The sequence below is a fragment of the Thalassophryne amazonica genome, chromosome 15 (genome assembly GCF_902500255.1).
Source record: "Thalassophryne amazonica chromosome 15, fThaAma1.1, whole genome shotgun sequence".
NCBI lineage: Eukaryota > Metazoa > Chordata > Actinopteri > Batrachoidiformes > Batrachoididae > Thalassophryne > Thalassophryne amazonica.
Window position 1 is genome coordinate 36,942,100 of NC_047117.1, and position 144,179 is coordinate 37,086,278.

The 144,179-nt window shown below is 42.3% G+C and overlaps 1 protein-coding gene across 1 annotated transcript; it reads left to right on the forward strand.

Moving 5' to 3' along the window:
* Positions 1-36,215: 36,215 nt before the first annotated feature.
* On the forward strand, positions 36,216-105,761 carry adra1d (adrenoceptor alpha 1D). The gene is made up of 2 exons (XM_034188860.1): positions 36,216-37,451; positions 104,830-105,761. The coding sequence occupies exons 1-2, from the start codon at positions 36,515-36,517 to the stop codon at positions 105,357-105,359; spliced, it is 1,467 nt and encodes a 488-aa protein (XP_034044751.1). The 5' UTR covers positions 36,216-36,514; the 3' UTR covers positions 105,360-105,761.
* The last annotated feature ends 38,418 nt before the right edge of the window (positions 105,762-144,179 follow it).

Here is a 144,179-nt window from a genome sequence, read left to right on the forward strand (position 1 = left end):
CTCTGTGTCACCAAGCTTCAGAAGAAGACAATGAGAGGTCGAGTGTTTTCAGTTCATGCACCATGCTGTGGAATAACCTACACATTGAGACAAGGTGGTTGAGTTTGGTTGAGGTCTTTTAAAACCAGACTGAAAACTCACCTTCTCGACTGTGTGTGCTCATTGAAGGTCTTTTTATTAAGCCCTTTGCCTGTATAACTCACTTGAATATGAGTCACAGACAGCTGATACCATTAACAATATTTACAGTTTCTAATACGGCAGCAGCAACTTGTTGTCCCCTCTGTTAGGGTGACACACATAGACCCACCATGAAACAGTGACAATGACAATGACTGTGAAAGGTTCAAACCAAAACTATGCTTGACATCAACAAAGATACCAACAAGGACATGAACGAGACAGGACAGAGACAAAAGACAGACCATGCTTGATGAAGGAGGTGGTCAGGCTAGCAGCAGTAATCACAGTAGTATCATGAGCAACGTTACATGAATGTACGTGTACACGTGTGGCTCCGCATGCAGAGTGTAAAAAGACAAAAGAGAACAGATGTGCGATAATGTGGATAACTAGAGCACTGCGCTCGTAGAGCGCAAACCTCAGCCAACACTAGTTTCCAATTACACAAATTTTTACCTTGGAAAAAATTTCAAGTGCCCATGACATGGGCACTAAAACATCTGTGATGGCACCATCAATGCTGAAAGGTACATCCAGGTTTTGGAGCAACACATGCTGCCATCCAAACAATGTCTTTTTCAGGGACATCCCTACTTATTTCAGCAAGACAATGCCAAGCCACATTCTGCATGTGTTACAACAGTGTGGCTTCATAGTAAAAGAGTACGGGTACTAGACTGGTCTGCCTGCAGTCCAGACCTGTCGCCCACTGAATATGTGTGGCGCATTATGAAGTGCAAAATACGACAACAGAGACCCTGGACTGTTGAACAACTGAACTCATACATCAAGCAAGAATGGGAAAGAATTCCACCTACAAAGCTTCAACAATTAAGGCACTTTTCTACTACAAAGCTCCGGCACTACTCGGCTCTACTCGGTTTGGTTCCAAGCGTGTCCTTTTCTACTGCAAATAGTACCTCTTCAACGTGGGTGGGGTCAGCAGAGCAAACTGCGGTGACATCGTTTTATACGCGACACAAACATAAACAATGGTGGACTCTGTGTGTTTACTGCTGTGAGTTTTTAAGAGAAAGTTGCTGGCGGTGAGACAAAACACGCTTGAGAAGTACAGAAGACTTTGGGAATTCATACAACAATATGAAGATGAAGACGAGAAGATACAAGCTGCTAAAGAGACGAAGAGACAAAGCATGACGGTAAGCTAATCGTTAGCTTCCTAAGTAGCTCGTAAATAAGTAATAACTGCAGGCTGTCACTATTAACTATTAAAATTGTGGCTGTCAAAATAAAGCGTTAATTTAGATTAATTTAGATTACACTTTGCTCCATTTTGTTTTGACGTCAGTGACTTGATCTGTGAATAAAGACCCGTTTCTGAGAGCAATAAACGTGACAATGTCAATACTTTTTTTTAACCAAAGTAACTTGATTTGATAACTTATTGTTAAATCTCAAATGTGGGAGTTTGTGCATTTACTGACGTTCACGTACAAAATGTTGATTCGGTTTTAATGACTGTTAATTAACGTTGTCACTGAAGTCGAACAGGCTTAAAACACATTAAAAACCTTTGTTTTTCATCCAGATTTTAATGTTCAATGGACAAATTTAAAATATGAAATCTAATAAGATAATTATTAAAGGAGTCATATTGTGCAGAAAGAATCAGCCTCCAAACTCCCCCAATTGTGTTTTTATAGACATTCTTTATAATTATAATTCTTTATAGCCTTTTTACACAATGAAATTTGCCTGCATTTAACCCATCCAAATTACACTTAGACAGTTCTCCCAATTTACAGCTTGTTTAATACCTCCTTGATATGTAACAAAAATAACCCTTATCCTTTACCTGATTATTAAATGCCCCAAACACACAGATCTGAGATTTTTAATATACTGGCAATTAAATGATTCATTTAGATTAATCACAAACCCTTTAATCAATTACATTATTTTTTTAATAACCTGACAGCACTAATTAAAATATGTATGCTGTGTGTGTGTTTCAGATGGTTTTTTTCAGAGTCACCGCTGCGGAGGTTCATGCCACGGAATGGGACACCTTTGTCATCATCATCATGTTATGTTTCACTATGAATTTTGAATAAATTTGTACTTTTTGCTAAAATGTTTCCACGTTTGTGTAACATCAGTTTGATTTGTAAATCTTACCAAAGTTTACTGATTTAAAGGCAGTTTGAAACGCTGTTTAAGCATAATCCAGTAGTAAAATAAGTTTTACATTAAATGGGGTCATAAATGTAACAGACAGTAAAACTGGTTGTTCAAAATTCCTTGATGTAATGGTGCTGTCACTGAAGTGATTAAACCTTTTTGTTTATGTTAAATACCATTTGGTAAAATCTCAGTTTAGACATGCTTATTCCAGCATCTGTGTAAAGATTCAGCCAGGTGTAGTGTCAAATCAAATCAAATCAATTTAATTTATATAGCACCAAATCACAACAAACAGTTGCCCCAAGGCGCTTTATATTGTAAGGCAAAGCCATACAATAATTACGGAAAAACCCCAACGGTCAAAACGACCCCCTGTGAGCAAGCACTTGGCGACAGTGGGAAGGAAAAACTCCCTTCTAACAGGAAGAAACCTCCAGCAGAACCAGGCTCAGGGAGGGGCAGTCTTCTGCTGGGACTGGTTGGGGCTGAGGGAGAGAACCAGGAAAAAGACATGCTGTGGAGGGGAGCAGAGATCGATCACTAATGATTAAATGCAGAGTGGTGCATACAGAGCAAAAAGAGAAAGAAACACTCAGTGCATCATGGGAACCATCCAGCAGTCTAAGTCTATAGCAGCATAACTAAGGGATGGTTCAGGGTTACCTGATCCAGCCCTAACTATAAGCTTTAGCAAAAAGGAAGGTTTTAAGCCTAATCTTAAAAGTAGAGAGGGTGTCTGTCTCCCTGATCCGAATTGGGAGCTGGTTCCACAGGAGAGGAGCCTGAAAGCTGAAGGCTCTGCCTCCCATTCTACTCTTACAAACCCTAGGAACTACAAGTAAGCCTGCAGTCTGAGAGTGAAGCGCTCTATTGGGGTGATATGGTACTATGAGGTCCCTAAGATAAGATGGGACCTGATTATTCCAAACCTTATAAGTAACCTTATAAGTAAGAAGAAGAATTTTAAATTCTAGAATTAACAGGAAGCCAATGAAGAGAGGCCAATATGGGTGAAATATGCTCTCTCCTTCTAGTCCCCGTCAGTACTCTAGCTGCAGCATTTTGAATTAACTGAAGGTTTTTCAGGGAACTTTTAGGACAACCTGATAATAATGAATTACAATAGTCCAGCCTAGAGGAAATAAATGCATGAATTAGTTTTTCAGCATCACTCTGAGACAAGACCTTTCTAATTTTAGAGATTTTAGAGAGGGCCAAGTACAATAACTTCAGTTTTATCTGAGTTTAAAAGCAGGAAATTAGAGGTCATCCATGTCTTCATGTCTGTAAGACAATCCTGCAGTTTAGCTAATTGGTGTGTGTCCTATGGCTTCATGGATAGATAAAGCTGGGTATCATCTGTGTAACAATGAAAATTTAAGCAAAGCTTTCTAATAATACTGCCTAAGGGAAGCATGTATAAAGTGAATAAAATCGGTCCTAGCACAGAACCTTGTGGAACTCCATAATTAACCTTAGTCCGTGAAGAAGACTCCCCATTTACATGAACAAATTGTAATCTATTAGATAAATATGATTCAAACCATTGCAGTGCAGTGCCTTTAATACCTATGGCATGCTCTAATATATGTAATAAAATTTTATGGTCAACAGTATCAAAAGCAGCACTGAGGTCTAACAGGATGAGCACAGATATGGGTCAACTGTCTGAGGCCATAAGAAGATCATTTGTAACCTTCACTAATGCTGTTTCTGTACTATGATGAATTCTGAAACCTGACTGAAACTCTTCAAATAGACCATTCCTCTGCAGATGATCAGTTAGCTGTTTTACAACTACCCTCTCAAGAATTTTTGAGAGAAAAGGAAGGTTGGAGATTGGCCTATAATTAGCTAAGATAGCTGGGTCAAGTGATGGCTTTTAAGTAATGGTTTAATTACTGCCACCTTAAAAGCCTGTGGTACATAGCCAACTAATAAAGATAGATTGATCATATTTAAGATCGAAGCATTAATTAATGGTAGGGCTTCCTTGAGCAGCCTGGTAGGAATGGGGTCTAATAGACACGTTGATGGTTTGGAGGAAGTAACTAATGAAAATAACTCAGACAGAACAATCGGAGAGAAAGAGTCTAACCAAATACTGGCATCACTGAAAGCAGCCAAAGATAACGATATGTCTTTGGGATGGTTATGAGTAATTTTTTCTCTAATAGTTTAAAATTTAATTAGCAAGAAAGTCATGAAGTCATTACTAGTTAAAGTTAAAGGAATACTCGGCTCAATAGAGCTCTGACTCTTTGTCAGCCTGGCTACAGTGCTAAAAAGAAACCTGGGGTCGTTCTTATTTTCTTCAATAAGTGATGAGTAGTAAGATGTCCTACCTTTATGGAGGGCTTTTTTATAGAGCAACAGACTCTTTTTTCTAAATTAGTGAGATGCCATTTCCTCTCCAACGTACGGGTTATCTGCTTTAAGCTGCAAGTTTGTGAGTTATACCACGGAGTCAGGCACTTCTGATTTAAGGCTCTCTTTTTCAGAGGAGCTACAGCATCCAAAGTTGTCCTCAATGAGGATGTAAAACTATGGACGAGATAATCTATCTCACTCACACAGTTTAGGTAGCTACTCTGCCCTGTGTTGGTATATGGCATTGGAGAACATAAAGAAGGAATCATATCCTTAAACCTAGTTACAGCGCTTTCCGAAAGACTTCTACTGTAATGAAACTTATTCCCCACTGCTGGGTAGTCCATCAGAGTAAATGTAAATGTTATTAAGAAATGATCAGACAGAAGGGGGTTTCAGGGAATACTGTTAAGTCTTCAATTTCCATACCATAAGTCAGAACAAGATCTAAGGTATGATTAAAGTGGTGGGTGGACTCATTTACATTTTGAGCAAAGCCAATCGAATCTAACAATAGATTAAATGCAGTGCTGAGACTGTCATTCTCAGCATCTGTGTGGCTGTTAAAATCGCCCTCTATAATTATCTTATCTGAGCTAAGCACTAAGTCAGACAAAGGGTTCGAAAATTCACAGAGAAACTCACAGTAACAGCCAGGTGGATGATAGATAACAACAAATAAAACTGTTTTTTGGGACTTCCAATTTGGATGGACAAGACTAAGAGTCAAGCTTTCAAATGAATTAAAGCTATGTCTGGGTTTTTGATTAATTAATAAGCTGGAGTGGAAGATTGCTGCTAATCCTCCGCCTCGGCCCGTGCTATGAGCATTCTGGCAGTTAGTGTGACTCGGGGGTGTTGTCTCATTTAAACTAACATATTCATCCTGCTGTAACCAGGTTTCTGTAAGGCAGAATAAATCAATATGTTGATCAATTATTATATCATTTACTAACAGGGACTTAGAAGAGAGAGACCTAATGTTTAATAAACCACATTTAACTGTTTTAGTCTGTGGTGCAGTTGAAGGTGCTATAGCCAGCAATTCAAGGAGAACATGCGGCTAAACATGTCACTCCCAGTCTGATTGGGGAGGGGCCCAGAGAAAACTTCAGAGTCCAATATTGTTTTTACAAGGTTACACACCAATTCAATGTTAATTTTAGTGACCTCCGATTGGCGTAACCGGGTGTCATTACTGCCGACGTGAATTACAATCTTACCAAATTTACGCTTAGCCTTAGCCAGCAGTTTCAAATTTCTTTCGATGTCGCCTGCTCTGGCCCCCAGAAGACAGTTGACTATGGTTGCTGGTGTCGCTAACTTCATATTTCTCAAAACAGAGTCGCCAATAACCAGAGTTTGTTCTTCGGCGTGTGTGTCGCCGAGTGGGGAAAAACGGTTAGAAATGTGAACGGGTTGGTGGTGTACAGGGGGCTTCTGTTTAGAACTACGCTTCCTCCTCACAGTCACCCAGTTGGCCTGCTTTCCTGGCTGCTCGGGATCTGCTGGAGGGGAACTAACGGCGGCTAAGCTACCTTGGTCCGCACCAACTACAGGGACCTGGCTAGCTGTAGGATTTTCCAATTTGCCCAGCCTGGCCTCCAAAGCTACGAATAAGCTACACTTGTTACAAGTACCATTACTGCTAAAGGAGGCCGAGGAATAACTAAACATTTCACACCCAGAGCAGAAAAGTGCAGGAGAGACAGGAGAAGCCGCCATGCTAAACCGGCTAAGAGCTAGTAGCTGCGCTAAGCTAGCGGATTCCTATAAACACACAAAGTGAATAATGTGTAAATAATTTAGAGGTGATTCAGCAGAGGGAGTGCTTTAGTAAAGGCACGTGAAGATTACACTATGAAACAAATCGTTATCTAGTTAACTAGATCAATCTAACTGCGCAGATTAATCAATCAATTTTTTTATATAGCGCCAAATCACAACAAACAGCTGCCCCAAGGCGCTTTATATTGTAAGGCAAGGCCATACAATAACCATGCAAAACCCCAACGGTCAAAACGACCCCCTGTGAGCATTAAACAGCTAACAGATACAGCAAAACAACGCTGTGCTCCGGAACAGGAAGTGATACAATACCGCAGTGAGAGCCAACCACCAGTAAAGGCCGTCAAGGACCAAAAGATCCCTATGATCTAGATCTAGTGTGCAGTGTCTTCTGGAACGGCAAAAACCCAAAAAGCGCAACACAAACTATAGAAAAGTTTCATGTGTCTATAGTCTGGGTTGGGGGCGCAGGTCACATGCCCCGGTCACGCATCGCGTGCACAAGGTCGCCCAGCACGCCAAGATATGCCTGATTAAATGCAGCTTCCACCATCGTTGCTTCCTCAAGGATCAGTCGGATGTGTCGATCACACAGGTCCCAGTTCAGCTTCAGCCTCAACATCACTGAAGATGTTGAGATTCTTTATGGAACAGGCTCACTTTTCTCTTGCCTGGACAATAATGAAGGTAGAAATGGGAAACCAAATAAAAAAAAACAAAACACAACAACAACAAAACCTTCAGTCTCTGTATGATCATTCCCCAGAGTTTAGTTATCTTGGTCACTTTGCATAAAAATTATGTTCTTTCAAAATGATCCTCCAACAAATCAGACCATTTGGAGCATCATTTTGAAAGAACATGACTTTTTTGCAAAGCAACCAATATAACTGAAACTTTGGGAAGGTCCAGCAAAGTGTGTTGGACCTTTGTGGGATTTATTACAATATTTATGGGTTCTGGGTTTTTGTTTTTTTTTGTGAAGGGGGGGGGGGTGTCACCCTGTATATATTGTATTTGGGAAAGTTAAGGTGATGTGAGACACGTTATTCTTACCTGTGATGACACGTTGCTGTGTAGTGCTGGACATTGATACAGATGTTGAAGCTGGTGTTCGAACCCTCCTCACTTATGGAACTGGATTCTTCAACAAAAACACAAAATGGCGACATGTAAAAAAAAATCACACACACATCACAGTAATGGCACTAAATGAGTCAAATGTACAAACGCAACACTTTTGGTTTTGCTCCCATTTTGTATGAGATGAACTCAAAGATCTAAAACTTTTTCCACATACACAATATCACCATTTCCCTCAAATATTGTTCACAAACCAGTCTAAATCTGTGATAGTGAGCACTTCTCCTTTGCTGAGATAATCCATCCCACCTCACAGGTGTGCCATACCAGATGATGATTAGACACCCATGATTAGTGCACAGGTGTGCCTTAGACTGCCCACAATAAAAGGCCCCTCTTGAAGGTGCACTTTTGTTTTATGGGGGGGATACCAGTCAGTATCTGGTGTGACCACCATTTGCCTCATGCAGTGCAACACATCTCCTTCGCATAGAGTTGAAGAGAACACCTCTCCAATGTGCCAAACGCCAACGAAGGTGAGCATTTGCCCACTCAAGTCGGTTACAACAACGAACTGGAGTCAGGTTGAGACCCCGATGAGGACGACGAGCATGCAGATGAGCTTCCCTGAGACGGTTTCTGACAGTTTGTGCAGAAATTCTTTGGTTATGCAAACTGATTGTTTCAGCAGCTGTCTGAGTGGCTGGTCTCAGACGATCTTTGAGGTGAACATGCTGGATGTGGAGGTCCTGGGCTGGTGTGGTTACACGTGGTCTGCGGTTATGAGGCTGGTTGGATGTACTGCAAAATTCTCTGAAACGCCTTTGGAGACGGCTTATGGTAGAGACATGAACATTCAATACACGAGCAACAGCTCTGGTTATCATTCCTGCTGTCAGCATGCCAATTGCACGCTCCCTCAAATCTTGCGACATCTGTGGCATTGTGCTGTGTGATAAAACTGCACATTTCAGAGTGGCCTTTTATTGTGGGCAGTCTAAGGCACACCTGTGCACTAATCATGGTGTCTAATCAGCATCTTGGTATGGCACACCTGTGAGGTGGGATGGATTATCTCAGCAAAGGAGAAGTGCTCACTATCACAGATTTAGACTGGTTTTTTAACAATATTTGAGGGAAATGGTGATATTGTGTATGTGGAAAAAGTTTTAGATCTTTGAGTTCATCTCAAACAAAATGGGAGCAAAACCAAAAGTGTTGCGTTTATATTTTTGTTGAGTATATGTTCAGCTATCCATAATTTAAGTTGACATATATGCCAATCCACAAGGGCATTTTAGGAGGTATACTACATGGTCATCTACAATTGATAAATGAAGAAATAGAATATTGCTTATTGGTACGGGGATGAGAGAAAAACTTTGCATTAGTGGAATTAGAACAATGTGCACAATTACCGCATCTAAAGAAACTTTTCAGTGGGCTAGAAGGCCAAGTAGACGAGACGGGAATAGTCATATTTGAATGAACAAGTCGATCATGGATATTACGGGCACTCCTAAATATAAATTTGAGAGATTCAGCACAGATGTCTTTAAGTGTCGGATCACTCTTAAGAATGTGCCAATATTTGTAAATTATGTTTTTTATTCTTCCCACCAATGGATTATAGCAGGTAGAAAAAAAAAAAATTTGATGTTGGAGAAGTTTTAGATTTCTTCTTAAGTAAAGAGGCATGATCAGTATTTAGAGCTCTATCCCATGCTTTCCCATGCTTTCCCATGCTTTTATCATAGCCACATTGTTCAAACTGATGTGCGAAAAGAGCTGCTTTTGACATAAAATCAGTAATAGGATCAGTAATAATCCATTAAATATCTTGTCTTTGTGGTGTATTCAACTGAATATAGGTTGAAGAGGATTTGCAAATCATTGTATTCTGTTTTTATTTACATTTCACACAATGTCCCAACTTCAATGGAATTGGGGTTGTACATTAAATTTTAGTTTTTAAAATTTTAATGTATTTGTTTTTTTACTTTATGTACAGCTGGTCTGCTCTGTGTAAGCCTGATCCTTGGACAGAAGACCTCTTTGGAACACCAGCAGCGGTGTGTGTTTCTCCAGGTAAAACTGGAGTTGCATCAGAAAGGGCATCTGGCATAAAACTTGTGCCAAATACCTATGCGGATCTGACTGTACCCGTTTTGGCAACCCCGAACAATAATGATAGCAGCTGAACTAACAACAACATTTTTTTTTAACTTTATGCATTTGCGCGGAAAAGGAGAAGCTGTCCAATCTCATTGTACATTTTGTATAATGACACTAAAGGGCATACTATTCTATTCTATTTTTTTATTGTAAATGGGGTTCTCAGTATTACATTTAAATGGCCACAAAATCTGTAAACTGGATCAGATCCAGATAAAACGTCTTCAATTGATAAAGGATCAGTTGATAAATTGCTAAGTTATTGAACACTTGTAAATCTAACTTTTTTTAATTTAATTTAATTAGCTTATAATGTGCCAAATCACAGCAAAAGCCATCTCAAGGCACCTTACATGAAACAAGTTAACATAAAATTTAAATAAATAATCAAAAATTAATAAAAAAAAATTAAATACATAATAATTAAAAACAGAAGTAAAAGAATAAACATAAAAAAATAAAAATTATTCATAAGAAAGAGAAAATAGGTTTTCAGTCTTGACTTAAAAATGTCCACGGACGCCGACTGCCTCACAGTCACAGGAAGACTGTTCCACAGGGTGTGTGCACGATACAAAAAGGCTCTTTGACCCGCTGACTTCTTCTTCACCCTGGGAACACAGAGATGTCCCGCATCCTGCGACCGCAAAGCCCGAGCCGGCACATAAAGTTCCACCAGATCAGCCAGATAAGATGTCGCCAGTCCATGAACAACCTTATAAGTCAATAACAAAACTTTAAAATCTGCTCTCACAGAGACAGGGAGCCAGTGCAAAGATGCCAAAATGGGTGTGATATGTTCAGACCTTCTGATACGTGTCAGAAATCTGGCGGCAGCGTTCTGAACCAGCTGAAGACCCCTGATGCTGGACTGTGGTAACCCTGAAAATAGAACATTACAATAATCTAGTCTAGAAGAAACAAAAGCATGAATCAGGGTCTCAGCATCAGCCATAGACAGGATGGGGCGGATCCTCGCTATATTTCGCAGATGGAGAAAAGCAGTCCTAATAACATCCCTGATGTGGAGGTCAAAAGACAATGTGGGATCAAAGATTACCCCAAGGTTCCTCATTTTGTCCGTATGATGTATGACACATGAACCCAGGCTATGCGCCAGCTGGTCAAACTGATGCAGATGTCTCACTGGACATAACCAGACAGGAAACACTTGAAGGTAAATAATAACCAAAACCTGTCAATACTTCCTGGATAGACAATAAAAGAGATCTCATGGAATCTCACAGGAATTCAGTGGCAAGTTCACACAGACACAGGAAGTGCCAAATTTTGAGTCCACGGTGAAACAGGAAATGTCAAATGTTGAACACTTTCTGGCATGGGCGGAGCTAGAGGCGAGGCCAGGGTGGCACTGACCCCCCCTGAAATCTGACTGGACACCCCAGGTGCCATCCCAGATGATTGACATGTCATGGCACCACACATCTGGTTGAAAAGAGCCATTTTGAAATTGGTGACACATATTGACTGCTAGGTCCCTCCTGTACAGTAGTTGGCACCGTTTAACACAAAACGTTCTAATCCACCTAAGTAGAAGAAAAATCTTCTAACCAGATTTGAACCTGAACACTTCATCCGAACCTTGGACTCCTAATCACACCAAAGTTATATTTGTGAGGAAATGGCCATATTTTAAGCCAGAAATGAGGTCCAGACTGTTAAAAACAGAATTTCTCCTTTAAGTCGGGTTGCCTTAAGCAGCTTTCACACTGGGCAATGCGCATATTAAGCAAATATGTAGGACTGTTTTTTTGCATTTGCGCAATATCTCTAAAATTAGAATGGTCTTGTCTCAGAGTGATGCTGAAAAACTAATTCTTGCATTTATTTCCTCTAGGCTGGACTATTGTAATTCATTATTATCAGGTTGTCCTAAAAGTTCCCTGAAAAGCCTTCAGTTAATTCAAAATGCTGCAGCTAGAGTACTGACGGGGACTAGGAGAGCGCATATTTCACCCATATTGGCCTCTCTTCATTGGCTTCCTGTTAATTCTAGAATAGCATTTAAAATTATTCTTCTTACTTATAAGGTTTAGAATAATCAGGTCCCATCTTATCTTAGGGACCTCATAGTACCATATCACCCCAATAGAGCGCTTCGCTCTCAGACTGCAGGCTTACTTGTAGTTCCTAGGGTTTTTAAGAGTAGAATGGGAGGCAGAGCCTTCAGCTTCAGGCTCCTCTCCTGTGGAACCAGCTCCCAATTCAGTTCAGGGAGACAGACACCCTCTCTACTTTTAAGATTAGGCTTAAAACTTTCCTTTTTGCTAAAGCTTATAGTTAGGGCTGGATCAGATGACCCTGAACCATCCCTTAGTCATGCTACTATAGACTTAGACTGCTGGGGGTTTCCCATGATGCACTGAGTGTTTCTTTCTCTTTTTGCTCTGTATGCACCACTCTGCATTTAATCATTAGTGATTGATCTCTGCTCCCCTCCACAGCATGTCTTTTTCCTGATTCTCTCCCCTCAGCCCCAACCAGTCCCAGCAGAAGACTGCCCCTCCCTCAGCCTGGTTCTGCTGCAGGTTTCTTCCTGTTAAAAGGGAGTTTTTCCTTCCCACTGTCGCCAAGTGCTTGCTCACAGGGGGTCGTTTTGACCGTTGGGGTTTTTCTATAATTATTGTATGGCTTTTGCCTCGCAATATAAAGCACCTTGGGGCAACTGTTTGTTGTGATTTGGCGCTATATAAATAAAATTGATTTGAGTTTGATTTGATTTGGGCTTGCTTACAGTTGCGCTGTGATGCGTATGGAGTACTTTGGAAAATTGTGCAGCTTTGGCGTAGTCTCTGTGAAGGCTGTTGTGTGATTGCATGTGATTGCATTACTAGTCTTGCTTTCAGTTGCTTATTGCCACGTATGTAGCCCTTGCCTCAATTTTTTGCCTCTCACAGTCCATTCCTGCCTACTTTTTCTGTTGATATTGTGGAAATGTGCTCTGTCCTCAAAAAGGTACATGAACGGCACTCACGTTGCACACAGGGGGGAGAGAGAGAGAGAGAGAAAGAGAGAGAGAGAAACCTTGCACGCGTAGGGGAGAAGTTGGCTCCATGACACTACAGACTGACATGCAGACAGATCTGATACATTGGAAAAAGTCAGAAGACATTATTTCCAGGAGTTAATGGACTTTATTAACGTGCCACAAACGTGAGAGCAGTGACCGAAAGCCAGTAAATTACTTCAGTAACACACTATTCAATGATTGTTTCACAACGGTTACTTAAAACAGCACAAGACATCTCAAAGTTGAGTCTTTTATTGCTAAGTAAAGACAGTTTGTTTACTCATTTGAATAAAGACAATTTAGAAGCATGTGTTTAGTTGAATAAGTCCATTTAGGACTGGAAGGATTTTTTTTAATAACCTCATAATTTTGCTCTCTGAAGGACACCAGGATGATGCATTTCACTTACAAATACACCTGCCCCAGCACCTGTTTCTCAATTATCCTCAAAAGTATTGGAACACTTGGTATTTCACAAATTTAATTTGTTTATGCCATTTCAAATACCAAAAAACAAACAAAAAAAAACCTTAACATGATCTTCCTTCAACTCAAACTGAAAGCAAATCTCTGCAACTTGATATACGAGGTCTGTCAATAAAGTATCGTACCGTTTTATTTTTTCAAAAACTATATGGATTTCATTCATATGTTTTTACGTCAGACATGCTTGAACCCTCGTGCGCATGCGTGAGTTTTTCCACGCCTGTCGGTTACGTCATTCGCCTGTGAGCACGCCTTGGGAAGGAGTGGTCCCGCCCCCTCATCAGATTTTCATTGTCTGGAAATGGAATGAAAAGGACTTTTTTCCATCAGAATTTTTTCAGAAGCTGTTAGAAACTGGCACCTGGAAACCATTCGAAAAATTTATCTGGCTTTCGGTGAAAATTTTACGGGCTTCACAGAGAATAAGGACTGTTACTACAGCTTTAAGGACCCCTTTAAGGACGCTCGGCGCGCCGCGCTCCGAGCTGCGATGACGCGGCACAAGCCACCGGACCATTTCTAAACAGATGGCTCTGTGGATACGAGACCATCATGTGCTCTTCCTCTGGTTATCACAAGAGCTGGACATCAGCCATTTTCTGGCAGATTTCACTTTTAGCAAGAGATTTTGCGCGTAAAGACTGATTCGCTGATGAAGCGAGACAAAGGAACACCTCCGTTTCGGAGTGTTAGAGGACAAGTTGGGACATGTCCAGCTCTCCACAATTTCTCTTATACTCACTCGACTGGTAAGCACTGAAAGCCGAGATAGACATGTCCCAACTTGTCCTCTAACACTCCGAAACGGAGGTGTTCCTTTGTCTCGCTTCATCAGCGGCTCCATCGTGATGCGCGGAGCCTCCGTGCGGCTTTCCATGACAAAATCTCTTGTTAAAAGTGAAATCTGCAAGAAAATGGCTGATGTCCAGCTCTTGTGATAACCAGAGAAAAAGCACAGGATGGTCTCGTATCCACAGAGCCATCCATTTAGAAATGATCCAGTGGTTTGTGCCTCATTGTCGCAGCTCGGAGCGCGGCGCGCCAAGCGTTCTTAAAGCGGTCCTGAAAGCTGTAGTAAAAGTCCTTATTCTCTGTGAAGCCCGTAAACTTTTCACCGAAAGCCAGATAAATTTTTTGAATGGTTTCCAGGTGCCAGTCTCTAACAGCTTCTGAAAAAATTCTGATGGGAAAAAAAGTCCTTTTCATTCCGCCATTTCCAGACAATGAAAATCCGACAAGGGGGCGGGACCACTCCTTCCCAAGGCGTGCTCACAGATGAATGACGTCACTGACAGGCAGGGAAAAACTCACGCATGTGCACGAGGGTTCAAGCATGTCTGACGTAAAAACATATGAATGAAATCCATATAATTTTTGAAAAAAATAAAAAGGTACGATACTTTATTGACAGACCTCGTAAATGAATTAAAAATCTAAAATCCAGCTTCCTGATGAAGTGGTATAGAGGAGGATTTTCTTAAAAAGAAGACCTGAATGTTCAGCTAAATTTTGTATTTCATAATAATTGATGTAAATAAAGTCCAAGACATATTCCGTGACTTGGAAATCTTCATGTATCCATCCCCTGACTTCTCTGAAGAAAACTGGCAGTAAAACTGATAATTTACAGGTATGATACCAAAGCGTAGCATTACTTATGGAACCCTGTTGGGAAAGTGTAGTGACATGGACCCACAACAGGGGGCATAAATGAACGGACAATGAAAGAGTCGAATATGAACACTTTACTGTTGTGAATGAGCACAACCACAATACAGAGGAATGTGAAATTTTGCAAACAGTCAATCACAAGGGTGACGTGTGGGCAGGCTCGAGGATAGAAGATGTCTGTCCTGAGAAGAACCGGAACCACATGATTTCCTCCGCCACCGAACCCGGAGAATACTGGAGCCGCCAAGTCCCGAGTCCCCAGGTGGCCACCGTCTCCGAATGTCGGATCTGGTACTGCTGGCAAGGAGCAGAAACAATAAGATGTGGGTGTGTGCACACCCAGTAACAACAATGGTGGAGATTCCACCTCCACCTCTCATCCACACTCGTGCAGCTCCTGTCACACAGCACTTATCTGGTGGGGTGTAAAGCAAAGCTGTCGCCGGTCACGCCAATCTCCAGATAATGCACTCCACAGGAAAAACAGCTGCAAAAATGAGTTTACTAAACACAGTTAATTATACGGCTGAGATTATTACCTTCACAGGTCGATGATATCTCGGCAATGAGGTGGAGATGACGTCCGGGTTTTATGGAGTGAGATGATGTAGTGTAGATGGGTGACAGCTGTCAAGAGATAATGAGTGACAGCTGTCACCTCCGGCTGTGTCCGTGGCGGCAGCACCCTGTCATGCCTGAAGCCCGCACTTCAGGCAGGGCGCCCTCTGGCGGTGGGCCAGCAGTACCTCCTCTTCTGGCGGCCCACACAACAGAACCCATCGTCTTGGCTTTTATATTTTTTATTAATTTATATTAGGATTTAGAGATTTGCTTTCAGTTTGAGTTTAAGGAAGATAATTTTAGATTTTTTTAAATATATTTTCTTTGTATTTCTTGTATTTGAAATGGCATAAACAAATGACAATGTGTGAAATATCAAGTGTTCCAATCCTTTTGGAGGGCACTGTATCCTAACCTTTTGATGGGTGCAAAATGAGTGTGGTATTATTGCTGTTTTGTTTAAGAATGCTTAATTTTCACTGTTGTTGCACTTTGTGTGAAATCATAGTCATATCGTATATCATATCCTATCGTATATCAATAGGACCTGCTATTTTGCAGTAGCAGGTCCTAAGTTGTGGAATGCATTACCTCCTGAACTGAGGTCCATTAACAGCTTGCCTCTGTTTAAAGCTAAGTTAAAAACATACTTGTTCAGGGCAGCTTTTTGCACATAATTGCTTTGACACTTTTTTGTCTATTTTTATTCTATTTTGGATGCTCTTAATGTGTTTTATTGTGTTTTTCGTACTTTTCTTTTTATTTTATCTCTAGCTGGTGCTATTGGAAAGCACTTTGGTTCAGTGAAAACTGTTGTAAAGTGCTATAGAAATAAAACTTGATTGATTGACTTGATTGATCATATTGATAGAGATATAATATTTGGCTTCAATACTGAGATATGATCATTTGGCCATAACTGTCAACTAGCTGAAAAGTTTTAAGATTAATTTAATCTACATTAAAAAAAAAATGTTTAAAGTGGCAGGGGGTTAAGACAGCTGTAGTTAGGGGGGTCCTGGGTGGGGGTGCATGGCCCCCCAGAAGCATAAGGCTTTTAGCCATGATAATGCTCCCTAGAAGCATTTACTGAAAATATAGTGTGAAGGACCTAAATGACATGGTGATGACTTTTCCAGGAATGTGAGACGTAAATAAAGAAAATGCTTAAATTGTCGGGGGGTTAAGAGGCTGTAGTTGGGGAGAGTTAGCCATGCTAATGCTCCCCAGAAGCATTTACTGAAAAAAGTATGAAGGACATTCTGGACTCACATGCCATTTCAACTCATTATAGAAACATTGCATAATTTATTACCACCCTTTAAAATGTCAGCTACCTATTATATAAACATTACCCAATCTAGAGCAACATGCTACTTCTTATTTTTACTCAGAAGACAGATAATTAGAGCTACAGTTTGCCAGAGGTCACACAGGAGACTCAAGGCTTTATTTGCTCTGGGGGTGGGGTTTGTTGATGTTGTTACTGTTATTATTTATTTGCAGTTAATTGAAAGTATGGTGTCCAGTGACAATAAAACAGTATATATCAGACTATCCAAGACCAGAGGGGAGTCATACACTCATAAAAGGAAGAAGCTGGACTGGATATGTTGTATGATTTTTTTTTTAAACCATTAATGGAGATGCCACTTCAGACAGATAAGCAGTTCTCACCGTGACGAGAAGCAGAAATGCTGCCCACAGTCAGAGCACCCACTCCATATCTAATTCATCTTAATTGAACTCAGCTGCCTTTGATCCGTATGATGTTGCAGTGGTATAGATCTATGGGAATGGATGACAGTACTTCTCATTGAATCCAGTATTTTGTTTGTTACCTCTGTTCACATGTATTACACAGACTGTCACATAGTTTAGTGTACTTGTATATTTTCATGTTCTCCAATGGATGTGTTCTAATGACCCTTCTCACTATTTAGATCTAACACTGTAAAAAGAAACCTTGAAATTGGATGCAATCTAAAATATTAGTTGTCCATGTAAACAATGTCATTTTCTTTGCTTCAACCAACCATGCTGAGTTTTAAGTTAAACATTTTACTGACTACAACATCACTGGTGACAAGATAAGTGTTTTTCCGTCAGACTCCATGTGAATGTGTCCATCTACACTGCACATGCACATCCCGAAGCCTTGGTTACAGTGGAGTTTCAAAACAGAATTCTATGGTTTAATGAGTTTGTCCTTAGATTAATAAAACTGGCACATTTGTTGAACAAAAGATGATTTAGTAGCAGTTATGATTATTATATAGCTACAATGGCAGCACTTGGACCTGCGGCTCCTTTTGGTGTGGACCTTCAGGTCCTGATTAGTACTTGTCTGGCATTTGCCTGAATAATTATGTAAAGAAATACAGTAAAAATATATAACTATCTTTACAGAACAGGAAGTAAATTTTGGTATGAAGCTGTTAGCTGTTAAAAATTACATTTTAAAGAAGTAAAGCCAAAGCTTTTTTATTTTATTTTATTTTATTTTTACAAAATTTACATTATCATACTGTTTTGTAAGCATCATTTTTGTAGAATTTAAATGCAGTTCTTACTTATTGTACCCTATTTGAACCCTATTTTTCTCAGAGCCACCAGAGGAGGTTTGGTATGGGATACACATGCTGATCTGCTTTTTAAAACACAAGTCCAGGGTGAAAGGGACTCCGGGAGCCTTGAACCAGTGATACTTCATTTTGGAGATAAACATGCTTACTGTTTGCACCACTGTGCTGACACACAACAGGAACTATTCTTAAGATATAATGAATAAGCCAATTCAGCATCTCTGTATGCACGGTGCATGCTGGGCCAGGTCAGAGTTCACAACTATCCAAAACACACTGTAAGCCCAGACATCAAAGTATATAGAGAAGATTTTGCATGCTGGAAAGTCAATGTTTTGAAAGAATTTTGCTAAAACTGGGCCTACAAAATAAGTGGGAAGCAGTAGGAAGAAATTGTGGCCCTATTTTATGCACTCATCCTACAAAATACCCTCATAATACCAACTAAAGAAGGTGAACAGAAGGCCATTAGGAAAGACTGTAGGTCTTTACTGATGGTTTACTTTAATGACAATTTCCAATCTGTTACAACTGTCAAATGATTGGCAAAATGAGATATTGGCAACAAACAAATACCCCCCTGTATGTAGATATTAACGAGTATCTCATACAGAAAAATTAGCAAAACTTGCATGGCCATGCAACACACAGCATATACAGACTGAGACATGTCCATTTCTAGGGTTTTTTGAATATATATTTATTTTAATTTTTTAGTTTATATAGCGCCAAATCACGACAATGCTGCCTCAAGGCGCTTCATATAAGTAAGGTCTAATCTTACTAATGTTATATGGAGAATCCAATCCAATGGATCAATTTTTTTGAGTGTATCACTCAAACAAATGACTCATTGGATGAACTTGATTGAATTATGGGCAGTTTTTTCCATCTAATAAATAGGGGTGGCGGCCAAGTGGTTAATGCACTTGGTTTCAGTGTGGAAGGTTCCTGGTTCGAATCCCACCCCTACCACATTTCTCCATGTAATGTGGAGTTGCATCAGGATGGGCATCTGGCGTAAAATTTGTGCCAATTCAACATGTAGATCCACCTTGGATTTGCTGTGGCGACCCCAAGTACAAAACAAGGGAGCAGCCGAAGGGACTTACTTTTTTTTCCATCTAATAAATATATGTAGTCCCAATGGTGGGCACAGCTAACTAAAAAGTTAGCTTCAATAACAGATAATCAGCTAACTGAAAAGTTATCTTTTATGAAGCTAAACCAATAAACCACCCACAAAATTATCGGAAGCTACAGCTAACCGATAACTTTCAGTATTGTCTCCGGTACACTTGCAATTAACAAGCTGAATCACTTCTAGTAGCGTAAAAGATGACAACAAACCCAAACAATGAAGTAGCACTTCTGTCTTTGTGCTCACTGCTCACTGCTAGAAGCTCCTGCTTACTACATAGCTTGTAGCAGTGAAGCAGCTGAGAGGAGCTGCAAAACATAGCAGTGTCGCCGTGAGGCAGAGGTCTTGGAAAATAAAGCAGTTTTGACTTGTGTTTTTGAAGTGTAAATAAATGAATACAGATAGAATAACTCCATTAATGTCAATTCTGTCATTGTACAAAGTTAAAATATACATATATCTTTTATTTTAAATAATGCACTAATTCTGAAGTTTTGTAACAAACAAATCAAATCAAATCAAATCAAATCAATTTCATTTATATAGCGCCAAATCACAACAAACAGTTGCCCCAAGGCGCTTCATATTGCAAGGCAACAGCCATACCAATAATTACAGAAAACCCCAACTGTCAAAATGACCCCCTGTGAGCACGCACTTGGCGACAGTGGGAAGGAAAACTCCCTTTTAACAGGAAGAAACCTCCAGCAGAACCAGGCTCAGGGAGGGGCAGTCTTCTGCTGGAACTGGTTGGGGCTGAGGGAGAGAACCAGGAAAAAGACATGCTGTGGAGGGGAGCAGAGATCAATCACTAATGATTAAATGCAGAGTGGTGCATACAGAGCAAAAGAGAAGGAAACAGTGCATCATGGGAACCCCCCAGCAGTCTAAGTCTATAGCAGCATAACTAAGGGATGGTTCAGGGTCACCTGATCCAGCCCTAACTATAAGCTTTAGCAAAAAGGAAAGTTTTTAAGCCTAATCTTAAAAGTAGAGAGGGTGTCTGTCTCCTGATCCGAATTGGGAGCTGGTTCCACAGGAGAGGAGCCTGAAAGCTGAAGGCTCTTGCCTCCCATTCTACTCTTACAAACCCTAGGAACTACAAGTAAGCCTGCAGTCTGAGAGCAAAGTGCTCTATTGGGGTGATATGGTACTATGAGGTCCCTAAGATAAGATGGGACCTGACTATTCAAAACCTTATAAGTAAGAATCATTTTAAATTCTATTCTAGAATTAACAGGAAGCCAATGAAGAGAGGCCAATATGGGTGAGATATGCTCTTTTCAGCATCACTCTGAGACAAGACCTTTCTAATTTTAGAGATATTGCGCAAATGCAAAAAGCAGTCCTACATATTTGTTTAATATGCGCATTGAATGACATATCCTGATCAAAAATGACTCCAAGATTTCTCACAGTATTATTAGACGCAGGGTAATGCCATCCAGAGTAAGGATCTGGTTAGACACCATGTTTCTAAGATTTGTGGGGCCAAGTACAATAACTTCAGTTTTTATCTGAGTTTAAAAGCAGGAAATTAGAGGTCATCCATGTCTTTATGTCTGTAAGACAATCCTGCAGTTAGCTAATTGGTGTGTGTCCTCTGGCTTCATGGATAGATAAAGCTGAGTATCATCTGTGTAACAATGAAATTTAAGCATGCTGTCTAATAATACTGCCTAAGGGAAGCATGTATAAAGTGAATAAAATTGGTCCTAGCACAGAACCTTGTGGAACTCCATAATTAATTAACCTTAGTCTGTGAAGAAGATTCCCCATTTACATGAACAAATTGTAATCTATTGGATAAATATGATTCAAACCACCGCAGCGCAGTGCCTTTAATACCTGTGGCATGCTCTAATCTCTGTAATAAAATTTTATGGTCAACAGTATCAAAAGCAGCACTGAGGTCTAACAGAACAAGCACAGAGATGAGTCCACTGTCTCATCCATAAGAAGATCATTTGTAACCTTCACTAATGCTGTTTCTGTACTATGATCAATTCTAAACCCTGACTGAAACTCTTCAAATAGACCATTCCTCTGGAGATGATCAGTTATGATCAGTTAGTTAAGAAAGTCATGAAGTCATTACTAGTTAAAGTTAAAGGAATACTTGGCTCAATAGAGCTCTGGCTCTTTGTCAGCCTGGCTACAGTGCTGAAAAGAAACCTGGGGTTGTTCTTATTTTCTTCAATTAGTGATGAGTATTAAGATGTCCTAGCTTTACGGAGGGCTTTTTTTATAGAGCAACAGACTCTTTTTCCAGGCTAAGTGAAGATCTTCTAAATTAGTGAGACGCCATTTCCTCTCCAACTTACGGGTTATCTGCTTTAAGCTGCGAGTTTGTGAGTTATACCACGGAGTCAGGCACTTCTGATTTAAGGCTCTCTTTTTCAGAGGAGCTACAGCATCCAAAGTTGTCCCCAATAAGGATATAAAACTATTGACAAGATAATCTATCTCACTCACAGAGTTTAGGTAGCTACTCTGCCCTCTGTTGGTATATGGCATTGGAGAACATAAAGAAGGAATCATATCCTTAACCTAGTTACAGCGCTTTCCGAAAGACTTGTACTGTAATGAAACTTATTCCCCACTGCTGGGTAGTCCATCAGAGTAAATGTAAATGTTATTAAGAAATGATCAGACAGAAGGGGGTTTTCAGGGAATACTGTTAAGTCTTCAATTTCCATACCATAAGTCAGAACAAGATCTAAGTATGATTAAAGTGGTGGGTGGACTCATTTACATTTTGAGCAAAGCCAATCGAGTCTAACAGTAGATTAAATGCAGTGTTGAGGCTGTCATTCTCAGCATCTGTGTGGATGTTAAAATCGCCCACAATAATTATCTTATCTGAGCTAAGCACTAAGTCAGACAAAAGGTCTGAAAATTCACAGAGAAACTCACAGTAACGACCAGGAGGACGATAGATAACAACAAATAAAACTGTTTTTTGGGACTTCCAATTTGGATGGACAAGGACTAAGAGACAAGCTTTCAAATTAATTAAAGCTCTGTCTGGGTTTTTGATTAATTAATAAGCTGGAGTGGAAGATTGCTGCTAATCCTCTGCCTCAGCCCGTGCTACGAGCATTCTGGCAGTTACCGTGACTCGGGGGTGTTGACTCATTTAAACTAACATATTCATCCTGCTGTAACCAGGTTTCTGTAACGCAGAATAAATCAATATGTTGATCAATTATTATATCATTTTCTAACAGGGACTTAGAAGAGAGAGATCTAATGTTTAATAGACCACATTTAACTGTTTTAGTCTGTGGTGCAGTTGAAGGTGTTATATTATTTTTTCTTTTTGAATTTTTATGCTTAAATAGATTTTTACTGGTTGTTGGTGGTCTGGGAGCAGGCACCGTGTCTACGGGGATGGGGTAATGAGGGGATGGCAGGGGAGAGAAGCTGCAGAGAGGTGTGTAAGACTACAACTTTGCTTCCTGGTCCCAACCCTCGATAGTCACAGTTTGGAGGATTTAAGAAAATTGGCCAGATTTCTAGAAATGAGAGCTGCTCCATCCAATGTGGGATGGATGCCGTCTCTCCTAACAAGACCAGGTTTTCCCCAGAAGCTTTGCCAATTATCTATGAAGCCCACCTCATTTTTTGGACACCACTCAGACAGCCAGCAATTCAGGGAGAACATGCGGCTAAACATGTCACTCCCAGTCCGATTGGGGAGGGGCCCAGAGAAAACTACAGAGTCTGACATTGTTTTTGCAAAGTTACACACCGATTCAATGTTAATTTTAGTAACCTCCGATTGGCGTAACCGGGTCTCATACTGCCGATGTGAATTACAATCTTAACCAAATTTACGCTTAGCCTTAGCCAGCAGTTTCAAATTTCCTTCAATGTCGCCTGCTCTCAGCCACCCGGAAGACAATTGACTATGGTTGCTGGTGTCGCTAACTTCACATTTCTCAAAACAGAGTCACCAATAACCAGAGTTTGATCCTCGGTGGGTGTGGTCGCTGAGTGGGGAAAAATGGTAGAGATGTGAACGGGGTTGGCGGTGTACACGGGGCTTCTGTTTAGAACTACGCTTCCTCCTCACAGTCACCCAGTCGGCCTGCTTTCCCGGCTGCCTCGGGATCTGCCGGGAGGGAACTAACGGTGGCTAAGCTACCTTGGTCCGCACCGCCTACAAGGGGTCTGGCTAGCTGTAGGATTTCCCGCTGTGCGGAGCCGAGTCTCCAATTCGCCCAGCCTGGCCTCCAAGGCTACGAATAAGCTACACTTATTACAAGTACCATTACTGCTAAAGGAGGCCGAGGAATAACTAAACATTTCACACCCAGAGCAGTGCGGGAGAGAGGAGAAGCCGCCATGCTAAATCGGCTAAGAGCTAGTAGCTGCGCTAAGCTAGTGGATTCCTAAAAACACACAAAGTGAATAATGTGTAAATAATTTAGAGGTGAATCAGCAGAGGGAGTGCTTTAGTTAAGGCACATGAAGATTACACTGTGAAACAAATTGTTATCTAGTTAACTAGATCAATCTAACTGTGCAGATTAAACAGCTAACAGATACAGCAAAACACCGCTGTGCTCCAGAACAGGAAGTGATACAATACCACAGTGAGAGCCAACCACCAGTAGAGGTTCAACACACCAAACACAGACAGATGCCAAGGGATTATGGGTAAATGAGCCTCCGCTAACACTGATTGGTTGACTCATTCATTCTATGTAAAAACCAGCACGTTAATGTGAGGTGTATGTCTTGGTGTTTACATATAAATGTGTTTTTTGTAAAATAATTGTAATTTATTTATTTGTAAAAAAGATGATGATGGCTGCATCTACTACGTATACCAGGTTTGTTCAAGACTGACAAAGATGGATCAAAGACCATAATGCTTCAAAACATGCCCTGATTTCCTATTCAGAATTAAATTGGAAGGAACTGCACTCTGTGAAATAGCCCCATAAAGAAAAGTAAGTTATGTGGACATAATTCAGAATTTGAGTTGGGCTCAGAAAGTGAATGCAAAGATCACAAAGCCACCACTGACATGGATCCGCATTTTAATCGGGCACAGGATTTGCACAAGATGTACATGGAGAATGGGGCACGGGCTGTCTTGAATAGACCAAATGTTTTTGAGACAAGCATGCTAACCATGTGTGTACCATCTGGCTGCGTTGTGCTGCCATCGAATAATATGCTGAAATAACAAACCATTTTACAGTGTAAACATGTCTGCCACCTGTTGGCTGCTTAGTGGATATAGGCTGGATGATGGATTAGAAGCAGGTGTAGCTGTCTGTCTAGAGACAATGTTTTTACACAAAAATTGCAAAAAAAAAAAAAAAATGGGAAAGAAATGTTCAATTTCCAATTACTATTTCACAATGGTTATTAAAAAAAAAAAAAAAACTCAAATAATACAGTCACACCACACAACATTCTGAGCAGGATTTTACCTGTAAAATAATAAAAAGAGCAAAACTGATGTTCTGGTAAGCAGTGAGTGGGTTCCACACAGGAATGTACAAAATCAAAAAAAATAATGTTAATTTCTGTTTAACAAAGGATATGTACTAAAAACTCAAAAGACGTGGTCGCAGGTCCACACAGTCCTGCAGGAAGGGTTTGAATGAAGTCAAAGTAGACACTTCTTCCTTCTCTCTTCATCTCTCATCATGTGTGCAACACCGAGGTTACAAGCAGCTTGAATGACTTGATGTTTGTCAGTTTCGTTCATTTCCAAATCCGGTCTGGTGGATACCAAACATGAGCAAAATGTCCAACCCGGGTCACATGGACGTGGGAAATGCAAATGTCACCTGAAAGTGAAAACACCCACAACTGTAAAATAAACTTGAGTGCTGATAACCTTAACACAATCAGAACAAGCTTATTTACTGAGCCCCACACAATTCACATCAGCACATTTGCTGCAGTTTTTTCCAGTTCCCTCTCCAAAAATGAATGAATGAATAAATAGATAAATAAATAAACAATGATTGTATGTCAAAACATTACTGAGCATTGGGATTTAGGTAAACAGGCCCTTATTTCTAACCAGTGTTCCAGGTACAAAATTTTGCAAATCATTTTTGCAAGAAAATTGTCTCCTTTTTTCACTGAAATATGCACATAATATCCATCCTCCTGGAATACATGCAGGAAGAAACAAACGACACAGTGATTACAATAATAATAATTTGCTTTCAGTCTTCTGTAACATTTGGGAATTCTATTAGGTGCAACTTTTCTCCGCTTCATAAAAATGAAGGCGTATGTCTGAAATGTATCGTTTAAAAAAGAGCAGGCTGTGAAAAGTCTCCCCACATTTTGTGCTGGTCTGATGGTTTCCTGGGTTTATTTAACACTTTATGTTTTAAAGCTACAGTACCCAGGATTTAGTGCTGTTTATGAGCAGAAACAGAATATTGAATTCAGAACCATTAGTGAATAATTACTTATAACAAGAAACTGACATGTTTTCACAAGCTGAGAATAAACCAGTCATATGTACATGGGAGCGGGCCCCCTCATAGAGGCTGGCATGTTGTCCACCATGTTAATACAGTAACCCAAAGGGGATCAAACCTACAGTTGTATGCAAAGGCTTGGGCACCCCTAATAATTTTCATGATTTTTCTTTATAAATCATTGGTTGTCTGGATCAGAAATTTCAGTTAAATACAGTATATCATATGGCAAACAAACACAGTAATATTTGAGAATTGAAATTAAGTTTCTAGTATTTACAGAAAGTGTGCAATAAGTATTTAAACAAAATTAGGCAGGTGCATAAATTTGGGCACCCCAACAGAAACAAATACATCAATATTTAGTAGATCCTCCTGCAGAAATAACAGCCTCTAAATGCTTCCTACAGCTTCCAATGAGAGTCTGGATTCTGTTGAAGGTATTTCTTCATTCCATAACATCTCCAGTTCAGTCAGGATTGTTGGTTTCCGAGCATGGACAGCCCACTTAAAATCACACACAGATTTTCAATAACATTCAGATCTGGGGACTATGAGATGGCCATTCCAGAAAATTGTGCTTGTTCCTCTGCAGGAATGCCTTAGTAGATGACACAGAATCGTGTGCAAACCGTGTAATGTTGTCCCTGCCTCCAATGCCTCGCACACCTGTTGCTACAACTATTTGCGCACACAGTGCCTGAAAGACAGAGTGCGCGCTGTGCGAACCTATTGCACCCTCTCGCGGCAGGTGTCGGCCAAATTCCAGGTGACACGCATGAACACCTAACACTGCTCGCATGGCACTTGAAAAATGTGTGGCCAGTCACACTCATAGCATGACAAGAGACTGCAGACAGGTCACTGTTGTACTGCTGTGAAATTTGTCTAAGTTCCGCACATGAGTGTGACTTTGCAAACACACACTGACACATGGGTGTGTGTGCTCCACTCACGGGAGGCATGGCTTCCAACAGAAGCAGCTGTTGTGATCTGTTATTCTGACATTCCAGGTACACAACACCTACTGTGTTTGGACAGTTATGGACTAACAACTGTCCACTGTGAGGCACATGTGTCTGATTGCTGTATTTACGTGGACATAAATAAAAACATATACTTTCGTGGTGGAGACAAGCTGCAGCAAGCGAGCACGCACATGGAGCGGACACTGACAGCCCCACAGGTTGAAATGGACCATTAGATCAGAACATGCAGCGGGCAATCCGACCGTCACGTCACCCACGTGAGCTCTGTTGAATATTCAGGTCCCATCTTATCTTAGGGATCTCATAGTACCATATCACCCCAATAGAGCGCTTCGCTCTCAGACTGCAGGCTTACTTGTAGTTCCTAGGGTTTGTAAGAGTAGAATGGGAGGCAGAGCCTTCAGCTTTCAGGCTCCTCTCCTGTGGAACTAGCCTCCCAATTCGGATTAGGGAGACAGACACCCTTTCTACTTTTAAGATTAAGCTTAAAACTTTCCTTTTTCCTAAAGCATTATAGTTAGGGCTGGATCAGGTGACCCTGAACCATCACTAGTTATGCTGCCTATAGACTTAGACTGCTGGGGAGTTCCATGATGCACTGAGTGTTTCTTTTTATTCACCTCTTTTTGCTCTGTATGCACCACTCTGCATTTAATCATTATTGATTGATCTCTGCTCTCTTCCACAGCATGTCTTTTTCCTGATTCTCTCCCTCAGCCCCAACCAGTCCCAGCAGAAGACTACCCCTTCCTGAGCCTGGTTCTGTTGGAGGTTTCTTCCTGTTCAAAGGGAGTTTTTCCTTCCCACTGTCGCCAAGTGCTTGCTCATAGGGGGTCGTTTTGACTGTGGGGTTTTTCTGTAATTATTGTATGGCTTTTGCCTTACAATATAAAGTGCCTTGGGGCAACTGTTTGTGTGATTTGGCGCTATATAAATAAAATTGATTTGATTGATTTGATCTGTTCCACATGACGCAGTGTCTGTGCTGTGGTGCACCGTTCCACAAGACACGGTGGCCAACTGGACGCACCTGACAGTAGAATGTGGACATCAGAGCACACTGCTTTTCATTCATGTCATTTGATGACTGCATGTCTGTGATCATGGGCATCACCAGAGGAACAGACGAATCATATTTGTATTGCTTCGCTTGATAAATGTAGTGTTTTTATAGGTTGGGATTTTTTTTTTTTTTTATAATACTTCCATGTCCTTCCTGATATGAGGCAGCTTCCCACAACTTTCTAAGAACAGTGCTGCAGCTCAGTGGTAAAGTCTCTGACTGGAGATCAGAGTTTTTGAAAGGTGCAAATTTGCATCCTGGGTGGTGTGTTTATTTTTCTTCTTTTTTTTAATTATTCCACATAAGCAGCACAATGTGGTCTCACAGGTAGCGGCTGGTTTATAATTTTTTTTTTTTTATTCCACATAAGTGGCATGATGTGGCTCCACATGTACCAGTTGGTTTTTATTTCTTCCACATAAGTGGCGCCATGTGCTTCACCTGGAACTGTTCCTGCTCAACGGACGTGGCACGTGCATGAACTCTCGCGCCAGGTTTATGCACGCCTGCCTGTCGGCACAATGTTTTGTGGGAGATGTTTTGTGCGCTAATTTCAAACTGTTTCACGTTGTTTCGACATTTTCGTCCAAACACCATCCAAACTTCGCTCTATGTGTGAAGGGGCCCTTAGAGTTGCTGTCTTGCTGAAAGATCCAGCCCCGGCTCAACTTCAACTTTGTCACTGATTCATGAACATTGTTCTCAAGAATCTGCTGATATTGACTGGAATCCATGTGACCATCAACTTTAACAAGATTCCCAGTGCCTGCACTGGCCACACAGACCCACAGCGTGATGGAATGACCTCCAAATTTTACTGTAGGTAGCAAGTGTTTTTCTTGCAATGCTACATTTTTTTTCAGCCATGCATACTCCCCTTGTTATATCCAAATAACTCAATGTTATTTTCTTCAATCCATAGCACCTTATTCCAATATGAAGCTGGCTTGTCCAAATGTGCTTTAGCATACCTCAAGTAACTCTGTTTGTGGCATGTACGCAGAAAGGACCTCCTCTGCATTACACCATCATACAGCATCTCTTTGTGCAAAGTGTGTTGTATAGTTGAACAATGCACAAAGACACTATCTGTAGCAAGATTATGTTGTAGGTCTTTGGAGCAGGTCTGTGGGTTGACTATGACTTTTCTCACCATCCTTCGCTTCAGCTTATCTGAAATTTTTCTTGGCCTGCCACTTTGGGCCTTAACTAGTACTGTGCCTGCGGTTTTCCATTTCTTCACTATGTTGCTCACAGTGGAAAATGACAGCTGAAATCTCTGAGATAGCTTTTTGTATCCTTCCCCTAAACCATGATGTTGAACAATCTTTGTTTTCAGGTCATTGAGAGTTGTTCGAGGACTCCCATGTGCTACTCATTAGAAGAGATGCAAATAGGCCACCTTAAATGCCCTTCTCATGATTGGATTTACCTGTGTAAAGAGGTCAAGGGTCAATGAGCTTACCAAACCAATTTTGTGTTCCAGTAATTACTAAATGTATTAAAATCAATAAAATGACAAGGGTGCCCAAATTTATGCACCTGCTCAATTTTGTTAAAATAATTATTGCACAGCTTCTGTAAATACTAGAAATTTCATTTCACTTCTCAAATATTGGTGTGTTTGTCTGCTATATGATATACACTCAACAAAAATATAAATGCAACACTTTTGGTTTTGCTCCCATTTTATATGAGATGAACTCAAAGATCTAAAACTTTTTCCACATACACAATATCACCATTTCCCTCAAATATTGTTCACAAACCAGTCTAAATCTGTGATAGTGAGCACTTCTCCTTTGCTGAGATAATCCATCCCACCTCACAGGTGTGCCATACCAAGATGCTGATTAGACACCATGATTAGTGCACAGGTGTGCCTTAGACTGCCCACAATAAAAGGACACTCTGAAAGGTGCAGTTTTATCACACAGCACAATGCCACAGATGTCGCAAGATTGAGGGAGCGTGCAATTGGCATGCTGACAGCAGGAATGTCAACCAGAGCTGTTGCTCGTGTATTGAATGTTCATTTCTCTACATAAGCCGTCTCCAAAGTGCGTTTCAGAGAATTTGGCAGTACATCCAACCAGCCTCACAACCGCAGACCACGTGTAACCACACCAGCCCAGGACCTCCACATCCAGCATGTTCACCTCCAAGATCGTCTGAGACCAGCCACTCGGACAGCTGCTGAAACAATCGGTTTGCATAACCAAGAATTTCTGCACAAAACCGTCAGAAACCGTCTCAGGGAAGCTCATCTGCATGCTCGTCGTCCTCATCGGGGTCTCGACCTGACTCCAGTTGGTCGTCGTAACCGACTTGAGTGGCAAATGCTCACATTCGCTGGCGTTTGGCACGTTGGAGAGGTGTTCTCTTCACGGATGATGCGAAGGAGATGTGTTGCACTGCATGAGGCAAATGGTGGTCACACCAGATACTGGTGGTATCCCCCCCCCCCCCCCCCCCAATAAAACAAAACTGCACCTTTCAGAGTGGCCTTTTATTGTGGGCAGTCTAAGGCACACCTGTGCACTAATCATGGTGTCTAACCAGCATCTTGGTATGGCACACCTGTGAGGTGGGATGGATTATCTCAGCAAAGGAGAAGTGCTCACTATCACAGACTTTGACTGGTTTGTGAACAATATTTGAGGGAAATGGTGATATTGTGTATGTGGGAAAAGTTTTAGATCTTTGAGTTCATCTCATACAAAATGGGAGCAAAACCAAAAGTGTTGCGTTTATATTTTTGTTGAGTATATTTAACTGAAATTTCTGATCCAGACAAACAATGATTTATAAAGGAAAATCATGAAAATTATTAGGGGTGCCCAAACTTTTGCATACAAGTGTACTTCACTATCTGAACTTGTCAGTGTAGTTGCAATCCTAAAAAAGAAAGAACAATCACTGGTTGCTTTCCTACACATTGGGCCTCATGTATCAATGTTGTGCACTTGTGGCATAAATTTACGACGTAAACTTGAAAAACACCAAAGTCGCCGTGACATGTATCAAGCAGTGCGCACCTGCCCATTTCTGGCATACGCCTGACGTGATCTTGATAAATGCGGCGGGTGGAAACGATCATAATTATAATAAACACGCCCATAAATATTCAGACTCTGCTTCAGACACACCCTCATTTTACGACATGGAAGCCGGAAAGACGGCAATGAAAAAGAACTCCACCAATCATGACGCATGCCAATAGAGCGTCAAAAGCGGCTGTCATATCAATTGTTTTGTAGTATAATCAAAAAAGTGTTACAGTGGTCCCTCATTAATCGCTGGAGTTACGTTCTAAAAACTAGCCTGTAATACGCAAAACTGCCGACGTAGTCAGCATTATTTTTACAATTATTATAGACGTTTCAAAGCTGTAAAACCCCTCACTACACAATTTATACACTTTCTCAATCAGGCATGAACATTTTCTCACTTTTCTCTCGTGTGTAAACACTCTCAAAGTTCAAACCTTAGTAGAAAAATAAGACCAAACTGTTTTCAGGCCCAAACATTTGTTTGAGAAATAAAAATAGAACGTTTTCCTATAAATAATTATGATGGCAATATAGAACTAACGAATTAATTTTAACGATCAACGAACGAGGTCAGACACATAGGAAATTATTAATAGTGACTCACCAGAATTTCACAGATCGGGCCTCTGCGTCCTGACGCCGCGCCTTTTCCCACTCACATCTCGCTGCAGCAGGTGTTTGTTTCCGTGTGACAAACACAGTTATGAGTAGTTGTTGGCGCTCTTTTCTCTTCTGGGCAACAAGATTCTTATAAACAAATACGCAGAACACAGAACACTGTAAAAAAAAAAGGCATGCAAAATTGGACTAAATACTCCGCGAGACTCTGAGGCCATGACAGGTGAACGGCGTTATAGCGAGGGACCACACTGTATTCTCTTTTCACATGTCAATAATTCTTGACATGTGGATATTTCCTCGCTCAATTAAAAAGACACACCTAATCTGTCAAATTTCTTTATTTTTTAAATGTATTTCTGTATTTATTTTATTGTGACAACTGAATGGAGACGACAAAACCTGGTTGCAGCACGGGCAAATTAAGGGAATGACGAAAGTACAGTTGTTATTATCAATCAATCAATCAATCAACTTTTTTCTTGTATAGCGCCAAATCACAACAAACAGTTGCCCCAAGGCGCTCCATCAATTTCATAGTCTAAAATGATCACACCACATGAAGTTAAGCTCAGTGCTGCTCTGGCTCCAGGCTCGAAGTCTGGAGAAAAGGGCGTGCAGCGCTGTCTTTGCAGTCAGCGCTATGGCCATGGATCGTGCTCCATCCTACAAAGGCGGGATTTGTATTGATTATTATGTAGTATAATCAGAAAAGTGTTATTTATGTAACATATGCATTGATTTGTATAATGGCACTGTTTATCATGTTGATCATCTTCATTTTTATGTGGATTCCAGCACTGGTTCATTTTGGTGTATAATTTACACCACCTCTCGACCTGGTGTATATTTTCAGCGCAGCATACGCCAGCGACCACATTGATAAATGCCACGTGGCGCAGCCATTTTGGCGTACACCCCATATACGCTTAAATATCGCCGTACGCAACGTTGATAAATGAGGCCCATTGTCTTCTGGATGCCAGTGCAGGCCAATGACTTTGAGAACTCTCATTAATTATAAATAGAGGATAGAATAGAATAGAATAGAATAGAATAGAATAGAATAGAATAGAATAGAATAGAATAGAATTGAAAGAGGGGGTACAATGAAATTGGGGGTGCTCCTGCAGATCTACAAAAGAAACAAGACATCTGCACTGCAAAAAATGTTTATATTAAATATGTACTATATACAAACATACAGTGAGACAGATAAGTATTTGATCCACTGCTGATTTTGCAAGTTTTCCCATCGACAAAGAATGGAGAGGTCTGTAATTTTTATCATAGGTACACTTCAACTGTGAGAGACAGAATCTAAAAAAAGTTCAGAAAATCACATTGTTTGATTTTGAAATAATTAATTTGTATTTTAGTGCATGAAATAAGTATTTGATCACCTACCAACCAGCAAGAATTCTGGCTCTCACAGATCTGTTTTTGCTTAAGAAGCCCTCCTTTTCTGCACTCTTTACCTGTAAAAAGTGCACCTGTTTGAACTTGTTACCTGCATATATGACATCTGTCCACACACTCAATCAATCACACTCAAACCTTTCCACCATGATGAAGACCAAAAAGCTGTCTCAGGACACCAGGAACAAAATTTTAGACCTGCACAAGGCTGGGATGGCCTACAGGTTAATATGCAAGCAGCTTGGTGAGAAGGCAACAACTGTTGCAACTGGTGTAATTTTTTTTTTCAAAAAGGAAGAAACACAAGGCTCTTGGAGGTCCATGCAAAATCTCACTTTGTGGGATAAGGATGATTCTGAGAAAGCCCAGAACTACAGGGGAGGACCTGGTCAATGACCTGAAGAGAGACCACAGTCACAAAGATTACAGTAACACACTATGCCGTCATAGTTTAAAATCCTGCAGGGCAGCAAGGTCCTGCTGCTCATGCCAGCACATGTCCAGGCCCGTTTGAAGTTTGCCAGTGACCATCTGGATGACCCGGAGGAGACATGGCAGAAGGTCATGTGGTCAGATGAGACCAAAATAGAGCTTTTTGGTATCAACTCCCCTCACCGTGTTTGGAGGATGAGAACAACCCCAAGAACATCATCCCAACCGTGAAGCATGGGGGTGGAAACATCATTTTTGTGGGTGCTTTTCTGCCAAGGGGAACGGACAACTCAATACAACACCGTATTGAAGGGAGGATGGATGGGGACATGTATTGTGAGATTTTGGCAAACAAACTCCTTCCCTTAGTAAATGTATTGAAGATGGGTCGTGGCTTGATCTTACAGCATGACAGTGACCTGAAACACACAGCCAGGGCAACTAAGGAGGGGCTCTGTAAGAAACATTTCAAGGTCCTGGAGTGACCTAGCCAGTCTCCAGACCTGAACTCAACAGAAAATCTTTAGAGGGAGCTGAACTCGAAACCTGAAAGATCTGGAGAAGATCTGAATGGAGCAGTGGACCAAAATTCCTGCTGCAGTGTGCACACTCTAAAACATTGCCACTGCATTGAGCTATGTCCACTGGCTATATTGCAATAAAATGCAAATGAATTGTTTAAAAATCATACAATGTGATTTTCTGCACTATAAAACATGCAGCTGTGTTTAGTTATGTGTACTTGCTACCTCTCTAACATAAAGAGCTCTTACAAGTTTTGGATGTTGAACTCAACTTTACAACCCAACTCAACTGCATTTAAGGTCCCACAGTTGACAGTGCATGTCACAGCACAAACCAAGCACAAAGTCAAAGGAATTGTCTGTAGACCTCTGAGACAGGATTGTCTTGAGGCACAAATCTGGGGAAGGGCACAGAATCATTTCTGCTGCTTTGAAGGTCCCAGTGAGCACAGTGGCCTCCATCATCTGTAAATGGAAGAAGTCCAAATCCACCAGGACTCATCCTACAGCTTTCCACCCATCTATACTGAGCGATCTGGGAGAAGGGCCTTAGCCAGAGACGTGACCAAGAACCTCCCTGGCTACTCTGTCAGAGCTCCAGCATTCCTGTGTGGAGAGAGGAGAACCTTCCAGAAGGAAAACCATTTCTGCAGCAATCTACCAATCAGGCCTGGATGGTAGAGTGGCCAGATGGAAGCCATTCCTTAGGAAAAGGCACCAGGCAGCCCACCTGGAGTTTGAGAAACAAAATTCTCTGGTCTCATGAGTCAAAGACTGAACTCTTTGGTGTGCATGCCAGGTGTCATGTTTGGAGGAAACCAGGCACCATCCCTACAGTGAAGCATGGTGGTGGCAGCATCATGCTGTGGAGATGTTTTACAGTGGCAGGAACTAGTCAGGATTGAGGGAAAGATTAATGTAGCATTGTACAGAGACATCCTGGATGAAAACCTACTCCAAAGTACTCTTGACCTCAGACTAGGGGATGGTTCATCTCTCAGCAGGACAATGACCCAAGCCAAGATATCAAAGGAGTGGCTTCAGGACAACTCTGGGACAAATGTCTTTGAGTGGCCCAGCCAGAGCCAGACAAGAGTCCAATTTAACATCTCTGGAGAGATCTGAAAATGGCTCTGAACCGATGCTCCCCGTCCAACTTGATGGCGCTTGAGAGGTGTTGCAAAGAGGAATGGGCAAAACTGCCTAAATACGGGTGCACCAACCTTGTGGCATCATATTCAAGAAAACTTGAGGCTGCAATTTCTGTCAAAGGTGCATCAACAAAGTATTGGGCAAGTATTGTGATTTCTTAAGTGTTTTTAATTTATAAATTTGCAATAATATTTAAAAAAAATTCATGTTGTCATAATGAGGTGTTGTGCGTAGAATTTTGAGGGGAAAAATTTATTTACTCCATTTTGGAATAAGGTTGCAACATAACAAAATGTGGAAAAAGTGAAGTGCTGTGAATACTTTCTGGCTGCACGATAAGCTCCAGCTACGCCCACAACCCTTAACTCGAATAAGCAGGTATAGAGAATGAATGAATAGAATAATCTGTTCATATTTATTTGTAATATTTCTGTAATATTTTCTGTGTGTGTGTGTGTGTGTGTGTGTGTGTGTGTGTGTGTGTGTGTGTCACGAGTGCATGTTATGAAGTTCAAGTGCCATGTTCTGTTGCAGTGCCAATTACTCCTCTGATGAGTAATAAACCTGGTGTAAAGTGTCCAAATTTTAATTTATTACAATGCTTGGTGTTCAAGTTAAAATATTCTAAAACTGCTGTTGACCAATGCAAAAAATAAAAATAAAAAATAGCAATGTAGTGCAAAAATTGTGAACGTTGCACTGTTCCACAGCATTTAATGTGACATCATTATGTAGCTTGCACTTTATTTCAGCACCCCAACTCAGACTGACTTCCTGCTCCAAACCAACTTTCATAATTTTATATATATATATATATATATATATATATATATATATATATATATATATATATATATATATATATATATATATATATATATATATATATATATATACGTATATATATTACATGGAAGTTAATTTAAAACGTATTATTTCTGTTAATGACTTATCATTAAACTATAAGTAAATCATGCTATCCGGACTATCTGATAATAAGATCATTGGTTGAGTAGTCTGACCCGGATCTGATCCACATTAATGTGTTTTGGAATATTGTTTTTGCTGGTAATGTTTGTTTGTTTGGCACTCTGCTTTTTCTTCCAAGTTCTCCCTAAGGCACATCTGTGCATCTGTGCAGCTCAACCTTCACACTTGTCCCTCAGAAGATGTTGAGGTAAGTTCCCCGACAGTGACGCGCAGCGTGGGTGGAGCTGTGCGCTCAGACGCGCCCGAGCAGCTCTTTGCTGTGTGATCGCACACATGAGGATGGAAAAACCCTCTCAGTGGGTCTGATTTTATGAATAATATATTTATTTCACCAAGAAGGGAATTATCCAACCCCCACCCTTCCCTCCTTGTAAATTTATGTTTTGTTGTTTTTGTTTTTTTTGTGTGTTTTTTTGCTTGTTTGTTTGTTTTCAGGGGGAAAAAAATGCTCAAATCAGGCACAAATATTTTTGCTTTTAAGCCATTTTTAATTGATAATTCTTCAGTATTTCGAAGAGGACGCCTGCTGATTTTCTGGGAGGAAACAAGGCGCAGTGCATAACTTACTTCATTGACTTATAATGATTCAAAATGAGACTTTCTAACTGGAGCGACGCGATCGGCTATGGGATCTATTTTACCGACGACTCCAACGCGTCTGTGTGGAATCAAACGAGCTGTAAGAACTTCAGTGTCGACTCGCAGATCGTCGGAGTGGGACTTTTTCTGTCCGTGTTTATTTTGGCGGCGATCGTTGGCAACATTCTGGTGATCCTCTCCGTGGTCTGCAACAAACACCTGCAGACTGTCACCAACTTCTTCATCGTGAATTTGGCCATAGCCGACCTGCTGCTCGGCGTCATCGTGCTGCCTTTCTCCGCGTCCTTGGAGGTTCTGGGCTGCTGGGTGTTCGGTCGTGTTTTCTGTAACATCTGGGCAGCGGTGGACGTTCTGTGCTGCACAGCGTCCATCCTCAGCCTCTGCATCATCTCCATCGACCGCTACATCGGGGTCAGACACTGCCTGAAATACCCCAGCATCATGACCGAGAGGAAAGCGGCAGCGATTTTAGTGCTGGTGTGGCTTCTGTCCACGATCATCTCCGTGGGGCCGCTGCTCGGGTGGAAGGAACCCCCGCCTGTGGACGACAGCATCTGTCGGATCACGGAGGAGCCCGGATATGCGATCTTCTCCTCCCTTTTCTCCTTCTATCTCCCGCTCCTCGTCATTCTCTTCATGTATTTTCGGGTCTACGTGGTTGCCCGCAGAACTACTAAGAGTTTGGAAGCGGGCGTCAAACGAGAGAGAAGTAAGTCCGTGGAAGTGGTTCTGCGGATCCACTGCCGCAACGCGCCGGACGAAGCGCGTGCGTCCAGCTCCAAAAGCAACAAAACGCACCCGTTCAGAAGTTCACTTTCTGTGCGTTTAATGAAGTTCTCCAGAGAGAAAAAAGCTGCTAAAACCCTCGCCGTCGTTGTGGGGATGTTCATCCTGTGCTGGTTGCCCTTTTTCTTCTTTCTGCCGATGGGTATGTGTTTTATTTCATTTTTATATTTGCTGTAAATCAGTTGAAAATGTGCATGTAGGGGAGACCGGTACAGCTGTAACACGAGTCAGCAGGGAGAGCTGCTCCACCAACCATCTGTAAGACAGCCCAGAGCACGATATACATGTATGGAACATGAAATATGACAAATATGAACAACGGCATCATGAAATAAAAGCAACAAAATTACATAAATTATTAACAGCCAAGTTAAATAGGATTATATCACTAAAGTAAGACCCTTTGGCTGCTCCCTTATTGTTTTTTTTTTGTTTTTTTCTTTTTTCAGGCAACGTGTAAGATTACATGTAAATATGCAGTGACTTTTCTAAGTAAAATTGTAACTTTAAGTGTAGGTATGTTTTTAAGCAAATTGTAAATCTTGTTGCACACAATGGAGACACTCAGCTCATACTAACATTAGCCAGTAATCATTACGTCATGTTACACCAGCAAGTTTTCATACTAACAATCCATTAGCCACACACACACACACACACACACACACACACACACACACACACACACACACACACACACACACACACACACACACAACACACACACACAGTGGCTTGCAAAAGTTCAGTTCATGCAGACAGGCCTTGGTATTTTCACACATTTTAATTTGATATGGTATTCAAATACAAAAAGTAAATCAGGTTTCTCAATATAAAAAAAAATTCTATAATTATCTTCCTTAGACTCAAACTGCAAACAAATCTCTACAACCTGATATAAATTAATTAAAACTATAAAAGCCAGGATGATGGGTTGCATAAGTAATCAGCTCCTTTGGTATAATACCTGTAAATAATCAGTTTAATTGCCAGTTTTCCGAGTCACTGAATATGTCTTGAACATCAATTATGAAGAAATACAAACAATATGGCACTCTATGGTAAATCTGTGTGGAGTAGACAGTTCTCAAAAACTGAGTGACTGTGCAAGAAGGAGAAGAGTGAGGAAGCCACCAAGACACCCAGACAACCCAGAAAAAGTTTAGGCTTCTGTGGCTGTGATTGGAGAAATTGTGCACTGTGCAAATTCCACGCTTTGTATCTCCAGTTGTATAGCTTCATGATGAAGTGGTATAGATGAGGGTCTTCTTTCACTAAAGCATCAAATCTAGGCTTGCATCTCAGATGTACCTTCTGGCAAATTGTAAGTGAACTTTCAGATCTTTTTAAGAAAATCCTCCTCTGCTCCACTTCATTATGAATCTGTATAACTGGGGATATAAAATCCAAAACTTGCACTGTGCAAACCAATAACTTCTTCTGGGTTGTCTTGGTGTCTTGGTGGCTTTACTCACTCTTCTCCTTCTTGCACAGTCACTCAGTTTTTGAGAAGTGTCTACTCCACACAGATTTACCATAGATTTACCATACCCATACTGTTTTTTGTTTTTTTTTTTTAGAAATGATGTAAATAAACTCCAAGACATATTCAGTGACTTGGAAATGTTCCTGCATCCATCCCGTGACTCATCTGAAGAAAACTGTCAATAAAACTAATTATTTACAGGTATTATACCAAAGGGGCCCATTACTTATGCAACCCATCATCTTGGCTTTATATTTTTAATAAATTTATATCGGGTTGTAGATATTTACTTTCAGTTTGAGTTTAAGGAAGATAATTTTATTTATTTATTTATTTATTTATTTATTTTATATTGAGAAGCCTGGTTTACTTTTTGTATTTGAAATGCCATAAACAAATTAAAATATGTGAAATACCAAGGGGCTGAACAGTGGCGGTCCTAGAGTGATTTACTCCCCGGGCGAAACCCTCTGCGTGCCCCCCCCCCCCCCCCCGCACACACTAACATGGCCACCACCTCCGCCCAGAACTTCGTCCAGAACACCCACAATCCCACAAATTAACTCACAGCAGCTATTTTCAAGAACAAATTTCCGGTTTTAATGACTACTGCAATAACAAACACAAAGAAATTGGCACAGTCTAATGTGTCATCATCCATGGACTTATCTGCAATGATCATCTGAAAAGTTTGCAGGAGGGCATCATAATTGTTTGCCCCACTGCTCACTATCCGTGATGTGAAATTCCATCGAGTAGGAGCATTTCTGGGCAACCTTGAGCAGCCTGCAGACTCAAGAAAAGACATCCTCTTTGTGGATTTTGAGAAAAATGTGGCAAACAGAGAGTGATGCAAAAAACATTCTGCACTCAGATAAGCATTTAGCCCCCTGAGACAGAACCAGATTCAGTCTGTGTGCATAGCAATGCACAAACATTGCACTGGGGGCTATTGCTTTAACTTTGGCCTGCAAACCATTGAGAGCTGAAGCCATGACAGCAGCCATGGCTTCTTCGTAAGGAAGACTATCAAATGGCTTCGCCAAAATCCGATCCACAACATTCAAATTGTCTGCCATTATGTGCAGCTTGCAACCTAGCTAGCTCGCTAGCTGGGACTGGCGCGAGACTAGTGTGAAGTGTGTCCGCCTGTGAGTGCTTTGTGACGGTGGAGGACCTCAGCAGCACCCGCTGCTCGATAGGGACAGAAACTGCGATAGAAGTCAGAAAGAGTGATAGAAGAGAAGTCAGTCTCCAAACACAAGCAGCTACAAAAAAACCCACCAGAAATAGAAACTCGATTTGTCGCTAGTCGTTTTTAACAAAGAAAATGCCGCTAAGAGGATTAGGAAAGTCTCCGGTTCAACTCAGAAAAGAATGAAAATGCTCCCACGGATGTTTACACCAAAAGATCGCTGATTCGCTCATTTCGCTGTCAATCAAAAAGGGATTCAGCCTCAGGCAGATCATCCAATCATCATGCAGCAGCTGAGCGTCCGGGCCGGCCGAGGCCAGCCCACTACCCCATAGACCCCCAGACACTTTGAGCGTCCGATGGGCAGGACAAAGCCCAGCATTTATCCAGTGACTCGTCTCGTTTCGCTGAATGCTTTGTGTTGCTATTAAAGTCTGTGGACCGTTTGCGGGAATGAGTGAGGGGAAAGCCGCATCGTTACCAGTGATAAGAAGCTGATTCTGAACAAAGGTTGAGCGCGTTGTAACCACGAACCCCCCCGTCAGGACAACCCCCCCCACCCCGTTTTTTTTTTTTTGACCTTTTTTTTTTCCCCGCACGGTCGTGCCCCCCCCCCCGCGATCCCGGCCCACCTCCAGGACTGCCCCTGGGGCTGAATACGTTTACAAGCCACTGTATATAAAATGTCACTTAACCCATTGCTCTCCAGTGGATTTGGGGCTCTGATAGACAGATGACATCACACTTCCACTGGCAACATAAAGAGCCGCTATCAGCAGAGCGAATTTCTCTATTGCAAAACATATACGTGCCCTGGGGGAGCCTGATTTGAGTGGGTTTTGCAGAGATCTGAACACAAATGTGGCTAGAATCTGGCTAGCTCGGGAATCATGTCTTCACACTTCCTCACTACATTCGTGCGCTAACAGCATCCTCTCCACTTTGGTGGCATTCACTGCAACTGCAACAGCGAGGACAGCAAATAACCTTCTTTTTCTGTAGCACCTTCTCACCAAGAGAATCCACAGAGTGTGCTCTGACATCCAGATAAAAATGCACACAGGCAATTTGTCTTTTTCTTCAGTTTGGCCTTGGCTTTATGAACTGCTGTGCTTTATGTTTCTGTGTTGGCAATTGTTCTCTCTCCCCTTGTGCTGTATTCACACCTCGCACTGGAGCTTTGGCCAATCAAAAGCCTGACGCATTGGACAACCACAGGATATGAGCACATGAGTATTATAGAAGTAACAAAAGTACATGACAAAATAGTTAACAAATGTGAAAGAAAGCTGTCTGATGTCCACTCAAAGTTTTGAGCACACACAAAGCTTTCCACTGAACTTGCATTGTTACATCAACAGAGAAGGAATGCATTTAACAAATGAGAAAAGGCCTTGTACAAAAAAATGGGCATGAATGAATATCATAATTTCGTGTTACTCTTATGTGTCCTTAATCTGTCATAGTGTGACAGACATTTCAGAGTATACACACAAAGGTGTCAAGAGTTTTGGGCCCTGGTGCTTCCAGTCTTATGGCGTGGCTGTGGCAGCTGCACAGTAAACTTTGCAGAGTAAAATTTACTCTGCTGGGATAACATTTGGTCCCAGTCCAAATACATATAAATATACTCTATCACAGTGCTAAATCAACTCTTATTATAGTAGAAACACTTGATTTGACAAGATGGTAGAGCTGATTTCACTCTGTAATAGAGTGTATTTTAGACACCAGGATTTTATGACACCAGGACGATGCAGTTAACTTAAAAATACATGCCACGGAGTGTTTCTGAACTGTAGTAACAAGTATTGGAACAGGGTTTTTCACACATTTGAATTTGTTTATGCCATTTCAAATACAAATAAATAAATAAATCTAAAGTTATCTTCCTTAAACTCAAACTTAAAGCAAATGTCTACAACTTGATATGACTTAATTAAAAATATAAAATACCACTTCCTGATGAAGTGGTGTAGAGGAGGATTTTCTTAAAAAGAAGACACAAACATTTAGCTACAATTTGCCAGAACGTACATCTGAGATGCAAGCCTAGATTTGTTTTGAAGAAAGAAACTTTTGTATTTCTTCATAATTGATGTAAATAAAGTCAAAGACATATTCAGTGACTTAGAAATGTTCATTTCCATACCCTGACTTGTCTGAAGAAAACAGGCAATAAAACTGATTATTATTTACAGGTATCATCAAGTTTTAGAGATTTGCTTTTAGTTTGAGTTTGAGGAAAATAATTTTAGACATTTTTATTCTTTATATTTTTTGTATTTCTTGTATTTGCAATGGCATAAAGAAATTAAAATGTGTGAAATACCAAGTGTTCCAATACCTTTGGAGGGCATTGTATCTGAACGTTATGAGTGCAAAATGAATGTGGTATTATTACAATTTTTCTTTAAGAATGCTTAATTTTCACTGTTGCTGCACTTTGCGTGAAATCATAGTCATATCATATATCATATTGATATGACAATATTGAGGCCCCCTTCACACATAACACGAAAGCTGCAGAAATGGGAAGAAAATCTGCGAATCAAACATGAAATGGGGAACCACAAAACATTCCACCTGCTGTCATGAAGGATGCATGGACACAAAGGTGTGCATGACACACCGGCGATGGTTTCGTGTACACTCCTGCGCGCACATGAACACAGTGCGAGCAGCTGTAACATGTTGCACCACATCGCGCCTCTGCTGTGGAAGAAAAAATAAATAAAAACCACACACCATAAAAACACCGCATTTTATTGAATCTCTCAAGTGGACAACCGCATGTTCTCCTTGAATTGCTGGCTGTCTGAGTGGTGTCCAAAAAAATGAGGTGCACTGTAGCCAGGCTGACAAAGAGTCAGAGCTCTATTGGGCCGAGTATTCCTTTAACTAGTAATGACTTCATGACTTTCTTTGCAAATAAAATTTTAACTATTAGAGAAAAAATTATTCATAACCATCCCAAAGACATATCTTTATGTTCGGCTGCTTTCAGTAATGCTGGTATTTGGTTAGACTCTTTCTCTCCGATTGTTCTGTCTGAGTTATTTTCATTAGTCACTTCCTCCAAACCATCAACATGTCTATTAGACCCCATTCCTACCAGGCTGCTCAAGGAAGCCCTACCATTAATTAATGCTTCGATCTTAAATATGATCAATCTATCTTTGTTAGTTGGCTATGTACCACAGGCTTTTAAGGTGGCAGTAATTAAACCATTACTTAAAAAGCCATCACTTGACCCAGCTATCTTAGCTAATTATAGGCCAATCTTCAACCTTCCTTTTCTCTCAAAAATTCTTGAAAGGGTAGTTGTAAAACAGCTAACTGATCATCTGCAGAGGAATGGTCTATTTAAAGAGTTTCAGTCAGGTTTCAGAATTCATCATAGTACAGAAACAGCATTAGTGAAGGTTACAAATGATCTTCTTATGGCCTCAGACAGTGGACCCATCTCTGTGCTCATCCTGTTAGACCTCAGTGCAGCTTTTGATACTGTTGACCATAAAATTTTATTACAGATATTAGAGCATGCCATAGGTATTAAAGGCACTGCGCTGCAGTGGTTTGAATCATATTTATCTAATAGATTACAGTTTGTTCATGTAAATGGGGAGTCTTCTTCACGGACTAAGGTTAATTATGGAGTTCCACAAGGTTCTGTGCTAGGACCGATTTTATTCACTTTATACATGCTTCCCTTAGGCAGTATTATTAGAAAGCTTTGCTTAAATTTTCATTGTTACGCAGATGATACCCAGCTTTATCTATCCATGAAGCCAGAGGACACACACCAATTAGCTAAACTGCAGGAATGTCTTTCAGACATAAAGATATGGATGACCTCTAATTTCCTGCTTTTAAATTCAGATAAAACTGAAGTTATTGTACTTGGCCCCACAAATCTTAGAAACATGGTGTCTAACCAGATCCTTACTCTGGATGGCATTACCCTGACCTCCAGTAATAATGTGAGAAATCTTGGAGTCATTTTTGATCAGGTTATGTCCTTCAATGCGCATATTAAGCAAATATGTAGGACTGCTTTTTTGCATTTGCGCAATATCTCTAAAATTAGAAAGGTCTTGTCTCAGAGTAATGCTGAAAAGCTAATTCATGCATTTATTTCTTCTAGGCTGGACTATTGTAATTCATTATTATCAGGTTGTCCTAAAAGTTCCCTGAAAAGCCTTCAGTTAATTCAAAATGCTGCAGCTAGAGTACTGACAGGTACTAGAAGGAGAGAGCATATTTCACCCATATTGGCTTCTCTTCATTGGCTCCCTGTTAATTCCAGAATAGAATTTAAAATTCTTCTTCTTACTTATAAGGTTTTGAATAATCATGTCCCATCTTATCTTAGGGACCTCATAGTACCATATCACCCCAATAGAGCGCTTAGCTCTCAGACTGCAGGCTTACTTGTAGTTCCTAGGGTTTTTAAGAGTAGAATGGGAGGCAGAGCCTTCAGCTTTCAGGCTCCTTTCCTGTGGAACCAGTCCCAATTTGGATCAGGGAGACAGACACCCTCTCTACTTTTAAGATTAGGCTTAAAACTTTCCTTTTTGCTAAAGCTTATAGTTAGGGCTGGATCAGGTGACCCTAAGCCATCCCTTAGTTATGCTGCTATAGACTTAGACTGCTGGGGGGTTCCCATGATGCACTGAGTGTTTCTTTCTCTTTTTGCTCTGTATGCACCACTCTGCATTTAATCATTAGAGATTGAGTTCTGCTCCCCTCCACAGCATGTCTTTTTCCTGGTTCTCTCCATCAGCCCCAACCAGTCCCAGCAGAAGACTGCCCCTCCCTGAACCTGGTTCTGCTGGAGGTTTCTTCCTGTTAAAAGGGAATTTTTCCTTCCCACTGTTGCCAAGTGCTTGCTCACAGGGGGTCGTTTTGACCGTTGGGGTTTTTCCGTAATTATTGTATGGCCTTGCCTTAGAATATAAGGCGCCTTGGGGCAACTGTTTGTTGTGATTTGGCGCTATATAAATAAAATTGATTGATTGATTGATTAATTGATTGATTGATTGATTGATTGATTGATTGATTGAAAACATGGTATGTGTTCCCCAGCTGTGACATCCAGGAGCAGAGATCTCAATAGCAGCTGCTGTTGGCAGCCAGTCATGCCCCCTTATTCGTTCAGTGCCTAGACCAATGTGTCACTCCATTCTGTGTTATGTGATCAGTCATTCCATCCATCCATCCATCCATCCATGCATCCATCCATCCATCCACTCACCCATCCATTTTCTTCCGCTTTATCCGGAGTCGGGTTGCGGGGACGGCAGCTCAAGCAAATCCGCCCAGACCTCCCGATCCACACATACCTCCCCCAGCAAATCTGGGGGAACCCCAAGGCATTCCCAATTCAGCCGAGAGACATAGTCCCTCTCCAGCATGTCCTGGGTCTTCCCCGGGGCCTCCTCCCGATGGGATGTGCCCGGAACACCTCTCCAGCGAGGCGTCCAGGGGGCATCTAGAAAAGATGCTCAAGCCACCTCAGCTGGCTCCTTTCGATATGGAGGAGCAGCGGCTCGACTTTGAGCTCCTCCCGAGTGACTGGGCTCCTCACCCTATCTATAAGGGAGCGCCCAGCCACCCTGCGGAGGAAACTCATCTCGGCCGCTTGTACTCGCGATCTCATTCTTTCGGTCATGAGCCAAATCTCATGACCATAGGTGAGGGTCGGAATGTAGATTGATCAGTAAATCCAGAGCTTTGCTCCCCTACTCAGCTCTCTCTTCACCATGACGGTCCGATACAGCGACCGCATCACTGCAGATGCTGCACTGATCCATCTGTCGATCTAATGCTCCATCCGCCCCTCACTCGTGAACAAGACCCCGAGATACTTAAACTCCTCCACTTGAGGCAAGGACACTCCACTGACCTGAAGAGGGCAAGGCACCTTTTTCCGGTCGAGAACCATGGCCTCAGATTTGGAGGTGCTGATTTTCATCCCGGATGCCTCACACTCGGCTGCAAACCACCCCAGTGCACACTGAAGGTCCTGATTTGACGAAGCCAACAGAACCACATCGTCCACCAACAGCAGAGATGAGATTCTGTGGTTCCCAAACCATTCCCCCTCTACACCCTGGCTGTGCCTAGAAATTCTGTCCATAAAGATAATGAACAGAACCGGTGACAAAGGGCAGCCCTGGCGGAGGCCAACGTGCACTGGAAACAGGTTTGACTTACTACCGGCAATGCAAACCAAGCTCCTGCTGTGGTCGTACAGGGACTGGATAGCCTTTAGCAAAGGATCCCAGGCCCCATACAACCGGAGCACCCCCCACAGGGTGCCCCGATGGACATGGTCGAATGTCTTCTCCAGATCCAGTGGACTGGTTGGATGAATTCCCATGATCCCTCGAGCACCCGATGGAGTGTGTAGAGCCTGTCCAGTGTGCCGCGACCAGGACGAAAACCACACTGCTCCTCCTGAATCCGAGATTCGACTATCGGTCAAATTCTCCTCTCCAGTACTCTGGAATAGACCTTACCGGGGAGGCTGAGGAGTGTGATCCACCTGTAGTTGCAACACACCCTCCGGTCCCCCTTCTTAAACAGAGGGACCACCACCCCGGTCTGCCAATCCAGAGGCACTGTCCCCGACTGCCACGCAATGTTGCAGAGGCGTGTCAACCAAGACAGTCCCACAACATCCAGAGACTTAAGGTACTCAGGACGGATTTCATCCACCTCAGTAGCCTTGCTACCGAGGAGCGTTCTAACCACCTCGGTGACTTCAGCCTGGGTAATGGACGAGTCCGCCTCTGAATCCCCAGTCTCTGCTTCCTCTTCGGAAGACGTGATGATGGGATTGAGGAGATCCTCGAAGTATTCCTTCCACCGCCCGACAACATCCCCAGTCACAGTCAACAGCTCCCCACCCGCACCGTAGACAGTGCTGGTGGAGAGCTGCTTCCGCCTCCTGAGGCGTCGGACCGTTTGCCAGATTTCTTCGAGGCTGACCGATAGTCCTCCTCCATGGCCTCCCCGAACTCCTCCCAGACCTGGGTTTTTGCCTCTGCAACCACACGGGCTGCAGCATGCTTGGCCTGCCGGTACCTGTCAGCTGCCTCCGGGGTCCCACTTACCAACAAAGACAAGTAGGACTCCTTCTTCAGCTTGACGGCATCCCTTACTTCTGGCGTCCACCACCAGGTTCAGGGATTGCCGCCGCGACAGGCATCAGAGACCTTGTGACCGCAGCTACGAGCAGCTGCATCGACAATGGAGGTGGAGAACATGGTCCACTCAGACTCCATGCCACCACCCTCCCCCGGGATCTGGGCGAAGCGCTCCCAGAGGTGGGAGTTGAAGACCTCGCTGACACAGGGTTCCGCCAGTTGTTCCCAGCAGACCCTCATGATACGTTTGGGCCTGCCAGGTCTGACCGGCTTCCTCCCCTCCCAGCGGATTCAACTCACCACCAGGTGGTGATTGGTCGACAGCTCAGCCCCTCTCTTCGCCCAAGTGTCCGAGACACATGGCCGAAGGTCAGATGATACGACTGCAAAGTCGATCATCGACCTCCAGCTCAGTGTGTCGTGGTGCCACGTGCACATATGGACACCCTTGTGCTTGAACGTGGTGTTTGTGATGGACAAACTGTGACTGGCACAGAAGTCCAACAAGTGAACACCACTCGGGTTCAGATCAGGGAGGCCGTGCTTCCCGATCACCCCCCTCCAGGTCTCACTGTCGCCACCCACGTGGGCGTTGATATCCCCCAGGAGAACAATGGAGTCCCCAGTCGGAGCAATATCTAGTACCCCTCCCAGGGACTCCAAGAAGGTCAGGTACTCTGCACTGCCACTCGGCCCGTAGGCTGAGACAACAGTGAGAGACCTGTCCCCGACCTGAAGGCATAGGGACGCGACCCTCTCATTCACCGGAGTGAACTCCAACACATGGCGACTGAGCTGGGGAGCAATAAGCAATGCTACCCCAGCTCTCTGTCTCTCCCCGTGGGCAACGCCAGAAAAGTGGAGCGTCTAGCCCCTCTCAAGGAGTCGTGTACCAGACCCCAATCTGTGCGCGGAGGTGAGCCTGACTATCTCTAGTTGGTATCTCTCAACCTCCCACACAATCTCAGGCTCCGTCCCCCCAGCAAGGTGACATTCCACATCCCAACAGCCAGGAGCTGTGAGTGTGGACCGGGCCACCGGGCAACCCGCCCTCTACTGCCACCTAATCCTCTCTGCACCCGACCCCCATGCCCCCCCCCCCCCGCAGGTGGTGAACCCACAGGAGGGCAGCCGGGCCCCGTGGGCTAAGGCCTGACCACCAGGCACTCGTGCGCGAGACCCAATACCAGGACTGGCTCCAGGGCGGGGCCCCAGCTCCGCCATACTGGGCGACGTCTCGGTCCTTGATTTTGTAATGGTCATGGGAGCTTCTGAACTGCCCTTAGTCTGACCCATCTGGTCATTTAATTCTCTTGCAAATGTTGTGCAAGATAAGGCTGATATGTAATGACTAAGTACTTGTACCATGATGTATTCCTATGATTTTTGGAAAGTAACTGTATTCTAAATACCCTCGAATAAAAAAGAACCTAAATATAGTTACTCAAAATGAGTACTCTGAATATGTATTCTAAATACATGTATTCCAAATACTCCCCAACACAGAGCTTAGGCATACATTTCTCAGTAAAATTTTAGATACAATGAAAGGTTGTCCTGGATATCTTTAAATATTCTGATGTATGAATAACATTTCTGTTTGTATTCCTTTAGGCAGTGGTGGGCACAGTTCAGATAATCCGATAACAGATAATTATCGAAGATAATGTTTTCATTATCGGATTAGCTTTTCAGATAAGTTTTAAAACCATTATCGGACCAATTATCTTCTGATAAATTTTGTTCCGATAACTTTCAGTCCAATAACATTTTTTTTTTGGTGGTGAAGTGAGTAAGGTTTAACAGTCAAAAAGGTTTGTAAAACGCTAAAATCATTCTTGGCTCCAGGCTGTCTGCAACAGTCAGGCTGAAGGAGCCCAGAAGGGGGAGGGCACATTCACTGTGCCTTCACTGCACGTGCGTCATTTCAGTGCTTCAGCAACAATTCATAGATTATTGCCTCGTTTCTGCTTAAAACTGCACTCCAGTCATCATCTATCTCAGCGACAGTTATCTGAAGCTTTTTGCTTTTTCCCTCAGCCCCAACCAGTCTCAGCAGAAGACTGCCCCTCCCTGAGCCTGGTTCTGCTGGAAGTTTCTTCCTGTTAAAAGGGAGTTTTTCCTTCCCACTGTTGCCAAGTGCTTGCTCACAGGGGGTCGTTTTGACCGTTGGGGTTTTTCATAATTATTGTATGGCCTTGCCTTACAATATGGAGCGCCTTGGGGCAACTGTTTGTTGTGATTTGGCGCTATATAAGAAAAAAGTTGATGGTTGATTGATATATATATATATATATATATATATATATATATATATATATATATATATATATATATATATATATCTATATATATCAATCAATCAATCAATCAATTTTTTTATATAGCGCCAAATCACAACAAACAGTTGCCCCAAGGCGCTTTATATTGTAAGGCAAGGCCATACAATAATTATGTAAAACCCCAACGGTCAAAACGACCCCCTGTGAGCAAGCACTTGGCTACAGTGGGAAGGAAAAACTCCCTTTTAACAGGAAGAAACCTCCAGCAGAACCAGGCTCAGGGAGGGGCAGTCTTCTGCTGGGACTGGTTGGGGCTGAGGGAGAGAACCAGGAAAAAGACATGCTGTGGAGGGGAGCAGAGATCGATCACTAATGATTAAATGCAGAGTGGTGCATACAGAGCAAAAAGAGAAAGAAACAGTGCATCATGGGAACCCCCCAGCAGTCTACGTCTATAGCAGCATAACTAAGGGATGGTTCAGGGTCACCTGATCCAGCCCTAACTATAAGCTTTAGCAAAAAGGAAAGTTTAAGCCTAATCTTAAAAGTAGAGAGGGTGTCTGTCTCCCTGATCTGAATTGGGAGCTGGTTCCACAGGAGAGGAGCCTGAAAGCTGAAGGCTCTGCCTCCCATTCTACTCTTACAAACCCTAGGAACTACAAGTAAGCCTGCAGTCTGAGAGCGAAGCGCTCTATTGGGGTGATATGGTACTACGAGGTCCCTAAGATAAGATGGGACCTGATTATTCAAAACCTTATAAGTAAGAAGAAGAATTTTAAATTCTATTCTAGAATTAACAGGAAGCCAATGAAGAGAGGCCAATATGGGTGAGATATGCTCTCTCCTTCTAGTCCCCGTTAGTACTCTAGCTGCAGCATTTTGAATTAACTGAAGGCTTTTTAGGAAACTTTTAGGACAACCTGATAATAATGAATTACAATAGTCCAGCCTAGAGGAAATAAATGCATGAATTAGTTTTTCAGCATCACTCTGAGACAAGACCTTTCTGATTTTAGAGATATTGCGTAAATGCAAAAAAGCAGTCCTACATATTTGTTTAATATGCGCTTTGAATGACATATCCTGATCAAAAATGACTCCAAGATTTCTCACAGTATTACTAGAGGTCAGGGTAATGCCATCCAGAGTAAGGATCTGGTTAGACACCATGTTTCTAAGATTTGTAGGGCCAAGTACAATAACTTCAGTTTTATCTGAGTTTAAAAGCAGGAAATTAGAGGCCATCCATGTCTTTATGTCTGTAAGACAATCCTGCAGTTTAGCTAATTGGTGTGTGTCCTCTGGCTTCATGGATAGATAAAGCTGGCTATCATCTGCGTAACAATGAAAATGTAAGCAATACCGTCTAATAATACTGCCTAAGGGAAGCATGTATAAAGTGAATAAAATTGGTCCTAGCACAGAACCTTGTGGAACTCCATAATTAACTTTAGTCTGTGAAGAAGATTCCCCATTTACATGAACAAATTGTAATCTATTAGACAAATATGATTCAAACCACCGCAGCGCAGTGCCTTTAATACCTATGGCATGCTCTAATCTCTGTAATAAAATTTTATGGTAAACAGTATCAAAAGCAGCACTGAGGTCTAACAGAACAAGCACAGAGATGAGTCCACTGTCCGAGGCCATAAGAAGATCATTTGTAACCTTCACTAATGCTGTTTCTGTACTATGATGAATTCTAAAACCTGACTGAAACTCTTCAAATAGACCATTCCTCTGCAGATGATCAGTTAGCTGTTTTACAACTACCCTTTCAAGAATTTTTGAGAGAAAAGGAAGGTTGGAGATTGGCCTATAATTAGCTAAGATAGCTGGGTCAAGTGATGGCTTTTTAAGCCTGTGGTACATAGCCAACTAACAAAGATAGATTGATCATATTTAAGATCGAAGCATTAAATAATGGTAGGGCTTCCTTGAGCAGCCTGGTAGGAATGGGGTCTAATAAACATGTTGATGGTTTGGATGAAGTAACTAATGAAAATAACTCAGACAGAACAATCGGAGAGAAAGAGTCTAACCAAATACCGGCATCACTGAAAGCAGCCAGTTGCAGCTGTCATCACGTTCGGGTGCATTTGTTTTCAAATTGTAATATTTTTTACATTTATTTTTGTTTATATATTAACAATCTAATGATTATTATATACAATTTTAGAGAAAGAGACAAAAAGAAATAGATCACTGTGCCAAGGAGGGAATCTCTTTTGGGTCAGTGACCCTATGGCCTTGTTTAGAGAAGTGTTTCATAAATGTTAAAACATTCATATATTGCAGTTTAGTTAAAAAATAAATTGAATTTTGTCTCTTATTGTTTTTGTCTATAAGCACATGCAATATCAATATCAGTGCTCAGATGACAGTAGCTTCTGGGAAAGGTGCAAGTTGCAATAAACTGTGATGCCAAGTGCTAAGGATACATGCTATCCAGTCACAGCAGATGAAACTTTTTTACTACTGAGCAAACATCATTGTTAGACTTTTTAGGTTCAATGATTCCACGGCATGTAGATGTTATGGCGTCAGTGGACCCCATGGCCTGCACCAGTGTTGCCAGATGTACGATAATTATCGTATTTGTACGATAGTTTTGCCCTCTGTACGATGTACGATCAATAATGGGAAAAAAATCCAAAATGTACGATAAGTTCAGTTGGTTGCCCAAACACGCATCTCTCTCTGACACCCAAGAATCATTTTGCAGGCGTTGCACTCAGGCGGCATCAAAGACACACCACACACAGGGCTGCTGCTAGCTTTGGCCGGCCCGGAACAAAGTCATTTGAAAGCCCACCCCCTCTCCATACAAAGTAATGCGTTCCCAATTCTCGGCCCTGCCCCTCCCTCCCTGGGCCCGAGACAACTGACCTGTAATGTAGACTGTTTTGGCTGCACATGCGCACATACGTAGCTTAGCCCACCCCCGTCACCATCACTACACACACACACACAACTTTTGAGCCTAGCAGCTAGTCTGGTAATTAACACGTTTGTGTCCCTTCACAGAAAAAAATCTTTCTAGTCTAGTAGTGCATTTGCTTGTGCATTAGTGTTCTTTTTGTGCAATAGTTTTCCCATTACTATAGGGATATTGTGAATTACTGTTTAAAAATATGACATAAAATTCTTTGGAAATAAAAAAAAAACGCTAAAATAGCTACGTTGTATGCGTTTTGTTTGTGTACGATAATTTCTCCCAAAATATGATAATTTTGAGGTTTTGGTATGATAGTTGCATATTTCCTATCTGGCAACACTGGTTTGCACTCTCTGAGTGCTTCTAGTTTTCAATGGGAGCTGCTATGAGCTACGCTCGCTTCCTGATAGTGAAGTTTGCTCTTTAACGTCTTTATTATTGTTCTTTACAACACTGTTTTCCTCTTTGTTCCAGACTAATATATATAATATGTCTGAAATTCGGATTGCGTTTATTAAATTCCACGCAGATTAAACGTAGTGTTGGGTATTTTCTCCTCCAAACATTTTTAAAACCTTTAACAAGACAAACAGAGTCAAGAAACACCAGTGAGACAGAAAGTCAAATATTACGCGCGGAGTGCGGCCAGGCTGTACACCAAGGCTACACTAAAGTCTGGCCTGCTTTTCCGCTCTTTTTATTAAGAGACGCCCTCATCACATAAACAAGAAACTTGTCCTAAGGGTGGGGGTAATGACGCAAGACAAGTTTCTTCCCATAACATAAACGCATACGTCAAGTGCAGCTGTAAGGAAGAACACTTCAGGTCAGCACATCTCGTTCGTCTGTTGCAGTTATCAGCTGTTTTGCATCTGCCTGGAACACTAAGCATCACAATCAGTCAAAATTCAACCTTCAGTTCTTTTACTCCCAGTCGTTAGCGGCTACGAAAACAAAGTTATGTTATAACAATAAGTACATCCAGTCCTTCATTCCCAGTTCAGATTGACCCCAGAGTGCTAAAACAAAATTGAATTCTCAGGATTGCATTAAGACAGGTGCAAAACAGCACATCTCCGTTCTCATGAGAAAGAAGACAAAGCTAAAACAAGGTTGAATACACGTACGTTCTCAGGGTGAAGTGCAAAACAGCACAACACCGTTCTCATGAGAAAGAAGACAAATGTACAAACGTTTAACAGTGATAACATATATACAAAATCTTTAACATTCCCCTCCTGTTTATCGCCTGTTAAACATACAGTAGGCATCACTCAGCTTAGCACTTCTTTTTGAGATTTTCACTAAGAGGTTCATCATGGTATGTTTTCTCTATAGGCTTACACCCCAGAGGTGATGTCATCATTGTCACCATCATCGGTGTCTGGGTCATCATACTTCCATTGGTCTGGGTACAGGTCAGGAGAGCCATCGTCCTCCTTGTCGTCATCTGTCCCCAGAAGTGGATATGATGCTGGACCCCCTCCTGGTCCTGGACTTATTGCTGTGGTTATCATTCTATTTACAAGGCCTCGGAGACATGGAATACAACAACATCCACACAATGTTAGAATTGCAGCAAATACTGCTATAGACACTAATAGTGAAGAAATCAAAGACCTCCATTTTCCCATCCCTTCCAGCCACCAATCCCAGCCTTCGGTGTTTACTCCACTGTGCTCTTTCATCTTCCTGTTCAACGTCCTCAGCCCGTCAATGGCTTGAGTGAGACTGCCGTCTGCAGCCGTGTTGTTGGGAATGAATGTGCAGCATTGTTCTCCGAACATGGCACAAACACCTCCTTTCTCTGCCAACAACATATCCAGAGCAATACGATTCTGGAAGGCCATAAGGGACGTGGCTTCTAACTGTGAATGGACAGCCTTAAATCCTTCCTCAGTCCAATTTCCTAATTTCTGTACATTGTAGTGGATGTAGTTTATTCTGTCCACGTTTTTATTAATTGAGCACCACCAACAGATGGAAGATTCGAATCCAGCTGCTATTTGATTAACCAGTTTATACTCGTCAGGCACTCCCCTGGGGACTCCTATTGCGTCAATATATGTTGGATTTCCCACTCCTTTCCAATCTCTTTTCACTCTATGTCTGGCTATGCCTTTCTGCCAATCTTCAGGAATAAGAGAGGCTGCATATGTCGTAACGTCTTCAGGGGTCATGGGTATGGCTTCAACTGGTAACAATAATGATATTAAGGCACAATAACCTGACACATTCCGTGGCAGTCTGTCAAAGATTCTGTTATCCCCACACCACCACCATACGTCACTCCTCCCGACAGGTTTGAATGTGGGAGTACTATGGACCACATTCTTACACCAGGCGGTGTGGTTAAGCTACCCAAGTCTTACTTGTCCCTGTCAAGTGTACACATGTATGGTTAGCATGCCCAACTTTGGTTGAGAATAAAGGTTTGATCTTAGTCAATTTGGTCACTGGATAGATCTTGTCCCACTTAAAACATTTGTTGTTTGCCGCAATGTATGTCTGTGTCATAGCAGTCAGTAGACAGTCTTTGGGTAATGCTGCCGGTATTACCTGTAATATAGGTCTGGGTCCCATACACACAACACAGTCCTTCTTTGCTGCTAGTCCTGCTTGTTCTGCCATTAAAAGCCAATTGTTATTTGTCCACTAATTCCTGTAGTTACTAGGAACCAGTCATCTGCCTTCATGTCTTTTGTGCCTTGTACAGACACCCCCTTTGACGTACTTAATTCGGTCAATATTGGTTGCTGTACTCTATCTGTTTCACAGAGGAAGAAATGGAAATACGGATCTTTCCCTTGTTTGTATACCCAAAGGAGGAACAACCAACAGTCTCCCTCTATATCAGGTGGGAATATGGTTCCTTTTTCTGTGGTATTCACCACTATAGACAGCTTATCATCTGTTTGATACATTTTGAGACTTTGACTCTGGTACTTAGCCCACTCGGTTTGTGCCCATCTTGGTGTCCATCTACTCCATTCATCGGCTACCAACGTTTCCCATCTCCTATCTTGTTGATCGTTGGTCATATACCATGAGAAACTATTTCCGTAATTAGTCCCTCTGTCACCATCCGGCATTCCATGGGTAAGAGCACTATATGGTACAGAGATGATCACAGAAGTATTTCTAGGAATGCAGGCCTGTACACCAAATCGGTATGCATTATTCCCATCACAGCTATGTACTGTGGCATTGATTATCGGACTGGGGTCTTTGTTACTTCTTTTTGGTCTCTGCAATCTGCGGATGTGATCCTTATTATCATGTCCCGTGCTCATGGCTTTTAATAATAATCCCAATTCAAAAAAGAAAAGTAGCATAACAAGGACTGTCCATGGGGTCCAGAAACCCCCTTTCTTTTTATCTTTTTCTTTCGCCATTTCTGCACACTACAGTACACCTATGTTCAGAACAGTGGCTTCTTAATGTCTTCTGCTAGCTTTCGTGTCTAACCTGGATCTTAACACCAAGCTCACACACTATTACTAGTCTTGTCCTACTGTTCTTACTGTTTGTCTGTGTCTGCAGAAATGACTTTCTTACAGTGAGTTAAATGAATCCATGTACTTCTTTCCCCAATTTTCAAAGCTGTGGGTGTTGTGAGTAGTACTTGATAGGGCCCTTCCCATTTAGGTGAATGCCAGTGTTTTCTCTTGATGCTTCTTATCAACACCCAGTCTCCAGGTACCACTTTAGGGTCCTCCTGTGGAGAAATGGGATCATCAGTGTTTGGAACTCTCCCTCGTTGTCCTTCTAACATTTTTCTCATGTAATCCGCCAAATTGGCTTCCTCAGGTACATCCCAAATTTGTCCATAATATGGCAATCGATATTTTCTGCCAAACAATGTTTCATACGGTGTCAACCCCATGGTACTAGTTATGTTTATATACATTTTTACCAAATCTACACAATGTGTCCATGGTCTGCCTGTTTCCTCCATTGTCTTTCTAAGTCTGTTTTTTACTGTTCCATTCATCCTTTCCACTAATCCGGCGCTTTGTGGATGATAAGCACAATGATTTTTGAGATTAACCTGTAGTGCTTCTCCTACGTATTGCACTATTGCATTAACAAAATGCGCTCCGTTATCTGAATAGACTGTTTCTGGTATTCCAAATCGTGGGATGATGTCTTTGCATAATGCTTTAGCCACTGTAAGTGAATCTGCATGTTTTGTAGGGAACAATTCTACCCATTTTGAGAAGGCATCAATTATGACTAAACAAAATTCCTTCCCTTCATGTTTACTCAGCTGTATATAATCCATATGAATCACTTGAAAGGGATATTGTGGTGTTGGAAATTTACCTCTTTGGGGTCTCAAATTGCCTTGTGAGTTGTGTTTTGCACATATCATGCATGCTCTACAATGCTGTTTTGCATATGCATCGAACCCATAAAGACAAAAAATAGATTGCAATTGCGATATCATACCCCCTGATGAGACATGCATCACGCCATGGCTCATAATAGCTGCCCATTTAAACATATTTTTTGGCAATATGGGTTTCTTTTGTGGTCATACGTACAAGTCATTTGCATACGTAGCGCCTTTAGCCATCCACATTTGTTTTCTCTGTCTGTTGCCTGCTGTTGCATGTCAGCAAGCAGTGTACGACCTATATACAAATCTGGAGTTGTTTCCTGTATAACAAAAATAGAAGAAGCTGCTGCTGCCTCTTTTGCTACTCTGTCAGCAAAATCATTTCCTTTTGAAACACTGTCAGAGCCTTTAGTGTGAGCCGCACATTTGCATATAGCAATTTGTTGAGGCAACTTCACAGCTTGCAGTAGGGCAGTTAGGAGAGTGGCATGAGTCACTGGCTTTCCAGATGATGTCACCATTCCACGCTCCTCCCACAGTTTTGCAAACACATGCACTGTGCTGAAAGCGTACTGGCTGTCTGTATAAATTGATACGGCCGTACCTTGAAACAGATAGCAAGCTGCAGTTAAAGCAACTAATTCAGCTGCTTGTGCTGAAAATGACGATGGCAATGAAGCAGAATCTAATACTTCTGAATTTGTGACGACAGCATATCCAGATTGCGTTTGTCCATAAGCATTTTTGGTGGAAGAACCATCCACATACACGATTGTACTGTTTGGGATGGGTGTGTCCCGGAGGTCTGGGCGTGCTTTTGTACAAACTGTTGCTACATCAAGACAATTGTGCGGCTCACCATCCTCAGGTAAAGGTATCAATGTGGAGGGATTCAATGTTGTACATCGCTCTATCGTAAGGTGTGGTTGTGATAATAGCAAGGACATGCACGAAAGATGTCTTGCTGGGGACAAAAGGCTCATGTTTGTCTGCAACAAAAGTGCAGAGACTGCATGTGGAACTTTCAATGTCAGCTGATGGAATAGAACAACATTACTGCTACTTTGAACAGCCATAGAGGCTGCAACAACAGCCTGTACGCATGGTGGTAAAGCACTTGCTACTGCATCCAATTTAGATGAGTAGTGGGCAACTGGCCTCAATTTTGAGCCATACACTTGAACCAAAACACTAGTCATGAACTTATTCTTACAATCAACTGTTTGAGTAAATGGTTTACTATAATCTGGTAGTGCCAAAACTGTGGATGACACTAATGTTTGTTTTACTTTTACAAAGGCTTCCTCAGCATCTTTGTTCCATTCCAACACGGTTGACATTGAAATATCATCTTTGTACATCAAATCAGAAAGTGGACTAGTCAACTCTGCATAGCAAGGAATCCATGCCCTGCAGTAATTTGTCAATCCAAGAAATGACATCATCTGCTTTTTGGTTTGTGGTTTTGGAGCGTGCAAAATTGCTTCCTTCCTATCAGACAGGATCGTGCGCCCTGTGGCTGATAACTCATGTCCTAAATATTTTACTTTATCCCTACACAACTGAACTTTGTTTCTACTCACTCTGTGGCCATTGTCAAATAAGAAACATAATAATGCTACTGTGTCAGTTATGCAGTTGTCCCGTGTGTCAGAGGCAATCAGAATGTCATCGACATACACTAATAGTTGGCTATCTGCCGGTGGAACGAAATTGGCTAAACATGCTGACATGACTTGAGAATAAATAGTTGGACTCTCTGCGTAACCCTGCGGTAATCTGGTGAATGTATATCGTTGTCCTTTAAAGGTAAAAGCAAACCAGAATTGACTATCTGGGTGTACTGGCACAGAGAAAAATGCATTACTTATGTCAATTACTGAGAAACTATTAGAATTTGGTCTCAGCGAATTTAACAAGGTATGTGGATCTGGGACACATGGTGCTCTTTTAATCACAGCAGCATTTACTGCCTGCAGATCTTGAATCATTCTCCACCCCACTGAGGGCGGAGCCTTTTTCACAGGAAATATGGGTGTGTTACATGGTGAATCTGGACATGGCACTATTACTCCTGCTGTTAACAAATCCTCTATTACTGGCCTGATTCCTTCAATTGCATCAGGTTTCAATGGATACTGTCTTACACATGGTCTGTATTCTGTTTTTGGTCTTATAACTACAGGTTGTGCATTTTTTATCAGTCCTACGTCTGAAGGACCTGTTGTCCACAATCCTGATGGTACAGAAGAGAGAAGATCATCTTCTTCAGGACTCAACTGAAACACTCAGGATTGTGAAGTGGACACATCAATGTGTGTTCCAGCTGTCAGCACCAATGAGACATTAACTGGCACTTTATACAATTTAGTTGATGGACTGAACTCCGTTCGTGGTCCAACTCTGCTCCAATCAGAGGCTGACAAAGCTGTTATGACTGTCAGTCCCAATTCTTGCCATTCTGTCAAATATGGCTTACAAAGTGACATATGTAATGGCATACCTGTGAATCTCAATTTTGATACATCTTCAGAGGCGCCTGTTACTGTTATGACAGCTGTTGAGTTGCCATCATGAATCAAATCGGTCATTGTCAGTTTCACAGGTGAAACATTTTTCAATTTAGTTTCATAGTCACCATCCGGACCTGGAGGATCTTTATGCCACATTGTGACATGCAGGTCAGGTGGTGACATCTGTTGTTCAGGATGTTTTAGTAGGGCTGTCGCTTGCAAGATGACATCTTTACCCCATCCTGCAGCATCTTCTTCTGAGATGTCAAATGTATAGTAATAATGGAATGTGGGGTCAGCGCTTTCTTCTCTTACCATGTTAACGCCTCCTGTGCGTTCAACAACTAATTTCCCTTGTTTCACAATTATGGACAAGCCCAATGCAGTCAATCCGTCTCGTCCTAGGAGGTTAACTGGACATTGTGGCATGCTCAACACTGACATAGTACACGTCAGGCCAAATGGATCTGTCAACGTTATGGGTTTGGTGATAGGGACGTCTGATGGTTGGCCATTTGCAGAGCGAACCCTAAAGATTTCGTTGCTTAATTGATGGACAGGTATGTTGTCATTACATGTGGTTCTACATGCTCCTGTATCACAAAGGAATGTCACTGGTCGTCCATTTACCAACAAAGTCACTTCTGGTTTTGGTACCGGATTTCCCAGCAAGGCACACAGATCCATATCACAATCAGACTGCCTATCTGATGTGGAATCATGGATTATGGATTCTAGTCATTGTGGATACTGTGGCTGCGGAGGATTATTCCGTTGTGGAATTCCTCCTGCTGCTCCCTCAGTAGGTGGATTCGGAAAATTTCTATACATATGTCCCTCTCTTCCACAGTTCCAACAAATCAGGGGACCACGTGGTGGCCCTCCCTGTCTGGGCTGCTGTTGTGGTTGCCATGGTCCTTGACGTTGTGGCTGTCCACCTTGTCTATTTTGCCATGGCTTTTTGGGGCGTTTGCACTGCTTCTGCTGTCTTAAGTTACCCTGCTGGTAATATATTTCATCATCTCCATGTGCTACATACACTCCTTTGTCGCTGTTTCTTGTCTTTTTCTGCTTTAAGACTTCTTCTGCATGACAGCAGTGTGTATGTGTGTCTTCCAATGTGCCTGTAGGCAATCCAATCCAATGTTTCTGTATCCAAGCTTTTATATCCTTATTGGAATGTTGGATCAGAGCGTTTTTCAATTGTTGTTCATACACAGGTGTTTCTGGCAATATGCCACTATGGACCCTAAACACATTCTCAAATCTGCACCTAAACTCTGTCCATGGCTCTCCTTCTTTCTGAGTTGTCCTGGTAATTTCAGTATAGTTTATCTTTGGTCCTAACACTCCTTTTGCACGTGTAATCATAGCTTCCACTCTTGTTTTCAAGACTAGATCATCATGTGTCAGTGGTACGCCTTGTTGATCTGCAGGATTCCAGTCTCCACGTACCTGACTCCATTTAGGGCCACATGCTTTCATCCACACCTGTTGGACTTCAGGTCCATTAAGGTGGTAAGATGTTCTAATGTTTTCTATATCCTGCATAAATCCCTCAATGTCGACACGTGGCGATGGTATCATGTCGACTGCTGCTTTGATATCATCAGCATTCCATGTCCGATAAACGAGCATGGTTGGTAGCTGTCCTGCTGTTTCTGCACGAGGATTTGGTACTTCTATCATAGGATAGGCACCTCCCTGATCACTATGTTCCACCATGGGAGGGGCTGTAGGCACTTTTGCTTGACTGCGTGTTTGTGGTTTTTCTGGTTTTTCTCTTTTTACCTTAGGTTTTACTGCCAAATCATACTGTGGTGGCGATACATCGTCATCCTCTGGTAGAGGAGATAAAGGTCTCTTTGCCACCGACGGTCCAGCCGGCGGTGGTTGTTGAGGCTGTTCTGGTTCTCTGTGCTGAATTATCACATCTTCTTCTGCCTTACCTACAGCTTTCTTTTTTCTTGCTTTCTCTAATCGTCGCTTCTCTGCTCCCTACTGTCTGTTCTCTGCTTCTTCCTCCCAAAATGCCACTAAATCTGCCCCTACTTTCTGCATCTTTTTCTCATCACCTTTATGTTCCCGTTCTAACTCCTTCTTCAGCTTCTGTATACTGATCAGGTTCAGTCGTCCGTCAAAGTCATGTTTATTTATCCAGGTCTCCAATTTCTTTGTTGCTTTTGGATTTTTTGCCTCCATAAATTTCCAGTCGTCAGTTGATAAATTTTCCTTATTTTTAGACGTCTTACCCCCCATTTTTATTATCCCTTGTTATAATTTGGACTTCAGACGGGGGTACACCTAGGGTGTTCTAAATCTGAAGTTTTCACACTTTCTTTGGACGTGACAATTAATTTGCCGTCGTGTGGTTGATTCCTTTCACCTCCCCGTAGGAAGCGGAATCACTTGCCTCTGCTTCCACACGCACGGTTGTCACTAACGTTGTCCAAAGTATTACACACACACAGTTTTCACACAGTTATTTACACTTGCGCAAAACACTATTTACACATAGAAACACTCCTAATAATCGTACGCGCATTCTTATGTCAGGGGAGCTCGCCCTCCCGTGAAATTTAACTACTGTCCTGCATTAGGGGACTCCGCCGTCCCTGCCAAATTTAACTACTTTTTACAGTGCACATATTTCTACCCGGGATTTCCTTTACGTATTAAAACAGAGGAGTCCGTATCCTCCTTCCGGAATTTAACTACTTGCGTCCCTCGCAACCGTAGAGGAGTCCGCCCTCCTTACAGAGTTTAACTGTGTTTCATTAACAGACGATTCTGTATCATCGCTTACGGAGTTTAACTGTTTAATGTGATCACTTTTATCCCCTACCGGTACGCGTATATAAACAGAGGAGTCCGCACCCTCCTTACAGAGTTTAACTGCTTTGCATTAACAGACGATTCTGTATCATCGCTTGCGGAATTTAACTGTTTATGTGATCTGATCACCACTCACTCAGTACTGTTTACAAAGAAATTTTACTCACTGACTCGACTTCCTGTCTGTCTTCTTCGGGAAAATCTCGTCAACCAGACGATGCCAACGGTGGCCGACAATTGCAGACACGATCAATCGATCGGACCTTGGCCAAGGATTTACGTCTGGACTTGACGACCTCCGCTGGACACCTCCGGTATTGTTGAGATCCCGGACTGAGCCCCCAGTCAATGTTGGGTATTTTCTCCTCCAAACATTTTTAAAACCTTTAACAAGACAAACAGAGTCAAGAAACACCAGTGAGACAGAAAGTCAAATATTACGCGCGGAGTGCGGCCAGGCTGTACACCAAGGCTACACTAAAGTCTGGCCTGCTTTTCCGCTCTTTTTATTAAGAGACGCCCTCATCACATAAACAAGAAACTTGTCCTAAGGGTGGGGGTAATGACGCAAGACAAGTTTCTTCCCATAACATAAACGCATACGTCAAGTGCAGCTGTAAGGAAGAACACTTCAGGTCAGCACATCTCGTTCGTCTGTTGCAGTTATCAGCTGTTTTGCATCTGCCTGGAACACTAAGCATCACAATCAGTCAAAATTCAACCTTCAGTTCTTTTACTCCCAGTCGTTAGCGGCTACGAAAACAAAGTTATGTTATAACAATAAGTACATCCAGTCCTTCATTCCCAGTTCAGATTGACCCCAGAGTGCTAAAACAAAATTGAATTCTCAGGATTGCATTAAGACAGGTGCAAAACAGCACATCTCCGTTCTCATGAGAAAGAAGACAAAGCTAAAACAAGGTTGAATAACACGTACGTTCTCAGGGTGAAGTGCAAAACAGCACAACACCGTTCTCATGAGAAAGAAGACAAATGTACAAACGTTTAACAGTGATAACATATATACAAAATCTTTAACACGTAGCAGACATGAATTTGTTATAATTGTTTTAGCAAGTTTTCAGGGTATCATGCGTGCAGTCTCTTATTAACATGATGAAAAGCATAAAAAATACATTTTTGTAGTATAATATTCATTTACAATTGTCATCATGTTGATTCTCTATGTTGTTTTGATTTGACTGCAGCGACTCTGGCGCGCAAGGGATTATGGGATACATGAAAACCCTGGATGTAATTAATTTATGTGCATGTTGATCATCATCTGATGTTGGTATGCTGCACCTTTTTGGAAAGCTTCATGTCTACAACATATTAAAATTTCAGCTTTCTTGGTCAGATTTTCAGGGTTTTAGAGAGAAAAACATTAGCTAAATTGGAAACTTGCACGTCATCCAGACAGCCTGAGGTCTTACTTAGGGCCCGGTCCCACTGGCGTTTAGGAGGATTTCTGTGTAGGCTCTCAGTTGTCCAGGTGGTTTCCATAGTAGAGAAGCTTGAATCTTCTACTGGACTGGGTTGCTTGACGCGAGGACGTTTCGCTTCAAATCGCAGAATCTTCCTCAGCTAAAATTCTTGCTCTGGAAGTCTGACTTCTGTCTGACTCTTGTAGAGAAGAATAAAACAGAAGCCAACAAAAGCTGGAGTTTTAAACCTAACCAGACCGGAGGATTTGCGTATGGATTGTGCACAAAATTGGCTCATATTCACTTAACATCCGCAATATGCATGAAACATGCTTGTATGAGTCGGCCGACACCCGCACATGTCCGCAATTATCCGCAGAGGCACGTTTTCCGTTGCCAGGATTTTTGAGCTGCACAAAATTTTGGCTGCGGATGACATCCACCTTACTCCAAACATACTCAATACATACACAATACACACTCAATCTATGTGCTGTATATTCGCTGTCATCTGCTGATATCCGTAACTGACAGGGATTTGTGGCTTGGCAGCGGACTGGGACAGTGTGTAAAATGGATATTTTGCGTGCCCATCATGTCCACATCACAAACTAAAATAAGTTGTAGCCACTGCCCTTCTTTGTTCTACTGGCTGCCACATGCTCTGTGCTGGATGCTGCCTATATAAAATAATTATTTTGTGGTGGATTAATCATTTTATTCTGCAAATTGGCTGATGAAAACAGCTCTAATCACCTCCTGAATCACAGAGGGAGCTGCAGCTGGGCCGTTCACGCACACGTGCACGTGCGAACGACTAACAAGCTGCAGAAAGCATTTTGAGCCATCTAAAAAGGTAAATATTTGACTTGTTTACATTGTCAGTGCTTGATAAAACAGTTGCGTGATTTTTCCTTCTTGTCTGCAGCTGTTACAGTATTTATTTCTAAGTTTATAACAGATTTAACTTCTTGTTATAATCATTTAGACGAGCTGCGCTCTGATGCGATCCACTGACGTCACCACTCGCCCTGTTCACTGCTTGTTTACTCCAATCAACTTGTCCAAGTCCCGCAAATGCTCCAGAGGCTGTATTGTTGGCTGTATTGTTTTGTTGTCATCATTTCTTACTTCAGATGAGACCGTTGAATTCTGAAAAAAAAAACATTGACATTTGAAAATTAATAAAATGAATTATATCCTATTTCTGTTTCTAGACTCCATCTACTCCAGATAACTATCCATGCTGCATTGGGGCCATAGATGGTAAACATGTGGTAATTCAGCAACCAGACAACACAGGATCCCAATTCTTTAACTATAAACATAATTTCAGTGTTCTTCTGGCTGTTGTGGACATAACCTATAGATTTGTTTATGTTGACGTTGGAGATGCTGGCCGTGCAGGTGATGCTGGGATTCTCAATTAATCCACACTGAAAAATGCCCTGGATGACAATTCTTTGAACCTTCCATCTCCTGAGACTGTCGATGGAATTACAGATCATAAAATCTCTTACCATTTCAATGAACATTAACATGATGAAACCCTATCCTCACAGGCAGTTGGACAAAGACAAGTGAATGTTTAACTACCGCATTTCACGCGCAAGACGTGTGGTAGAAAATTCATTTGGCATATTGGCCAACAGATTTCAGGTATTCTTGACAACCAACAACTTGTCTCCTGATAAAATAACCTACTTAATTCTGTGAGCTTGCTTTTTTCATAATTTCATGATTCAGAAGAATAAGCACCTGTATGATAATGTCTGTGATGTGGAGGACACTGAAACATGCATGCTGATTCCTGGAGCTTGGAGGAGTGATCCAAAACTACCAGGGATTGGCCCAAGTACTCAGCGAAACAGGCAGGGGCTAGCTCTGGGGGTGTGGAACGTCACCTTACTGTGAAGGAAGGAGCCGGAGCTTGTGCGAGAGGTGGAGTGATACCAGTTAGATCTGGTGGGCCTCGCCTCCACGCACAGCCTCGGATCTGGAACCACTTTCCTTGATAGTGGTTGGACCTTATTCTTCTCTGGAGTTGCCCAGGCTGTGACACACCAGGCGGGTGTGGAGATACTCATGAGTCTGTGGCTGAGCGCCGCTATACTGGAGTTTACACCAGTAGATGAGAGGGTCATCGCACTGTGCCTTCGGGTGGCCGGGGAGAAAACTTGACTGTTGTTTGTGTGTGTGTGCACCGAAGAGCAGTTTGGAGTATTCTGCCTTTTTGGAGTTCCTGAACGGAGTCCTGTATGGGGCACCTGTGAGGGACTCCATTCTTCTTCTGGGGGACTTCAACGCACATGTGGGCAATGACAGAGACAACTGGAGAGGCGTGATTAGGAGCAACGGCCTCCCTGATCTAAACCCAAACGTTCATTTGTTATTGGACTTCTGTGCTAGTCATGGAGTGTCCATAATGAACACCATGTTCGAACTAGCCCAGTCTCACATTTTTTTTGTTTTTTTGGGTTTTTTTCATGCTTCCGTGACGAAATGAGTGAAATTTTCGTGATGGGGTTTTGTTTAACTCACTGTTACTAACCCTACTCTTACCCCCAACCCTAACCTTAACCATAACCTAATCTTACTCCTTTGCCCCACACTAACCATAGCCACCCTGACACCCCCCCCCCCCGCTTCACTTTTAATTTTGTGCAGCCATCATGGAATGAATTTGAATGAATTTGTGCTGCCGTGATGAAAATGAGGCGCTTTTCGTCACAATATCACAAACCAATAGATTAATGTATATTTTGTGCTGCTGAATCATGACTTGCCGTGAGACTGGGTTGGTTCGAACATAAAGATGTTCATAAGTGTACATGGTACCAGAGCACCCTAGGCCGAAGATCAATGATCAATTTTGTGATCGTATCATCTGATCTGAGGCCGTATGTTCTGGACACTCTGGTGAAGAGAGGGGCAAAGCTGTCAACTGACCACCATCTGGTGGTGAGTTGGATCAGAGGGTAGGGGAGGACTTTGGACAGACCTGCTAAGCCAAACCAGATAGTCTGGGTGAACTGGGAACGTCTGGAGGAGCCCACTGTCCAACAGATCTTCAACTCACACCTCCGGTGGAGCTTTACTAGCATCCCTGTGGAGGTTGGAGGCATTGAACCAGAATGGGCAATGTTCAAAGCTTCCGTTGCTGCAGCTGCAGCGGGGAGCTGTAGCCTGAAGTTCTTAGGTGCCTCAAAGGGCAGCAACCCTTGAACACCATGGTGGACATCGGTGGTCAGGGAAGCCGTCTGACTGAAGGAGCCCTTCAGGGATATGTCATCTCGGAGGATTCCAGAGGCAGTTTTAAGGTACCAATAGGCTTGAAGGGTGGCAGCCTCTGCTGTGGGGGAGGCAAAGCAGCAGGTGTGGAATGAGTTTGGAGCAACCATGGAGAAGGACTTTCTGTCGGCACCAAGGTGCTTCTGGCGGGCAGTAAGGCACTTCAGGAGGGGAAAATGGGGAACCATCCAATTGTCTACAGTAAGGATGGGACTCTGCTGACCTCAACTGAGGTTGTAATCTGCCGATGAAAGGAACACTTTGAGGAACTCTATCAGACCAGAGCGTCCTCTGTAGTAGGGGCAAATCTGGAAGCTGATGGAGGATTATCATCAGTTTCCCTGGTGGAAGTCACAGAGGTAGTCAAACAACTCCACAGTGTCAAGGCCCCAGGGTTTCATGAGATCTGTCCAGAAATGCTGAAGGCTCCGGTTGTGGAGGGATTGTCTTGGATGAGTCGTCTCTTCAACACTGCACTGAGGTGTGGGACAGTGCCTAAGGATTGTTGGACAGTGCCTAAGGATTGGCAAACTGGCGTGGTGGACCCCATATTTAAAGTAAGTCTGAACTGTTTCTGATGGGGGTTGGCCTCCTCCAAGGCTGTGCCTTGTCACCAATCCTGTTTGTGATATTCATGAAAATTCAGCAAGATATATCTTCTATTATACATTCCAAATCCAAGGTGGAACTCTACTAGTGTATACTAAGGTACCAAATATTACCAAATATTAAAAAAAGTGAGAGAAAAAAAGAAAAAAGTGGAAAGAAAGAAGAAGGGACAGAGCTACCAAGGTGCCTGGTCTTGAGAACTAGGGATGGTAGGTTTAAAAGCTTTTTTATCCCATGGGAACTCTCCCTACTCACCCAAGCAGCTTAAGAATGATAGCACATACTGTACATAAGTGACATTTACATAAACAGGGCAGTAAACAACATATGCAAAAAATATCATAACTACATCATATTATAGGAGTTAGTACCTGAAACCTAAATGTTCCTACAGAAAAAGATTGAAATAAACATCTACCTAGTCTGTAGACATGTTGTAAAACAAAGTTATGGCTAATAGGCTAAGATATAATGTTGTGAAAGTGTAGTGACACGGACCCACAACAGGGGGCGCAAATGAACGGTCAATAGATGAGCCAAAAAGTAACAATTTAATGTTGTGAAATGTGCACAACGAATATACAGACAATCTCAGAATATAATTACAGTCAAATTACAAAGGTGACGTGTGGGCAGGCTCGAGGATAGAAGACGTCTGTCCTGAGAAGAGCCGGAACCACACGATTTCCGCCACCACCGAACCTGGTGAATACTGGAGCCGCCAAGTCCCGAATTCCCAGGTGATCACCGTCCCCGACTGTCGGATCTGGTACTGCTGGCGAGAACAAAGACAGTCAAGTGTGGGTGTGTGTACACCCAGTAACAACAACGGTGGGAATGCCACCTCCACCTCTCACTCAATATGTGATGAGTACCGCAGTGATTCCTCAGGGGAAAAGAGTGCCGTCCTGCACTCACTCAGCTTCCACAGAAAGAGGAACCGGTACTCCTGCAAACACTCACAATATACAGATATATTGTAACACAAAACGGCTGAAGATATTACCTTCAATGAAGTACGATATCTCGGCGATGAGGTTGAGATGACGTCTGGGTTTTATGGAGTGAGATGATGAAGAATGAGTGACAGCTGTCAGGCAGTAATGAGTAACAGCTGTGTCCGTGGCGGCAGCGCCCTCTTGTGCCTGAAGCCCGCACTTCAGGCAGGGCGCCCTCTGGTGGTGGGCCAGCAGTACCTCCTCTTCTGGCGGCCCACACAACAATATAAATCTGGTTATGTTATAGAAACAAAAAGTATAATATAATATGTATTAGGTTCCTATCTAAAGTTCACCCTGCTTGCTAAATTATGGATAGTTACAATAGAACAACAAATTCCGAACTCTACATGCTTTCTAACGGAAACCCCAAACTTAGATACTATCTACTGATATCTATTAAAGAACTGTTTAAACTGAAGAACCATTAAAAAATCTACATCATGTAAAAGAGTAGAAATCCCGAAAGTTGGCTAACTATAGCCAGAAAAGCAACTAAAATTTAGCCTATAACTAGCCTAGCACACCTTGCTAACCAAAAAAGCTAAATAAAGCCGATAACTAGAGTATAAAGCACAATAGTGTCGCTACATCCTATAATAATGATCATAATAACCAATACATAAAACAGCAAACGTGAACAAGTGTCTATAACCTTGAGTGATGAGGGAGTGTTGAAAAATGTCAGCTACCTATTTTATAAACACTACCCAATCTGGGGCCCGTGGATCGCCACGGCAACACGCTAGTATTTGTATAAACTGTTATTTTTGTAATCGATTAATCTCGCTAAGTTCTCTGGGGAAATCAGAGGCATTCCCACGCAATCTGGGAGATGTATAAAGAAAAAATCCATGGATTGGAACAATGGACTATTGTCTATTACTTTGCCTAAAAAAGAGAGGGGAAAAGAAAAGAAATTCTCATACGTCTGTATTGTAGTTGATTTTCCTGCCAGTAATTTTTGAACTGTGTATTTATTCAGGTGCTTAATTTCCCAATTTACAAGAACATTTCAGCAAGAACTGACTTGCATTCTTCACTAATGAGCATTGAACTAAATGTTTTCAGCACACATATATCACCAGCACCTCTTAGACTAAAACTATAATAAAGTAAAATAAAACAACAAACATGGTACTTATTTATTCAGACTTGTTTTATGTTTAACACTGGTAAGAGGGGAAGGAAACCAATGAATAAATTATACCAATTATACAGTGTTGTCTCTGTTGGGAACAAACAGAAAATCATCTTGAAGAGTATAAATGTTGTCATTATTATTATCATCAATGGAAAAATGGGGATGGAATTAACAGGACAAGACATTAAGTCAAACACTTAAAGAAATCAATGCAAATGATTGAAACTGTTGAGTGGGATAACTCATGTGAGCCACAACTACACTTAAATTATAAGCAGCAATAAGAATGTTACAATGGTTTGAACAGTAAGCATACAAAAACAACTGCCTCGTTCATTTTGCCTCTACTGGTGGTTGGCTCTCACTGCGGTATTGTATCACTTCCTGTTCCGGAGCACAGCGGTGTTTTTCTGTATCTGTTAGCTGTTTAATCTGCGCAGTTAGATTGATCTAGTTATCTAGATTACGATTTGTTTCCCAGTGTAATCTTTACGTGCCTTAACTAAAGCACTCCTTCTGCTGAATCACCTCTAAATTATTTACACATTATTCACTTTGCGTGTTTTTAGGAATCCGCTAGCTTAGCGTAGCTACTAGCTCTTAGCCGATTTAGCATGGCGGCTTCTCCTGTCTCTCCCGCACTTTTCTGCTCTGGGTGTGAAATGTTTAGTTATTCCTTGGCCTCCTTTAGCAGTAACGGTACTTGTAATAAGTGTAGCTTATTCGTAGCTTTGGAGGCCAGGCTGGGCGAATTGGAGACTCAGCTCCGCACCGTGGAAAATTCTACAGCTAGCCAGGCCCCTGTAGTCGGTGCGGACCAAGGTAGCTTAGCCGCTGTTAGTTACCCCCTGGCAGATCCCGAGCAGCCGGGAAAGCAGGCTGACTGGGTGACTGTGAGGAGGAAGCGTAGCCCTAAACAGAAGCCCTGTGTACACCGCCAACCCGTTCACATCTCTAACCGTTTTTCCCCACTCGACGACACACCCGCCGAGGATCAAACTCTGGTTATTGGCGACTCTGTTTTGCGAAATGTGAAGTTAGCGACACCAGCAACCATAGTCAATTGTCTTCCGGGGGCCAGAGCAGGCGACATTGAAGGAAATTTGAAACTGCTGGCTAAGGCTAAGCATAAATTTGGTAAGATTGTAATTCACGTCGGCAGTAATGACACCCGGTTACGCCAATCGGAGGTCACTAAAATTAACATTAAATCGGTGTGTAACTTTGCAAAAACAATGTCGGACTCTGTAGTTTTCTCTGGGCCCCTCCCCAGTCAGACCGGGAGTGACATGTTTAGCCGCATGTTCTCCTTGAATTGCTGGCTGTCTGAGTGGTGTCCAAAAAATGAGGTGGGCTTCATAGATAATTGGCAAGGCTTCTGGGGAAAACCTGGTCTTGTTAGGAGAGACGGCATCCATCCCACTTTGGATGGACCAGCTCTCATTTCTAGAAATCTGGCCAATTTTCTTAAATCCTCCAAACCGTGACTATCCAGGGTTGGGACCAGGAAGCAGAGTTGTAGTCTTACACACCTCTCTGCAGCTTCTCTCCCCCTGCCATCCCCTCATTACCCCATCCCCGTAGAGACGGTGCCTGCTCCCAGACTACCAATAACCAGCAAAAATCTATTTAAGCATAAAAATTCAATCAATCAATCAATCAATTTTTTTTATATAGCGCCAAATCACAACAAACAGCTGCCCCAAGGCGCTCCATATTGCAAGGCAAGGCCATACAATAATTATGTAAAACCCCAACGGTCAAAACGACCCCCTGTGAGCAAGCACTTGGCTACAGTGGGAAGGAAAAACTCCCTTTTAACAGGAAGAAACCTCCAGCAGAACCAGGCTCAGGGAGGGGCAGTCTTCTGCTGGGACTGGTTGGGGCTGAGGGAGAGAACCAGGAAAAAGACATGCTGTGGAGGGGAGCAGAGATCGATCACTAATGATTAAATGCAGAGTGGTGCATACAGAGCAAAAAGAGAAAGAAACAGTGTATCATGGGAACCCCCCAGCAGTCTACGTCTATAGCAGCATAACTAAGGGATGGTTCAGGGTCACCTGATCCAGCCCTAACTATAAGCTTTAGCAAAAAGGAAAGTTTTAAGCCTAATCTTAAAAGTAGAGAGGGTGTCTGTCTCCCTGATCTGAATTGGGAGCTGGTTCCACAGGAGAGGAGCCTGAAAGCTGAAGGCTCTGCCTCCCATTCTACTCTTACAAACCCTAGGAACTACAAGTAAGCCTGCAGTCTGAGAGCGAAGCGCTCTATTGGGGTGATATGGTACTACGAGGTCCCTAAGATAAGATGGGACCTGATTATTCAAAACCTTATAAGTAAGAAGAAGAATTTTAAATTCTATTCTAGAATTAACAGGAAGCCAATGAAGAGAGGCCAATATGGGTGAGATATGCTCTCTCCTTCTCGTCCCCGTCAGTACTCTAGCTGCAGCATTTTGAATTAACTGAAGGCTTTTTAGGGAACTTTTAGGACAACCTGATAATAATGAATTACAATAGTCCAGCCTAGAGGAAATAAATGCATGAATTAGTTTTTCAGCATCACTCTGAGACAAGACCTTTCTGATTTTAGAGATATTGCGTAAATGCAAAAAAGCAGTCCTACATATTTGTTTAATATGCACTTTGAATGACATATCCTGATTAAAAATGACTCCAAGATTTCTCACAGTATTACTAGAGGTCAGGGTAATGCCATCCAGAGTAAGGATCTGGTTAGACACCATGTTTCTAAGATTTGTGGGGCCAAGTACAATAACTTCAGTTTTATCTGAGTTTAAATGTCAGGGCCTCCCGGACGGTCTTCTCCACGTCCCAGGTAAGGGCGGCCACGACAGTGGACTCGGGGATGATGGTGTCAGGGGGGTCTGACAGCTCAGTCTTGACCTCCTCTTCGTGCACCCGGGACAGGGCATCAGATCGTTGGTTCTTTGTCCCGGGGCGGTAGGTGATCCAGAAGTCAAAATGCCCGAAGAACAGCGACCAGCGGGCTTGCCTGGGGTTCAGACGCTTCGCGGTCCGGATGTACTCCAGGTTCCGATGGTCCGTGAAAACTGTAAATGGTACCGACGCTCCCTCCAACAGGTGTCTCCACTCTTCAAGAGCCTCCTTCACCGCAAGAAGTTCCCGATTGCCGACGTCATAGTTCCGTTCAGCTGGGGTCAACCTGCGGGAAAAGTAGGCACATGGATGGAGAACCTTGTCGGACTCCCCGTTCTGGGATAGCACGGCTCCTATCCCTGAGTCAGAGGCATCCACTTCAACAACAAACTGGCGCTTGGGATCGGGCTGCACCAGAACTGGTGCAGTTGAGAACCGGCGTTTCAACTCCCTAAACGCGGCTTCGCACCGATCCGACCAGGTGAAGGGGACCTTTGTGGAGGTCATGGCTGTCAGGGGGCTAACTACCTGACTGTAGCCCTTGATGAACCTCCGGTAGAAATTTGTAAAACCGAGGAACTGTTGTAGTTTCCTACGGTTCGTTGGTTGGGGCCAATCTCTCACCGCCGCAACCTTGGCCGGATCAGGGGCGACGGAGTTGGAGGAGATGATGAACCCCAAGAAGGACAAAGAAGAGCGGTGGAACTCACACTTCTCGCCCTTCACAAACAGCCGGTTCTCCAACAACCGCTGTAGGACCTGACGTACATGCTTAACATGGGTCTCAGGATCCGGAGAAAAGATGAGTATATCGTCTAGATATACGAAGACAAACCGATGCAGGAAGTCCCGCAAGACGTCATTAACCAATGCTTGGAACGTCGCGGGCGCATTGGTGAGGCCGAACGGCATGACCAGGTACTCAAAGTGACCTAACGGGGTGTTAAATGCCGTCTTCCACTCGTCTCCCTCCCGGATCCGAACCAGGTGATAAGCATTCCTAAGATCCAATTTCGTGAAAATTTGGGCTCCATGCAGGGGCGTGAACACTGAATCCAACAGAAGTAACGGGTATCGGTTACGAACCGTGATCTCGTTCAGCCCTCTGTAATCAATGCATGGACGGAGTCCGCCGTCCTTCTTGCCCACAAAAAAGAAACCAGCACCCATCGGGGAGGTGGAGTTCCGGATCAACCCGGCAGCTAACGAGTCCCGGATGTAGGTCTCCATTGATTCGCGTTCCGGATGTGAGAGGTTGTACAGCCTGCTGGACGGGTACTCAGCGCCCGGTATCAAATCAATGGCACAATCGTACGGACGGTGCGGGGGCAGCGTGAGTGCCAGATCCTTGCTGAAGACGTCAGCAAGGTCGTGGTACTCGGCTGGCACCGCCGCCAGATTGGGGGGGACTAAAACCTCCTCCTTAGCTGTCACACCGGGTGGAACCGAGGATCCTAAACACTCCCGGTGGCAGGTTTCGCTCCACTGAACCACAACCCCAGACGGCCAATCAATCCGGGGATTGTGTTTTAACACCCATGGAAAACCCAATATCACTCGGGAGGTAGAAGGTGTTACATAAAACACAATCTCCTCCCTGTGATTCCCAGACACCACCAATGTCACTGGCTGAGTCTGGTGTGTGATTAGTGGAAGAAGGGTGCCATCTAGTGCCCGCACCGACAATGGTGACGGTAAGGCCACTAGAGGGAGCCCAACCTCCTTTGCCCATCTGCTATCCAGCAGATTTCCCTCCGACCCCGTGTCCACCAGTGCTGGGGCGTGAAGGGTTAAATCCTCACTCAGGATCGTGACTGGGATTCGTGCAGATTTACGGGGTCTCCCCGCATGGGTATTGTGACCCACCCTTAGCCCAGTCTCTAAGGACGAGTGCTGCTGTTTTGATCGTTTGGGGCATTCTCTCTGTGTGTGCTCAGTAGAGCTACAGAGAAAACACTCTCCACAGATCAGCCTCCTTTGTCTCTGATCTGATCGTTTTTTGGCCCTGCTCGTTTCCATAGCAACGTCAGCAGGGGGAGCTGTTGTCACGTGGAGAGCCCTGGCAGTGGAGCGTGGGGAAGTCAGCTCCCTTTCAGACCCGGGAGGAAGAGGGACGGCTTGTGCCTGACCACGCCCTTCGTCTCGCTCGTGTTCTGTTAATCGGTTGTCTAACCGTATAACCAGGTCGATAAGCCCATCTAAATCCCGTGGCTCGTCCTTCGCCACCAGGTGCTCCTTGAGGACCAGAGACAGTCCGTTTACAAAGGCGGCGCGGAGCGCAACAGCATTCCAGCCGGCTCGCGCTGCCGCGATGCGGAAGTCGACTGCATTCTTTGCTGCGCTCCGACACCCCTGTCTTATTGACAGCAGCACAATTGAAGCGGTCTCGCCTCTATGAGGGTGGTCGAACACCTGTCGGAACACCCTCACAAACTCAGTATAAACCGTTAGGAGCCGCGAATTCTGCTCCCAAAGGGCCGTAGCCCAGGCACGTGCATCTCCTCGAAGCAAGTTTATAACGTAAGCCACCCGGCTGGCGTCTGACGCGTACATGATGGGACGCTGTGAAAAGACGAGCGAGCACTGCATCAAGAAGTCCGCGCACGTCTCCACACAGCCTCCGTACGGCTCTGGAAGGCTTATGTATGCTTCAGGGGAAGGTGGGGGGGGTCGTTGAACGACCAGCGGAATGTCTGTTTCTGGCACATGATCAGCAGGTGGAGGTGCTGCAGCAGCGCCCTGATCATGCGCTTCCACCTGGGCGGTGAGAGCCTCTATCCTGCGATTGAGAACACTGCTCTGCTCGGTAACTAAGTCCAACCAAGTGGCAAAGGCGGTTAAGATGTGCTGCAGCTCACCCACCACGCCTCCTGCCTGTGCACCTCGCTCTCCCATTGGCTGTTCAAGCGATGGTTGACGCCCCTCGGGATCCATGACGCTGGCCGAGAAATCCTGTTGTGAAAGTGTCGTGACACGTACCCACAACAGGGGGCGTTAATGAACGGACAATGGATAAGCCAAAAAGTAACAATTTAATGTTGTGAATCGCACAACAACGTACAGACAATAACAATATGGTGGACTGTCAATCATACATCAGGTGACGTGTAGGCAGGCTCGACGATAGAAGACGCCTGGAGAGAGAAGAGGATCCCCACACAGCTTCCAACACCAACGGAGCTGAAGAACACCGGAGCCGCCAAGCCCTGCGCCCCAGGTGGCCGCTGTCTTCAGCAGTCAGACCCGGTACTGCTGGCAGAGAACAGAGACAGTCCAGATGAGTGTGAGTTCGCACACTCAGTAATCCCACAGTCTGTATTAAGTAAAGGAGGGAAAACCTTCACCTCCAATCATACACACTCATGCAGCTCCTGGTCTACCACTTATCTGGGTTGGGGTGTGAGGCTAAGCCGTCGCTGTCACACCAAACGCCAATCCCTCAGATAAGGACACACTCCAGGAAAACGGCTGCAACAGAAGTTCAGGTTATTACACACAAAGTGTCAGTCAGCAGAGAAATTACCTGAATGGTAGTTGATTTCTCGGCGAGGAGGTGGAGTTGCAGTCCGGTCTTTGTAGTGGTGGTGATGGGTGACAGCTTGTGTTGATTGATGACAGCTGTCACCTCCAGCAAAGCCGACACCCTCTCATGCTTGAAGCCCGCACTTCAAGCAGAGCGCCATCTTGTGGTGGTGGGCCAGCAGTACCTCCTCTTCAGCGGCCCACACAACAGGCCGAGGAATAACTAAACATTTCACACCCAGAGCAGAAAAGTGCGGGAGAGACAGGAGAAGCCGCCATGCTAAACCGGCTAAGAGCTAGTAGCTACGTTAAGCTAGCGGATTCCTAAAAACACGCAAAGTGAATAATGTGTAAACAATTTAGAGGTGATTCAGCAGAAGGAGTGCTTTAGTTAAGGCACGTAAAGATTACACTGGGAAACAAATCGTAATCTAGATAACTAGATCAATCTAACTGCGCAGATTAAACAGCTAACAGATACAGCAAAACACCGCTGTGCTCCGGAACAGGAAGTGATACAATACCGCAGTGAGAGCCAACCACCAGTAGAGGCAAGCAAGAGCAAATAGAGAGTTGATCAACTGAAGTTGTACATCAAGCAAGAATGGGAAAGAATTTCACCTACAACCCCTGGCAAAAATTATAGAATCACCAGGCTCAGGGGATGTTCATTCAGTTGTTTAATTTTGTAGAAAAAAAGACATGACACAAAACTAAAGTAATTTCAAATGGCAACTTTTTGGCTTTAAGAAACACTGTAAGAAATCAGGAAAAAAAATTGTGGCAGTCAGTAACGGTTACTTTTTTAGACCAAGCAGAGGGAAAAAAATATGGAATCACTCAATTCTGAGGAAAACAATTATGGAATCATGAAAAACAAAAGAACGCTCCAACACATCACTAGTATTTTGTTGCACCACCTCTGGCTTTTATAACAGCTTGCAGTCTCTTAGGCATGGACGTAATGAGTGACAAACAGTACTCTTCATCAATCTGGCTCCAGCTTTCTCTGATTGCTGTTGCCAGATCAGCTTTGCAGGTTGGAACCTTGTCATGGACCATTTTCTTCAACTTCCACCAAAGATTTTCAATTGGTTCAAGATCCGGACTATTTGCAGGCCATGACATTGACCCTATGTGTCTTTTTGCAAGGAATGTTTTCACAGTTTTTGCTCTATGGCAAGATGCATTATCATCTTGAAAAATGATTTCATCATCTCCAAACATCCTTTCAATTGATGGGATAAGAAAAGTGTCCAAAATATCAACGTAAACTTGTGCATTTATTGATGATGTAATGACAGCCATCTCTCCAGTGCCTTTACCTGACATGCAGCCCCATATCATCAATGACTGTGGAAATTTACATGTTCTCTTCAGGCAGTCATCTTTATAAATCTCACTGGAATGGCACCAAACAAAAGTTCCAGCATCATCACCTTGCCCAATGCAGATTCGAGATTCATCACTGAATATGACTTTCATCCAGTCATCCACAGTCCATGATTGCTTTTCCTTAGGCCATTGTAACCTTGTTTTCTTCTGTTTAGGTGTTAATGATGGCTTTTGTTTAGCTTTTCTGTATGTAAATCCCATTTTCTTTAGCAGGTTTCTTACAGTTCGGTCACAGATGTTGACTCCAGTTTCCTCCCATTCATTCCTCATTTGTTTTGTTGTGCATTTTCGATTTTTGAGACATATTGCTTTAAGTTTTCTGTCTTAACGCTTTGATGTCTTCCTTGGTCTACCAGTATGTTTGCCTTTAACCTTTAACAACCTTCCCATGTTGTTTGTATTTGGTCCAGAGTTTAGACACAGCTGACTGTGAACAACCAACATCTTTGCAACATTGCGTGATGATTTACCCTCTTTTAAGAGTTTGATAATCCTCTCCTTTGTTTCAATTGACATCTCTCGTGTTGGAGCCATGATTCATGTCAGTCCACTTGGTGCAACAGCTCTCCAAGGTGTGATCACTCCTTTTTAGATGCAGACTAACAAGCAGATCTGATTTGATGCAGGTTTTAGTTTTGGGGATGAAAATTTACAGGTTGATTCCATTCCTCAGAATTGAGTGATTCCATATTTTTTTCCTCTGCTTGGTCTAAAAAAGTAACTGTTACTGACTGCCACAATCTTATTTTCTTGATTTCTTATAGTGTTTCTTAAAGCCAGAAAGTTGCCATTTGAAATTACTTTAGTTTTGTGTCATGTCTGTGATCTGCTTTTTTTTTACAAAATTAAACAACTGAATGAACATCCTCCGAGGCCGGTGATTCCAAAATTATTGCCAGGGGTTGTACAAAGCTTCAACAATTAGTGTCCTCAGTTCCCAAATGCTTATTGAGTGCTGTACAACAGTACCCCACCCTCAACGGGAAGCCTCCCGGCGACCACACGGACCTGGGCCAGAAAAAACAAAGCCCCCCTCCAGGGACCATGGCTGGAATGTTGGCTGGGAACAAAAAACACCTCCTGCAGCTTCAGTTTCGGCTCCTTGTGCTGACGATCCAGCTGGGAAAGGCCCGTCTCCAGGAGCTGTGCGTTACTGTGCTCTGACGACAGCTCCATCATCAGCTGCTCCACCTGCAATGTTAATTTCTTCATGCAGTCATTGATCATCTCAATGTTGAGCCTCTCCAGCTCTTCCCTCAGCTGGATAACACACGCTTCCAGCCGCCTCTTCTCTGTCAACAGGGAACTCCGTGCCGAGACCATCACTCTCATCCTGGAGCTCATCCTTTCCCACCCTGAGCCTGTCTGCAGCAGACTGCTCTGCAGCTGACACTCCAGTGCAGAGACATCCTTTGTTGACTTTAATGGTCTTGCCCTCTGTTTCATTTAGCAAACCTGTTAGATTCTCCACCTTTGCGTTCATTCCTGTCAACTCTTGCTTTAGTTGTTCACTTTGCATAATTTTGGCCAGGAGTTCTTGAACCTGTGCACTCAGCCTTCTTCCGACTATGTGTTAAAGTCTGCTTAGTCATAAAACAAAAAAAAGACAAACACAAACAACCATACCAACCCCCCCTCCCCAGAGGACCGTCCCATCAAACCCCGGGAAGAGGAGAAAAGAAAAAACACAACCCAAACTTAAGCTTGCAAACAAAAAAAAAACTCGTACACCCCCCCCGGACGACATGTAGGGACCAACACCCCAGAGGACATCCCGCCAGCTCCAGGAGTAATAACCACAGCCAAGGTCCCTCTGGGATCCAAAGTCACCCACGGGGGCTCCCAGCGCCTCCCAGAGGACCGTTCAATCAAACCCCAGGAGACGCCCCCCCCATGACTAACAGACCCAGCCCCGGCCGTCTACAGCTAGATGGACCCACAGCCCTTTCCCCCCCAGAGGACACCACAGTCACACCCTGAGGGCGGAAACTGGGGGAAAAAAAACAAAAAAACATACAAACAAAACAACAACCCCAACCCCACCCCCTCAGCGCAGTGGAAACTGGATGTACGTCCAGTGTCACCAACCACGACTATACCCCAAAAGTCAACCGGGAGGAGTGGAACAGCGGTAATGGCGTACGGCACAAGATGGCGCCACCCCTCCGACTTTTAAACCAGCCACCAGCTGCGGGTATATTCCACTGCCCCAAACCTCAGCTACGCCGATGGCGTACGGCTCAAAGGCGCGCTGAAGCCGGAGGTGGAACAGGGAATCAACAAAAAAACAACACCCCGAACCCCCCCCCCTCCCGGATGCAGAGGTCACCTGGGAAACGCCCAGCACAACCAAACTGAACCACCCCAGCAACGCCGATAACCTACGGCTCACACGGCTGGAGCCAGAGGAGAAGAGAGGGCACAACAAAAACAAAAAAAAAAAGAAAAAAGAAAAAACAACCCAATTACCCCCCCATCACCCCCCAGAGGACCATCCCATCAAACCCTGGGAGGTGAAACCAAAAGAAATAAAAAAGAAAGACTAACAGACTAACATAAAGTCACCTGGGTCAAACTATGCTCCAGACAGCCTGCATTTTCAACTCCACCAGACCACAGACAGTGCTTTAAAACCCACAAAAACAACAAATTAACCCCTGATAAAAACACCTCATACTAAAACAAGAAACAGATAATAGACCAATAAAAAAACTAACATTGGCCTACGTCGTCAAGTGCAAAGAATGGAAAAACATTGTGTTTTCCATCCTTTGAACCTGAATGGTAATGTGACTCTGTCACCAACAGAGGGAGCCAAAGTGCCAAATAAGAAAATCCCCGTGGTAACAGAGTAACCTATTCACACTGCTGTAAATAACAGCAGGTTATAACAAACAGCTTAAAGTGCAAACTAAATACCACCGGGGCTGCTACAACGCACCCCGCTGTTACGGCTGTAGCCCCGTCTCCTCCCGTGCAGCTGGCTCCGACGCGACCCAAGCTGTGAACTCCGCCATGCGCGCACCAACACGCACAACCTGGGTGGAGAGCACCCGCAACTGATCCCGGATCAACTCCAACATCTGCTGCAGCCTTCCCGGCAAAAATACCGTCTCTGCTTCCGCTGGTCCATTGTTAAATGGCCAGAGACTACTGTTATGTTTCGGACGCGGTCGGAGCACCGACCCAGCGTTTGAAAGGACCCAGCATAAAATAAGCAGAGCACGGTTCAAAAGGTAACAGAATTTAATAAACATAACAGTGGGTGACGTGCTAAACAACTAAAAAGTCCGTGGTCTGGTGAGGTGGAAACACGGCGCGCTCTCAACTGCGCAAACGGTCCGGAGCCACAGCAGTTCGGACCCAGGGACCCCGCCGACACCCCCCAGGTGGCCGCGACAAACCAAGTCTGTGAAGAAAGAAAACATGGAGGTGAGTCCAACTCCACACAGAGAGACACAACTCAAAGGTGCACGCAATCAGCAAACACTTCCTGGCTTAAATCTATACATCAGCTTCTCACCCTGCAGGCACAGAACAACTCAGTTCATATCTCCACTGCAGCAGAAGCTGATTAGACAATTAGCATAACGTGACAGCTCACTAACACAAGGTGTGAGGGACACCAAATCCACTGTCATTATTTCATAAAAGTCACCAAAACCAAATTACCTCAGGAAGTGTGCTGAAGAGCGTGAGACCTCACCCAATCCTCCTTCACAGACTGTGGCGTCAAACCTGGAGCGGTCTCTGCATCCGTGATGGTGAGATTGTTCTCCTGACGTCGATCTCACACGTCTGCTCACAAGGTCGAGTCTCTGGCAATCACACATTGTGCATTCAAGGTTTAAATGCAGCAATCTCTGATTAAGACAAAATACACCACAGCTGTGAGTCCTGATGACCTGCATGTGAAAACAAGCCTCAGGTGTTCAGGGTGAGGTCCTAATGCTCAGCCACTCAGTCCTGAATGCATACCACCTGGTGGGAGAAACAGAAAACAAAAACCAAGCCAGCCAAACACCCCAGCCCACGTCAGTTTTATTGCGTTTTCACATCATGTGGTCCTCAGAAAGAGAGTTTAGGTGCATTTGAGTGGAAAATAGTGTTAGTTGTTGACGCGTCACGAAGGATCAGCTATTTTTAGCAGCAGATACGGAGCGGCTCGGAGAAAAAAAAAAAGCATAAAAATGTCTTTGTAAAGCTCAGTGCAGGTGTGCTGTAAGAGGTGAGGACGAGTCGTAGCTGTTACAGAAAAACGCGGATGAGAAGATCACAGCTCGCTTAAAGTGTGTAGTTCAGTCGAACCCCAACCTCCTGCCCACGGACCAAGTTTAATGCTGCTATCGACCCATAATGCAAAAATAATAGTAACGCACAGTGACTTGGAGAAGTAACTTTAATCTGATTACTGATTTGGAAAGATTAACGCGTTAGATTACTCGTTACTAAAAAAAGTGGTCAGATTAGAGTAACGCGTTACTGAGAAATGCGTTACCGGCATCACTGACAAAGGATTATGGTATATCTCAATCGATGGCAGTAGAGATCCTGAAAACTTGCTAAAAGGATGTTGCCCAAGGGCCATGAGTGATTTACTGCACTGAACGGATTTGAACCAAATGATCCTCTGGTCACAAGCCCACTGCAGTAACCACTTTAACTTTAACCACAATAAAAGTATGCAAATTAAAAAGGTTATTTTCTGTAAAACTAAGTCTAGTATCAGTCCATCTGATGTTCCGTTTTTGTTTTTGCAAAATGGTGCGTCAGTGTCAGTGGAGTTTGTCATTTCAGAATTACATCATCAGGAAGAAAGGACGTGATTTGAAAAATTGGTGCTCAGAGTAAACGCGTGCCTCTTAGGAAAAGGTCATTCATTAATCATGATACCAGAGCGGAACAGCATCCAATCAGTTTGTCCAAGTTTGGATCAGCTTCCCTGCTTCACTCAGCCATTCAGTGCGATGTTTCAAGAAACCCCACAAAGTTCAATCAAATGTGTACAAAATCAGTCAGTATCGTGCACAAATCCTCTTCAACCTATATTCAATTGAATACACCACAAAGACAAGACATTTAATGTTCAAACTGAGCTTTACTGCTTTTGTGCAAATATTTACTTATTTGAAATGGATGCCTGCAAACACATTTCAAAAATGCTGGGACAGTGGTATGTTTATTAAATTCTGTTACCTTTTGAACCGTGATCTGCTTATTTTATGCTGGGTCCTTTCAAACGCTGGGTCGGTGCTCCGACCGAGTTCGAAACATAACAAAAACTTTCTTACCTGTAAATCTGGTCATGTTTTCTGCATAAATAAATGTTATCCATTCTTTGTGCTCAAATGCCAAAGCAGGGGCGAATCCAGATGGGATGGGGGAGTGGGGCTAGGATGTGCCCAAAACAACACCCCTAGGTTAAAGGTCCAGTTTTGAAGCCTTTTTTTACTACAACTACTAATACTACTTAAAATAATAATAATTTCGACAAGTAAAATGTTTAGAGAGAATTTAAATGTTAGAAAAATGTTAGAATGAATTTAATAGTTACATTTATAAACAGTGTAGGTTAGAAATTTTTTAGAAATTTAGAAGTTTTACTGTTACAGTGCTGTCAACAGTTAAATATGAGGTCAAGAAAGAGGTCTTTATTTTACTTTTTATAAAACAAGTATTTATTTTCATTGAAGCCAAGAAAGGGTGACTATAAAATGAGTTTTGGCAAAACAAGTATCATTGTCATGTTGAGGTGGCAGAGGGTTGTTGTCGGCAGCTGGGGAAAGTAACTAAAAAAGTAACTAGTAATCTAACTTAGTTACTTTTCCAACTGAGTAATCAGTAAAGTAACTAAGTTATTTTTTCAAGGAGTAATCAGTAATCAGTAATTGGATTACTTTATCAAAGTAACTGTGGCAACACTGTCCTTTATATACCACACCATGCTTTTCATCATGTTAATAAGAGGCTGCAGCAAGCAACAATATGGTTTTTGTTTTTTTATTAAACTTAAGGGCGTGATATGCCAGCGAGTCTGTATGGTGTAAAGAAAAATTGTCTTTATTACTCCTCCTCTTTTCCTTGGTTACCAGGTCTCTTTTGCTAACAGAAAGCTAATCTGACACAGAAGTGCTGGCTTGTTGTTGTGTCAGTAGCTGCTAGTGTACTGAAATCAACACTGAAAGTTATCGGTTTAGCTTTTATCTGTAACTTCCGCTAATTTTTTTTTAGGGTTTATCGTTCAGCTTTATAAACGATACCTTTTCAGTTAATGGATTAACTGTTATCAAAGCTAACTTTTTGGTTAGCTGTGCCCACCACTGGTGTGATGTTGTGTTATGATGACTTGTTTTTAAGTGAAATTGTTCATTTTGATGCAGTCAAGGTAAAAGCTGTAGCTCTGAGAAGGTTTAGTGCACCTGCAGCCATGAGTCATAAACGCAGCCTGTCAATGATAATCTCTGCTGGAGGATCAGCTTTGTGCATGATTAATTATGAGTGTTGCTATCAATAAAATCTAAAAAAAAATACATCCGCTGCCACGGGAAGAATGTCGTACGGACGTTCACAGTGGCAGGAGCTGAGAGAAACAATGAGAAGCGCGCACACACACACACACATACACACACACACACCTACACACACACACAGAGCTTCACAACACGCATACACATTCCAGCTCCAAATTCACACTCTCCCAAAGTTAAAAAACAAGCTTGCCATAAAACACAAAAGAGGTTAAATCCTGAACATGCCAGACTCACATGTAAATGTAAACTCCTCACGAGATCGGCAGCTACAACTTCACCTTTAGTTCGCTGATGATTGTGGCATGTAAAATAACGTTCATTGACTCCTGGAACTAATGCATTCTGACTTTTTCCAATGTAACAAATCCATCTCTGTGTCCAGGCAGTCTGTTAAAAACAGTGTCAGATGTCTCCATGCAGAGTTGCCAACTTTGGGACCTTGGCCGGAGGTAGATTGCATGCATATAGCATGCACTGAAAATTTTGGGTAACCCTAACCCTAATTTTTTTTACAAAAAAAGCAGTCCTCATTTACTAATAAAAATAATAATACGAGCGAATGGTACAGGGCGTCCTAAACAGGAAGTGCCAAATTTCAGATCCACAGTAAAACAGGAAATGTTCAAATGTCAATCACTTCCAGGATTGACAGACAAGATTCCATGGAATCTTGTGGGAACTCAGTGGCAAGCTTACACTCAAACAGGAAGTGGCAAATTTTCAGTCACAGTGAAACAGGAAATGTCAAATATTGAACAATTCCTGGCATGGGTGGAGCTAGAGTGGAGGCCACAGTTTCACTGGACTCCCCTGAAATCTGATTGGACACAGATGATTGACATGTCACAGCACCACACGTCTGGTTGAAAGACCTGCATTTTGAAATTAGTGAGTCACAATGACTGCTAGGTTCCTCCTGTCCAGCAGTTAGTGCTGTGTACCACAAAAAGTTTGAATCCACCTTAGTAGAAGAAGAAAAATGTTTGCTTCAGATTTGAACTGAACACGTCAGTTGACCTATGGACTTCTAATCACACCAAACTTATATTGGTGAGTAAACGACCGTATTATATGCCAGAAATAAGGTCCATGTTGTTAAAAGCAGCATTTCTCCTTTAATTCGGGTTGCCTTATATACACATGTTTAAGCTAACAGACTGCAGCTGGTCCATGCTCTGTTGGCTTATTAGTGCAGAAGATAACTAAAACAATCCTTCAGATGGTGATACAAGCATCAAATTCAGCAGAAATTCAGCTGGAGCAAAATTAATGGAGCAACTTTAACTTTTGACCCCTGTACATACTGAAACTGACCATTGTCACCATTCTTGCTGCTTTACCTCATAACTCCGTAACATTCAGTCACAGATTGTCCAAACTATACCTTGTTGGAATCTTTATGATCATTCAAATAATGTGGTATAGTTTTCTATATGATTGGAGCATCTTTTAATTTTGACCCCAGTGTAATTCTTCAATTGACCCCTACCTGGCTGCCTATTGAAAATTCAAGTGGCCAATCAGTTTTTTTCAAAAGAGTTCATGTCTATAGATTATTTGTGCCAAATTTGATGCTTGTATGACCATTTGCAGGATTTCACTCTAAATATTCCAGTGGTGTCCAAACTATTCCAGAAAGGGCCGAGAGGGTGCAGGTTTTCTTTGCCACCACTGATTCCAGCAGGTGATTTCACTGATCACTTTGAGCAGGTGGGATGAGTTCATCAATGAAATCACCTGCTAGAGTCAGTGGCTGCAAAGAAAACCTGCATCCTCTCAGCCCTTTCTGGAATAGTTTGGACACCACTGAAATATTCTCTTATCTGCTGCACTATATATGAGATGTAAGATGCTGCTCCTCAATTGCCCTCAAAAGTATTGGAACATTTGGTATTTCACACATTTTAATTTCTTTATGAAATACATTTTTTTCTAAAATTATCTTCCTTAACTCAAACTGAAAGCAAATCTCTACAACTTGATATAAATTAACCCTCTGGGGCCGAAGCCGTTGTATATGACGGCTGAGACCAAGCTTTACGAAATTATAAATAACTTTTTAATGATATGAGATAGAAACATACTTTTTTTTTTGCTGAAAAATTAACCCTGCGGACCTTCGAGCCAGCCATCAGCCATCTTTGTACTCCTCATAGAAGCTGCGTGATCAATCAATCAATCAATCAATCAACTTTTTTCTTATATAGCGCCAAATCACAACAAACAGTTGCCCCAAGGTGCTCTATATTGTAAGGCAAGGCCATACAATAATTATGAAAAACCCCAACGGTCAAAACGACCCCCTATGAGCAAGCACTTGGCTACAGTGGGAAGGAAAAACTCCCTTTTAACAGGAAGAAACCTCCAGCAGAACCAGGCTCAGGGAGGGGCAGTCTTCTGCTGAGACTGGTTGGGGCTGAGGGAAAGAACCAGGAAAAAGACATGCTGTGAAGGGGGGCAGAGATCGATCACTAATGATTAAATGCAGAGTGATGCATACGGAGCAAAAAGAGAAAGAAACAGTGCATCATGGGAACCCCCCCACAGTCTACGTCTAAAGCAGCATAACCAAGGGATGGTCCAGGGTCACCTGATCCAGCCCTAACTATAAGCCTTAGCGAAAAGGAAAGTTTTAAGCCTAATCTTAAAAGTAGAGAGGGTATCTGTCTCCCTGATCTGAATTGGGAGCTGGTTCCACAGGAGAGGAGCCTGAAAGCTGAAGGCTCTGCCTCCCATTCTACTCTTACAAACCCTAGGAACTACAAGTAAGCCTGCAGTCTGAGAGCGAAGCGCTCTAATGGGGTAATATGGTACTACGAGGTCCCTAAGATAAGATGGGACCTGATTATTCAAAACCTTATAAGTAAGAAGAAGAATTTTAAATTCTATTCTAGAATTAACAGGAAGCCAATGAAGAGAGGCCAACACGGGTGAGATATGCTCTCTCCTGCTAGTCCCCGTCAGTACTCTAGCTGCAGCATTCGGAACCAACTGAAGGCTTTTTAGGGAACTTTTAGGACAACCTGATAATAATGAATTACAATAGTCCAGCCTAGAGGAAATAAATGCATGAATTAATTTTTCAGCATCACTCTGAGACAAGACCTTTCTGATTTTAGAGATATTGCATAAATGCAAAAAGGCAGTCCTACATATTTGTTTAATATGCGCTTTGAATGACATATCCTGATCAAAAATGACTCCAAGATTTCTCACAGTATTACTAGAGATCAGGGGAATGCCATCCAGAGTAACGATCTGGTTAGACACCATGCTTCTAAGATTTGTGGGGCCAAGTACAATAACTTCAGTTTTATCTGAGTTTAAAAGCAGGAAATTAGAGGTCATCCATGTCTTTATGTCTGTAAGACAATCCTGCAGTTTAGCTAATTGGTGTGTATCCTCTGGCTTCATGGATAGATAAAGCTGGGTATCATCTGCGTAACAATGAAAATTTAAGCAATACCGTCTAATAATACTGCCTAAGGGAAGCATGTATAAAGTGAATAAAATTGGTCCTAGCACAGAACCTTGTGGAACTCCATAATTAACTTTAGTCTGTGAAGAAGATTCCCCATTTACATGAACAAACTGTAATCTATTAGACAAATATGATTCAAACCACCGCAGCGCAGTGCCTTTAATACCTATGACATGCTCTAATCTCTGTAATAAAATTTTATGGTCAACAGTATCAAAAGCAGCACTGAGGTCCAACAAAACAAGCACAGAGATAAGTCCACTGTCCGAAGCCATAAGAAGATCATTTGTAACCTTCACTAATGCTGTTTCTGTACTATGATGAATTCTAAAACCTGACTGAAACTCTTCAAATAGACCATTCCTCTGCAGGTGATCAGTTAGCTGTTTTACAACTACCCTCTCAAGAATCTTTGAGAGAAAAGGAAGGTTGGAGATTGGCCTATAATTAGCTAAGATAGCTGGGTCAAGTGATGGCTTTTTAAGTAATGGTTTAATTACTGCCACCTTAAAGGCCTGTGGTACATAACCAACTAACAAAGACAGATTGATCATATTTAAGATTGAAGCATTGAATAATGGTAGGACTTCCTTGAGCAGCCTGGCAGGAATGGGGTCTAATAAACATGTTGATGGTTTGGATGAAGTAACTAATGAAAATAACTCAGACAGAACAATCGGAGAGAAAGAGTCTAACCAAATACCGGCATCACTGAAAGCAGCCAAAGATAACGATACATCTTTGGAATGGTTATGAGTAATTTTTTCTCTAATAGTCAAAATTTTGTTAGCAAAGAAAGTCATGAAGTCATTACTAGTTAAAGTTAATGGAATACTCAGCTCAATAGAGCTCTGACTCTTTGTCAGCCTGGCTACAGTGCTGAAAAGAAACCTGGGGTTGACTTGACTTGCACAATGTGAGTGTCCAATCGGAATTGGTTCACCGTCACATGGTTTTCCAAAATCCAATTGTAGGGCAGATTTACTTTATGTGATAAACCAAAGATTGTTTTTAGGAGTGATGTGTTACTAGTTGGCCCATTTGAATAGCCATCTGGCTGTTTGCTCCAATGTGCCCTGTGCCATTACGCACAGCGATCAGTGAAAGTGAGCAGAGGGAGCAGATGGAGGGCCTCTGATGACAATCTCATGTGCTCAAACACAGAGTGTGTGAGTTGTAGAGATGTTCCTCTCCTCATTACCTGTGACTGTTATTGAATAAGCCTGTGGCAAGCTCTCTCATGCCGGCATAAAGCACTGTTTACCTCCCCCCTCGCTCAATGGAGCAAGGGGGGAGGGGGTGCTCCTCAGAGTGTAAGTGGGCCAAAGTGTCAAAGCTGCTTTCAGAGCAGGACAGAACACTCCAAACACAGTAGAAGTAGAAGTCTGTGATGTGACCTTTGTGTAAGAGCAGACAGAAATTGCTTTGAGATGAAGACAAACAAAATGCATAGACCATTTTGTATATATTGTTCAAGATGTGCATTTGTGTTTATTGTTTGAACCTTTTTGTTGTACAGTCTTTCACACAAGAGCCCAAATTACCTTTATAAAGTGTCAAAACAGTTGTTTATTATAGCTTACTGTGTGTTTTGAATAAATGTGTGTGGAAAATTATCTCCGCTTTACTTTTTCCTTTCTTATTCCTGATTGTAAACCTTTATTACACTTATAAAACACAACTATAGCATATATATTCTGAAAGTACAAGTTGTCCTGAAAAAAAGAGATCTAAAACTTCATTGTGGGATGCAGGGAGAGCTGTTAACAGCAACAATAAAACATTTATGTCAGGTGAGTGAACTGTCCAAAAAATGCCCTTAGATCCCAGTGGGTTAAATAAAATATATAAAATCCAGCTTCCTGACAGAGGAGGAGGTGTAGAGGAGGGTTTCTTAAAAAGAAGACCCGATAGTTCAGCTACAATTTGCCAGAAAGTAGATTTGAGATGAAAGCCTAGATTTGATGTTTTGGTGAAAGAAACTTTTGTATTTCATTATAATTGATGTAAATAAAGTCCAAGACGTATTCCGTGACTTGGCAATGTTCATGTTTCCATCCCCTGACTTGTCTAAAGAAAACTGGCAGTAAAACTGATTATTATTTCCAGGTTTTATCAAGTTTTAGAGATTTGCTTTCAGTTTGAGTTTGAGGAAGATAATTTTAGAAATTTTTATTCTTTGTTTTTTTTTTTTTGTATTTCTTGTATTTTAAATGGCATAAATAAATTAAAATGTGTGAAATTCCAAGTGTTCCAATATGTTTGGAGGGCACAGTGTCCTAACCTTATGATGAGTGCAAAATGAGTGTGATATTATTACTGTTTTGTTTAAGAATGTTTCATTTTCACTGTTGCTGCACTTTGTGTCAAATCATAGTCATATCATATATCCCACTGATATGAAAATTCAGTAAGATATATCTTCTATTATACATTCCATATCTAAGGTGGAACTCTACTAGTGTTTACTAAGGTACACCTAAATATCTTTAAAAAAAAGAAGAGAGTAGAGCCACTTAAGCCTAGTTTACACATAGACGGTTTTGTCGGCGGGCAATACGTAGACCGAAGTTCGCGGTAGTTCTGGCTGTTTTCGCGGTGGAAAGGGGTGGAGCATTTCGCCCGCGATTTGGCCGCCTTACTATCCGCAAATACACGGATAAAATGCCGCTAAATCCGCCGAATAAAGCGGCATTTTGACAGCGGAGCATCCGGCACACTTGAGGCAACGGGGGTTAATACCCAGTTCTATCCTTTACAATCGCAGGTTAAGACGCGCGTGAGAACAGCGGTGTTCTGCTGCCGCCGATAATGCCCTGTGTACAGGGATGAAACGGCGATTAAAAAATTAAAAAGTATCAAACACCATTGTTCACGTTGTCTCCGTCGTCACGCGAATTCTCCGGAAGCACTCCCGGAATTATTCGACATGTTGAATAATTTTTTAGATGATTCCCGGTAAAGCCGGAACTAAGCCACGCCCCCTAGTGCCGGCGTTACTAACGGCGTTTGATCCTTAAGACGGCCAAAAACTCTTCCGGGACGCTTCCGGGAGCTCTTACCGTCTATGTGTAAATGGGGCTTTAGGTTTCTGGTCTTGAGAACCAGGGATGGTAAGATGAAAAGCTTTTTTATCCCATGGGAACTCTCCCTACCCACCTAAGCGACTCAAGAATATAGACAGCATGTATTTAAGTGACATTTACATGACAATTTATATGATAATATTGAGATACAATAATTTGGCCATGTTGTACAGCCCTACTGTCAACAAGCTGAAAACTTTGAATATTAATTTACATCTACATTAAAAAATGCTTAAAGTGGCAGGGGGTTAAGAGGGCTGTAATTATGGGAGTCATCTGAGAGACAGAATAAAGAAAATGCTTAAAAAGGCAGGAGGTCTGCTGAAAGTTTTTTTTTTACATGCTCATGCTCCCAAGAACCATTTTACTGAAAAAAGTCTGAAGGACTTAAGGACATGGTTAGATGGCGAGGAGATTTTCCAGGCATGTGAGGCAGCTGTCTTCATTTGACACCAACTTCTGTGCTTTGTGACTCTTATCTCCAGAACTGGAAAGGAGGATTTAAGCCTCAAGCCATTAGGAAGACTCAAGCCTAACACCACTGAAATTATCTTGTTTTTAAATATAAACCTTTGAAGCCCCGAAATCCCCTGCATTTTGTATTTCACAATATATATATATATATATTAAATACAGTATTTTATGCTTTCACACATTATAACACAAGTATATTATTAATGTCTTTAAATGAAAATATACTCAAAATTTCAAGTTGCACATCGAAACTTTTTTACTTATTTAACATACATGCACTGAACAATTAAACAGTGCCTGTTTAATTGTTCAATGCAAGTGCTATGTTAAAGATTGGCCAGCAGATGTCACCATATCAAATAATTAAAATACTGAATCATTTCAACACAACTGCTTTATATTGATTCAGTGGTTCAAAACACTGTAGTTTCTCCGTCACGAATAATTATCAATAAAATATTTCAGTAACCATATGTTTTCAGGGCATGCACACAGATAGACTTACAATCATGAATACTTGCTAACCAGGACATTAAATAAAGTATGACATGTCCTTTAAATGCCCTTTTTTTTTTCTTAAATCCTCCAAACCGTGACTATCCAGGGTTGGGACCAGGAAGCAAAGTTGTAGTCTTACACACCTCTCTGCAGCTTCTCTCCCCCTGTCATCCCCTCATTACCCCATCCCCGTAGAGACGGTACCTGCTCCCAGACCACCAATAACCAGTAAAAATCTATTTAAGCATAAAAATTCAAAAAGAAAAAATAATATAGCACCTTCAACTGCACCACAGACTAAAACAGTTAAATGTGGTCTAATAAACATTAGGTCTCTCTCTTCTAAGTCCCTGTTAGTAAATGATATAATAATTGATCAAAATATTGATTTATTCTGCCTTACAGAAACCTGGTTACAGCAGGATGAATATGTTAGTTTAAATGAGTCAACACCCCCGAGTCACACTAACTGCCAGAATGCTCGTAGCACGGGCCGAGGCGGAGGATTAGCAGCAATCTTCCATTCCAGCTTATTAATTAATCAAAACCCAGACAGAGCTTTAATTCATTTGAAAGCTTGACTCTTAGTCTTGTCCATCCAAATTGGAAGTCCCAAAAACCAGTTTTATTTGTTATTATCTATCGTCCACCTGGTCGTTACTGTGAGTTTCTCTGTGAATTTTCAGACCTTTTGTCTGACTTAGTGCTTAGCTCAGATAAGATAATTATAGTGGGTGATTTTAACATCCACACAGATGCTCAGAATGACAGCCTTAACACTGCATTTAATCTATTATTAGACTCAATTGGCTTTGCTCAAAATGTAAATGAGTCCACCCACCACTTTAATCATATCTTAGATCTTGTTCTGACTTATGGTATGGAAATTGAAGACGTAACAGTATTCCCTGAAAACTCCCTTCTGTCTGATCATTTCTTAATAACATTTACATTTATTACATTTACTCTGATGGACTACCCAGCAGTGGGGAATAAGTTTCATTACACTAGAAGTCTTTCAGAAAGCGCTGTAACTAGGTTTAAGGATATGATTCCTTCTTTATGTTCTCCAATGCCATATACCAACACAGTGCAGAGTAGCTACCTAAACTCTGTAAGTGAGATAGAGTATCTCGTCAATAGTTTTACATCCTCATTGAAGACAACTTTGGATGCTGTAGCTCCTCTGAAAAAGAGAGCTTTAAATCAGAAGTGCCTGACTCCGTGGTATAACTCACAAACTCGCAGCTTAAAGCAGATAACCCGTAAGTTGGAGAGGAAATGGCATCTCACTAATTTAGAAGATCTTCACTTAGCCTGGAAAAAGAGTCTGTTGCTCTATAAAAAAGCCCTCCGTAAAGCTAGGACATCTTACTACTCATCACTAATTGAAGAAAATAAGAACAACCCCAGGTTTCTTTTCAGCACTGTAGCCAGGCTGACAAAGAGTCAGAGCTCTATTGAGCCGAGTATTCCTTTAACTTTAACTAGTAATGACTTCATGACTTTCTTTGCTAATAAAATTTTAACTATTAGAGAAAAAATTACTCATAACCATCCCAAAGACGTATCGTTATCTTTGGCTGCTTTCAGTGATGCCGGTATTTGGTTAGACTCTTTCTCTCCGATTGTTCTGTCTGAGTTATTTTCATTAGTTACTTCCTCCAAACCATCAACATGTCTATTAGACCCCATTCCTACCAGGCTGCTCAAGGAAGCCCTACCATTAATTAATGCTTCGATCTTAAATATGATCAATCTATCTTTATTAGTTGGCTATGTACCACAGGCTTTTAAGGTGGCAGTAATTAAACCATTACTTAAAAAGCCATCACTTGACCCAGCTATCTTAGCTAATTATAGGCCAATCTCCAACCTTCCTTTTCTCTCAAAAATTCTTGAAAGGGTAGTTGTAAAACAGCTAACTGATCATCTGCAGAGGAATGGTCTATTTGAAGAGTTTCAGTCAGGTTTTAGAATTCATCATAGTACAGAAACAGCATTAGTGAAGGTTACAAATGATCTTCTTATGGCCTCAGACAGTGGACTCATCTCTGTGCTTGGTCTGGTAGACCTCAGTGCTGCTTTTGATACTGTTGACCATAAAATTTTATTACAGAGATTAGAGCATGCCATAGGTATTAAAAGCACTGCGCTGCGGTGGCTTAAATCATATTTATCTAATAGATTACAATTTGTTCATGTAAATGGGGAATCTTCTTCACAGACTAAGGTTAATTATGGAGTTCCACAAGGTTCTGTGCTAGGACCAATTTTGTTCACTTTATACATGTTTCCCTTAGGCAGTATTATTAGACGGCATTGCTTAAATTTTCATTGTTACGCAGATGACACCCAGCTTTATTTATCCATGAAGCCAGAGGACACACACCAATTAGCTAAACTGCAGGATTGTCTTACAGACATAAAGACATGGATGACCTCTAATTTCCTGCTTTTAAACTCAGATAAAACTGAAGTTATTGTACTTGGCCCCACAAATCTTAGAAACATGGTGTCTAACCAGATCCTTACTCTGGATGGCATTACCCTGACCTCTAGTAATACTGTGAGAAATCTTGGAGTCATTTTTGATCAGGATATGTCATTCAATGCGCATATTAAACAAATATGTAGGACTGCTTTTTTGCATTTGCGCAATATCTCTAAAATTAGAAAGGTCTTGTCTCAGAGTGATGCTGAAAAACTAATTCATGCATTTATTTCCTCTAGGCTGGACTATTGTAATTCATTATTATCAGGTTGTCCTAAAAGTTTCCTGAAAAGCCTTCAGTTAATTCAAAATGCTGCAGCTAGAGTGCTAACAGGGACTAGAAGAAGAGAGCATATCTCACCCATATTGGCCTCTCTTCATTGGCTTCCTGTTAATTCTAGAATAGAATTTAAAATTATTTTTCTTACATATAAGGTTTTGAATAATCAGGTCCCATCTTATCTTAGGGACCTCATAGTACCATATCACCCCAATAGAGCGCTTCGCTCTCAGACTGCAGGCTTACTTGTAGTTCCTAGGGTTTGTAAGAGTAGAATGGGAGGCAGAGCCTTCAGCTTTCAGGCTCCTCTCCTGTGGAACCAGCTCTGGGGGGGGTTCCCATGATGCACTGTTTCCTTCTCTTTTTACTCCCTGAGCCTGGTTCTGCTGGAGGTTTCTTCATGTTAAAAGGGAGTTTTTCCTTCCCGCTGTTGCCAAGTGCTTGCTCACAGGGGGTCGTTTTGACCGTTGGGGTTTTTCCGTAATTATTGTATGGCCTTGCCTTACAACATAAGGCGCCTTGGGGCAACTGTTTGTTGTGATTTGGTGCTATATAAATAAAATTGATTTGATTTGATTTTTTAAATTACCTAATTTGCAAGTAGTTGAATCTGTAGCCTACTGTATCAACACACTGATTAGGATTTTGATTTTGTTTCTGCTCATGTCAGAGTGAAGCGGCCATTAAAGTTTTAGGTCCCATCACACCCTAGCTTCAAATCAGGCCTGCAATCTTTTGATTACGGAGTAACAATTGATTGTGTCTGTGGGCCCACAGATGATTTTGAGTTATTGAGTTTTTTTTAATGCATATATATATATATATATATATATAGTTTTTTTAGGGATCAAACCAAAGCTCAAGAGTACTTATTTTTTTATTTAAACACAGTTGCAAGATATTTATTTTTTAGTAAAAGGACAGGTCATTTTATTTTGGTGTAGCTCAAGAACATAAAGAACGTAATTTTTATTTCATACAAGTGTAAAAGATTTTTTGTTGTTTACTAAAAGAGAAAAGCTTGAATGCAGAAGAAACCTCAGTTCATCTTGCACATTTTTACTTATAACATTTTTAGTTTTGTTTATATTCTTTTTATTTTACCAAAATTTAATTTTTCTTCAATTGTGTAAATAAATACCTGTACAAGGATTATTGTATTTACAGTACAGTTGTGTGGTGTCCTTATTAATGTTATTAGGGAAACTCAGAAATCAAGATTTGGTAAAACTCAAAAGAGGTAAATTAAAGGGTAATAAAACATAAAACAGTTCATCAACGAACTCAGTCCTGGTCCCATTGTACTATCCACTCTAGATAACTATAGCTACATGGGATTTGGGTTACATTTATAAGTGTAATAAAGGTTTACAATCAAAAATAAGCAAGGAAAAAATAAAGCGAGAAATAATTTTCCACACACATTTATTCAAAACACACAGCAAACTATAATAAACAACTGTTTTGACACTTTATAAAGGTAATTTGAGGTCTTGTGTGAAAGACTGCACAACAAAAAGGTTCAACAAATGCACATTTTGAACAATATATACAAAATGGTCTATGCATTTTGTTATTTTGATATGGTAAACAGTGCTTTACGCAGAGAAAGCAACAGAGTTATCCAGTAACATTCACATGCAAACTTGTGGAGCAATCCTGATAGTTACACACTCTTTGTTTGAGCACGTGAGATTGTCATCAGAGGCTCTCCATCTGCTCCGTCTGCTTTCACTGATCACTGTACATAATAGCGCAGGGCGCACTGAGTATGTACTAATATAGTATGTACTCATTGGAGCACCGATGGGGCTATTCAAATGGGCCAACTTGTAACATATCACTCCTGAAAACAATCTTTGGCTTTTCACGTGAGGTAAATCGACCCTACGATTAGATTTTGGAAAACCATGTGACAGTGAACCAATTCCGATTGGACACCCACATTGCACACGTCATCACACAGGTTCTATGAGGAGTACAAATATGGCTGATGGCTGGCTCAAAAGTCCGCGGAGTTAACTTTCAGCAAAAAAAGTAAGTTTCTATCTCATATCATTAAAAAGTTATTTATAAATTTAGCAAATTTAAAAAAATTAATACATTTAGTAAATTTAGTGAAGCTTGGTCTTAGCCTTCGTATATGACGGCGTGTGCCCCAGAGGGTTAAGTGTATGAATGAATAACAGAACAGCCTCGGAATTTACATTCAGTGTAGCAGGAAATTAGATGAACTACTAAGTATGCATGAACAAAAGTTGTCATACTCAACACAACTTTCTTTTTTTTATTTTATGATCAAACTGTGATTTTTTTAAATTATTTATTTATTTTTACTGCCTAACGTTCTTGCCATTTTTTTTCCACACAAAGTTGCAATAAACAATATTGATTAAGGTGTGTGTGTGTCTGTGTCTGTGTGTGAATGTGTGTCTGTGTGTGCATGAATGTGTGTGTGTGTGCGTGTGTGTGTGACTGAGACTGGGCCGGATTGAGTGACTGTGAAAGGAAGTGAGAGGTTGTTCTACTGACCAATTTATTTTTATGAACTGCAATGAGAAAGTGTCAGATACTGCATGCAGCCATATTCAATAAAAAAAAAATAAAAAAATAAAAAAATATATATATATATATATATATATATGAGCTATAAGTGTGTATGTGTGTAAGTGGTCTGTAAGACTGTTTATTTTCTTTGTGAACTTGGTAATTCATCCAAACATCCAGTGATGGCAAACAGGGAAACAATATGTCTGCCTTGTTCACTGTATTCTTCTCAAAAGCACCACGTTCAGTTGGAGCAAAGTTTTCCAACTGACTTTATATCACCAACAAAACAAAGAGCAAACAAACGGTTAAAAATAAATAAATAATAAACCCGACTGGAGTGGAGGCGCGACACGACGCAAGCAGTTTTCAGCTCTGTCTTGTCAAAAGCACCGCGTACAATATGAAACAAATTCACCAAGTAATTCAAAAGAGGCAAGCTGAAGAAAACTTAAGGAATACTGAGAGAGAAATGTGAGGCAGTCAAGCCAAGCACAGAGAGAGAGAGACCAGATCCTGTCTGTGTGTGTGAGAAGCTGCAGTGAGACATGTCTGTGTAGGGAGGGGCGGGCGCTGTATGTGACTGGCCAATCACAGAGCGGGAAGACGGTCAGTTAGCCAATGAGAATTTTCCTTCAGTGCGAGCACAGATATTGATGAGTTTTATGTGGATCATGCTTGTGCTCGTCAAAAATGCTTTATCTGTACCGGATACTCGTCCCGGTATCCGGCTCAACCCTAGTCAGAACATTGTCAGCAGATGTTAACAGCTGTTTTGGGTGTGCACCTTAAACTCCTCTCCTGTCATTAAGAAAAAATGCGCTATGGTCTGGTCTAATCTCGTCATCAACAGAAAATTAACGGGAGAATTTTTTATTTTGGCATGGTATTTCTTGCTTGTGCATGACAGTGTGAGATTGATGCTGAAGCATGAGTGCCATGCACGATGCGTGAGAGTTGGTAATCCTGCCCACGTCCATGTCCACAGCTTCAGTAAACCAGAATCCTTTCACACAAACAGCACACTTTAGGTTCCAAAATCCAACATGCTGGAAAGGTTAAGAGTTTCAGAGTGAAGTGTGTCATCTCCTGTCTGTAAATCCTCTGTAAATCCGAGCCATCACTTTCGAATGGCAGCTCAGAAGCTTCTTTTTCGGGCGGAGCAGGTTTGCTTCCCTCTGTCTGTCAGTCATCGGGATGTTTCTGCTCATTCTAAAATGTATGTCACACACCAAAATTGCAGAGAAAAGCCGAGTGAGACGTTTTTCGGAAATGCACCTGCTAACGCTCACAGTGAGAGGAATAAAATACATCAGCAACCATTAATTATTAGCACATGTGTGCGGAGAGACTTACAATCATGAGTACTGTTATGTTGTCTTGCTAACTGGGATGTTAAAAAATGTGAGACATATCCTTTAAAAACAGGAAGGAAAAAAAATCCAAGTTGCTCCCAATGTGTAGTGAGTGCCTTGCCTGGCAGCGCTCTGACATCAGGGTGTGTGCATGTGTGACCCTGCATGAATATGAGGCATCACTGTGAAGTGCTTTGACCATAAAAGTGCAATATAAATGCTGTCCATTTAGCATTATTTCACCTTATGTGTTTAGTTTTAACCTGAATCTTATTTACACAATTCGAGCTTGTTCATCTGCTGAACCACTCAAAAAATATTATTTTTGAAAGAACCACAAAAAACAAGCAAATACCTATTGCAGTACTTAAATCTACTTAAATCTATTCCTATTAATGTTCCCACAATGTAGTGCATTCAGGTGTAGATGTTTTTGAGTTTACCCAATCTATAAACATATGTAACATCTACAGTGCATCCAGAAAATATTCACAGAGAGAAACACCCACCACCAAGAACCCAGGGACAGACAAGAGCGATAGAGACAGACAGACCCAAGCAGAAAAACCCAGCAAGAGAATAGACACACAGAAAACCAATGAATCAATGAAATAATAAAATAGACCAGATGAAAATAAAACAGACAAGCAAACAAAAACTCAAACCCTGACAAAAGGGCATCAACAAAGTATTGAGCAAAGGGTGTGAACATGTGATTTCTCAGTTTTGTTTTGTTTTTTTCAATAAATTTGCAAAAATTTCAAAAAACTTTATTCATGTTGTCATTATGGGGTGTTGTGAGTAGAATTTTGAGGGAAAAATGATTCCATTTTTTTAATACGGCTGTAATACAACAAAATGTGGAAAAAGTGAATCGCTGTGAATGCTTTCTGGGTGTACTATAAGTATGTGTTTGTGCTTGTGCTAATTACTCCGACATAAAGCCTTTCTCTGATAAGACAGACTATTTTCTCTTGTGAATAATGATGTACACATGACAAATATCTTAATTTGTTGCTGTTTGTTTCCTGTGTGTGTGCATGTGTTTTTTACTCTCTGGCTCTGACTGTTATTTAAAGAATCAACAACAAAATAACTGACTCATGACATTAACGATTATGATGAATAGATGTGATGGAAGAGATGTTGGCCTTTGACTCCTCATACTGAAATCACAGACCTTCAAAACAGACACGAATCCTGCCTACGCCACAGCAACCCTCTCTAGATCCTGTTGAACTGCCTTTCAGACAACAATGTTTTTTGAGATGGATGTCTACAGGATAACTGCTATTTTTAAGTACTTTCAAATTCATATGCACTGAAGTCAGTTGTAGAATTCAGAGCTGTCTCATATTTCATATAATATTTAGTTCCAACTCTTCGTGGGAGTAGACAGAGTGCCTCAATACAAAGTTTAGGGAATCAGCTTACTGGAATTTATCATTTCATGTGATGGCCAGAATGTGATGCCTGGCTTTTTTAAAACCCAGCCTCAACATTTGTCCAACATTTAGTAAACATGGACTCAAGCATACAGTCAATTGTTTAGATGGTGCAGGCATAAGCTCATATACAGTACATATGTCAGTACATACGAGGTCTGTTAGAGAAGTATCGTACCTTTTTATTTTTTTCAAAAACTATATGGATTTGATTCATATGTTTTTACGTCAGCCAAGCTTGAACCTTCGTGCGCATGCGTGAGTTTTTCCACGCCTGTCGGTTGCGTCATTCGCCTGTGGGCAGGCTTTGATTGAGCACTGCTCCACCCCTCTCATCGTTGTTTCATTGCGAGGAAATGGCGGAATGATTTGGGCTTTTTTTCCATCAGAATTTTTTCAGAAACTGTTAGAGACAGGCAGCTGGAAACCATTCGAAAAATTTAACTGGCTTTCGGTGAAAATTTTACGGGCTTCACAGAGAATAAGGAGTGTTACTACAGCTTTAAGGACGGCCCACAATGGCACACGGCGCGCCGCACTCCGAGCCACCATCGAGAGGCAGAAACCACCACATCATTTCTAAACGGATCGCTGTGTGGAGCCGGGACCATCGTGTGCAATTTCTCTGGTTATCACAAGAGCTGGACATCAGCCATTTTCTGGCAGATTTCACTTTTAACAAGAGATTTTGTCATGGAAAGCCGCACGGAGGCTTCGTGCATCACGACCGATTCGCTGATGAAGCGAGACAAATTAACACCTCCGTTTCGGAGTGTTAGAGGACAAGTTGGGACATGCCCAGCTCTCCACAATTTCTCTTATACTCACTCGACTGGTAAGCACTGAAAGCCGAGATAGGCATGTCCCAACTTGTCCTCTAACACTCGGAGGTGTTCCTTTATCTCACTTCATCAGCGAATCGGTCGTGACGCACGAAGCCTCCGCGTGGCTTTCCATGACAAAATCTCTTGTTAAAAGTGAAATCTGCCGGAAAATGGCTGATGTCCAGCTCTTGTGATAACCAGAGAAATTGCACACGATGGTCCCGGCTCCACACAGCGATCCGTTTAGAAATGATGTGGTGGTTTCTGCCTCTCGATGGCGGCTTGGAGCGCGCCGCGCCGCGCCGTGCGACATTGTGGGCCGTCCTTAAAGCTGTAGTAACACTCCTTATTCTCTGTGAAGCCTGTAAAATTTTCACCGAAAGCCAGATAAATTTTTTGAATGGTTTCCAGCTGCCTGTCTCTAACAGTTTCTGAAAAAAGTCTGATGGAAAAAAGCCCAAATCATTCCACCATTTCCTCGCAATGAAACAACGACGAGAGGGGTGGAGCAGTGCTCACTCAAAGCCTGCCCACAGGCGAATGATGCAACCGACAGGCGTGGAAAAACTCACGCATGCGCACGAAGGTTCAAGCTTGGCTGACGTTAAAACATATGAATCAAATCCATATAGTTTTTGAAAAAAATAAAAAGGTACGATACTTTTCTAACAGACCTCGTACATCAGTTCAAATACACTTTCCCACCTACAATGAATGGAGAGGTCTGTAATTTTTTTTTTATTTTTTTTATCATAGGCACACTTCATGTGAGAGACAGAAGCTAAAAACAAATTCAGAAAATCACATTGTATGATTTTTAAATAATTAATTAGCATTTAATTGGATGAAATAAGTATATGATACAAAAAACAGACCTTAATATTGGTACTTTCTGTACCAGAAGGTTTTCTGTAGGTGAGGTTTCCTGTAGTTCTTGACCAAGTTTGCACACTGCAGCAGGGATTTTGGTCCACTCCTCCATACAGATCTTCTCCAGATATTTTAGTTTTCGAATTTTAAGCTCCTGCTAAAGATTTTCTGTTGAGTTCAGGTCTTGATGTTAAAGTTTGGCAGCTATGACTTAAACAGTTCAAAACCCCGGAATGCAGGTCAGTCAAACACAAAAGTTTGAAAAATATAATAATTTATTTACAGCAATTCTCAGTTCACAATTCACTAAGTCCAAGTGAGGGACGTCATGAACAAAAATAAAACACTCACTCTGGATGAGGGAATCCAAAAAATGCAAACCAGGTGTGAGAGGAAGATACAACAAAATCACAGTTTCAGTCTTTGATGCAAAGTGAGGGGATTCTGTGGGAGGAAGTTCAGCAAAAATTCACTGCAACCCAAACCCAAAACTCAGAAGTGAGGGAAAGATACAACAAAAGTACTGTTTTAACATTTATCTCAAGTGAGGGAGAATTCAGGACATGGGCAGCAAGGTAAACTCAGCGACTCAGCGAAAACAGCGACTGAGACGGCCAACCTCACCCCCCACCCCCGATCATAGCGAAATGCAGGATTCAGTCTCTGATCCAGGGGCTGTCTGACAGAAGTGGTGCAGAATGGCACCCAGCCACTAGACTGACTTAAAAACGCTGGAACTACCGGGACACAACCCCTTTGTGGGCAGGAGTTCATCACAGAAAATGGATGGCGACTCACAGGCTGACTGTGGGGCAAGGAGGAGGCAGACGTGCACACGTGTGACCGTGCGGGTCTCTGGAATTCAAAACAGAGACTGCAGAGCCACCACACGTCCCACCAGAGTTCTCCAATGTGAGTGCAACGAGGACGTCCAGCCCTGCTCCACGTACAGCCCCACTCCACATCTGACTACGGAAACGGGGGCTGACGGCTCCCCATTGACATCGTCCGTAGCAGACGCCGAAAATGTTTCGTGACATCCCCTGCTGTGCTGACATCGTCCAATGGAGGAACTGCCAGCCCCGCACTGACAGGCAATACTGTGGTGGCTGACGGCTCTCCACTGACATCATCCGAGGTGGGAGTGACCACAACCATTGTGGAAGGGAACAGTGTCATGGCATCACTCTCGGCTGCAGAGATGTCAGTCTTGGCTGTGGAGGCGTCCCTGTCTGTGGCTGCAGCATCACTCTCAGCTGTGGAGGCATCACTTTCGGTTGCGGGGGCATCCGTGTCTGTGGACCCGCCTTGCCACGTATTGGGGAACAGCTTCTCAGTGGTGCCATCAGCGACTGGAATACGAAACCCCTCAGTGATGTCATGGGGAAGAAGGCTAAATAACTTTGCTGGCTCTGGGACGCTACAGGACCCACATTCCAGCCTGTAAGAGACGGTACAGCAGTTAGCAAGTCCCCCCTCCCCGGTGCCAAGAGTACTGGCCCAGTACCAGAGCCCAGAGATTCTACCAGGACTGCTCCCGTCACAGACACTGATGGGTAGATGGTGGTCCTGATGCCATCCTCCAGGTCAGGCGACACCTCAGCACTGGAGCCGGCTGGTCCATGGAGGTGCCTGCAGGAATGCCACAGACTGCCTCTGCTGCTGGTACGAGGCAGGATCTGCTCTCTGAACTGCAAGAAAAGATAGAAATATTAATGTGACCCACATCCACCCCAGAGTCCACAGCTGGTTCGGTAGAGGAACAGGGTTTCCCTTCCTGGACTGGTCCTGCAGCAGGCATGGGCGATTGGACCGCAGCTCCTGAAGTCCACCTAGGATCCTCCTGGACCTGGCATTTCTTCCTCCTTTTCACGGCCCTGCTTACGCCTCGAGTCATTGAGGGCGGTGACCATGGAGGACTGGCTAGTTCAGGTGGAGTGGGAGACCTGGTTGGTGGTGACGGGGCTAAACTTCCGGAGCTCAGATCAGAGGCCGGAATGCTGGAGGAGTGCTTGAGAGCAGAGGAAACTATCTGTCTGGAAACTGGATCATTAAAAATGGCTGGAGACTGCAACTGTGTTAACCATTTGTCACTTGTGGCGATGAGGGAATGCAGTGGAATACTGGTTTCAGACTGAGATTGCATGGAGGACAGGAGACACTGAGTGGATTCAATAAGAGTGTGCAGACCTGCAGTATCCAGACTGGAGGGTGTGTCAACAGACAGATTTGAGGTGGCTGAGGTGGAAGGCCATTTCGCTATGATGTCAAAGTCTGAACTGCACTGATGAGCCAGGGGGCATGTCTAAATTTTGGCGGTCAAGTTCCTGAGCGTAAAAAAAAAAATCAACTGGGTCCTGTGCCCAGTCTGGAGGATTATCTTCGTTAAACAGATTTTCTAGAGAGAAAGTTCAGGAAAAGTGCCCATGAATGTGCATCTACCACCTCCCTGGCCTGATTAAAAAAATCTCCTCCTCTTCTTGGGGTTGGAACAACAGCAGACAGAACTGAAACACAGTCTGAATTGTTCCCCCAATCTCAGAAAGGAAACGAGATTGGGGAGACTACTTGTCTTTTTGCTAAAGCTTATAGTTAGGGTTGGATCAGGTGACCCTGAACCATCCCTTAGTTATGCTGCTATAGACGTAGACTGCTGGGGGGTTCCCATGATGCACTGTTTCTTTCTCTTTTTGCTCTGTATGCACCACTCTGCATTTAATCATTAGTGATCGATCTCTGCTCCCCTCCACAGCATGTCTTTTTCCTGGTTCTCTCCCTCAGCCCCAACCAGTCCCAGCAGAAGACTGCCCCTCCCTGAGCCTGGTTCTGCTGGAGGTTTCTTCCTGTTAAAAGGGAGTTTTTCCTTCCCACTGTAGCCAAGTGCTTGCTCACAGGGGGTCGTTTTGACCGTTGGGGTTTTACATAATTATTGTATGACCTTGCCTTACAATATAAAGCGCCTTGGGGCAACTGTTTGTTGTGATTTGGCGCTATATAAAAAAATTGATTGATTGATTGATTGACTTGCTGGGTGTTTTTCCTGGTGGGTTCAAGTTCAAGTTTTTTCAGCACTTTGCAATAAAATAAAACTGTTAAGGTTTGGCAGCTGTGACTTGAACAATTCAAAACCCTGGAATGCAGGTCAGTAAAACACAAATACATTAAGACAGTACATTAACATTCACATTCAAAAATTACGTAATTAACAGGAAATAAAAGGATTGAGTTCTAAAAACCGTTGAGGTGTAAGGTTCTAAAACCATCCTGGACTCACATGCCATTCCAACTCTTTATGGAAACTTAATTTATTAAATGTCAGCTACCAATTTTATAAACATTACCCAATCTAGAGCCCATGGATCCCCACAGACAACGTACTAGTATATTTATATGCAATATTTTATCCAACTCCTTTATGAGTAATTGAATAATAAAAATAGAAAAATAATGAAATGTTGAATTGCTTATATGTTTACATGCATTTAAATGTCACACTAATGTATATTTCTGGCACCTGGTTGCATGGTATATGAATGTTTAGTTGTCCTATAGTACAAGTAGTACTATAGTATAAATAGTATAGTAACGTCTCTGTGTCTTTGTAGGATCCTTCTTCCCAGCACTGAAACCATCTGAAAGTGTGTTCAAGGTGATCTTTTGGCTTGGCTACTTCAACAGCTGCATCAATCCCATAATATATCCCTGTTCCAGCAAAGAGTTCCAGCGGGCTTTCACTCAGCTCATCAGGTGCCAGTGTCACCAAAGACGGAGGGTCTTGCGACGATTCTATGACCGTAGGTGGCGGACGGCTGTGAAGGAAATATCAAAGGAACACACGGGAGACTTTAGGCCCGACTGTGCCATGCATGAATCCTGCAGTAACTCCTGGAAAGGGAACTCACTCGTATTCAACAGATGGAGTCTGTTTCCACCACTGCAGAGGTCTTCCTTCCAGCTCAAAGAGAAAGTGACCAATCTGTCAAAAAAAATCAAGAGTGGAACACATAAAGTTCCCACACCTACAGCAGGCCAGACTGATGCGGTTGATACAGTGTCGATGGGTATTTATGAGCAGAGCGGGTATCAGTTCTGTGATTTGGCAGAGTGTTATGGACTAAAGGAAAGTGAGATTTAGACATGATAACACAAGGCATAATTTATTCAAAGAACTATGTTGGGCCATGTCTACAAAAGAGTGTGATTGGACAATTAGCATTCATATACCGATCAGAGCAACGGATAGAGAGTGACACATAACTACAACATTTCTTTGGGCTTTCATGAGCATTTTTGTGCACCGATGAAGTGGATACAAAAGTAGCTGCACCATGGATGCTATCTGATTATTTCAAAACACTGCAACTCCACAACCCACCAGCCACAGTTTACATTTACTGTATGTGCAGTTGTGAAGACATTGTGTAGTTATAGCTCATTGCTTTCTAATCTGTAAACATTTTTTCAGTTCATAATTACCCAACAGGTATTGTCTGATAACTGTTATCCCAATGGATAGCAGTTTTGAAGGAAACTCAAATACATTGTTATACAATGTGATAATAGTTGTAAAGCTGTAATGGGTTAACAATAGAAGAAGTGCAAATTGTTTTGTTCCTAGAATGATGTATTTGGAGGAATAATTTGAATAATACTTCATCTCCAGTTTGGGTGTCATGTTCTGGTAAATATGTGAAGTGTTTATCAACTGGCCAGTTTCTAAGCTCAACATTTCATGAAAAGAAAATCATTTTGGACCTGTCTGTAATTTGTAAAGCGAGTGCTAATGTGAAATGATCATGCTTTTCTGGTTAGTATCGAACAAACTTTTTTTTAAAGGGAAAGAAAACAAACTAAATTTGATTCATGCTGATTTTTTTTTTAATCAGAAATCTACACCATCCAGCAGATGTCACTGTTGCTTTTTCTGTCTGTCAAAATTTGTATCAAAATAAAGGTCAAAAATAGTTGTTTTTTTTATCTCTTTCACTTGATTGAACATATTTAAATAAATCAACATCTTAATCTATAAATCAATGTAATTGGAGCTGTCTGAATATTTCCAGTGATAAGATACAAATACACAAACCTACAGATCCTGACTGATTGTCATTTTGAAAATTTAAAGAAAGACAGTAAATCAGTACTTCAGTAAATCAGTAATACTTGTGTTACTTATAAAGTGGAAGTGGAAGAAACACAAATTAATCTGAACTGCTTCTTATTAACCTCACTTCAACAGAAGTTCATGCTTGATTAACAAGAATTCTACCAGCAGAAGCTCCATTACCTTGTGTGCTGATGACCAGTCAGGGTATTGTCATCTGTCCTGTGTGTGTGTGTGTGTGTGTGTGTGTGTGTGTGTGTGTGTGTGTGTGTGTGTGTGTGTGTGTGTGTGGTGTGTGTGTGTGTGTGTGTGTGTGTGTGTGTGTGTGTGTGTGTGTGTGTGTGTGTGTGTGTGCATGTGTGTGCGTGTATGCGTGTGTGTATACTTAATAACTAAAACAGCAGCTGGACTGATTTTCATGGAATTTGGAGGAATGATTACTTAGGTTCAGGTCTCCGGAAGATTAACCTTTGGAACAGATTGTTCAAAGGTCAAGATCAAGGTTAAGAAAAATAAAAGCTCATTTTGAACAATTAAAAAAACGGTATGGGGGGATGATTGGTGATTTCCTGATGAAGTAACAAAGTAGCCTTAATATATATATATATATGTACTATATATTCATTGTTATGCATTGTTACGCAGATGATACCCAGCTTTATCTATCCATGAAGCCAGAGGACACACACCAATTAGTTAAACTGCAGGAATGTCTTTCAGACATAAAGACTTGGATGACCTCTAATTTCCGGCTTTTAAATTCAAATAAAACTGAAGTTATTGTACTTGGCCCCACAAATCTTCCTTACTCTGGATGGCATTACCCTGACCTCCAGTAATACCGTGAGAAATCTTGGAGTCATTTTTGATCAGGATATGTCCTTCAATGTGCATATTAAGCAAATATGTAGGACTGCTTTTTTGCATTTGCGCAATATCTCTAAAATTAGAAAGGTCTTGTCTCAGAGTGATGCTGAAAAACTAATTCATGCATTTATTTCTTCTAGGCTGGACTATTGTAATTCATTATTATCAGGTTGTCCTAAAAGTTCCATGAAAACCCTTCAGTTAATTCAAAATGTTGCAGCTAGAGTACTGACAGGGACTAGAAGGAGAGAGCATATTTCACCCATATTGGCCTCTCTTCATTGGCTCCCTGTTAATTCCAGAATAGAATTTAAAATTATTCTTCTTACTTATAAGGTTTTGAATAATCAGGTCCCATCTTATCTTAGGGACCTCATAGTACCATATCACCCCAATAGAGTGCTTCGCTCTCAGACTGCAGGCTTACTTGTAGTTCCTAGGGTTTGTAAGAGTAGAATGGGAGGCAGAGCCTTCAGCTTTCAGGCTCCTCTCCTGTGGAACCAGCTCCCAATTCGGATTAGGGAGACAGACACCCTCTCTAATTTTAAGATTAAGCTTAAAACTTTCCTTTTTGAAAAAGCTTATAGTTAGGGCTGGATCAGGTGACCCTGAACCATCCCTTAGTTATGCTGCTATAGACTTAGACTGCTGGGGGGTTTCCCATGATGCATCCAGTGTTTCTTTTTATTCACCTCTTTTTGCTCTGTATGCACCACTCTGCTTTTAATCATTGGTGACTGATCTTTGCTCTCTTCCACAGCATGTCTTTTTCCTGATTCTCTCCCCTCAGCCCCAACCAGTCCAAGCAGAAGACTGCCCCTCCCTGAGCCTGGTTCTGCTGGAGGTTTCTTCCTGTTAAAAGGGAGTTTTTCCTTCCCACTGTCGCCAAGTGCTTGCTCATAGGGGGTCGTTTTGACCATTTGGGTTTTTCTGTAATTATTGTATGGCTTTTGCCTTACAATATAAAGCACCTTGGGGCTTTATATTGATTTGATTGATATATATATATATATATATATATATATATATATATATATATATATACTACTGAAAAAACACCTTAGAATATTTGCAATGCTAATTTGAAACAAATTATGAAGCTTCTAATTGTGGTAAATTGTAAATTGTGGTGCACACCACCACACAAGCACAGTGTTGTAAATAGTCCTGTATTGTCAGTGGTCCTGTGTGTAAAAAAAAAAAACATAAAAGAATGAAATATTTCATCCAAATGTTGTAGAAGTATTTCTTGGGTTAGTGTCTCCACTTGACTGAGTTTTGGAACAAGTTGGTCAAGGGTACATTTAATATGCAGGGGCACGCCTCTGCAGAATTTTGCTAATTTGCTGTAACTATGGTGTAACTGTCCTGAAACCAGCACATATCCTTTTGGCATAGCATGGAGTCCACAACCAAGGTTGCCAGGTATGCAGCAAAATCAGTCCAATACTAGAACTCAAAATACACTCATGGCAAACCATATGCTATCATGGGCCATATTTGGTGTTTAACTTCAATCTCAATATTGTTCTGTTTTCTGGTGTTTTTCTCTATTATTCTGCTCCTAATATAAATCTTGTGTTAGTTATTATTTCTCTATGTACTCTCACTAATGACACCCTGTCATAAATATTCTTTTTCTTTGATGTTTGGTCCATGTTTGTTTCATGCATCTCAACTTCTCATTTGTGTCCTGCCAGTATCACATGCTTCCATACTTCTGCGTTTGATTATTTACAAACATTTAGTCGTATATAAAGTGGTCATAATCCGGCACTGGAAGGAACACTTTGAGGAACTCCTGTGTCTGACCGGAGCGTCCTCTATAATAGGGGCAGAGCTGGAAGCTGATGGTGCATTTTCATCAGTTTCCCTGGTGGAAGTCACTGAGGTAGTCAAACAAATCCACAGTGGCAAGGCCCCGGGGGTTGATGAGATCCGTCCAGAAATGCTGAAGGGTCTGGGTGTAGAGGGATTGTCTTGGATGAGATTGCGTTGGGGTTTGCGACCGTGCCTAGAGAGTGGCAAACTGGGGTGGTGGGTCCCATATTTAAAAAGGGGGACCAGAGAGTGTGTGCCAACTACAGGGGCATCACACTACTCAGCCTCCCTGGTAAAGTCTAGCTGAGGTGTTTTGGGCATCTGATAAGGATGCCTCCTGGGCACCTTCCTTGAGAGGTGTGCCAGGCACGCCCACCTGGAAGAGGCCCCAGGGAAGACCCAGGACTAGGTGGAGAGATTATATCTCCACATTGGCCTGGGAACGCCTCGGGATCCCCCAGTAAGAGGTGGTCAATGTGGCACAAGAAAGGGAAGTCTAGTTCCCTGCTAGAGATGTTGCCCCGCAACCCGATCTCGGATAAGTGGTTGAAGACGAGTGAGTGATGAGTAGAGTGGTCCTTCCTTGCCAGATTGTGTTGGGTTCACCCTGCTATCTAGCATCCATGTCACAGTGATTATTTCCAGTGTTTTGACTTCCTGTTAACTGACCTTTGCCACCTTCCTGGATTTGTGAATTTTTATTTTTGCCTGCTGTTTTGAATTGCCTGCTTGGTATGAAAACTTCACATTACTGTATTGTGCCCATTTTTTGATAATCCTCTGCTATCTCCCTCACAAAGGCTGTTGCCAATTGGGCTAATCACCCATGTGCCTGACCTGCTGTCTGTTTTATACCATGCCTGGATTTGTCTGCTGCTAAGTCAGATAACTGCCTTTTTGAGTTACACTTTAAACCTGTTTTTGCTTGCCAATCATTGTGGTTCTCTGCGTCGGGGTCAGTAACCAATCCCACACTGAAGTCCAACACCATTACTATCAAACTAAACAAGCAGACACAAAAATTCAACCAAGTGCCCATACATACAAATGGAAACCAATTCTCTGAGCAAAATGCTCACTGCCCCAGGCACGAACAAAGATAAAATTATTGAAATTAAGCATTTTGTTAGTGCTATAAGCATTGCAACTGGGGCAGTGTGAGATCAGATGAGATCAATATTTGATTGAAGGGATCCTGTCATCTGGACTAGCCAATCCAGTCAATGGTTATGTAGAGAACAACGGGCCATCTCACTAAGTCATACATATAGTAAGACAAAATACATTTTTCACAACATCTCCACAACCCATCTAGCTATAGAAATGATCAAAAGTTCATTAGGAAGTTATAAAATGACCTCACAGCCCAGAAAACACAGTCTGGATATACAAGGAGTATTCAAAAGGTATCTAGCCTTATTTTATCCCACAGAAATAAATGAAGCATGTGAGTTGTCATTTGGTGGCGAGGTGTGGGGAACCTTCTTGCATAAGTGTGAATTTTTTTCCTGCCCACAGACCCTATCAGTCACTAGCAGTCAGCCTGAGAATGAACACTTGTACTGAGCACCCATCAGATTCTTGTTTGCTACAGCATGACAGTACAACTTGAGCAAAGGTATTGGTAAAGGTATCAAATTTTGCCAAAAACTTGGTGACACCAAAGTGGAAAGCATTCACAAGATTCAGCAGGCTTTTGTCAATGATGCCATGAGCATACTCAATTAAAAGAGTGGTATAACTGATTAAAAATGGGCACAAATCAGGGAAGAGCAAAGCACATTCATGTAGGCCATCCACGGTGATTGACAGAATACAAACCTAGCTTCTAACAAAGTTAGAAGCTCCATCTTGACAATGTAACTGTCCATGCTGCTCAGCTGATTCGGGTTTCCCTGGCCAAATACAAAACTCCTGTGATTCAGGCTCCCTACTCTCCTGACATGGCTCCTTCTGATTTTTGGCTGTTCTCCAAGATCAAAATGACACTAAAAGGGACTCAATTTGAGTCACGAGAAGACATCATGCGAAACGCAATGGCCCACCATTCCGACGCAATGGCCCACCATTCCAAAAGAGGCCTTCCAGAAATGCTTCCAACAATGGCAGAACCACTTGGAGAAGTGTGTGCAGTTCCAACAAGACTACTTTGAAGAGGTTTAGCATTTAGAATGACAGCAATGACAATGACAATGACAATGATTTATTCTCTAGAAGGGCACCCCTGGTGGGGTATGAGAGAACTACATAAGGTACACAATACATACATATAAAATAACAAATAGAAGCATGCAATCACAGACAATACAGGCGATTCAGACATACACAATAATAAAGTAAAATAGAAAAGAAAAAAAATAAAAGGAATGAGAAAAAAGAAATAATAAAAGAAATAATAGTAATAATAATGATAATAATATAATAATAATAATATTCAGTTTACACATTTCTATATGGAGAACCAAATTTGTTGAAGTAGATGTTAATTGCATGAGGTACAGCTTCATAATATACAATAATAATAAAATATAAGTAGATTATGCCACAGTGCGAAGAACTTTATACAAGGGGGAAAAAAGAAAGGAAAAAGAAAAAAAAAAAAGAAATAGGTCAGAGAGTTAGTGTTTTTATGGGCTTTAGCCACATAATCAGGTTCAGGAGATGGCACGACTAGAAATAACTAGCAACACTCTAGCCAAAGTATTTACAGAGAGCTAAGCATATATAGTAACAAAAACAAAAAATATGTACAGAAAAAAAGGAGCCATTTGCTTGACTAGTGTTGTATTTGGCTGTGAGATTAGACAAAACCAACAGCTGAGATTACTACCTCTAGAGAGGTGATAGGACTAGTTTAGGGCGACATTAAATTTGTTAATATTAATATTAATACAGAACTTAGCAAGGCGTGAAAGCTCTGAGGTGCAATTTGAATTAAATAGTTCTTCCATTTTCAGGGTATTGGGTCTCTTAAGGAAATATTTATTAAGAAATTTATTACGTTCAACTTCAAAGAAAAGACATTCAAAAATATAATGGAATTCATCACCAATGTGATGCCCGACACAAAGTGTTCACAACCTTTCATGTCTAGGAATATTGGTGTAACGGCCTGTTGTTACTGTAATCAGACCGGGAGTGACATGTTTATCCGCATGTTCTCCTTGAATTGCTGGCTGTCTGAGTGGTGTCCAAAAAATGAGGTGGGCTTCATAGATAATTGGCAAAGCTTCTGGGGAAAACCTGGTCTTGTTAGGAGAGACGGCATCCATCCCACTTTGGATGGAGCAGCTCTCATTTCTAGAAATCTGGCCAATTTTCTTAAATCCTCCAAACCGTGACTATCCAGGGTTGGGACCAGGAAGCAGAGTTGTAGTCTTAGACACCTCTCTGCAGCTTCTCTCCCCCTGCCATCCCCTCATTACCCCATCCTCGTAGAGACGGTGCCTGCTCCCAGACTACCAATAACCAGCAAAAATCTATTTAAGCATAAAAATTCAAAAAGAAAAAATAATATAGCACCTTCAACTGCACCACAGACTAAAACAGTTAAATGTGGTCTATTAAACATTAGGTCTCTCTCTTCTAAGTCCCTGTTGGTAAATGATATAATAATTGATCAACATATTGATTTATTCTGCCTTACAGAAACCTGGTTACAGCAGGATGAATATGTTAGTTTAAATGAGTCAACACCCCCGAGTCACACTAACTGTCAGAATGCTCGTAGCATGGGCCGGGGCGGAGGATTAGCAGCAATCTTCCATTCCAGCTTATTAATGAATCAAAAACCCAGACAGAGCTTTAATTAATTTGAAAGCTTGACTCTTAGTCTTGTCCATCCAAATTGGAAGTCCCAAAAACCAGTTTTATTTGTTATTATCTATCGTCCACCTGTCGTTACTGTGAGATTCTCTGTGAATTTTCAGACCTTTTGTCTGACTTAGTGCTTAGCTCAGATAAGATAATTATAGTGGGCGATTTTAACATCCACACAGATGCTGAGAATGACAGCCTCAACACTGCATTTAATCTATTATTAGACTCTATGGCTTTGCTCAAAAAGTAAATGAGTCCACCCACCACTTTAATCATATCTTAGATCTTGTTCTGACTTATGGTATGGAAATAGAAGACTTAACAGTATTCCCTGAAAACTCCCTTCCTGTCTGATCATTTCTTAATAACATTACATTTACTCTGATGGACTACCCAGCAGTGGGGAATAAGTTTCATTACACTAGAAGTCTTTCAGAAAGCGCTGTAACTAGGTTTAAGGATATGATTCCTTCTTTATGTTCTCTAATGCCATATACCAACACAGTGCAGAGTAGCTACCTAAACTCTGTAAGTGAGATAGAGTATCTCGTCAATAGTTTTACATCCTCATTGAAGACAACTCTGGATGCTGTAGCTCCTCTAAAAAAGAGAGCTTTAAATCAGAAGTGCCTGACTCCGTGGTATAACTCACAAACTCGTAGCTTAAAGCAGATAACCCGTAAGTTTGAGAGGAAATGGTGTCTCACTAATTTAGAAGATCTTCACTTAGCCTGGAAAAAGAGTCTGTTGCTCTATAAAAAAAAGCCCTCCGTAAAGCTAGGACATCTTTCTTCTCATCACTAATTGAAGAAAATAAGAACAACCCCAGGTTTCTTTTCAGCACTGTAGCCAGGCTGACAAAGAGTCAGAGCTCTATTGAGCTGAGTATTCCATTAGCTTTAACTAGTAATGACTTCATGACTTTCTTTGCTAACAAAATTTTAACTATTAGAGAAAAAATTACTCATAACCATCCCAAAGACGTATCGTTATCTTTGGCTGCTTTCAGTGATGCCGGTATTTGGTTAGACTCTTTCTCTCCGATTGTTCTGTCTGAGTTATTTTCATTAGTTACTTCATCCAAACCATCAACATGTTTATTAGACCCATTCCTACCAGGCTGCTCAAGGAAGCCCTACCATTATTTAATGCTTCGATCTTAAATATGATCAATCTATCTTTGTTAGTTGGCTATGTACCACAGGCTTTTAAGGTGGCAGTAATTAAACCATTACTTAAAAAGCCGTCACTTGACCCAGCTATCTTAGCTAATTATAGGCCACTCTCCAACCTTCCTTTTCTCTCAAAAATTCTTGAAAGGGTAGTTGTAAAACAGCTAACTGATCATCTGCAGAGGAATGGTCTATTTGAAGAGTTTCAGTCAGGTTTTAGAATTCATCATAGTACAGAAACAGCATTAGTGAAGGTTACAAATGATCTTCTTATGGCCTCGGACAGTGGACTCATCTCTGTGCTTGTTCTGTTAGACCTCAGTGCTGCTTTTGATACTGTTGACCATAAATTTTATTACAGAGATTAGAGCATGCCATAGGTATTAAAGGCCCTGCGCTGCGGTGGTTTGAATCATATTTGTCTAATAGATTACAATTTGTTCATGTAAATGGGGAATCTTCTTCACAGACTAAAGTTAATTATGGAGTTCCACAAGGTTCTGTGCTAGGACCAATTTTATTCACTTTATACATGCTTCCCTTAGGCAGTATTATTAGATGGTATTGCTTAAATTTTCATTGGTACGCAGATGATACCCAGCTTTATCTATCCATGAAGCCAGAGGACACACACCAATTAGCTAAACTGCAGGATTGTCTTACAGACATAAAGACATGGATGACCTCTAATTTCCTGCTTTTAACTCAGATAAAACTGAAGTTATTGTACTTGGCCCCACAAATCTTAGAAACATGGTGTCTAACCAGATCCTTACTCTGGATGGCATTACCCTGACCTCTAGTAATACTGTGAGAAATCTTGGAGTCATTTTTGATCAGGATATGTCATTCAAAGCGCATATTAAACAAATATGTAGGACTGCTTTTTTGCATTTACGCAATATCTCTAAAATCAGAAGGTCTTGTCTCAGAGTGATGCTGAAAAACTAATTCATGCATTTATTTCCTCTAGGCTGGACTATTGTAATCATTATTATCAGGTTGTCCTAAAGTTCCCTAAAAAGCCTTCAGTTAATTCAAAATGCTGCAGCTAGAGTACTGACGGGGACTAGAAGGAGAGAGCATATCTCACCCATATTGGCCTCTCTTCATTGGCTTCCTGTTAATTCTAGAATAGAATTTAAAATTATTCTTCTTACTTATAAGGTTTTGAATAATCAGGTCCCATCTTATCTTAGGGACCTCATAGTACCATATCACCCCAATAGAGCGCTTCGCTCTCAGACTGCAGGCTTACTTGTAGTTCCTAGGGTTTGTAAGAGTAGAATGGGAGGCAGAGCCTTCAGCTTTCAGGCTCCTCTCCTGTGGAACCAGCTCCCAATTCAGATCAGGGAGACAGACACCCTCTCTACTTTTAAGATTAGGCTTAAAACTTTCCTTTTTGCTAAAGCTTATAGTTAGGGCTGGATCAGGTGACCCTGAACCATCCCTTAGTTATGCTGCTATAGACGTAGACTGCTGGGGGGTTCCCATGATGCACTGTTTCTTTCTCTTTTTGCTCTGTATGCACCACTCTGCATTTAATCATTAGTGATCGATCTCTGCTCCCCTCCACAGCATGTCTTTTTCCTGGTTCTCTCCCTCAGCCCCAACCAGTCCCAGCAGAAGACTGCCCCTCCCTGAGCCTGGTTCTGCTGGAGGTTTCTTCTTGTTAAAAGGGAGTTTTTCCTTCCCACTGTAGCCAAGTGCTTGCTCACAGGGGGTCGTTTTGACCGTTGGGGTTTTACATAATTATTGTATGGCCTTGCCTTACAATATAAAGCGCCTTGGGGCAACTGTTTGTTGTGATTTGGCGCTATATAAAAAAATTGATTGATTGATTGATTGATTGAATTTGGTCAAATTTATCCTTTCCTTAAAATCTAGTAAATGCAGATATTGCTCTAACCCTGGGGTATGCTTAAATATTCTGTATGATAAGTAGGCAGTTGAATTGTTAATTTCAGACAACAAGGTTTGTTCAAAAAAATTTTTGAACCAAGAGGGATTAATATCTTCTTCATGCCATAAAAAGGTCATACCAAGATTATCTAGCAGCAATTTGATCTTCTGTATCCATGGGGCGGTATAAACATCACTGTTTGACATATTAAATAAAAGGCGATAAACAGTACAGGAAAGTTTCGAAATCTTGCCTGACTTTAGCCTTAGCCAGAAGTTTAACATTTGGTTTTCAATTACTTGTTGGACTTTTGTTCTACCCAATTCACCGAGTACCATGCAATTGAGTATGCTTGCAAAATTTGAGGTGAAAAGTTTCAATGGCTTGGAAATTTTCGTGGCCCCATATCTCACTGCTATATGTTAATATAGGTAGAACAAGTTGATTAAAGAGTTCAGAAAGGATATCAATAGGTAATTCTAATGCCTGGGCTTTGCTCAACAAACTGAACATTGCTCGCCTAGCTTGAGAAGTTTGTTTGGCCATGGTTTTTTGAAAATGGTTGTTGTAATTAAACTTGCATCCCAGATATGTATAATCATCCACTATTTCTAGTTTATCCTGACCAAAATTGAACTCTGGTTTGTTTCTTACTTTGCCCCACGAGAAAATTACAATTTTGGTTTTACTTGTATTCACAGAAAGATGCCACTCATTACAGTACGAAAACACTGCATCTAGGGCCTTTTGCAGTTCATTGGCACTTTCTGCCATGACGATGGTGTCATCAGCATATAATAATTAAAATATTTTAAATAAACTTCAATATCATCATCACTAAGGGCCCTGTCCCACTGGCGTTTAGGAGGATTTGTGCATGAAATGAGACAAAAGCTGAGCGTCCGCAACAAAGGTGGGCGGAAATGACAAATGTCCCGGGGTGGATCAGCGAATACATGAGGAAGAAAAGCAGATATAACAGGGAACAGAAGCGAAGGCGACCGTGGAGGCGCCCCCATGACGGGCACAGCGGCCGTGATGCACTCGCTTCATCCGTGCCCACTCTGTCCGCATGCGCAACATACCATTTGCAACCGTGATGTGGCTGTGCTGGGCATGCGTCATATCTGTTTTGCACGCTGTCCCAGTCTGCTCCCAAGCCGCGCCAACCCGTCAGTTGCGGATATCAGCGGATGACAGGGGATATGCGGCGCGTTGGTTGTGTATGTCCTGCATAAGTCTTCAGTATTTGTTCAGGCAGTGATGCGGATCTCATCCGCAGCAGGATTTTTGAGCCGCTCAAAAATCTTGGCTGCGTACATGCGTGCCTCTGCGGATGATCACGGACGTGTTCGGACGGCGGCCGACTCATACAGGAATGTTACATGGTTATTGCAGTTGTTTGGCGGATGTGGGCCACTTTTGTGCACATTCCATCTGCAAATCCTCCTAAATGCCAGTGGGACAGGGCCCTAAGATGCGTCCTAAAGTCGCCTGCGAGGTCCTTTAGACCGCTATATCTCCTGCTGATAAAATAGTCAAAATCGTTCAGATAAATAGCAAACAATAATGGTGATAAGTTCTCACCCTGTCTTACTCCAATGTTACATGAAAAGAACTCAGACTTGACATGGTTATTTAGTACACATGACTTTGCATTTTCATAAAGATTATATATCACCGAGATAAGCTTCCCGTTTATATTATGTGCAATTAACTTAGACCATAGAGATGATCTGTTGACTAAATCAAACACTTTTTTATAATCAATAAAAGCGCAATACACCTTCTGATTTTTTCATTTTCCTTTCCGAACCAAGGTTTGTGGTTGGTCCTAACCTTTTTTCTTTTCATGTTACTTATGGTCGTCTCTCTGGTTATATTCTCAGATCTGGCAGGGAGCAGGTACAAATCACACAGGGTTTGGGAAAATTCATCCATTTTGGATTGTGACATATTGGTTACATCAAAGTTAGCAATAGTTTCAGTTATGTCATGCACATGGTTAATATTAAAAGAATCTAGATATCTCTGTTTACAACCATCAAACCATTTAGTTTTAATAATAGTCGGATTCATGGTCATTTCATTACTGATACAAATTTCTGTTGTGCCATTCGTGTCAATAAAGGTATGTTTCTTGATTTTGATTATCGGCCTGTGTTTGTCCGATAGGAAACTATCGAACAAGTCTACTTCAAAGTCTAGAACATATGGCATTAGCTCTGGGCTTGCTACAGCGTAATCAATTGTACTTTTGTTATCACATGTTGTCCGGCCAATCCCTTGGTCTGCACCAAAGCGGCCGTTAAGAATATTTATTCCTACACTTTGACAAAAATCTATCATTTTATAACCATTGTTGTTAACATGTTTATCCTCATTATATCTGCCAGTGCATATATCTAGTGCATTAAGGTCGGTTTTAACATTGCAAATCTCATTCGACATTTCTGTTAAGCCACACATGTTTGTAAGATGTTCATCCACAGTTGGAAAGTCAGGTAGTAAACCTGTGCGAGAGTTCCAGTCACCTAATAAAAGAAACTGTAACCCATATTTAACGTGTAAATCAAGACAGTCATTAGCAAGTAAGTCAAAGGCATCAGGGTTGAAATATTTAGAGCCTTCATGGGGGATATACACAACACCAATAATGAATTCTAAACCAAGGACTTCCTTTTCAAACTTTAGCCATAATACACTTTCACTATTATTGTTCTCGATTTGCTTTATATACTTAGAAAATTGCTGTTGATATAAAAAGGCGATTCCATGAATACTGCCATAGGGATGGTCCTTGACTTTTTTCTCGAGTTGAATGCATTTGTAACCTTCGATAACGTGTAAAATTGTCCATCTTTGTTTCGGTTAGACCGATAAAGTCATATTTATCTATATACTTTTCAAAAACTCCGTCATTCTACTTTGACTGTAATCCACAAACATTTAATCCAATAAAACTAACTAATTCAGTTATCCTTGTCATATTTTGCACAGTAGTCGTGATCGAGTATCGCATAGTCCGGGGATATACCCGTGTTGTTCGATAAGTCTGTGGCTAAAGCCTCGAGTTCCTAAAACTTGAAGTATATTCCAAGGCTATCCACTTTGTCCTCACTCCATCCGAGCTTGTGGAGATCCTCGGGAGAGTCAATCACCTTCCACACCTCTCTATCACCCTCCTTCACCACACTGAATATCTTTCCATCGATAGACCAACTCCTGATCACCCGCTCATCCTCCTTCAGTGCCTTCATGAGCTGGGTGCGAAGCTGCGTCAAGTCGTTGTTGATGAAGACGTCTTAGCAGCCTTCCTTCCTCTTCAGCTTCTTCTTCACCTTCATCACCGCCGCCTTCGTCTCGCGTCTGACGAACCTGGCGATGATGAGTCACGGTTTGCCAGCTGGACCGGGGAGGCGGTGGCTGATGCTGATGTCCCACTTGTCAATGTCGACAGCGATCTTCTGCGCCAGTTCCACGACCTTCTCTGTGGTGTCCTCTCTCTCTGACTCCAGCAGCCCGTAGATCTTCACGTTCTCCTTCCTGGAGTACTGCTCCTGCCGGTCGAGTTTGAAGCGCTAGAGCTGTACGTCCCGGTGCATCTTGTCGACCTTCTCAGTGAGCCGCGCCAATTTGATGCCCTCGATGCCCTCAAGTATCTGCTTGGTGGAAGCAGATACTGCAGCGCAGATGGTCCTAGTAATCATGGGCAGCATCTGGCTCATCAGGTCTGCGATCAGGTCAGCATGGTTCGATGGTGGATGCTGCTGCTGCCCATTCCTTTGTTGTTGCTGGCTTTGTTGTTGGCGTCGGGTGCCATGCTCATGGCCTGGGTGATGCGTCTGTGGGGTTTGTAATGCCTTCTCTAATGCTTTCCGCGATCTGGTCTTCTAGACCGTCTCTGCCGCTACTCTCAGTCTCGATCGTAGCCAGAGGTCGCCTGTGGCCCACCTGTCGCCATCTTGCTTCGGTATGCAGTAGCAAAATCTGGCCATATTTTAGCTTATTTTTAGCAATTTGCTTTGATTGTAATTCAATTTCAGTACACAATCAGGATGATGGGAGTGGTGACACATAAGGGGACCTTTTTGCCTGAAGAGGAACTTTGTAAATCAGAGACCCTGCCATCAGAGAAGTGACAGCAAATTGCGGTGGGGAGAATAATGAGTGCTTTTAATGCTATTTCACCCAAGTGTTGTTGTTGTTGTTCATTCAGCTGCTTCCGGTTTTTGTTTGGGGTCACCACAGCAGATACAGCCAGATCCACATTGGTAATTGACACGTTTCACACCGGATGCCCTTCCTGACGCAACTCCAGTTTTACCTGGAGAAACACACACAGCCGCTGGTGTTCCAAAGAGGTCTCCCATCCAAGTACTAACCAGATCCTGCTCTGCTTAGCTTCTGAGATCTGACGGGTTCAGGCTGACACAGAGCAGACCGGCTGCTATTTCACCCAAGTGTCAGACTCCTAAACTCCTGATCTACACACACAGACACACCCCCGTGATCTTTTGATGACCGCCTGGGTGTCTCAGACCCCAGGTTTGGAACCAGTGATCTAAAGTGTGAATTGACACACTCTCTTGCTCGCTTGAACACACAATTTATGATGTTGTATTCCTGTTATTGTCTTCATATGCCTGGACTGCATGGGGCCACTCCTTCATCCATTCTGTCCTGTCTTGACAGCCTTTTTCTAAGCACACTCAAGTATGACCTCATTTCAAAGTTCTATATTTACTGAAAGACTTCACCCATCAAGCATGTTTAGAGAAACAAAGCTCCACTTTATGATTGCATGCTGACCACTTTATTACATTCAGCTGAATAAAACCAAGAATCTTATTTGGACATGTTTGAATATTGATAACTTTAACAACAGCATTAATCCCTGCGTTGGTAACATCATGGGGCTTGTATAACTGCAGCCAACTGTTTAACTCACAGTGAATCCATAATATTTGTCCTCCCACTTAGGTTTATGAAGGGCTCCACTAAATGTTGGAAGTGCCCTGGAATGAGAAACTAAAGTGTTCTTTGTTCATTTCTTTTGATTGTAGTGTTTGTTTGTTTGTTTGTTTGTTTTTTAGGGGTTACATATTGGGTTCTTGTGAGTTGCCAGCACTCCATCTGATATTTCATTTGGTAGCCAGAAGCTGGCAGTGTTGTGTTGCAGGATGATAGTGATCTCCCAGACTTCGCCAGGTGCATCTTGGTCACCAGGTGTATCTTGGTCTAGCATTCATTTCACATGTGGACAGAGCTGGAGACGCGTGGAGGACGGTAATGCTCGGTTCTTGTGATAAAGCAGTAGCGGCTAATGTTAATGGCCTATCCTCATAGTGTGTGCTGGAACTTGCCCTGTGCTAATATGTGTAGCAAGGTCAATGTGCAAAACATGCAATCTTCAGAGTGTCCAACGTGGAGTTGGAGAAACTACTGGAAAATAGCCACCTGCCATATTTTATTGTACTTTATTTTGTCTCATTCTATTTTATTCTCTCATTCTATTTCCCTATTTGACTGCCAAATTTTAGGGCCCCTTCACACATAGTGCTAATAAAGTACAACTCAGGAGGACTCACGGTGAAACAGCGAGGATGATCGAACCACAAAACATCGCGCCGACGAGCAGGCGTGCACAATGCCGGTGCGACGGTTCGTGCACGTGGGAACACACTGCCAGCAGCTGCATGATGTGGTTACACACATTGTTACACATTGTGCAGCTGCTGTGAAAAAAATAATTAAAAAATACATGCTGCTGCGGTTCTGTGCATCCAGGAACACAGCAGCTTTTCACAGCAGCTGCTGAAATAATAATAAAAAAAAATTTAATTAAATGCCACCCATGGTACTCAAACCCACCCCTTCCAAAAGCTCTAATTGTCAGCCAGAAACTTTACCACTGAGCTACAGTTGCAGTCCTATAAAAGCTGCGGGAACCTGACTGATATGAAGAAGGAGATAGACATATTTAAAATGAACTAAATCCACACACCATATAAAAACACTGCATTTATCAAGTGAGCAATACAAATATGATCCGTCTGTTCCTCTGTAGATGACCCACAGTCACAGAAATACAGTCATGAAGGGGCCATGAAATAACCCTGGTTAAATAAAAAAAAAAAATGCCACGGGATTCGAACCCACACATTCTGATTACCAGACAAAAGCTTTACCACTGCACTACAATCACTGTCTTAAAACAGGAGCATGAAAATGGGTAAAATCAACAAGCAGATAAACATATTTTCTAAAAAAAAAAAAAAGTGCTGTGATAACTGACCAAACATCATTTGGTACGGCATATTTCTGCTGATACATGACTGAAAGTGGCGTATTTGTCATACTGTTGTGTTGTCCTGGTTATGCAGCATGCCACTCACTGCCCTCATGGCCCGACACGCATGTCCTGTCAGGCGTGACATTCAGATCATGTGCTGCATGTCCAAATGGACTGACAGCCCGTTTCTCTTCCCATCACTTTTGCGATGGAAGGAGATATAAGTTTTTATGTGTAAGTTTTTATGTACAAGGACACACGTGCATGTCCGTCAAAACATGGGACGTGTGCTGCAGCTGTGATGTCCAGACCCACATTGTCTCAACAGCTGTGGGCAGCCAGCCACGCCCCCTGTCCGTTCAGCACACAGACCAAGATGTCACTCTGTGATTACAGGAGAGATGCCTCCCACCCACCGGGGGGAGCGAACCACACACGCAGATGTGTTGTGGGGGGGGGGGGGGACACACAAAACACATGCACACATGTTGTGGGAGGAGCCGACACTCTGGCATGCCATATGTGCACTTGGCAACTTCACAGTTGTGGGGCACATACACAAATTTCAGCTCAACAATGATTGTCTGCTGGCTGTTTTGGTGATGATAGTGCGAATGGCCACACATTTTCTAAGTGCCATGTGAGCAGTGTTAGATGTTCGTGTGTGTCAGCTGGAATTTAGCCAACACCTGCCGCAAGAGGGTACGATGGGCTCGCACAGCGCACACTCTGTCCTTCAGCCACTGGTGTGCACAAATAGTTGTAGCAACAGGTGTGCGAGGGGTTGGAGGCAGCTACGAAATTACACATTTTGCACATGATTCCCGCTTCATGTGTACTTTCTGCGCAAATCGACCAAATTCGCACTATGAGTGAAGGGGCCCTTACAGCCATGTTCCTGTAAGAATCCTATTAGAATCTTCATATGACATCTGCCCATTCCAAATAGGGGTTACGTTTTTTTGTTTTTTAAAACTGTATTTTTTATATTTATTTATTTATTTGTTTGTGACATGAAATTGTAAAGGTTTGCCAAACTGCTCACACTAGTCATTGAAAGGCTAAAATTAAAGTGCTCTGTGGACCCCGGGCTACATAACAAATGGCAGATGAGTGAGTTGGTTCATCCCTGCCAACTTCTGTTAGCAATAACTTAAAAACAATAAATTTAACTCACCTGATTAATAGAGTACATAAGTGATTACATGGTGGTTAACTTTGATGAACTAGAGCAATCAAAGAACAACAACTTTGTTTTGCCTACACAAGATCCCATCAATGTGTCTGCCACCTGCTGGATGAGTAGTGGAGTTCCCGTCTTCAAGTGAGCATCAGTGAACAAGACTGTGGCCCCATTGCACGAAATGCAGGATTCAGACATCCAGGATAAATGATTGAACTGGGTTCATCTTATCAAAAACAGGCTCAACAGGAGCATTCAGGCTCAATCGGGTGCACAGAGACCAAACCAATATATATATATATATATGCGGCAGATGACCTGGCCTCCACAGTCACCTGAACCCAATCGAGACGGTTTGGGGTGAGTTGGACCGCAGAGTGAAGGCAAAGGGGCCAACAAGTGCTAAACACCTCTGGGAACTCCTTCAAGACAGTTGGAAAACCATTTCAGGTGACTACCTCTTCAAGCTCATCGAGAGAATGCCAAAAGTGTGCAAAGCAGTAATCAGAGCAAAGGGTGGCTATTTTGAAGAAACTAGAATATAAAACATGTTTTCAGTTATTTCACCTTTTTTTAAGTACATAACTCTAGGTGTTCATTCATAGTCATGAAACTAAAGAAATCGCATTGAATGAGAAGGTGTGTCCAAACTTTTGGCCTGTACTGGAGGTTTCTTCCTGTTAAAAGGGAGTTTTTCCTTCCCACTGTTGCCAAGTGCTTGCTCACAGGGGGTCGTTTTGACCGTTGGGGTTTTTCCGTAATTATTGTATGGCCTTGCCTTACAATATAAAGCGCCTTGGGGGAACTGTTTGTTGTGATTTGGCGCTATATAAATAAAATTGATTTGATTTGATTTACTGTATATATATATATATATATATATACACTGTATTTTTATTTATATGGTATGTAGTCCATGGGAACCTGTAAATTATCTAATGATTGTAACATCATCTAAAATCATTATCTAAAATGATTGGAATTAATGATGACAGGTGTTTAAATAATGACAGTTGGTCTAGTTGAATGTGATAACAATGTGTAGTGGGGAGTGGAATAACTATGGGTTTCCGTTTCTGTGTCACAACTCCGGGGACAGTGGCAGGTGGGGAGTTTGACTGGGGTGGTACACCTGTCAAACAGTAACGTGCAGGAGTCGGGCGGGGAGTGCGAAGCCCCGTGGTACAATGAAGGTGAGAAGCCCACAGTCATAATCCCACAGATGGTAGCTTCACACTATTGCCTCCTGAGACACGCACATATGGTACACCAAACGTGAAGAAATTCATGTTTGGCAGATATTTTTGGGAGATTTTTATCTGCAATTCATGGTTTGCAGATAATTAATAATTTGAAGTGATTCATGTTTTAGGGGTTAGATCCGGGCACTTAGCCTGGAGGCTACATCTCCATGGTGTCTTATGCCATTGCATATCCCACTTTCCACTTTCCTGCTTTTTTGCAAGCGGATAGATTGAGCCAGGATAAACACCATATCCTGGCTTAATCCCTTATCCTACGTTGGTGCAATGGAGCCCTGTTAGCAAATGCAGGGAGAAACATGATGTATAATATACACAAAATAGGAAAGTAATTGGATATTCTGCCAGATGAGTGACAGAAAATGAAAAGAATTATGAAAATGAACATGAAAGTACAATACCGAAAAAAAAAGAAAAGTTTTCATTAATATTGCAAATTAATGATAGCAAACTTCAAACAATACTCAGCACATCTGAAAACCTCTGCAACACTTGTGTTTAGGAACATTGTTCTGGAGTTTGTATGAAAAGGAAGACATCACATGCTGGTTCAATGGCACCTCATTATAACACAAAGGGAACAATTTACTGAGGTTTGTGTGTGCAAAAACATGTGCAAATGTCATTGCACTCAAAAATACACCTGCATGTTAATTGTGGGCTGGACCATTAATATCTCTTACTTCTCCAGTTCATCAACTTAAGTTATGCTCCCTCGTGTAAAGGAAAAAAATAATAATAATAATAATAATATCTTCATATGCTGTTTTAGGACTTGACTGATTAAACATCATTCCTCCAAATGCCGCTGTTACCACTTCACCAGTAAGTTGAAGCTACGGTCCCTCATGTAAAGGACAAACAATAATAAATATCCTGCATGTGTTGTTTTTATGGGACTTGACTGAATAAACACTTTTCCTTCAAATGCTGTCGATCTCTGCCACTGTGTGTTACTGGCTGTGTGCCTCCACTCCTGCCGGGACAACGACCTCCTTCACTCTGCCTGCAGGCACTTCCTCTCGCTCTCCACTGCTATTCCAGCCAGGTTCGGAATGTCTAGGTGTTTCCTTGCTTCAGGCTGTCTGCTGGAGCATATTTGAAGCTCTGTTGCTGTGGAAAATCACTAACAAACATAAACTCTTTTACTATAAGAAAACGACAGTAATGTAATGGTTGTGACACACTGTTTGCTAACTACTCACCAATGAAATTATCCTGGTACTGGCAGCTCATTTTAAAAGTGTAAACTTGCTAAATCCCCCACCATGTCAAAGCATGTGTGAAATGCACACATTCGCCAACAGGGAAATGATGCTGTTGCTGCCATGGCAATCACACAACAATTACATCTTCCTCCATCAAGGGGAAGCACTTTTATTAGAGAGGGAGCATTTATTAGACTAAATACTATATATATCTGTGTGTGTGTGTGTGTGTGTGTGTGTGTGTGTGTGTGTGTGTGTGTGTGTGTGTGTGTGTGTGTGTGTGTGTGTGTGTGTGTGTGTGTGTGTGTGTGTGTGTGTGTGTGTATGTATGTATACACAACCCCAATTCCAATGAAGTTGGGACGTCACAACCCCAATTCCAATGAAGTTGGGACGTTGTGTAAAATGTAAATAAAAACAGAATACAATGATTTGCAAATCCTCTTCAACTTATATTCAATTGAATCCACCACAAAGACAAGATATTAAATGTTCAAACTGATAAACTTTATTGTTTTTGTGCAAATATTTGCTCATTTTGAAATGGATGCCTGCAACACGTTTCAAAAAAGCTGGGACAGTGGTATGTTTACCACTGTGTTACATCACCTTTCCTTCTAACAACACTCAATAAGCGTTTGGGAACTGCGGACAGTAACTGTTGAAGGTTTGTAGGTGGAATTCTTTCTCATTCTTGCATGATGTATGACTTCAGTTGTTCAACAATCCGGGGTCTCCTTTGTCATATTTTGTGGGTCATAATGTGCCACACATTTTCAATGAGCGACAAGTCTGGACTGCAGGCAGGCCAGTCTAGTACCTGCAGTCTTTTACTACAAAGCCACACTGTTGTAACACGTGCAGAATCTGGCTGGGCATTGTCTTGTTGAAATAAGAAGGGCCGTCCTTGAAAAAGACGTTGCTTGGATGGCAGCATGTATTGCTCCAAAACCTGGATTTACCTTTCAGCATTGATGGTGCCATCACAGATGTGTAAGTTCCCCATGCCATGGGCACTAACACACCCCCATACCATCACAGATGCTGGCTTTTGAACTTTGCGCTGGTAATAATTTCGATAATCTTTTTCCTCTTTTGCCCAGAGGACATGACATCCATGATTTCCAAAAACACTCTTCGAACCACAACACACTTTTCTTTCCATTTTAAATGAGCTTGGGGCCAGAGAAGGCAGTGGCGTTTCTGGATGTTGTTGATGTATGGCTTTCGCTTTGCATGGTAGTGTTTTAACTTGCACTTACAGTATAGATGTTGCGATGAACTGTGTTAACTGACAATGGTTTCCTGAAGTGTTCCTGAGCCCATGTGGTACGATCCTTTACACAATGATGTTGGTTTTTAATGTAGTGCCACCTGAGGGATCGAAGGTCACGAGAATTCAGTGTTGGTTTTCAGCTTTGCCACTTACGTGTGGAAAGTTCTCCAGATTCTCTGAATCATCTGATTATATTATGGACTGTAGATGATGGAATCCCTAAATTCCTTGCAGTTGAACATTGAGAAACATTGTTCTTAAACTGTTGGACTACTTTTTCATGCAGTTGTTCACAAAGTGGTGATCCTCACCCCATCTTTGCTTGTGAACAGCTGAGCCTTTTGGGGTTGCTCCTTTTATACCCAGTCATGATACTCACAATTAGTGTAGTCAGTGCCCAAACACTTAATGAGTGTTGTTAGAAGGAAAGGTGATGTAACACAGTGGTAAACATACTGCTGTCCCAGCTTTTATTTTTCTTCACACAATGTCTCAACTTCATTGGAATTGGGGTTGTACCTATATACTGAGTGAGTATGCACTCCCGCACCAGGGGATACAGATTCTGACGGGGATAACTACTTTGGCACGACACCTGTCACACATGGCTAACACCGTGGCTAACAGGCCTGCCACAACGAAACAAAGAATAAACTTCTTCATCAGTAGAATGACATTCCGTTTGGTTACCTCTGTTATTTTGGGCAGGATATGCACTTGCTAAGGTGTTAATTATTTCCTCATTATTTAAAATTGTTGCAACAAAGTTTGACTCACTCATTTTGCTGCATGCCGTTCACCTGAGCAGACTGAGCATTACCGACTGCAAACAAAAATGGCAGGAGTGGGTTGAAAGTCGGTTCCAAATTCTCAAGCTTAATTCAGTATTCTTGTTTCATTCAAAATTCTCAAGTTTCATTCAATATATTCAAGTTTCCATTCAATATTCTCAAGTTTCATTCAATATATTCAAGTTTCATTCAACATATTCAAGTTCCATCCAATATATTCAAGTTTCATTCAATATATTCAAGTTTTCATTCAATATATATTTAGTTTCATTCAATATATTCAAGTTTCATTCAATAAATTCAGGTTTTCATTCAATATTCTCATATTTTCCTGTTTGGCATGCCATATATATATATATATATATATATAAAACAAACATTCTTTGAAAAAATGCTGGCCTTCCTACCTCATATGACAAGAAAAAATTAACTCACAGTATGATTATTCATTCATTTATTTATTTTGTGATTAACAAATTGTATTACAGGTTTTTTTAAATTGCTAAAACACATTTCACAAAACTCTCCCCCATTTTCTCAAAATGCTAAACACAACACACTTTTCTAAAGCTACATACACAAAACCACACCTTCTCTTTTCAGAACACAAAATATCACACCAAAACAGCTGCTCAAAGCCTGCAAGAATGTGAACACTATATGCATCATTACACACTACAACAAAACAACTGAAAATACAATGTTCAGTGTGTGAGAATGTCCATTTTATGTTTGTTTGCAACTGCCAAAGCATAGTATCTGTATGTGAACAGTATCTGTTGTCAAAATATATTACTGTGTAGAGTACGTATGTAGCATTCATAGATTTGTGTGTTTCATATGAACAGTATGTAAATCTACAGAGAATACAGTATGTACACTACTGTACTGTATCACAACTCAGTGCAAACACTACAGTGGATCCATTACACACAATACTCATTGAAGACACAATGTTCAGGGTGTGATGGTTTTTTTCATTTATTGAACTATACCACACACACATCATTGTGCGGCATCACGTCATCGAGCTGGGTCAGGCCACAGGACCTCATCTACGTCGCAGGCATGATGGTGCGAGTTTGACTTGCTCTCCCTCCTTGGCCTGCTCCTCTCCCTCCTTGGCCTGCTCCTCTCCCTCCTTGGCATGCTCCTCTCCCTCCTTGGCCTGCTGCTGTCCCTCCTTGGCCTGCTCCTCTCCTTCCTTGGCCTGCTGCTGTCCCTCCTTGGCCTGCTACCAGGGGTGGTCCTAGAGTGATTTACTCCCCAGGCGAAACCCCCTGCGTGCGCCCCCCCCACGCACACTAACATGGCCACCACCTCTGCCCCACCACCCATGAAAACACTAACTTCGTCCAGAACACCCACAATCCCACAAATTAACTCACAGCAGCTATTTTCAAGAACAAATTTCCGGTTTTAATGACTACTGCAATAACAAACACAAAGAAATTGGCACAGTCTAATGTGTCATCATCCATGGACTTATCTGCAATGATCATCTCAAAAGTTTGCAGGAGGGCATCATAATTGTTTGCCCCAGTGCTCACTATCCGTGATGTGAAATTCCATTGAGTAGGAGCATTTCTGGGCAACCTTGAGCAGCCTGCAGACTCAAGAAAAGACATCCTCTTTGTGGATTTTGAGAAAAATGTGGCAAACAGAGAGTGATGCAAAAAACATTCTGCACTCAGATAAGCATTTAGACCTCTGAGACAGAACCACATTCAGTCTGTGTGCATAGCAATGCACAAACATTGCACTGGGGGCTATTGCTTTAACTTTGGCCTGCAAACCATTGAGAGCTGAAGCCATGACAGCAGCCATGGCTTCTTTGTAAGGAAGACTATCAAATGGCTTCGCCAAAATCCGATCCACAACATTCAAATTGTCTGCCATTATGTGCAGCTTGCTACCTAGCTAGCTTGCTAGCTGGGACTGGCGCGAGGCTAGTGTGAAGTTTGTCCGCCTGTGAGTGCTTTGTGACGGTGGAGGACCTCAGCAGCACCCGCTGCTCAGTAGGGACAGAAACTGCGATAGAAGTCAGAAAGAGTGATAGAAGTCAGTCTCCAAACACAAGCAGCTACAAAAAAACCCACCAGAAATAGAAGTTCGATTTGTCGCTAGTCGTTTTTAACAAAGAAAATGCCGCTGAGGATTAGGAAAGTCTCCGGTTCAACTCAGAACAGAATGAAAATGTTCCCACGATGTTTACATCAAAAGATCGCTGATTCGCTCATTTCGCTGTCAATCAAAAAGGGATTCAGTCTCAGACAGATCATCCAATCATCATGCAGAAGCTGAGTGTCCGGGCCAGCCGAGGCCAGCCCACTACCCCATAGACCCCAGACACGCTGAGCGTCTGATGGGCGGGACAAAGCCCAGCATTTATCCAATGACTCGTCTCGTTTCGCTGCATGCTTTGTGTCACTATTGAACTCTGTAGACCGTTTAAAGCACTGTGAAGCTGCGGGAATGAGTGAGGGGAAAGCCGCGTTGTTACCAGTGATAAGAAGCTGATTCTGAACAAAAGTTGAGCGCGTTGTAACCACAAACCCCTCTGTCACTCATGTTGGAAAACATTCAAACGTTGGTCAAGTTGCATTTTTAATGTCATAATATCCATATGCCAGTTCATGCAAGCTGAAGCATTTGGACTGTGTTCGAGGGGCTAGATGTGAATTCCTGGTCGAAACCTCTAATTTCCTGCTTTTAAACTCAGATAAAACTGAAGTTATTGTACTTGGCCCCACAAATCTTAGAAACATGGTGTCTAACCAGATCCTTACTCTGGATGGCATTACCCTGACCTCTAGTAATACTGTGAGAAATCTTGGAGTCATTTTTGATCAGGATATGTCATTCAAAGCGCATATTAAACAAATATGTAGGACTGCTTTTTTGCATTTACGCAAAATCTCTAAAATCAGAAAGGTCTTGTCTCAGAGTGATGCTGAAAAACTAATTCATGCATTTATTTCCTCTAGGCTGGACTATTGTAATTCATTATTATCAGGTTGTCCTAAAAGTTCCCTAAAAAGCCTTCAGTTAATTCAAAATGCTGCAGCTAGAGTACTGACGGGGACTAGAAGGAGAGAGCATATCTCACCCATATTGGCCTCTCTTCATTGGCTTCCTGTTAATTCTAGAATAGAATTTAAAATTCTTCTTCTTACTTATAAGGTTTTGAATAATCAGGTCCCATCTTATCTTAGGGACCTCGTAGTACCATATCACCCCAATAGAGCGCTTCGCTCTCAGACTGCAGGCTTACTTGTAGTTCCTAGGGTTTGTAAGAGTAGAATGGGAGGCAGAGCCTTCAGCTTTCAGGCTCCTCTCCTGTGGAACCAGCTCCCAATTCAGATCAGGGAGACAGACACCCTCTCTACTTTTAAGATTAGGCTTAAAACTTTCCTTTTTGCTAAAGCTTATAGTTAGGGCTGGATCAGGTGACCCTGAACCATCCCTTAGTTATGCTGCTATAGACGTAGACTGCTGGGGGGTTCCCATGATGCACTGTTTCTTTCTCTTTTTGCTCTGTATGCACCACTCTGCATTTAATCATTAGCGATCGATCTCTGCTCCCCTCCACAGCATGTCTTTTTCCTGGTTCTCTCCCTCAGCCCCAACCAGTCCCAGCAGAAGACTGCCCCTCCCTGAGCCTGGTTCTGCTGGAGGTTTCTTCCTGTTAAAAGGGAGTTTTTCCTTCCCACTGTAGCCAAGTGCTTGCTCACAGGGGGTCGTTTTGACCGTTGGGGTTTTACATAATTATTGTATGGCCTTGCCTTACAATATAAAGCGCCTTGGGGCAACTGTTTGTTGTGATTTGGCGCTATATAAAAAAATTGATTGATTGATTGAATGTCTTGACCGTCCTCCCCGTCACACTAGAGCACAAATGAGCCCGAATGCCACATGAATGGATACTCGAACTGCAATCGGGCGAATTTGAGCTGCATTCAAAAACCTTGTACAGTATTCGTGAGTGCATGCCACACAGTCAGGCACAATCACACAGCCAGCTCAAATGTAATGACATGCGCACTACTGTCGAGCTGCAATTGAACTGGGGAAACGACAGTCGATGTGCAGTCGTAGCACTGTCTGAATGCAATCGCAGCATTCTGACCATGTCTGAGGGAACCTCAAAGTGGATCAGGCATGCCAAATCCTGCCGGCATGTCCAGATTGTTCCCCCAATGAGCTGTAACCCCTCTGGTGCATCCTGTTCGGCGCATGTAAAGGAAACATTGAAATGTGAAAAGTCTGTGGCACGCAATCATTATGTGCACTAGATGTGAACACTGCGCAGTCACACTAAATACACCGTGCGCCACAGTGAGTCAGTGCATCTCAGAGCCATGCTGCACCACACATGGCTGATCCATAACAGGCTCAATACAACCCCACTTATGGGATAGATAATTTACTTGTATCATTGCGTCTGACATGCGATACATCCTCTGACACATGAGCAGTGGTGCCCCCATGTGGTGGCTAGGGGTAGCTACAGCCACCACCAGATTACTCTGAGCCACCCCTCAGCCACCACATGAGGGCGCATTGGATTTGTGTGGATTTAGGGAATATATTTTAAATCACAACAGATAACAATGTGAAAACAGTGTTAAAACAAGAGCAACAGCAACATCATCATCAACAACAACAACAATAATAATATATAATATAATAAGAATAAGAAACAGTGGGACAATAACAGTACAGTCTTGTCAAATTTGTCTCATTCATTGTATTCTGTCATGAATAGTTGAATAACTCAAATATATTAAGTTAATGTAATTAAAGTGTGATTGCAATAATAAAAAAATCAGTGTTTAAATATATGAATATACTATAAATTCAGTATATCAAATAGTTTTTTTTTTGGGGGGGGGTTGGGTATGCCACCCTAAGATTTTGCCTAGCTCCCACTAGCCACCCTTAGAATTTTTTCTTTGCTGGCGCCACTGCACATGAGGCGGACTGACAATGGCTCTGTGTTATCATGCTCATTCTGGACGATACACTATGATCACAGGCTTTGTGCATCAGCACTTCTCCATGATGCACTGATGTGCAGTGCAGTCGTCTAGATGGGGTCTAACAGCCATGATAACATGATAATCCAGATACATCCACTGACACATAAGGTAGACTGACAATGGATCTGTAATATCATGCACATTATGGGCATAGGTGGGGCTTGGCGTAGAGGCTTTGAATCACCGTTGGACATGGCGCAACACAGCTGCACATGATGGTACAGCTATGATGATGGTCATAATTCACATACTTTATGTAACCCATGAGAGCACATGACCATGTATCTATAACAGTCCAGTCAGGTCAGCTGCATAGTGAGTTACCGTGCACGGCTGAACGGGCTGTCACAGCTGTAATACACATCATATATCACAATAACACAAATGAAGGACTGACATCACAACTGCATTACCAAGCCATCACAGTATGAATAAAATGAATAGTCACCCTTGGAATGGCTCCAGATGGACCTGCTCAGCACACGCCAGCCAGCCTGCACCCGGACTGGACTGAAAGGCACAAGAGGGGCACAGGTGGGCAAACACTCAATCATCTTTATACTTTTTTTATTCCCCTTTTGACAGATATGTGTCAGTAATCATTACATATGGATCAGTAATATAATACAGTGACATAGTTGGCACCATGGCCACATCCATGTGAAACTGGAGGCGTCCTGCACTTTTTTACAGGCCTCCGGCGATCTCACGACCTCTTGTGCCCCTCCTGGACCTTTCAGTTTGGTTGGTGTGTGTGTGTGTTTGTGTGTGTGTGGGGTCAGGACAGCTGACCAAACCGCCGCGTGTGCGTGAGGGCAGAACACATGTGCACTCAGCTGGGTGTGTGCACTCATGATGAGAGATGATATTTATTGTCATTGTCATTACACGAGTGCAACAACGAAATTACGTTTACACTCCAATTACCTCAGACAAAATACAGCAATTAATCCACAATTATTACTAGTTGATCACAATAATGGCACACATGGAGGGAGGGAGACATGCGTCGTGTGCAGATGAGTTAAGTTTATATCAGTTTCTGTCTGTGTGTGCATAAAGTCTGATGTTGCTAGGCAACAGCAGGCTGGCGGTAGATAGATAAGAAGGGGGAGCTGAATTCCTTCACCAAGGCCATAGATCCTTCTGGGGGAAGAGCAGGGCTTTTGACCTTCAGGAGCCAATAAGGCTGCCATGTTGATGTTAGGCAGAGAGATCCAGAATTCCATTTACTGCACCTCTGACCATCTAGAGTCCAAATTTATGAAGAATATTCTTCGGTCCTCAGCAGCACATTCCTTTGCAATGCAGTGATATGCTCCAAGGTGGTATCCATTTTGCATTTGAGTTCAAGAGTTAAAGCAGTCTGAGATTACACAGCATTGCCCAACTCAGTAATCATGACAGACAGATGAGGGGACAAGATTCTGGTAGCAGCTGTCTTGCTAATATTCCTGTCAGTCAGGGCAACGCACAAACCAATCAGTGGCAACCTCCCACCATAACAGCGAATAGAAATAAATCTTCAACGTCTTCCACAGACAGTGGAGCCAAGCATGCTATGCCCCATTTCTCTCAGGCGTCGAGAACATAGCCCGCTGGGTAGGTTCCCTCAGGGCATGCAGGGTCTCCCAGCCATGATTTCCTTGTCGAAAAAATTGTGTCAATAGCATTGAGAGCCCAGCTGATCAATTCCATGGTTAATCACAGTCTGGTGAAGCTGGGACTTTGAAGGTCAGCGCAGCGATAGCGAACAGAAAGGAGGAGAGGAGAGGGGAGGAATGCAACCGTCCTTGCCCGAGTGCCAGGCTGAACATCTGATTGCATTCCTGCATGTGCACCAGCACCAAACACCTGATTCTCTGGTGGATATGAAAGAGAGGGAGAGGGTGTCCGTATTCGACATTCGACCTGCACTCTGAGTAGTCGACCTGGATTCAGGAGCTACTGCACTCCGAATGTGCACAAATCATTCGAGGAGGCTTCAAAACACATTCTAGGTATTTGTATGTTCGTACACAGTAGTACTATGATACCATGATGCACTGTTTCTTTCTCTTTTTGCTCTGTATGCACCACTCTGCATTTAATCATTAGTGATCGATCTCTGCTCCCCTCCACAGCATGTCTTTTTCCTGGTTCTCTCCCTCAGCCCCAACCAGTCCCAGCAGAAGACTGCCCCTCCCTGAGCCTGGTTCTGCTGGAGGTTTCTTCCTGTTAAAAGAGAGTTTTTCCTTCCCACTGTAGCCAAGTGCTTGCTCACAGGGGACCGTTGTGACCGTTGGGGTTTTACATAATTATTGTATGGCCTTGCCTTACAATATAAAGCGCCTTGGGGCAACTGTTTGTTGTGATTTGGCGCTATATAAAAAAAAAAATTGATTGATTGATTGATACTAATGTCTGTCCCATATGACCGTGGCTCAAATTTTGGCTGTTTTACCCATTCGGGCTGATTCAGCCTCATTTGCACTCATTCATACTAAGAGAAGGATTGTATCAGGAAGGGCATCTGGTATAAAACAACCCAACCCAACCATACACAATATAAATTGAATTTCCATCCTGAGTCGGTCGAGGCCCGGGTTAACAATGACCGCTACCTGTGCCGTTGCCCAACAGGGTGCCAGAGGAAATTGGGCTACCACTGGGGGAAGAACAAAAATCTAACCAGAATGTTTAATAAAATCTTGGAAAGTGAAAGGATGCCTGAGGAGTGGAGACAAAGTGTGCTGGTTCCTATTTTTAAGAACAAGACAAGAGAGAGAACAAGAACAGAGCTGCCATAACTAGAGAGGCATAAAGTTGATCAGCATGAAGTTGAAGTTGATCAGCATGAAGTTATGGGAAAGAGTAATAGCAGCTAAATAGAAAACAGGTGAAACTCAAGCTCAAACTGAAGCTCAACTTATCTTTAACTGAAATGGTGTTGTATGGCTGGGGGGCCTGGCTGCCTTTTTGTTTCTGTCTTTTGTTTTTCCTTCCAGGTGGCTTGCATTTGGGACTGAGTGGCTGTGTTGCTGAGGTTATCAGGACCTCACCCTGATCACCTGTGGCTTGTCAGGACTCACAGCTGAGGTGCATCTATATGGATTGGAACATGGTGGCATTTAAGACTGGAGTATACAGTGTGTATTTGCCAGAGACTCGACCTTGTGACCAGACGGGTGAGATCGTCGTCTCGGGAGCCATCTCATCATCAGTGGATGCAGAGAACGTCCAGGGTTTGATGTACGGTCTGTGAAAGAGGAGGGGGTGAGGTCTCACGCTCGTCAGCACACTTCCTGAGGTACGTTAGATTTTGTGACTAACATTTATACAGTCAGTAAATGTGGTGTCCCTCACACCTTTATTATATTGAGCTGTATGTTAGTCATGTATCGGCTTCCACTGCAGTGGAGTTTTGTGAACTGGATGTTCCATGCCTGCAGGTTGGGAAGCTGATTAGTAATTAAGCCAGGAAGTGTTTGCTGTTTGTACACCTTTAAGTGTTCTCTCTCTGTGTGGAGTGTGGACTCACATAATGGTTCCTTCTTTCACAGACTCGGTTTGTTGCGGCCACCTGGGGGGTGTCGGCGGGGTCCTTGGGTCCAAACAGCTTCTGGCTCCAGACCGTTAGCGCTGCTGGGAGCGCACCACGCCAGACCGCACTTTCTGTTATTTTTTGTATCACTGTTATGTATTAAATTCAGTTAGCCTTTGTACCGTGCTCTGCTTATTTCATACTGGGTCCTTCAAACGCTGGTCGGTTCTCCGAGCTGCGTCCGACACATAACAAATGGTTTGGCACTCATATGGATTTAAACATGGCATAGAGGTTGCGTGGTCATCAAGGATAAAGTAGTTCAATTTTAGACGGAAGTGATTAAATGTCAATGCCACACAGAATCATGTGGGTGGTGATGCTCTAGTGGTTAAGGCATTGGGCTTGAGACCAGGAGATCCTCTGTTCAAATCCCAGCCTGACTGGAAAATCACGAAGGGCCCTTGGGCAAGGTCTTTAATCCCCTATTGCTCCCGGTGTGTAGTGAGGACCTTGTATGGCAGCACCCTCACATCGGGGTGAATGTGAGGCATTATTTGTAAAGTGCTTTGAATGTCTGATGCAGATGGAAAAGTGTTATATAAATACAGTCCATTTATCATTATGATATTGTTTAATATATATATATATATATATATATATATATATATATATATATATATATATATATATATATATATTTTTTTTTTTACAATAAAATGTCTGATCTGCACTTGTACAGTGTGCCAAATAAGTATTTGATCCAGTGTTGATTTTGCAAATTTTGCCACCTACAAAGAATTGAGAGGTCTATATTTTTTATTGTAGGTACACTTGAACTGTGAGAGACAGTATCTAAAAAAAAAAAAAAAGAAAATTCAGAAAATCACATTGTATGATTTTTAATGATTAATTTGCATTTTATTGTATGAAATAAGGATTTGATCACCTACCAACCAGCAGGAATTCTGGATCACACAGACCTGTTTGTCTTTAAGAAGCCCTCCTATTCTGCACTCTTTACCTGTATGAATTACACCTGTTTGAACTTGTTACCTGTATAACAGACACCTGTTACACTCCAGCCTATCCACCATGACCAAGACCAAAGAGCTATATGAGGACATCAGGGACAAATTTGTAGACCCGCACAAGGATGGGATGGGCAACAGGACAATAGATGTTGTTGATGTATGGCTTCACTTTGCATGGTAGAGTTTTAACTTGCATTTGTAGATGTAGCAACAAACTGTGTTAACTGACAATGGTTTTCTGAAGTGTTCCTGAGCCCACACGGTAAGATCTTTTACACATTGATGTCGGTTTTTAATGCAGTGCCGCCTGAGGGATCGAAGGTCATGGGCATTTGTAGAAGAATTTTTAGGTCCTTATTTGAACTATGATGAACTATCAAGTGTCCTGATCCAAACTGTATGTTCTCTGGTTGAACTAGCAGGTGTTCAACCCAAAAAAAGTGCTCTATTAGTCATTCAGTCTGTCAGGGGCTTTCCAAGGCCTTTTAGGTGCTTTCCCGCAGGCCACGTGCAGGGGCCTCAGGCCAGCTGCACCTGTGGCTGAGGCCACGTGCGGGGGGGGGGGGCCTCAGGCCAGCTGCACCTGTGGCTGAAGGTCTTTTAAAAAAATCAGTTGTAAATCCTTCACATTTTAATGGGAGCGTTTGTCACATTGAAATAATGGCCTAACACCTGCTTAGGGTTCACTAGAGGACGCTTCCAATAGAAAACCATGTCTTGGGAATGAAATAAATAAAAAAGTCGAAGGAGGAGCGATGCCCGCGGGTCTCCAATAAATAGATGAGCGCGGTTGTCATATTCAGTCTCTCTAGAGGACTCAGTTTGTCTAAGCTCTGTGTCAAAGGCTTAAATAAACTTAAAAACTCTGTGCATTTTATCTTGCTTAAGGCTGAATTATTCTAAAGTATTGTGTCCTTTTCTAGCATATCACTTGCAATTAGTTTGTGTTATCTAAAAGACGACATCCTGAGAAGACTAAAGACGAGCCACGACAGAACTTGGCGAGCCAGCCAGGAGGGTCCAGGGGCATTCCGGCAGCCTGGAGCAGTCCAGCTCATCCCTCCAGACCATAAATAACAGTGATCACGACTAAAAGGTAAGCAGAAACCTTTTATAACTTCTGCACGATCTGGAGGAGTGAGTCGGGATTTCCGCCCAAGTTGACAGGTGATATTTTTTAATTGCCTCTTACCCAAAAGAACCTGGACTAAGAAAATTGATAAGAGACCAAAAAAAGATAAGATTGAAAATTATCAGGCCTTGTAGATAAAATGCTCAGAAGGTGTGTGTGTTCCCGGGAAAAAGAATGTCTGTGTGAGTGAAAGGTCGGGAATGTTCATGAACTCTGGTGCGGAAAAGAGTGCGTGGAGAATTAACCTGGATGCTTGGGGAATAATTGGTGTTGAAATTCGTTACTAACGTGCCGGCTGATAGCATGCGCTGTAGGGGTTAATTTAGGGGAGTATACTGACAAATAGATACAAGGTAATACAAGGTTATTTAAAGAGTTTAACAGAGACTGAAGTGAAATAAGTGAGAAAAAGAGTTTAACAGAGAATACGTGCAGAGGAAGCACAAGATAAGCGCCTGAGGGGGCGCAGTAGAAATACTGTACGTGATAAAAAGAGAAAAGTGCAAAGTAGCACAGCTGACAGTAAGTAAAAGAGCTCAATAAAGGACGTCATTTTTTAAGAAAAGAGAAAAACTATAAAAAAAATAAAATAAATAGAGAGTTAGTGCAGAATACATGAGAATTAATGAAGCAGAAAATAGTGCAGTAAGGCACCAAATACACACTTGTGGGGCGTGGGAGAAGAATAAGTAATTAAGTACACAGTAATATGAGTTTTTTATAAGAAAAGAAAAAGAGAGTATTTTCAGTGCAAAGGCACATTAAGCTCACGAGGAGCTCAGTAAGTGAAGAAAAAAAGTAGAAGAAAGTGCAGAAAGGCACAGGATACGCACGCGAGGCGCGGTAAGGCGTAGAAATAAATAAAATATTGTATGCTCAGAGAGGAGCTGGTGAAAAATAATATATTAAGCACAGGATACGCACGCGAGGCGCGGTAAGGCGTAGAAGTAAATGAAATATTGTACTGCTCAAAGAGGGCTTGTAAAAAAAATAATATATGAAGTTGCTGGCAGCGCTGGAGAAGCTGTCTAACGTGAAGAAGAGATACATGCTTAAACAGAACACATTGGTGTTAAGTGAATAAAAAGGTTGTTTAAAGCCGCGGAGTGAAAAGTGGCAGAAGTCTAGATAGAGATATATAGAAAGTTGTTTTTAATCTGTGTATAATTTGTGTATAAAGCTTTTGAAGATTGGTGTGTGGGAGAGCGGGGAGTTACAGGCAAAGCTGTGAGGGCTTGCAGGCTGGCTGACATACAAGATTAATGTGAAAGAGTACGAGGAGGAGGTGTTTAGACCCAACAGAAGGACTTGGGAGGTGCATGACAGGCAGAGAGGAAAGTGTGAAACAGAGACAGTGAAGAAAAAGACAGGATAAGAGACTGCTATGTAAATACAGAGAAGGTAGATATTATTTCAAAGAAAGAAAACTAATAAACAAACATAGCAGAAAAAGACGAGAAGCAGAAAGTTAAAAAATTAGAAGGAAAATAGAAAGTCGGGAGCAAAGACATTAGGAAGTGTTAGGGTTGTAAGAGGATTAAATAAATAAAGTTGGTTATAAATCAAAAGAGTTAAAGCTTAGATTATAGTGAAAAAGCTGACAGACTGATCAATGCTTGGGACAGTCTTTGATGGGAGACTTAAGTGATGATGAAATAATACTCCCAGAACATTACTTGACTGACGGAGACATCGAAACCCAGGGAATCAGGACACATTTTTGGCTGCAAAGGACCTATTTTGACAGTGTAGGAGCAGAACATTGGCAGGACGAACAAGAGATCAATCAGAAATTATGGCAGATTACTAAGGTAATCAATCTGAAGCAAAAGAAAAAACAATTCCCTCTAATTAATTGGGAGCTGCTGATAAGACGTCTGTGGCATCAGGGTTTAACCCCGTGGCTGGAGCTGCTTTGTGCTGATCCTAATAAAGAAATTAGCATACCATTAAATCATTTAGTAACACTACCAACCGATCCAGGTGAAGAACTGTTTCCTAGGTTGACTCTGACTGTGGTCCCAAGGAAGGTTCGGTGGGAAACAGGTAAATTTTCATATTTAGTTAAAGAAAAAGAAGACGGGCATAACAGTTGGAAATTTAATCCTTTTAAGGGTTTAAAATACAAAACAGGTGTTACAGCCGGCAAGTTATTGGTCTGGATCAGGACAGCCCCTGAGGGACTACCAGAACACCATAGAAACACCTCACATAGCGTTTGTCAGGGTTACATGGGTAACTCTCAAGGTCAAGGTCGGGAAAGTACCCCGCTAGACTTAGTACTAAGAAAATATCCAGGAAAACGCACTAAGGCCAACCAATGTATGAGAAAGTGGCACAAAAGGTCACATGGGGGCAGGCAATGGCCTTTGGAGGGATCATTTGATCCGGTGATGTGTGAAGCAGTTGCGGTAGAAATACAGAAAAAAGAAATTAAAGATCAGCAGAAGAACGTAAATAACAACAAAAAACGCACTGAAGAAAAAGAAGTTTTGGCCTTGTTCAAGCAGGAAGCACAGAGGCTACAGCAGAAAAGAGAAAAAATGACAGAGGAAAGATCCAAAGAAACTAAAGCCAGTGCACCGAGCTGGGAAGCAGAGCCACCCCCATATAAACGTCATGATATGGGAAGGACAGCTGGACAATTTGTATTAGGAACTCGTGAAGAGGACCAAGGCATGGATGTGGAGGGCAAATTCACACTGACACTAAAAGCTCGAGAGCCACAAGGAGACAGGTCCTCAGTTTGTCAAATGGATCGTACAAGGTCTCCAAGTCCGAAAGTAGGTGGTCGCTCACCACGACCAGCAGGGGGGGCCACAAATAACAGTGACACGGAGGCAGACGAGGATAAAGAGAGAGACCTGAAGGCTCCGCCTGCACATCGAGGTCCACTGAAAACCGTCCCCTCCCACCATAAGTCAGCCGACTGGACCTTCACAGGCTATAGAGGCTCCGAAGAGTGGTACAAGAGCTTCTGTGACACACTGGATCTGGCCAGAAGAGATAATGAAGAACTAGCTGAGCAACTTCGGCTAGCGAAGGAAAGAATACAAAGACATAGGGACGCCGAGGAAACAAGAATATTACAACAATCGACGCCCAATCAAGGGAATCACATTATAGAGCCACCCACCCGAAAAATTTCTGGTGAGATCATCATTGAGAGTGCAAAAGAGGCCCGACTCAGGCAAAGACAACAATGTGTAGCCAAAGACATAGCGGCTTTAGAACAGAATATAACCAACTGGATGGACTGCCTGGAACCAGTCAGTCGCACTCAATCTGGAAGACAGTATGGAGCCCCCACAGAAGAAGAGGAGGACGAAGACCTCATATGCCCATTGGTGGTTAGAAATGGTCATCATGTGTATACCCCATGGAGCTGGACAGACATGGTGGGGCTGGCCAACAGGCTGCCAGACATCACCCAAGGAGCTGGGAGATGGATAACTGCCTTAGAAGAAGGCACTGCAGGGGTAACCTTGTCTTTAGGTGACATAAAAGCCTTGCTAATGCATGTAATGGGCAAACATGACACTGAAGAATTAGCAGGAAAGGTTGGACTAACACAGATGATGGGCACTAATCAACATGATGAAGTCCCCTTTAATCGCTATAGAAACTCCATGTGGGAAGGACTGAGAAGAAAGTACCCTGAGGTCTTGGATCCCTCTAAATTGGATGATGAGGAGTGGACACCTGAAGAGTGCCCAAAGAAGTTCCTGCACCGATTCCAGAAGAGATGGGCGGAGGAAACAGGAAATGCATGGAACCATTCTCCAGCAACTGAAATCCTGTTTAAAATAACTGTAAAAAAGGCTCTACCAGATGAGGTTCAGAAAGCCCTAGATGGAGTCGTGGGACTATCGAAAATGAATTGGGCTTTATACTCTGAGCATATTTGTCACCATCTTGAAATCTATAAGAAAGAAAAACAAAAAGAAGAAGATGCAGCAAAATCCCTGACGAAAAAATTGGTGCAGATGCAGTTGGGAGAACTAACCAAAGGCAAGAAAGAAAAAACAAAGACCCAGGCACCAATGATGACCCCTGTTCCTTCTGAGTCGGCAAGCACAGGCCCTACGGCAAACACTGCTGCCACCATACAGGCACCTGTGGTAACAGCCACACAGAGCCCCCAGGTAGCAGCAGGGAGCACTGCTGCAGGAGAAGTCTCGGCACCAGTGGAGCATCACTATCACTACCATAGCACTGGCACACCCGGAAATGGACCCAGCTACAGTCATGGGTGGAGAGGAGAGTCACGGAACTTTCCAGGTCAAAGAGGAGGGTGGCGAAGAGGATCTCGCCAACCTTCATTTGGAAGCAGATTCCAGAACTCAGCTCCCAGGAACAGTCAAGCGGGACCGCCTATGGGATCAACACCCCCAATAGGGGATCAACCCTCTAATGAGTGTTGGAGCTGTGGACAACCTGGACATCGAATGAGAAATTGTCCGGCCCGACCTTGGGTTGGACCCTCTGCCTATTGGCAACAGGGGGGCCTAGAGAAGACAGAGGGGGAAACGGTGGCATTGGCTATTTCGATGATACCTAAGGAAGAGCCAACCGTCACCGTTAATATACAAAACAGAGATTTCCCTTTCATGGTGAATACAGGGGCAACATACTCTTGCATAGGGAAAATGGGCGCTCATCTCCCCCTCTCTGGGTCTGTAATTAAGACCATCGGCTTCTCTGGGAAAACTCAAATAATACCTTTTACACGCCCACTTCCTGTAACGATTGCAGGAAAAACAATTGAAGCACCCCTGTTATACTCACAAAATACACCTGTGAATTTGCTGGGAAGAGACATTTTATGTAAGCTACAAACCCAGATAGTGTGTACCCATCAAGGACTGCAAATACACTTTCCTGACGAAGCACTTGCCAACATTATGGTGCTTATGGACATGGAAAACAAGGTCCGACCTGTGCAACCCATGGTATACTGGCTGAAGTTACAACCAGAAAATTCAAATCTTCAACTGGAATGGGAAAAATGGAAGCCCTGGGCAGAACAACACTATGCAGCAGTATATACACCTAGTTTACCTTTACATGTCACCCTGATGTTCAATGCCAAACAAGAACAGGCTGACTATGCATGCTGCTGGGATGCATTGATGAATCAACGGCTGTTTCACATAACCACCACAGAAATTTATTTAGGCCCCCAAGGGGCCGCAGCTTCTGTCAAGCTAACTTCAGCTGAACAACAATGGTATCAAGTGCCGAATGCCACGCCTCATGTGACCCTTTTAGTCTCAGAAAAGTATGAATCCCATGACCTAGGTCCAATGGTAAAGACAGCCTCAGAAGTTGAAGAATGGCAAAACATGGAAAGTCCACAAGTACATCTGTCAAAAGACCAGCAGTTTATACGAATTAATTTAAAAGTAAATGATGAGGCTATAGCTCAAAAAGTGGAGCACAATCCTAGACCAGAGGGACAGATGGTGTTATCGGCCCAACAAGAGAAATTGTTAGAGCAAATACCACCAGTGGTGTGGTCCA

Excerpts from the sequence above, each read along its gene's own strand:
- adra1d (XM_034188860.1), top strand. The coding sequence starts at position 36,515 with ATGAGACTTTCTAACTGGAGCGACGCGATCGGCTATGGGATCTATTTT. Across the intron at positions 37,452-104,829 it reads TTTCTTCTTTCTGCCGATGG|GATCCTTCTTCCCAGCACTG; the intron begins GTATGTGTTTTA and ends GTGTCTTTGTAG.